The sequence below is a fragment of the Salminus brasiliensis genome, chromosome 2, assembly GCF_030463535.1.
Source record: "Salminus brasiliensis chromosome 2, fSalBra1.hap2, whole genome shotgun sequence".
NCBI lineage: Eukaryota > Metazoa > Chordata > Actinopteri > Characiformes > Bryconidae > Salminus > Salminus brasiliensis.
Window position 1 is genome coordinate 10,618,160 of NC_132879.1, and position 136,180 is coordinate 10,754,339.

Sequence of the window (136,180 nt, forward strand, 5' to 3'; positions counted from 1 at the left end):
GCTCATACTCAAGGAAGAAGGTGGATGACTCAGGTAACAGTTACTTTCTCTCTCTGCTTAAAGTTATTACCCCAGCTGCTGGAAACTCTGACCCATCCTGTATCATGCTCTTCAAATCCTCCAAAGATCAATAAATCTCAGTCTTCATTTTTATCTATGCAGACGTTCCAGCGGTCAGCTTATATACCTACTCATGAAGAAATTCCTTCAGGATGAGGTGAATGTCTTTGAAACTTTATCTTCTGAGAAGGTCGAGCTCAGTATATCAATGAAATGCAGCCTCACATTACATCCCCAGCGTGTGTTGTTCACAAAGATCTGGATGAAGTTTCTGTCTGGAGAACATAGTCTCAGGGCCTAGATATATATGGCTTACAGAGTACAGTGCAAGACAGGAAATAGCCAATCCTGGGCCATCTGACATTCTTTGATGTTGCACTCATTTTACCCTGTTTTGATAAATAAACTATGTGTTAGATAAGTTCCTGACTGATTTTCTCAGATAGTTAATGACTGTTGGAAAGACTGATTGAGACCATTTTGTCAGTCAGAGCTAAAGTCAAGATCTCAGCCCTTGAGGGCAAGACAAGACCAGCCTGAGATCAAAATAGTAAAGCCTAGGTCCTTCTGTTTATTTCTTGTCATTATTGTCCTTGGATACAAACACACAGGTGATGAAGAACAGTGCTTTTTTGCAGTTATTAGCTAGAGTCTCAGACCACTGATTTCAGGAGGACCAGAGATTTGTCCTATTTGGACTGCTCTCAGTCTCGAACCAAGACCTTTGGCACTTGACCAAATGTACTGAACCTCTGGATGGGTCTGGAAAAGCTCCTCCCCCCTAGTTAATGAAATAGAAGTGTGCAAGAGATGCTAGGCTAACATTGATAACAAACACTGAACTTTAGCTGTCAGCAATCTTATACTATAAATAATAATCTTATATTATCTGCTTCGAAAAATTATCAAACTGGCAAGGAGGGACCTTTTTTAAACATTCAATCTTAAATTGGAACAGTTACTCTAAATAAAAGCCCACTTTCTAGCTCAGTGTGCTTATAGCCTAAAGCCAGTAATATTTGTCTGCGCCAATCAAATGAAGATCAATGCATTAGTTTGAGGAGGTTAAATGACAATTTTATGCATATATTTACAAAGATGAGATTGGTGTCCAGTGTTTGTTAGCCAAGTTAGCCTAGCATCAGATACCAAACAGTCCATGGGTCAGTGAATAATCAGGTAATTAGATTGTTTGGTGAACATTTCCTACAAGCTGGTCGACTAACTTGGTCAAGCTGGTCCTGCTGGTAGACCAGTTAAACCATCAAACTCCACTGAAAACCTTCTAGGCTGATCTAGTTTAACCAGCTTGAGCTGCCCAGGCTATTATTTTCCAAAAAGTCCTGGGAATGTCTTTGTAAAATAAGACCAACTCCTGAACCAAATCAAATCATATTAAATCAAAGACTGTCACATACATAGTCATAAACGGCATACTACTACATACAAAGACATACAACTAGCAGTGAAATGCTTTGCCTACTCACATTAATCAGTGATCAATTGATGATACAATTGATCAGGATGCAAATATAATCTTTAACAGTGATTTATGCTCGGTGCAAAGTCTTGTGTGTGTTGAATAAGTTCGAATGTATGTGAGATAGTCCTAGTTGCACTTGGTTGAGAATCCTAATGGCCTGTGGGAAGAAGCTCCTTTTCATCCTCTCGTTGTTAGCCGGTCTTTTGGTAGTGAAAGTGCTTCTCTGGCTGCAACAGAGAGAAGAATCCATTGTTGGGATGGCTAAAAACCCTCACAATCTTCCTGGTCTTGGTCCAGCGCCACTGTAGATGGTCTGAAGACCATGAAGCTCGGTCTGAATAATGCGCTTAGCTGAATGCACCACCCTCTGGAGAGCTCGCCTGTCCTGCTCGTGCCGTTCCCAAACCAGCCTGTGATGTTCTCTGCAAGGATGCTTACAATGGTGCAGGTGTAGAAGTTCTGCAGCACCTTGGAGGGCAGTCTGAAATCTCTTAGGTGTCTGAGGTAGCAGAGATGCTGACGGGCCTTCTTCGCCAAGGAGTTGATGTGGTAAGACCATGACAGATCCTCCAAGGTACTTGAAACTGTCTCTTATTCCACTGCAGCTCCATTGATCTATATATATATAATATATATAATAGCAGCATGCCCCCTCACATTGTGAGACAGCAGCATAAGGCTGACATTGTATCTCCTATAAATTAATTTACACACTGAAAGAAACTGGGTTTGGAATTTACATGATTCCAATGAGTCAAACAGACACATGTGAATGAAATGTTACACTAAATACAATTCCTGCCAGAAGACTGTGACATTTTTCAACGCACAGATGAGAATCACACTGGAACCTCTGGAAGGTCAGGAGGCCCCCTTTCCATCTGTTTTGATCTGTCCTCCCAGGAATGTATCCCAATTCATCCCATTACAAGAGCAGCAGTAAAGCAAGCCAGGCTGCCTCTGCTGACATCCAAACCAAAATGACTTAATCTATGTCACACAGGCTCGATTTTCAATTTCCACCCAAATTTATCCAGTCCTATCCAGCCTAAAGTATCTGCACCCTCCCATCTCCATCTCACATACATGCAGTACTGTCTCTATTACTCCGCTTATATCTAAACCCATCCACCTCTGTCTCTCTCTACTTCTCTGGATGTGTAATGCAGCATTCCTGGAACTCAGCGGTCCCAATGTGATTGTGTAGTTTTGTGGGTTTCATTATGTAGGCCCGTGTGGCTGTAATGAGGATGTACTCTCGTCCCTTTGTGGCCCCTCTCTTCTCTCGCATGGTCAGTGGAGCTGCACAGCAATTAGAGCCCTAGTTTACTAAGTTATCCACTGCCCTACTCCTGACCACAACGACAGCTGCTTTGTTGGGCTTAGGACAGACACACCGTGAAAACCTCAGGACAACCGAAAATGAAAGTTTTGAATGAGCTCAACTTAGTTCAGTCAGAAGTTCATCTAGCTCACATTCTTTACTTCTGCATCCCAGTTTGGTCAACAATACATATTAAGTTAAGCCTCACAAACATTAATAAATGAGCTGCAGCTGAAACTGCTTACATTTTTTGTAAGACTGTTTAGTCTGCGTTCCTCCCCCTCAATTTGTTTACTGTTTATTTCCATCTGTAGGTTAGAACAAGGGGGGGCTTTCTATTCTCAGATTCCTGACCATGGAGGGCTGCAGTGTTGAATTTATGATCTCCTGTCTCTTGACAAGCAGAGCTGTAAAACAATGTACATGTCTGTGTCCAAGAAAGTACGGAATAGTAAATCTACTGCTTTTTATCAAGTTCTATCAGGAGACTTCTTCAGCCAATCACCAGCCTCCACCTGTGTTTAAAAACCTCTAATGACACGCTTTTGTTACCGCTTTCAGAAGTGACTTCACGTCTTTCCCTCCTTCCTCCCCACCGCCACCAGTTTGGTCATGAAGGCTGCCTGGGGGTAGGCTCCGGCCCCTGCCTCTGAGTTTGGCAGGAGTCCCAATGTTGAAAGACCTTTGGCCTACGCCAAAGACAATCAATAGTTTTAACTTGCTAACATTGTTGCTAGAACTGTTTTTCTATGTAGTGTAATTGGACAGCTCAGGAGTGGCACAGTCGTAGGTAGAGGTAACTGCAAGGTAACTGCAAACTATCCAGTAAAACTTGTGTCAGCAGAAATTCATAAAAAAATAGACACAATGTTCTTGTTACGTTGCCAAAAGTAGAGTTATGATATCACTTCATTTTGCAAAATAGTCCACGTCCCGAACTCCTCCCACTTAGCCCTATATAAACTCTCATTCTGACTCCATCATTGTGTCAAACACCTTTGCACCATAAAGAACAGTGTGGATGGGGACTCCTCCCTTCTTCACCTTTTTCACAACTCTCGTAAGGGGGCTTTAACTTCACGTGCCCATACCTAAAAGCAGCTCCAAACTCCAGCCCAAAAAGTATTCTGAGGCCGCTCCCTGTTCCATTCTTTAAGAACATGGAACATACCAGCAAAGCAAAAGTTGTGACTATGCTAATGATGTGGCTAGACATGTAGATTCTGCGTAAGCTGTTATAGTGTTTTGCTGTAAACTAGCCAGAGCGGAGCTCATCAATATATTCAATACATTCATCAATGTAATTCATTCTAGGGCCGAATAACAGGGTTGTAAATGCGTGTGTAAATGCGCATCTAAGCATTTTTTACCTCAACAAAACTCATATACCTTCTACGTAGACATCAGAGGACAATGTAAAATACGGTATAAATTCATTCTATGATACCTTCATCATAACACTCTCTGTCCCAGTTAGGGTTATCTTAATAATAAGATGCTTTTAGGAATTTGGGCCTATGAACATTCCTCAAGCTATAAAGGAACAGATTGGTCCACTTACCCCAAATGTAGTGAGTGTTGGGTGGCTCAAGTTTCTTTAACCTCTTAACACTCCAAGGCATTTTACACACTAAGATGTATTACTTAGTAACAACAGGGACTTCTGTACAAACTGGTGGGGCTATTCTTTGGTGATAGAAGTTTGTTATAACACTATTGGCCATAGCGGGCCATAGGCTTTTTGAGGGGTTAACCCTGCATTGGAGCTGCGAGGCCAATGTAACTTTAGATCTAAGTTATAGAAGCATGCATCCACTAATCAGCATCATGCAATCCACATGGTATCATCATTAACGTTCCTTAAAGCACAATAAGTCGCTAAGTAATCTGCAAGTAATAGACTTGCTGATGTGGTTTCTAACCCAAACCAAAGCACAGCCACTATTCAGGCTTCAAAGCAGCTTCTACTGCAGTTGTTTGGCTATGTGATGTACTTTTGTCAATTTATTATTCCTTCAATGTGAGGCAAACATTGAAGTATTTAGACTGTCCAAATATGGCATTTCAGTCTCCAGTCTAACAGGAAAAGAGCACTGCCCCGTGATTCATGGCCGTGTTTGTACAGCTACCTATTCTCCCTCTCTCCTTCCCTCTTGCTCCACCAGGTCTGGGAGCAATTACGGCCAGTGACTTCTGCCATATGGGCCCTGGTTTCAAATTCTTACTCCCCTGATTTAACAAGCCCTCCTCATATCTTTTCCATTCAACGACTGGAGCTATTTTTGTTCTGTGGACATTGAAAGGTACTTTTGTGTCCCCTTCTCCCAACCTCCTTTTATTCCTACCGCCGGCCTCTCTGTGTTTCAGCAGTCATTTCGTCTGTCAGTCCAGGTTTATTTATGCAATAGCTTTCATGTGTGTGAATTGCGAAGGAAATATATATATGACATTGGCGCGCAGGTTTAATGGCCAGAGTAAATTTGCTCTAAGTATGACTTTTGCTCTGGCTTCTCCTGTGTTTATGTAGTGAGGGCTTTTATGTAGTTTAGAGAGTGGCACTGCTTCAGTACGGCTCCCTGCTGCATGTGGAATCTGAAGTTTCCTTTAATCGGACTGAGACTAAGATTTAGGCAAAGGAAATGAATCAAAATAGAGTATCCAGCTTCCTCATTGCAACCACACTTACAGTGTGCCGGCTGACTGAGACATTAGGCCTTGTGGTAAAAACGTCATGATTTTTCAATCAGAGCAAAAAAAGATATGCTGGCAGAGGGCAATGAACACAATGAAGAGTCTGTCACTAGATCACAGGTTTTTCCCCTTTTGGCTGACCCCATGGCAGTTCTCCAGGGGCCAAGTCAAGAGCACAAGCATTAGCATAAATACAGGCACTGGACCAACCAATGGCATGACAGCAAGAACCAACATGGGTACTGTGAAAAGCAGGGAAATGACCTCGGACATGTACACTAGCATAGCAGTTTCCAAGCCTGGTCCTGGAGGACCCCCTGCCCTGTACATTTCAGTGTCTAGCCTGCTGCCAACACAACTGAACCAGCTAATCATGTAATTAACAAACCCTTCCTTAGTTGAAGGTGGTGTGTTAGAGCAGGAAACCACTAAAGCGTTGAAGGCAGGGGGTCCTCCACACTACACTAGAGCATGGAACTGGAATAAACACAAGCATGAGTGCAAGACCTGTACTAGTGCAACCATGTGCACAAGCACAGTCCATGCCCCACCAGCTTTCAGCTGTAGGACAGATGTTAGAGCCTGATCCCTCTGACAAGAGACTGACAATGACCCACATTGGTGACAGGGTGCCAGATCATCTGCACAAACAAAACCATGCACACCTGTACAACCATGAGCAAGAGCACAAGCACAGGCAGCAGCATGGGCAGGCAAATGAGACCTTACGCAAGGTAAAACATGGGAACTAAATCTTTACTGGGCACTAGCTTTAGCACTTGCACAAGTGCAAGTGTGGGTGCGAGAATAGGCTTTGGAATGAATACTAGCGTGGGGACAAGAATGTCCACTACAAAACCATGAGGACAAGAATGAATACTGGAATCAGCACTTTCACTAGCACCAGAATTATAGGCATTATAATTACCACCTGCATCAGCACAAGCTTGTGTACATTGGGTTATGCCAGTCATTATACCTAATATGCTGATAAACCAGCTCAGTCTAGACTTCTGAAGATGCCCTGTGGTATCTGGCATGGATCTGAAGCAAATCCAGTGTATCCCACAGGACTATGTGATCTTCCATTGCTCCAAAGTCCAGTCCTGACACACATTGTAGGTACGTTTGACAGTGGACAGGGGTTAGCATGGGCACTCTTAACTGGTCTGCAGCTACAACCCACATGCTGCACTGTGTGTTGTGAGGTATTCTTCTTACCATAACTATCATTCAACATTTCTGACACTTATGCCACAGTTGCCTTTCTGATTGCTGATGACCAGTCGTCGATGAGCCTTAAGTGCCCAACACCCTGTCTCTGATTTTTGATTTGTCCCTCCCCAGACCACTGTAGTTAGTTTTCCACCACAGCTGAGCAAAAGCCCCCCACCAGTCTTGCCATTTTGGAGATGCTGTGTCCGTTCATCTGGCAATAACAGTCTAACTCTTGTCAGAGTGGCTCAGGTCTTCCCCTCCACCAACGCATCGACTATGAGAACCAACTGTTCACTTAGCATCTAACATACATCCCAGATCTTTATATGGTACAAGCAACAATATTCACTTCTTCTTTGAGAGGTCTTAATGTTTATGTACATTAGTGCTAGGCAAGGCACAACCCTGAACCCATACATGAGTGAAACCATGTGCAGTAGCAGAAGCACAAACGGCAGCTCAAGTGGCTACACAAGCTGCTGGCAAGAGTCTTCCAGCTGCAGGGCAGATGTTCCGGACCTGATGTCTCCAACCTGGACCTGTCACTGACCCACACTGCCCTAACTTCTCTCCCCTCCTGCCCTGCCTCATCCTGAGCAAGAGGAAACCAGGGGCCTGCTGCCTTAGGTGCACAGTAAGCACAGAGAGATAAAAGCATGATATCCATTCCCTGATGTTCACCCTGGGAGCTGTAGATCAGCACTAGGTATTAATATGCAGGCCTGGCTTTTCCATAATACCCCATGGCACTACAGTACAGGGGTCCCCTGAAGCTTCAAAACCAGATGCAGACAACAGACTACATGTTTGCCTCATCCTTAAACTTGTAGGGGTCCAAATTATGTCAGATAAGTGTGGAATGACCAGTGTGGAGAGGCTATAGTCAACATACAGCTATACATACGTCAGACTGGGTCAGTGAAGTTTGTCAGCCATTACCGTTATCATTAATTACAGTTATCTAAGTCACTATTATAAATAAACACAATGTATCTAAACTAATAACACGCAAACAGTTGCACTGTCCATTTCTTTTTTGAACACATTGAGTAAACATCCACAGTGCAGGCTAGAAAAAGTAAGTGAACCATTGAATTTATAACACATCTAAATATAGGCATCCTATGAAACTGTGGAAACTCTTGGTCTATTAGACTTATACCACAGGTGGGTTTCTGGGTCGCTCCTGCTGTGTCCACAGATGCAGTCCCGGACAGTTATCTCCAAGCTTCTGCTGCTTATAAACACCTGGTCTGGGGGGGGGAGTAATTGCTTTCACCTCTGCACCGACAGTTTCACACCATTAAAAGCAGCACCCACTGCTCGAGCAAGATCTCTACGGCTTTCCAGCTGGAAATCTCACCAACAAGTTCACAGCTTAATAATGGGCCTGCTTTTCTTCTCAGTAAATAGAGGACCCAGCGCAAGCAGAGATAAGTGGAAGCAGACTAAACATTGATTTGGGGGTTTACATTAGCACTTTCTTCCTCACTCTCTCTCCGCCGCAGTATTTTTCCCTCCTTTTTCAAATCCCACTTATGTGGACCGCTTAGTTTTAATGTCTTCACAGAGGCCTCCTCTTGCCTGTGTGGTTTTATAGGTTCATGCAGCCATCCAGAAAGTCGAAGGTCAGCGGTTGGGTTTCACCTCAGCCATCCAGCCCTGGGGTTTTGACATTTTAATGGATCTTTAGTTCAGTTCAAAGATCCTGAGCACATTCTTCAAGGCAGTGGTTTGAGAATACTGCTAATGTTGTTTAGCGTAGGTTAGATAACAATTAGCGCCAAGTCCTGAAGTGTAGTCGTTTTAATGGAGATTTGTAAAACAATTGATTTAAAAAAAGCAGAAGAGCTAATGTAGTGAAGGGCAGCAATGGCAATAATAAAAAGTTTTTATTGAGTGTAAGTTGAGTATAAGCTGTTCTTTGAGGAATAAATACTTTATGACTTTGTTTGGGTGAAAAATGTCCAGTTTTTAACAATTTGGCCCATTTACCACCCTGTTTTTTTTCTCTTCAGAATGAAACTAATTTTCTCACTGATTAAAAGTGATAAGCTCTGCTTTCATTGGCTGGTTTACAGTGCCAGCTTCAGCTCACAAAATGTACATAACATAGTACCAACTGTACCAAAATCACAGTAATAATCTTGAGTCTTATCGTATAGTGTTGCTGTCCTCTCATTGTGTCCTCTCAGTTTGATGTGCTGTTTGCAAGCTGAAGAGATTGTAACCGGTTAGCTTTTAGACTTGTCCCCTATTGCTTCTCCAGATTTGTCCTTCTCAAGTTTTACCAGTTAAACAAATTTGCCTGTACAAACCCTTACAGTGTGTATTTAGCTCCAGTTTGGTTGAGCTGAGGAAGTCCAGTTTGTTTTCGTGGGAGCAGACGATGGAGACGAGAGATAAAAAGCTGGGCGTCTGGCATTAGCTTTTAGGTCTAGCACAGACACTCTTTTGCTTTCACAGCTTTTACTTCATCTTATCCACTTTGCCAAGCTCCCCCTCTGTAGACACTGGCACAGAAAAATCCATGATCACAAGGCCTGGTTCTCTTAGCAACCCCAATTACCATAACTAGCCGAGCCTGAAGGTGATAAGCTTCTTTCCAGTATCAACAACACCTTATTCTTTGCATTGTCACATTCTCGTCGGGTTTTACTGCTTCCCCAGCTTTGACTATGGTTTTCGCTTGTGGGCTGGGTGTGTGGACATTTGGGGGTATAAATGTAAGACTGTTATGTAACTGTTATGTTTTGGGGTTTTGGAATTGACCCGTATTTCTGTATTACCAAATGCAGTTTGACATTCTAGGGCCCCTTTAAATTTATCATCACTTCTGTTGATGTTCCTGCCTGTGGTTTCCTGTACGCACTAAATTCACCATCTAAATTCAGATTTGTTTATGTGGGGGAGCTTATCACTTGCCAAAGCTTGTTGTCTCCTTTTACCACATGAAAAATGAGAAATTCCACTCAATTCCACCAGTGAAAAAAGTTATGGGTTGACTAAAATGTTTATGAGTCTCTTTTGCATAGTGTGTGTTCTAATGAATGTACATTCAAGCTGGCACGAAACTGAGCCACACTGAGAACAACAGAATTGCAGTAATCCTTTGGATAATCAGCCATCTGTCCCAGAACCTTCTCGACCATGCTTAGAATACATCACATAACAACAGCAACCAAAAGATCACCTCAAGCCTCCATTCAGTCATGATAGCTATTAGCAGTTATGGCTGACCTGTGACCTCTGCCTTAACTGCACAGGGTTGGGTCTCCTCAGCTGTGTTAACAGCTTCAGGTGCAGGAATCCAGCCGTTTTAATGGTAGGAAGTGGTGGGTGCCACAGGGTGAGACTCGGTAAAAGTGCTTAGCATTACTCTCTGGTTTTGGAACGCTCGCTGGCCACGGCTGGGGAAAGAATTTCCTTTGTTTCAAAGGGGAAAGGCTTGCGGGCGGGAGCTGGGGTGGTCAGGACAATTTAACATTAACCAAAGTTCGACAGCTTTTTTCCACCAATACTGGCATAATGCAGATGATTAATTGGAGTGCACGGACAGTAAAAGGCAGGATTGTCACAGAGTATCACTGTACCAACACAGTTTTCGTGTCTGTTGTGGGTTTGTAATTGTTTTATAGTCATGACTCTAAAATGCCAAATGATTGATTTCAGAGCCCAAAGATTTTTTATGACGGCGTTCCCATAAACTAGTCGAGAAATCCCCGCCCTATATGACTGAATGAGGTCCTGCTCAATGTGTGCAACATTTTCCAGTGCCAGGAAATGTAAAAAAGGGCTATACTGTGTTATTTTTCAGCATTTATTTAAAAGAAAGTCCAACTGAGAGGCTGAGAACTGTAAAAGAGCAGACCACAGCAGACATGTTGATGTAAATCTGATGCAAAACAGATTGAATTGGACTGGTAATGCAATGCAGTGTAATGAGGCTCCTACCTTCCAGCTCTTTAAACCAACCTACAGTACATAAAGGCCAAGCCTCAGCAAAGCACGACATCGCAAAACTCAGAGGCGAGCGATATAAAGTCAAATACCAGAGACAGAATTCTCCCCAAGGTACAAGACGGACTTCTCAGCCTGTCTCTGGAAAGAACTTTGCAGCCTCCTACGTCTCACTTGACTCCAGCTACACCCTGTGGAAATACCCTGATAAAAATCTAACTATGTGTCAGGCACAGCATGCATACTGTTGGGTATGATTCAGGTGTGTGTGTGAGAGCTCATCTCTTTACTTTGCGGCATCAAGGTGCGACCACAGACGCTTTCTCACCCTGGATGTCTGGATCAGACTTGTCCATGGTGACTTCATTTACATCATCGTTTCCCATTAGGCCGTACTTGCTGATCTTTCCCATCAGGCCCTGCCTCTCAAGTTTCTCACACACCTGACGGCATTCAGGCACCCCACCAAGGCAAAGGAGCAGTCAGTATCACACACTCTACAAAGCAAACACTTGGCAGAATCCATCCCATTTTAAAAGAATAAATATCTTTGCTCTCATTGCTGTCACTGCTCTCAACTTCTTCATTACGGCTGCACATTAACAACTTCTTAAGGCTCATTTATGAGCTACATTAAAGACGGATACGGATATGAACAGAGCCTTCTGCCCGACTCTGCCTTTATTTTGTCCATATTTGTGCACATTTTCTGAAAGCTTACAGATGTGGATGGAATGGAGCAGTACCACCATGGAAACCAATGTTTAATGTGATTGAAGGAACTGTATGACTTTACTGTAAATTATGAACAGTACAGTAATATTTTAAAAAATATTTTTGTAGGTCCAGGTCGTTCTGTCTAGGGTTCCATCTTATGTCTCATCCATTAACATTTCGCTTGTGCAAGCAAAGCCGCACAGTGGAACGGCGCACCACCACTCTTGACTCGGCTAAACCTTCCGGCAGTTTCTTGGTTGTCAAATGCCTTTTGATATGCCTTGGAATTATGCTCAAGCTCTACCTGGCAAGGGGGGGGGGCTTCGAATCCCATCAGCTCCACGCCCACCAGAACTCCAGCCCAATTTTTCTCTCCTGCCCAGAGTTCTCCTTCCTTGTCTCAGCTAGCAAGCATGGTCCGCACTTTCTCTCTTAGTCTTTCAGACCTGATCTTGACCTCCACAGTTCATGTGAACAGACTATTCCTGAAGAACTATATAAACAGCAAGCTGCAAACACTATGTACTCATGAAAACATCAGCTATTCTCTTGTAGTCTTCTTCTGCTACATGGACAGACATTATTTTCTGTTCAGATCTTTAGGCAGTTGCTTAGAAGAGTCAGCACAAGGTTTGATGAGTTGGAGAATTTTTTAAATAAAGAATATAAATTATGATTCAGCTGACAGGTTCTAATTACAACTGGTTACATGCCTCAGGCCTGATGGGTATAACAAAATCTGCAACACTTGGGTTTACCACACTTTTCTATAGGCCATTTTAGAGATTTATAGAACCTGCACATCAGCTGAAGGTTCTCTAAATCTTCAAAGTGGCCTCTAGAAAAGTTTGGAAGATTGTAAGGTTCTTCAAACTTACACACCTTCATGAAACCAAAAGTGTTTTTTCTATGGCATAATTTATTAAGTATACAGTATGTAATGGGACCCCTATAAATAACATAATAGTGGCCCTTATAAAGTGGTCATCAAGTGTAAGTACAAGTAGCAGTTTCTAATAAAGTGGATGGTCAGTATCCTACCTCCACAGCATAGGGCTGATATCTCGGCAATATCCGTATACTCCTCAGGACCCAGTTTAGTATATCCTCCTCCGTGCAACATAAATTCTTATGTCATAGAGGAAAATGTGTATAGTGATACACACTTCAGCTGTGATTCATTGTAATACTGCACAGTTCTTTTTGGGAAGTGGACCCTGTTGCTCATGCTGTTTTAATGAAGACGTGAGCCAGTCATCTAGTGGGAGAGAGATGTAGTGTTCTTATCTGCAGGGATTTGTTTTTTTGGCTGAGACGAAGAGGACAGCTTGATGTTTGAGGGGGCTGTGGAATGCTTCAATCAACAATGACCCTAAAAGGCAAAAGCTATTTTCGTATCAGGGAAATATCAGACCCACAGCATTGGAGACAAAAACCTCATAAACAGGCCTACCGCTTCAGTTAGGATTCCTAAGCCTATCGTCTACAAATGACCTCCAAAAACGCACTCCTCCACCTCCTTAACATTCTTGGTTTATGACATCTTCCAAAACAGATGTTTTCTGATAAAAAAAAAGCCCCACACGACAAATAATGTGTCCTTCACCACAAATGACAGAAATAAAAGTGTCCTTCACCGTTAAAAAGCCCACTCCTATGAGGCCTTAGGCTTAGCCTAACAGTAAATCCCCTTCTTGTGCACCCGTGTCACAGAGGCACACGGCCACTACAGATGATATTCTCTTTTTCTGGTGTCTCTCTGTTTATAAATACTGTACGTCAAACCTAACATACAGTCTTATGCAAAAGTTTGGGTACCCTTGGTCAAATGACATTGAGTTTTGTGATGTTATGTCTTATAAAGTTTCCATGTTATGACTTAGTGGTGGCTCGGTGGTTAGAGTGCCGGGTTATCGATAACAAGGTTGTGGGTTTGATTCCTGGGCTTGGCAAGCTGCCACTGTTAGGCCCTTGAGCAAGGCCCTTTACCCTCTCTGCTCCCCGGGTGCTGGAGTTGGCTGCCCACCACTCTGGGTGTGTGTGTACTCACTGCCCCTAGTTTACTAGTGTGTGTGTGTGTGTGTGTGTTCACTACCACAAATGGGTTAAATGCGGAGGACACATTTTGCTGTACATTGTGCAGTGACAAACACATGCACCATTACCTTATGATTTGAGCAAGCAATGCTGCACAGAAAAACAGAGCCCAACCTCTAAGTCTTGACTCAGCAGTAATATAAAGGGCTTTCTTTGGCTTTCTTACCGGCGTGTGAACGGTTCATTTCCTACAGACATTACCTAACATTCTGCTTATCCCCAAAAGATCATACCCACAGAGTTTGAGACAAAACACTCAACAAACAAGTCTACTGCTTTTTTTTTTTTTTTTTTTGGGGGGGGGGGCATAACGTCTACAAATGACCTCCAAAAAACACTCTCTTTCATCTCCTTAACATTCTTGTTTAAGGACATCTTCCTAAACAGATGTTTTCTATTACAAACACACACACACAACAAATACTGTGTCCTTCACCACTGATGACAGAGGGAAAAGTGTCCTTCACTATTAAAAAGCCCACTATTTCCGCTCCTATGAGGCCTTGCTGGGTCAGCTCGTACAGGCTTAGCTACAGTTGAGGATTCCACCATATTTCTGTACAGTCGTCACCGAGCCACTATTCAGAATCCTTGGCAGCAGAAAAGAGAAGACAGCAAAGTCTCGGAACAAAAGTGATGAGCAAGGCGCGTGGACCCAAGTGCAGCACATGCAGTCCTTTTTTTCCATTTCTCCCTCACTCTCTCTGTCTCTCTGTCTCTTCATGTGGGCTAGGCCTGAATGGTTTGTTGTGGCGGTAGACGTGTTTGGTCTGCCAGCAACGGGATGCACTTGAGGTTTGGGGGAGATAAAAAAGCAGACCATAATACTATTACAGGGAACCTTCTAGCCTGTGAATCAGCCACATTACATCACCCTCCTGTTTCTCTGCTGAGGGCCCTTTAAAGCCTGTTAAAACTCCTTCTGTCAGTAGCTCAGAAGACTCCTAGGATAATGATCCAGTGTTATGCATTATAATGCCTTCTGAACTTAAATACATGGTTTCCTGACATAACATGAGTGTTATCTGTAGAACATGAAAATATGATACTAGGCAAGGAGCCAGAACGCAAGTGCGAGTTGGAGATTTTATTAGTCTGTGTTGACAGATGATGATTCCAGTAATGACACAAACAAAAAGCTGAGAACTAAACTGAGGACAGACTTAACAGCAGTGGACCAGAGTCCAAAGGATTCAGTTCTATTGCCCTAATAAAGCTAATATTTGCTCCATAAAAATGCCTGAATTTACTCTCTAAGTGAAATATTTGGATTAAGATATGCCAACTACACCTGGTACACACATACAGTATATACGCACACTACACAAAGCACCAGTACATAAAGCGAGGGCTTTTTTCCCCCATTAGAGGGTACCACTGTGCAGGCCTGGTGTTCCTCCTCTTTATCGTCCAGCTTGGAGTGCCAGCCAATCCTGGAACACCTGTTAAACAAACAGTGGGATAAACAGTGCAATGCCTATTCTACTACAGTTATAATAAACCTAAGAAATGCAGAAAAATGTCCATTTACTGTGACAAAACTGCAAGCTATGTGTATCACCATGCCATGAGCTAAAGCTTACCAGAGCAGGCTGGCTCCTGAAAGGTCTGGAAGGCCTGAGCAGTGACGTGCAGAGATATTCCAGCCTTTTTGTTCTGCTCTTATTACATTTCCCCACATCTTCCTTTGATTAGAAGCACAGCTGAATTCTATTAAACTCTCCCATATTATCCTCCCCGTCTGACTCATGATCGCATGGAAAACTTTATTTTTCCTGAGGCCAACTTTCACTTTGAATCTCTCTTTTTAAGCCGAGTAGTAGCTGTCTACCCAGCAGAGGTAGAAGGGGAGGAGGTATTATTTTCTCATTAACGCTCGCCATGTCGATGACACTGCTGCCAATGGTGTGTTCTTTGGATGCCGTTTTTCATCATGTTCCTGCTGAAAACAACATCTCTAACACGTGTAGAACACTGTGGTTCAGCCAGCTTTACCGCCAGCGTCGGTTCTCACAAGGAGAAACCTCAGGGCTACAGGTGCACCTCAGCAAAAACTCCCTGCAGTCTTTCTTCAGGCTTTTCAACTCCCCCTTCCTCTATAAATTGTGGCAGCAAATATAGAGCCTGTCACAGATTAGAGACTGCATTCAAGCAAGCCCAGAGACAAACACAAGTGGTTTACAAGCCCAAGCTCCGAGGGCACTCCGCTAATTACAGAGCGACGAGAGGCAGCTCTCACACAGCAACATCTGACAGGGATGATATCATCTTTACTCAAATGTCAAATATGTGCTTTGATATCCGACGACTTGTACCTTAAAATCCCATCCAACTGAGCAGCTTCCTCTCCAGTGAAAATGAATGTGAGGCAGAGATTGACTTGGCATGCTTTCAAACCTACCTTGTTTGGTCCAGACGTTTTGTCTCGGACCACAGTCTGGACCAAAGGACCTTGGATGATTCAGACTTTCGAACCAATTACAGGAAGTTGAGACAGGCTACAATCACCCAAACAGAAGAAGAAAAAAAAGAGACATAAAAGAAGTAAAAATATTACAGTAAAAATGCAGAAGTAAACATGCCATCAGACACATGCACTTCTAAAAGCCAGTCAATGTCAAACTAACTGATGATGGCGGTGGGACATTGGAATTCCATGCAAAGATCTTTAGTGGAGTGAAAGTGCAATGTGAAACCAAAATTAACCAGATCACATGTACACAATGCAACAATAACATGAACCATGGTCTGGACTTTAAGGTGTGAAACGCTTGGTCAAGACTCGGATAGACACCCCAGACCCTTGAGACTCTGACTCGTGCCCAAAGACTCGAGGCTAAACATGGACTAGAAATACTGAAATTGAACTCGCACTCCAGAGACTCAAGACTGACCATTGCTTTCCCCAAAGACCCCATAAACATAAGACTCTGCTCAGAGACTCTCACCCCAGAGACTTGAATCCCAGAAACTTTAGGCTTCACTCTGACTTGCAACCCAGAGACTCGTGGCTCAACTTTGACTTGCACCCCACGTCCTGAACTCAGAAGTCCCAGTTACTCAAGATTCCACTTGGATTTGCATCCCTGGGGCTCTGACTAGCCCCCAAATCCCTAAAGGCTTGACACGGACTGGAATCACAAAAACTTAGCTCAGACTCGCACCCCAGAGAGTCAACCCTTGACTCAGATCGGAATCCCTGAAACTCGACTCCAGCTCGGACCCCAGAGACTCAAAACTTGACTCGGACCGGAATCCCAGTAACTCGACACTGACTCGCACCCAAGAGACCCGAAGCTCAACTCTGTCTTGTTCTCAAGAGACTTGACACATGACTGGAACCCCTCAACCTCAGACCTGCTGACACCCCAAAGACTTGAGAGTTGAATCCCAGAAACTTGAGACTCTACTCGGACTAGCACCCCAGAGACACATCTCAGCCCTTCAAAAGATGGTTTTGCTTTCTAACCATTCTTTATGCCCAGAACAATACTATTTGTATCAAATCAAAAATAATAATTATGACTATTATACAAATATTCCAATTAAACCTACTGTTTGTGCCATACATGCATGTATTTTATGTCTTGTATTGAAGAATACCTCTAATGTTCACTGTGTCATCTCAGTGCTCCAATACATGCTTTGTTATACAATGGCTTGTACCTTAAAATCCCATTCAATTGAGATATTTCCTCTCCAGTAAAAGCTGAGAGGAAGAGGTAGGACACACACACATTCTCCACTGGGTATCATTTACAACACAGCAGAGGACAATAAGCACTAAGGGCTGGGTAGAACAAGGGCCTGCCGGTTGGCAGACCCACAGGAAGTGACACGATTAATTTAGAGCTCAAAAGGAAATGACACAGTGGAAAGCGCCGGAGCAGCAGGGTCCCACAGAAATGGCTCTGGGCCGCGGTCTTTCTCCTCTTTGGCCGCTTGAGAGACCGATGGCCTCTGCCAAGGCTTCCATGCGTAGGATGTGTCCAGGAAAGAGTATGATGATTAACTGCCTTTCACAGGATATGATGAGCTAAGGAGTGCCTAAGCCTGTTTCCTGTAGTACTGAGCTCAATGGCGTGATGAATTGTGACATAACAGGCTGTATGTATACAGTGCACTGCAACGCCAACCCCTCAGCTGACCCCTCAGAAGACCCCGTACGTTACTGCCACTTAGCTCAAATCATCTCAGCTTCAGGATGAAGCCTCTTGGCAATGTCGTCCGGAACAGGCATTTTTGGTCCATCAGAGCTTGATCAAAGCAGCTAGAGCCATATGGCTTGCGTTACCCTGGGACGCCCCGCTTCCACAGGGCTCTATATATCACAGCGCACTCGAGAGCAAAGACACTTCTTCTGTTTCAGGCTCTTCAAGCAGCCCAGAGCAGGCGTGTTTGTGATTGCTGCCAAGCCTTAATTGTCTGGTTAGGCATCAAGCATAAATCTGGACTTCTGTCCTTCAGCGTCTCTGGAGACAGAAATATTTGTGCCGATTGGTGAGAAAATGGCTCATATCCATCCCCTCTTGACTGCTGCATAGTGGCTAGCGCAATGGGCAAGCACTGTTCTGCCTGAAAGTGGCAGGTTCTCAGGCAACACACACCCAGAAAAGGAAAGAGTGACGGGTGATAATTTCTGGTAGACCAAAACGTCCACTTTGATATGTAAGGGAAAATTTACATCTTCAAATCCACAAATAGCAGCTTACAAACCTCAGCTGGTTATGTCCTGTGGTTACGGCAGTATGTGAGATATACTATACATTATTTCTCAGAGACAGTGTTCTTTAAGCCCTGTGTGAGACTTGAAGAAGGTTAGGCCTAATTGTGTGGATATTTACTTAAGGCTCTGGTGCTATTTTAGATATAATAGTTTAAATAAAATGATTTAAATTAGTTGTCATGTCAGTGTCACGGCAGTGCGGAGAAGGTCCATCACCGAATATAATCATCTTTATTCAACAGTCCTGTGGTCTAGAAACTGGAGAGTGAAGAATATGGTTCAGTCTGTAGTTGAACACCCTGTGGACCCATTAGATGAATCAGTGGTTCATCAACCCTGATCCTGGACATTTTACGCCAGGTTTCATGATTTTGGCCCAGATTTTCAGAAGATCGCCGTCACAAGCCTCAGTTCAGAGGTAAATCATTGTTTGCTTGCTTGAACTGCTGAAAGACTTGATTCCAGAGCTCCCAACAAATATCTGCAGGTTTAATACCTGGATCTGTCAGTGACTCTAAATGAAAAATGTTGTGATGAAGTAATTGCAGCGACTTGCCACAGCCAATGATGCGACTCGTTGCAGGTTCCTACAGGTGGAAGATTTTGTAATGCCAGTTTTGTAAGTCTAGATTTTGGAGTCTGCAACCGTATTAGAAAATCTCAGACAACGGCCTAAGGTCGGAAGCAAATCGGTGATATCTTAGTGCTGGCTTGGTTGCTATATTTGAATTGCTGAAACACGTGATCCGAGAACTTGCTGAGTGATTGCTGATGCCTCGCAAGCCCCTGACAAAATATCTAGCAGGTTTAATATCTGGACCTGTTGGCAACTCTGAATTTGTTAGTGTGAAAATTGTTGTGACTGGAAGTTAGAAGTCTGGGCAGCGACTAGCTACCACTAAAAGAGTGCCCATTGCAGGACAACAAATTGTGTAGTGTGAAGAGTACAACAATCGGGCAACTTGTCATGTAGTGCACATGTGTACATGGCATTAGTGGTTTCCTGCTCTAACACACTACCTTCAACTCAGGAAGGGCTTGTTAATCAGCTAATTACCACTGAGGTATATGAACCTCCAGTAGCTACGAGTTTCTGATAAAGTTGATGGTAGAGTGTACTGTGTATAAAACCATGCCTCTTTTAAGAAGCTGGTCTTTAGTGCTGACTGGCAGAGGACAACTGTAATTTCCAGGCATCCCAGATTCATCAGTAATGGTACAATGTGAGGTACAATGTGAGTCTACAATAGGATGCTGTCACTCTCTTGTCTCTCTCTCAAACTCAAAACCGGCATCATCCCATGAGCCTTAGCATGATTGTCAGATGAGACATCAATCCATTATTTTTCAAGGAATTAATGCTAATTACTGTTAGTTGCTTTCCAGGCAGGATGCTTGTTTTTACAAGTGCTCTCTTCCTGCAGGTCCATCTGTGTCCTTGGATTAACTGGGCACGCTCACTGTGTCCAAATCAAACACAGGCGACGTCAGGCACCGCAGCCCTGTCCTGCCAGTGCCGGCGCAATCTAGTGTGCCGATCTCCGCTGAGATCCTGTCCAGACAATGGCCCGCTTCCCTTTACGCCAATCCAAACAGGCCAGCCGCGGAGCGCCCTGCAGTAAAAACAGACTGGCTGCGGGTGGAGGGGCCTACAGTCTGGGATTAGTTAACGGGAGGCCTGACAAGGTCCCTGCAATACGGACATGAACTTCAAAGGGCTGGGCTCTCTCAGCAGTGGCATGCCGGATGGTGCATGCGAAACCTGAGCCTTTTTGTGCTTAGTGTCTGCGGTCATTGTGTCCACCCCACTCCTAATGTTTAGGTCAATGTACAGCCTTTTCACGCCTTTTTAATTGCACATATCCAAACTGCAAAGTAGTTCTTGATAGACAGACGAATTGATGGATAGATAGATGTATAGATAAATAGATATGTATAAATATATAATAAAAGGGTCATGGTTTAAAACTAGCTAGGCCACCTTTATCACACACATTGTTGTCAAGCTACCTGCCCTGCTATGGATGATCCAAGCAACAAGATCTCCTAAAATTCATTGATATACGACTCTAAGTCTATCCCAAGAAATTCATATTATTCGCTCAAAGATATTTTGACTGGTGCCGCTGTTTTGCCAGTGTCATCATAGCTACATTAATGCTGTATTTCTCTGTTATGTAGCTTCTAGAGAAGATATGAATGGGTGGAAACTCCTGCAGAAAGAATTTCACATTGGTCTATGGTTTAGGGTTAGGATTAGGGTAAGGGTTAGGTTAAGTGTAGGTTAGGTTAAGGTTAGAATTAGGTTAAGGTGTAGTACGTTAGGCCAAGAAATGCATCCTACCTCGCCTGCAGCATAGGCTTTGAAAAAGAGCTACATTGTTACCCAAGGTGGACGCAAGCAAGGTGACTTGCTAATAGAGTGCTGGCAAATGTTTTTGTAGCTAGGCCGTTAGCTAACTATTGCTAGCAATTATTGCTAGCTTAGCTGGAAAAACAGTTTTTCTCCCAGTTTAGTTGTGTATAGTTCCCGCCCATTTGTCAGATCTCCCCATCAAACACAGTGTTACCAAGCTGGGGCGATAATAGCTAGCACTTGTTTTCTCAGGCTTGATACCAAAGAAGGGTATCATTAATGCTAAGCGAACCTAAGTAATGTTATGGTTGTCTTTCAATGCTTAACCCACCCACAATTACATCCAGCAGCTGATAACTTAGAAGCCTGATGTGGGGTTTCTAAGTTATCTAGTACCTAGTAGTTATCTAGTCATCTAGTATTGTCTAGTGCTTATTTGCCACAAATTAATATGTAAGCATTCAAATGCTTATATCCTACACTGTTTGTCATTTATCAAAAGAAGGAAAAAAATACACGGGGTGATAAGGTTATGGGTCGCCCCAATATATACATTTAATTTACTTACAAATAATGTTTGCACAAATAACTTGTACTGAGTTTCTTGCTTTGCTTGCTTGCTTTGTGCTGCAGCTTTGGGAAGCTCAGAACAGTGGAGTTTTACAGACCCGATTTCAGACTGGCCACTCAGTAGACTACAGGTATTGAAGGAAGCTGCACAATAATGCTGGACAGCATTTTGGCTGTCCTGATGTGGCCCTTTGGACACTCCTGTTGTCCTCGCTGTTTGACACGCTAATGGCTGCTAATCCTGTTTGAGCCGGTGCTGGCAGGTCCGGCAGAGACTGGACAAAGCCTCTCTGTGTTCTCGCAGCCTCAGCTCGCTGTCCTCGGGAGACTCTGCACAAGTGCCCGGGCGGTTGACATGGGTCCGAAACAGCCCACTTGGTGGACACTGGACACTTTGGTGGACACTGGCCCTTTTAACAGCTTTCTCAATCTTTACACCCCCTGTTAAAGCCCCCTTCCAATTCAGCGTTCAGAGAAGCGCTGAAGTCAAGCTGTTTCAGACGGGCCGTAAAGTTTTGACGAGCAAAACCCGAGGCTCGTTAAGGCCGTCAGCATCGATTAAGGCGTAAAGATGAGGTAGTGATTAGGAACAGACAGCAGCAGGCAAAGCTCTGCCTAACAGCTGCTGGGCTGCAGGAGCGCTACAGGAGATTCACCGGATCATTGCTTGATGCTTGCTTGCTGCTGCCAGAATCTGAGTCAAGACTCTCTGAAACTATGGAAGCATACTACAGGCAAAATTCAAGCATTTATCTCTGAGACCACTGAGAGAAGTAGTGCACTGATCACCTGTGCATTACTTGAAAATGTTAAGTGTCTTGTGGTTAATTACTCAACGATTGAAGCCTAATGTAATATGCAAAGTGCCAATGTGTTCCTATATTTAAACTGAAAGTGATTCATAATTCATACAGTACTGTGTTTTTGCATAAGCCCACTAAGAAAATGCAATGTTAACTTATTAAATGTTAATTTATATAGATATAGATAGTTAATTTAACATTATATTTGATTTGTGTGAATATGTTGAATTAACCACTTCCAAAGCTCTCCTCAAAGGAGTTCCCATCCAACACCTTGTTTATTTAATCAGTCCTTCATCAAAGTAAATCAGGTGAGCTGCAGGTGGAACTGAACAAAGTTTTACAGGTAGACACTCTCACTGACCACTGACTTTATGTTTATTTGGGTTTATTCTAATGTTATATAGAGTTTTACAGGTATACACTCTTACTGACCACTGTCGTTATGTTTATTAGGGTTTATTCTAATATTATATAGAGTTTTACAGGTAGAAACTCTCACTGAATACTGACTTTATGTTTATTTGGGTTTATTCTAATGTTATATAGAGTTTTACAGGTAGACACTCTCACTGATCACAGACTTTATGTTTATTTGGGTTTATTCTAATGTTATATATAATTTTACAGGTAGACACTCTCACTGACCACTGGCTTTATGTTTATTTGGGTTTATTCTAATGTTATATAGAGTTTTACAGGGAGACACTCTCACTGACCACTGACTTTATGTTTATTTGGGTTTATTCTAATGTTATATAGAGTTTTACAGGCAAAAACACCCTGTAAACATCCCTGTCTAGTAAATAACCATTAAGTCACTGAATGTCATGATCTTCAATCAAACCGCAGGCAGATAAACACTAGCAAAAAGAAAACTTATCCTGACAGTTTCTGAGATTTCACAGAAGTGGTGATAAACATTACATGAATGCAAACTACAAGACTTCAGAGAAGACTGATGACTGAAGCAGATGGCTGTGATGCAGCACGCAATTGCAACTTATGTCATGTAGCACAGTCCGCCACAGCAAACTCCATTCACCATGATGAGGAAGCAGATGTCAGACAGATGCGTTGCTATGGGAATCTTGCCATGTTGCTTTTTCCGTCTCCAAACGTGCAATAATCAACATCCTGGTGTCCCAGTCCTTGGGCTGTGGCCACTAAGGCTTGGCTCCAGTTCTTAGGCACTCTTTGATTTTATGCTGCACTGCATTTATTTAAGAGCTTCACTGACCACTGACTTTATGTTTATTTGGGTTTATTCTAGTGTTATCTAGAGTTTTACAGGTAGACACTCTCACTGACCACTGACTATGTTTATTTGGGTTTATTCTAATGTTATATAAAGTTTTACAGGTAGACACTCTCACTGACCACTGACTTTATGTTTATTTGGGTTTATTCTAATGTTATATAGAGTTTTACAGGTAGACACTCTCACTGACAACTGACTTTATGTTTATTTGGGTTTATTCTAATGTTATATAGTGTTTTAAAGGTAGACACTCTCACTGACCACTGACTTTATGTTTATTTGGGTTTGTTCTAATGTTATATAGAGTTTTACAGGTAGACACTCTCACTGACCACTGACTTTATGTTTATTTGGGTTAATTCTAATGTTATATAGAGTTTTACAGGTAGACACTCTCACTGACCACTGACTTTATGTTTATTTGAGTTAATTCTAATGTTATATAGAGTTTTACAGGTAGACACTCTCACTGACCACTGACTTTATGTTTATTTGGGTTTATTCTAGTGTTATATAGAGTTTTACAGGTAGACACTCTCACTGACCACTGACTATGTTTATTTGGGTTTATTCTAATGTTATATAAAGTTTTACAGGTAGACACTCTCACTGACCACTGACTTTATGTTTATTTGGGTTTATTCTAATGTTATATAGAGTTTTACAGGTAGACACTCTCACTGACAACTGACTTTATGTTTATTTGGGTTTATTCTGATGTTATATAGTGTTTTAAAGGTAGACACTCTCACTGACCACTGACTTTATGTTTATTTGGGTTTGTTCTAATGTTATATAGAGTTTTACAGGTAGACACTCTCACTGACCACTGACTTTATGTTTATTTGGGTTAATTCTAATGTTATATAGAGTTTTACAGGTAGACACTCTCACTGACCACTGACTTTATGTTTATTTGAGTTAATTCTAATGTTATATAGAGTTTTACAGGTAGACACTCTCACTGACCACTGACTTTATGTTTATTTGGGTTTATTCTAGTGTTATATAGAGTTTTACAGGTAGACACTTCTAATGTTATATACTGACTTTATGTTTATGTATGTTTTGCTCTCTGCTTTGGAGGAAGGCACAGGTGAGTGAGGTCAGGCTATACATGGCACGCCGCTCTCCTCTTCCTCCACTTGATGCCCACAGACGTGTTGTTTTAGTGGGACTGAAAAGCTCTGTGTGAGAGAGGAAATCCCCTCTCAGTGACTCAGAGCTGCCCGTGTGTCTGTGTGTGTTTGTGTTCAGGCCCCATTTCACCAGAACACTGACTCTCACACCCAAGCTCACTCATTCACACACACACACACACACACACACACACACACACACACACACACACACACACACACACATTTTCACCTGTGAAAGCACTCTTAAATAAATGGCCCAGCCTACTGTCTATGGCTGGATTGACTGTATTTATTTTATAGCAGAGGGGCTGTCAGCCAGGGTGAGCACAGTTATGAGAGAGGGGCCTCACTGGTGCCCCATATCAGTCAGCACTCATCGCTGGCAATGACAAAAGCATGATGTCATTTCATTTAAATAATCTCTCTCTGAAATATACTCTCTCTCTCTCTCTCTCTCTCTCTCTCTCTCTCTCTCTCTCTAATTGTGCTGATTCTAAAAGTTCTGTTCACACCATGTTTGTGTCTGTAAGTATGTTTGTTTTTACGGCATTTGGCCATCTGGACTTATCCAGAATGACTTACATTTGGATCATGTTATTCAGGTAGGTGAACACAGCAATGGGATACCAATACCATGGTTGTTACTAGCAGCTGTTACACTGTAAATCACCTATTTTTAAAGTCAAATCTGATCATCATTCCACACAGAAATCGACTAGACAAAATGATTGGCACCCTCAACCTAATATCTGCTAGATCACCCATTGGAATCAGTAACTGAAATCCTGTAACCTTTATTGCTCTGAGTGGACCATAGCATCCCTTTTCCTTCAGATGGCGAGTTGTGCGATCTTGTATCTGCAGGTTAGTTTGAATTTGTCTGGAAGTTGACTGAGGTACTTCAGCCAACATTCAAACAATTCTTCAAACCATTACAATCTTCAATCAGTGTTTCTCATCCGTCCACGTCCAGGGAGGTAAGCTACAGTGCCATGGGCTACAAACATCTTAATGACACTGATTGTCCAAACTTTTCCACTATTCTGGTTCTCACATCCCTGGACAATGCTTGGCTCTTCTTTCTGTTGTCCATGCTCAGTGTCCATGCTCAACGTTTCTCCATTTAAACTGGCTGACCATGTGATTTCTATATTGCCAGCACCTGTTGCTCAGCACAAATACAAATGAATAACATCACATGATTGAAATCCAATTTCTTACAATTATGGTGCCAAAAATGTTGTCCAGGCCATTTCATTATAGAGAAACTATAAATATATATTCAAATAGTTAGCTTAAGGAAATTGTAAATTGGTAACATATTTAGTCTACTAATTTTATAGAAACAGTTAACAATTGTAGCAATTTGTGTTAAATATTGATAAAAAGCCGGCAACCTACACTTTTCTCACCTTGTGCTGGATCACTTTTCTGAATCTCAATATGCCTGGAAAAACAGCTGAGTAGGCACCTGTCAGAGGCACCATGCATCATTTTGCATTTTTATGATCCTACAGCTCACAGAAAGTATTTTCCAGTAATTTCCACCAAATAAATTCTATTGAATAGTTGAAATAGATATCTAAAAAACATACATCATAAATGCATTCCTGGGAAAATGAAGAAGTCCAAGGCCCCTCTTTGTAGTAGGGTGGTGTGCTTATCCAGCCAGGGAAATCGAAGCTCAGTTTGCCACAGGGAGGGCAAGGCTGTTACCCATCTAGAGCAAACCAACCGATACCCATAGAAGGGGAAATATTTAATGATTTGGATGAATTTGATGAAAATGTATTGTTTATGTTTTTTCTCAGAAGAAAGTCTTGCAGATACAAACCAGTAAATACGGAATGTAAAATGTTATTAATGAATGTAATTAACTGCATAATTGCTTTTGAATAGTTATATAATGTAATCTAATGTACATCAAACTACACATCTGAGGGTTAAATACATGGTAGTATTAGTTGTAGGTAAAATTCTCCCCCGCTTTGATAGGTTGGACCAGGAAAATATGAGTACTACCAAAACAATTGTTTGTCATGAAACATGCAGCTGGTCAGTCTTTTTCTAGTATCTATGATATCCATGATATGCTCAGAAAAGTATGCTGAGATAATAATAAAATAACATTATACAGGCCACTCTTGCCCATCCAAGGCCAGAAGGCCCAAAGAGGATATCTGGCCTCACTTAGCTGATGTGTAACAGAACAGGCAGTCAGTGTTCTCCTCCAAGCGTGCTGAGCTGTCCAGTGATGATGTATTAGCAGCAATTCTAAAAGTTGGCTTGCTTCATATGTCTTGGAGGAAGCCCATGCTGGCCTTCATCATGACAGTATAGCACTGGGAATAAATTGAAGACTAAAATTGAAGAAAAACTGAAAAAAAAATCAATAGAAAAGAAAAGAAAAGAAGAAAAATGGACATTGAGTAGTTACAGTATGAGAAGGACTTACAGAGTACACACAGACACACACACACATAAACATGTCAACTGCACAATACAAATTCATGCAATTCAGCAGACCCTCTGTCCTGCCTGCATTCAGATTTTTTGGTAGTTGCATCAGTCGGCTTCAAACTCTTTGCCAATGACAAGCCAACCGGAAAAGCAAAGACACAGCGGATACCAGACACGCAAACAAGCCCATGCAGGAGACGAAATCCATTCCACGGAACAAAACAAGGTCATTATTGTGTCTAAAATTCAAAGTGCTGGACAGTAGAGTTTTATTCCGGACGCTTGCCAAACCGCCCTTGGCTTCCTAAAGTTACAAGGCTGACCGTAGTGATATGGCTAATTACAAGCTGACAGAGAGGTTGAAGCCCTATGTTGGCCCTCAAAGCTCTACTATAAAACACTAGAAGTGGAATACAGTATTCAGAATACAGTGAGGGGAAAAAACAGCTGAAATTTAGGGGAAAGTGTGTGACTGTTACACAGGCCTGTCTGGAAAGGCTCACAGCAGAATTTAAGAACTTGACGAGCTATGGTTGACAACAAAGAAAAGAAACAAAAAGCATGGAAATGAGCAAAACCAACACAGTGTAGATGGGATTAGGTGAGTCAGGCGGTGCAGAAGTAATGCCACAGCCGCTAAATCACCAAGACAAGCTCTGCGGTCAGTCACAGAAGTCATGGCGTACCTATTGTATAATTTAGCGGTTGCACTGTTACTCGAAAACTGGATTACTGTGCTCAGAACTGGCCAAACAGTTATAACAAGGTCCAAGTGGGCCTTTAAGACATCTACACTTGCCGGCCACTTAAATAGAAACAACTCCCTTGTAGCTCCACCTTGCTGGTGTTCAGTTAGAGACTTAGTAGCACTGCATCTGTTGACGCACGGTTTGTGTTAGCCATCTATAATATCCAGACGAGAGTCTCTCTGTGGTCAGAAGCTGACCACTGATAAAAGTCTAGACCGGTGGTTTCTAACCCTGGTCTCGAGGGACCCCCTGCCCTGCACATTTTGGTGGTTTCCTGCTCACCACCTTCAACTCAGGAAAGGCTTGGTAATTATCTGATTAACTGGATCAGGTGTGTTGGAAGTCTGGTAATCCCTAAAATGTGCAGGATATAGGGGTCTTGAAGGACCAGGTTTAGGAACCACTGTTCTTAACCTCAAAACCGCTCTTATCTGGATGTTCCCGACCTAGAAGTGACACGGATGTGTGTAAACAGCACAGCAACACCTCTATGCAGGGTATACGCATACTAGCACCACACATAACTCACTACCATGAATACCACCATTTCAGTGTCACAACTGTGCCACAAATGGACCACCACTCCAATAATGGTCTGCAGAAACTGACCAACAATAAACAGGGTGGAGAGAAATGACTATAAATCTAAGCTTTGCAACATTTTGTAAATGAATGAGACATGATAATTAATCACAGGGTTCTCTTATTGGTGCCATAGAAGAACCTCCGAAAGTAATTATAATGTTTTCCTCCTTGGGGTCCATTTTGTACCTGTTCAGCTGTAACCTTAAAGCCTGTTGGGGGTTTCCTGTGTCCTGGATTTGTTTAGACCCGGACCATCCTCAGTGCACTTATCATCCACTTTAGAAATACCTACTTTTTATAGACTTTATGTCCAAATGTTTATGGACACCCCTTCCCTACTTTAGGTTGCACCCAAATTCACAAGAAGTATTGCCAATCTGGAGCAGATAAACATGAATGTATTGGTACCATGCCTAAGGCCAGGTGTGGGCTAGAGGGTAATAAAGCCCCTCAGCATTGAGCTGTGGAGCAGTGGAACTGTGTTCTCTGGAATTATTGTTCTCCATCTACTTTTGAGATGAGTTGGGGATGAAGTGGGATGGTGATCACCCATTATCCTGACCTCACTAACACTCTTGTCACTGAATACAATCAAATCCTCACAGCAGTGCTCCACAGTTAGTTCAGGAAAAGCAGGATAAATGTCAGCCCTTCGGTATCGCGCCCTCCCCCAGGGCGATTCCGAGCCGCCGCCCACAGGCCCAAATAAGGACTTCAACCTCGTTTGTGTTCATTTTTGGTTCATTGTTTCGATTCAGGTTGATTGGTTCATAGGTTACACCTGGGAATGGGGGGTATTTAAGAAGTCTCGACAAAATCGGTGCAAAATCAGTGCAGAGAATTGTATTGTTTGGAGGTTCCCCGTACGACTAGGGGTGTGTTAAGGTCAGCTTCAGCTCGGCTTCTGCGTTCAGGAGTAGGTCACCCTGCCAATCAATCGGTTCCAGGTTTGGTCGGCCTCGTCGTTCTTGCTCAGTAGCTGGTCCCCCAGCTCAACCCCCAGCCCCAGGTTTGTTTTTGGTTCGCTCTCTTTTTTGCCATGTTCTGGTTTTTGTTGATCACTGTTGTTCATAGTTTGCTGCTCTTTTGCCTCACTTGCCCCCTTTTGTTTATTCTATTGTGTTAATAAATCTGCTTGCTTTGAAACCATCTCTTTGAGTGTTCGTCCTATCTTGGTCTGGCCTAGAACGCCATGACAATAAACTATTTTTGAATACCCTTGATTTCAGAAGAAACAATAAATGAGCAGGTGTCTCAATACTTTTGTCCATATTATGTATCTACAAAAATAAAGGCGCCACAGACAAACCACATTTAGAAGAGCCATGTTATCGTGTTTGTAATAGAGATCTGTGGACATTACACAGTATTCAAAGGTTTAGGGACCTTTACTTGATGTTAATATTCTTTGTCAATTTGCCAAAGGTTCTTCACACTCACACATTTCTCATAAACAGGGTTCTCTATGCAACCGAAACTGGTTCTTCTATGGTATCACTCAAATATAAAAAAACTAAGTGTTTGTAAAGTGGATGAAGAGAGCACTGAGTATGTTCTGGGCCTAAACAGCTCCATGATACTGTAAACCCCCAACAGGCTTGAAGGTTTCAGCTGATTGGATGCTAAATTGACCCCAAGTAACCGACAAGGAGAGCATCATAATTACCTTCTTCAAGGGAGAACATAACAGCGAGTCTTAGTTTCTGTATTTTCCTTGGAGATCCATCATGTGACCCAAATTAAATTAAGAGTTTCTTCAGTCAAGGTCTCCATTTACACATAGTTTAGCTGCCTTAAAAGATCCCACCAAAATGCTGGAGATATCAATGAGAGATTACAGAGAAATCATATTATCTGCAGCGCTCCTGCAATGCTCCGCTAACAAGTACTTGGACGGTGTTTGTAAACACTGAGGATATTAATGTCACAGCAATGTGAAGCGTCTGGTACGGATGCCTGACAGGGCAGTACAGAAATGGACAGGACGTGTGAGGAGCTGCAGTATGTCTTCTGGACAGACAGCTTTACCAGTGTGGTATCTGGGAACGGAGGGTTTCAGAGTTTTAGTTAGATATGATGTTTCATGTCCAAGGGTTTTTAAATGATGGCATTGAAGAACCATTTGCGGTTTCATAAAGAACTTTTTTTTCTTTGTGAAAGTCATGTATAGGAAGAACATTTTAAAGATTTCAATCAGTGTTCTTTACCAATTTAAAGGTTTTTTCACACTCAATCTGATTGGTTCTGCCTCTGAGTTTTACTGTTTGTTGCCCCACCCCCAGCTAAAGTAGAGATTCTGAGTTTTACTGTCTAAAGGTTTTTTAACACTCACCTCTTTTACATAAATGGTTCTTTATAGAACCTAAAATGGTTCATATGGATTCCTTAAACCTTTAAAAGGTTCTTCAAACATCTCTTTTACATAAATGGTTCTTTATAGCACCTAAAATGCTTCATATGGATTCCTTAAACCTTAAAAAGCTTCTTCAAACATTTCTTTTACATAAATGGTTCTTCATGGAACCAAAAAAGGTTCTTTCATGGTTTCTATAGCACCTTTATTTTTAAGTGTGAAGAACAGTCCACCAGGAATTCTCCCAATAGTAATGACCAGTCCATCTCTACTTGCAATTTGATCAAATCTGGTGCTGACCTTATCACCTAGAACAAAAGTTGGGACTCAATTAAGATGTTTGGGATTGAACCGATGCAGTAGGACACCAGGCACACTGGGCTTCTCACATTGCACTGCTGAGAGAGGACCTGAACAGCTGTCCCATGTGCAGCTTAATGGTCATAATTCAACAGCTAGGTGTGAGCTGCCCCTCTAAAGGTCAGGTGTGATATAATAGATTATATCTCAGTCACAGCAGTTTGCAAACTTTAGTCTGGGGCAGAGTGGGGTGCTAGTTGGGGGGGGTGTAGCACATCTTGTGGACAAAGTATTCTCCCAGTGCAGCTGGTGAGGGCGATTTTGAAGGAGGAGGGGCCGAAGAAATGCCCGAGGTTTCAGTTTTCTGACCTACATAGGAGAGCATGCTGACGAACGTGCTCCATGAGCCTTGGCTGGCAGTTCAGTGAGTTTGGCTTCTGCACGCATAAACTCATGAGCTTAGCAACTCCAAGCTTATTTTTACTGGCCTTTAATTAGTGGCTGGCACGAACCAAGGTAGGGAATGGTAGACCAGGGGAGAAAGGAGGGAGGGAGTGAGGAAGTGGACGAGAGGCTGAATGAACAAATGAGAGACCAAGAGTAACTGAATAAATGTAACTGAATGACTGAGAGTGCAAGGCCTCATATTAATACTTTCTTTAACATGCACTCGCCAACTTCAGCTCCTTACTCATACCAGTGTGACACAAGTGGACACTCAGAGAGTCACAGCGAGCAAAGCACAGCTCCATACAGAATGCTCTGCAGTGAGAAACACCAAGCTCATGTTGATTTTACACTCTACTCATAGATTTCATTTAAAGGTTCAACATAATTAAATAAATTTATTTCATTTATCACAATCTGACTACTCATTTATTCACATACACTGTAAAAGGGTAACTGCATTTTGCTTGGGCTAACAGATGTTACCCTGGTATTGTGCCAACAAGATTCTCTGTGTTACCTGAACAAGCATTTTTGTATTAGACAACATGGCTGGATGATTAAGCTTTTGCACATGGCGCTCAACGGCACAGGGCTTCTTAGTCTTGCACATCAGCTTTCAACAGCACTCCCACATGCAGTTCGTGAAACTTTCCCATTGGCTCCTGGCATCATCTATTTGCCTTTTAGGCATGTCTCTGCACCCCTTCACTCACCGTCAGCATGTAGTCGTTCTCCACAGACTACCTTCTCTTAACGACTTCGCATTAACCAGCACAAAGCATGTCAGGCCAACAGATGTTACCCTGAGCTTAAGCATTTTTGTATTAGACAACATGATTGGTTGATTAAGCATTTGCACATGGCGTACTAAAGTGCATGGACAAACACAGGGCTTCTCAGTCTTGCACATCAATGGCTTTCAACAGTGCTTAAACATGCAGTTCATGAAACTATCCCATTGGCTCCTGGCATCATCTATTTGCCTTTTAGGCATGTCTCTGCACTCCTTCACCATCAGCATGTAGTCGTTTCCCACAGAATACCTTCTCTTAGGTATGCAGTTGTGTTTAATGTAATGTTACCTGCCTGACCTCCATGTTGAAGGCTGTAAGAGTGACCATTCCCTGAATTGCTGAGTGTGACTATGATAGCCGAGCAATACATTGTTCACTTTACATTACCGCTGATCATCAATACTAAAACCACAAATTTAACACTCAACAATCACTTGCTGAACGGGATTGTTTTTGTAGTTATCTTAACATGAAGTTCTTAACAGCCTGAACAAAATAATTAGTGTTGTTCAAACAAGCAAATCTTAAGAATGACTACCAGTGCAGTTGTTAAGATAACTAAAAAAGCTTAGTGCATCCTGTTGCCTTAAAATCTTTTCACAATTTCTTTTTTCTTTTACAGTGTACTAACTGTTTACCAGCTAAAAACTACAAGGTAAAATTATTTATTTGCATAAATATGTATAGGCAACGTCAGCTGAGGTATCATGATCTTTGTCCATCCTAAAGAATTTAGAATAAAGGCGTCAATTCAATAAAGGAGTTCAATTCAAAACAGCATTTTGAGAGAATTGGCATTTCTCAATCCTCGGCTCCCCCTAGAGTGAGGAAGAGTAAATCACGTCAAAGTGCACATTTCTGGACAAGCTTAGATATACAGAACCACCTCTGAATGTAAAAGAAGAATGTGGACTGAGGTTATGTCACCAACATGACTTGGGTTAGGCAGTGTTACACAGGTCTTTCGAGCATTGTCCTGCCTGCTGCACCAAAGTTACATAGTGCAGTTAGCAGCGTGAGAAGCTCGGAGTAGCAGTAGAGACACTGTTTTTCCATTGACAGGTCAGTGAAGCATCACAGTAATTTTGAAGTTGTTACTGTTTGGTATAAAAGCTTCATAGTGTTGCTTTAACACACCAATGGTATCTCTAATGTTAGTGTGCTGCATGCTGCGGTGCTTAGAAAACACTTGGGGGAAAAACAGAGAGAGAACACAGATGGGGAAGTTGTCATGCCTAAGAATTTTTGTACTCAAGCAGATCATGTTTTGGGCCTTTTAACAGTTTTAGTTTGTAGAAATTATAGCACTTCATATACATAGCTGTCCCATTTCAGGGCACCACAGAATCTGCATTTTTGAGGTTTGTGATTACTCAGGTGTGTTTAATTGCTTAATAAGTGCAGGTATTAGAGCTTTCAGCATCTATGGGAAATCAAGAAACCTTGACAAGGCTAAGACATATACCATAAAATACATCTGCCGTTTGTCATGTTGGAATGACAAATCAAATATCTGTCACATTTTTAAGAATAAGGAGAAATCTGGTGAGCTCAGTAACCATAAAAGGACTGGTTTACCTCCACAGCTGATGACAGATGAATTCTCATCATAATAAGGAACAATCTTCACATACCTGTCTGACACATCCGATACATAGGTGTAGATTTATCAGTGATTAAGTTGATCTTAGTCTTATTTGTTCACAAGACCTTTTCCTAGAACTTCAGAGGCTCTTCCAACTGCTTTTGAGCAAACCGTATCCTGGCCAGTCCAACTAATGGTTTGCGGTTGAAGCTGCTGTTTTTCTGGTGATGACGACTTCTGTGGACAGTAGTCACTGACAAATCCTCACCTGCCCCCCAGTGAGTGTAGCTGATCTGTCAGACAGGTATGTGGGAATGGTTTTTCTTCATATGGTAAGAATTTGTCTGTCATCAGCTGTGGAGGCCCACTGGTCTTTTTATGGGTCATCAGTTCTCTCCTTCTTCTTCATATGGTTCCAGACAGCCGATTTAGGTAAAACTAAGGTTTGGCTGATGTTTCTTACTGGTTTATTCTTGTTTCTCTGCCAATGTGTTCTAGCCCATTTAATTGTTACTTTTCACACAATTCAGATTCAAATGTCACACGTCAAGGGTCTTCATTTACAAGCCCTTGGCCTTGTAAACAGTTTTCCCATTCATCACCACCAGAGTACTAAAGCTTTAGCACTAATGCACCTGTGTCCAAGTTAAACCTGTGTACATGAATCTGTCTGTCCCGAGCTCACCTTGCAAAGCACTGCCAACCTCTCTTGTTGAATACTGAGTGGTCTTGTGTCTGCTATCACGTATATGATCTTGGCTTGTTGTTTGGGTTTCTTCTAGTTTCTGTGTCCTTTGTTTTGGTCGCTTGGTTGTTGGTTCACTTTGACTTCTTCTTCATTTATGCCTGTAGTCTTGCCCATGTCTGCCTTTGTTGCCCTCGTATTTGTGCTGTTACTTGCATCGTGCCCTGTTCACACCTATCACAAACTCCTTGTTATTAAGCCTATGCTTACATTTTATAACCTTGAGCGTCTGTATATAATATAGTGATACATAAAATTTGAAAGGCTGGTTTTCCAAAAAAGGATTAAGTCTAGTCCACAGACTAAATTTTACTTTCAATGGAGAATCAATATTTATGCTCTTTAGTCCAAGACTAGGCTTAATTCCTGTCTGGGAAATCGGCTCATAGTGCTTCACAAGTGATTAATAAAACATAACATAAAATAGCTTAAAAAAACTAACTAAAAACAAAAAATAAAATAAATAAATAAATAAAAAGTTGTTCAGCCAATAAAACATCAAAATTAAAATTATGATGGTACAAAACAGTACAACAGTATACATTATACAACAGTATAATGTTAAATGGAGTGAAAAATAAATGGATCAGTAATAAAATGTACAAATATAAACTGAATCAATATAAATAAGTGATATTTTTTAAATAAGTGATAATAATATAAAAATATATTATTAAATTATTATTTATTAAATAATAAAAAAATAATAAACTAAATAAATATGTTTTTTTGTTCATGTTTTTTTTATGTTCATGTTATTTTTAGCTCCTTTCACCTTTACTGGAAGGCTGTTCCAGTGGTTTGGAGTGTTCAGTCTCACCAACAGCAGAATCATTTTTTTGAGAAACAACTAAAAAAGAAGATTCTGAAAAAAAAGAATCTGATGGACCTTCTGCTGGTGCCAAAATGCAGGCCTTAAAGATGACCAAAAGCCTAGAATCAAGGCTAGAAAAGCTCTACAATACCTGCACTAATAAAGCAATTTAACCCACCTGAGTAATTACAAACAAACTGTGAAGCCCTATGTTCAAATTATTATGGTGCCTTAAATGAGGGGAGCTACACTCCTGTAATTTCTACAGGATATAACTATTTCTTTTATTCTGAGACTGTGAAAATTTTCAGCACAAGCTTAAAACTGGTCGGTACTTAATGTGCCTGTGTCCCAAATAAAGGGTAATGTATATCAGCAAAGAAGGGAAGGAGGAAGTGATTAAAAAAGACCAACAGTGAGTGAGTGAATGTGGGATAGAGCGAGTGGAGTAAGTGAGTTCAAATGAGTGAGTGAAAGAACGAGGGTGAAAGTACTAGAAGGATGTACTAAAAGTGAGTGAGTGAGAGAGAGAGAGCCTGGGTGAGAGAGAGTCTCTTATTGTGAATGCCTGAGGAAAAGGAATGCTTTGTTTTGCTCTTTCGTAAGGTCATGTTGTGATAACCCCCAGCATGAAAATATTTGTAAGCTCAGCGGACCACGGAAGAAGAGAACACAGGAGACCTTCGCTGGCAAATGTTCCTCTGTGTTCCTCTTTGTAACATTGTGCAAGCTACGCTGCAAAGCTAAGTCATGCTAATCTCCTAACAGCTCAGTTCGGCACAGCGCTCAAAAACTGGACACACCCCTTCAGAAAACATTCCTGCACTAACACTGGTGTCCAAGGCCTACTCAGTCCACGGCTGAAGCCTGCCACCCATACTCAGGGCACCACAGATTGGCATACACTGCGAAACACATTACTACTAAGATACTTTTTAAAGGGGTGGTCTCATAATTTAGATTTCTATCATCCTTCTTTTAAATAAACTGTGTAAATAGTTCACTTTCTAGTCCATGTGGTTCAAACCTTCCAGCCTGGACTGATCACTGATTAAGGTACAGTAAAGGAGGAGCTGATCAGAAGAAAGGCTATTTAAAGGCACAGTAAGGGATATTTACTTTATGTTCAAACCAAATATATTGTTTAGTGATTCAGAAAGTGTTTAATATCCACTGGAGGAGCTCTGATACATGGACTCAAAGACTAAATACATGAGGTGACATCTGCCTGGAAATTTTATGGGACTAAAATGATCAGACAGCCTGACAATTTAGAAATTTTCTCAAATGTCAATGTAAATTTTAATCCTGTCCAGATGGGGCTTAAGAGAGAGACATGTAGACAAGAAGTCTTGACTAAGCCTAAGACAATGGCTAATTCTGGAGAAGCAACAGCTACAGAAGCAAGTCTAACATAGCTAGAAGCTCTCGCTGGGCTGACTGGAGAAGGGAAACATACTGACCATTGCGGGTATCCACATGAGAAATCCTAAAAAACACTAGGCCAAATGGATGCTAGGTTAAGCAGGTGCTAGGCTAATGGCTAATCCAGTCAATTGGCTACAATCTCTTTAGCTAGCTAACTGGCAAAATAACAGAATGGTAAATAGGCCCTACTGCTACATCCATCCATTGCTCCGTCCATCATTTTATCCACTTTTTCCTGGTCCGGGTCGCAGTAAATCCGGAACCTACTCGGAACCGTCCTAATATAAGAAGATATATTTCAATAAAACACTGACCAGACTATTCAGAGAAGAGGAACTAACAACCCTAACCTCAAACTCTGAGACGGCTGCAGAATTTCAAAACGTCTGAGACCCGACAGACTGCATGAACGATCATGTCACGTTCCACCAGCTGCAGGAAATCAAATCTGTGGATTCTTCAACAGGAAATGAAAGAGAACAATAATATTTTAGACAAAAGCTGCATCAAGCTCAGCCTGATTCCCTAACAGTGCCAGAATCAGCAACAAGCAGCTGCCAAAAGATGGGCCAAGCATTGGACCATGTTCACACACATTCAGTCTTCTTCTCTCTTCACTCCTCAGTGTGGCAGACTGCAAAATACTTCGAGAGACATTTGTGCACGTTGTCCGAATCTATTCAGTCATGCTCCGTAATCAGTCAGTTACACGGGCCTTGACTCTGTTTCTGCAGCTATCTATGTTTACTCCTCTCCAAACACACTTTTTCACCGGCTGCTCCACCGTCCCAGTACAAAGTGGACATACTGAAGCTGTCAGGTCCCAGGAGCAGTACACGGCCTGTGTCAAGTCCAGCTGTCTCATTTCATTAATGAGGTGGGAGCTGAGCTAATCTAATCAAATTCAACCTTAGCACGTGCTTCTCGACTCCAAACCTACCATTTCCAATGAGCTAGCTATTAATACACTAGCGAAGAAGAGCAGCAGCTGGGGGGAGCCAGGGCCCATCCTGGCCACGCATATGGGGTGTGTCCCAGTGCCACTCGTCTAGCCAAAAATACACAGCACTGAACCCAAAAGGATAGCAAGAGGAAATGAAGGCCTCTGTTGTGGTCCTGGGCACATTAATGTCACTTAACAAGGGCATGTGATGCCCTAACCATATGCCTTGATGTAGCCTATCCTGTCCATTTCTCTTGAGAGCGTAATAACCACACTGTGGGTGTTGGGAATAGCTCACTGATGTAAATTCCATTCAGCACATACTGTGCATTTAATGTCAACATGTCTTCACTGTAATTTACTCATGTTGTACTATTAAATTAATCTCTTCACATATCCCAGTTCAGAAAGCTGAGGTAAAGGCACAGGGTCAGCCATGCTACAGCACCCCTGGAGCAAAAAGGGTTAACTCTTTAACAGTGACATAAAGAAATGTATTTACAATACAATAAGTATTGGTAAAATTGTGTTCCTGGATCCTTAGTTAGCAAACACTTTAGCTTTCTATTTCAGAGACCTGATTCAGGAAGAGGATACCCAACTCAACCTGTCGGTTGTCTCGCCCAGTTAAGGTAATTCTGGGCTTGAACTACATATTACAGAACAGTCACTGTCACTAGAGAACTAAGAATATAATCAAATTTATCTATCCCTTCAATTATAGCCTCATATTCATGTTAGGGTAAAGTGTTATGTTCATAGCTATCGCCCTGTAGCTGTTCAATGCACAGTGTTCTTCAATTAGGCTCAGCTATGATGCCTATGGCAGAACTAATGAGCACCGCTAGCTCATATTTTAATACATAAAAAGTATGTGCCTTTAAAGATATGCCAATCTAACGGTAAAACACATGCGGTACAGTCCAGCAAGAAAATTGGCGATGAACTTGTGCAGTGTTGTGCTGAGCTAACGTTAACTTCCAGTTTTGTTTAACCTAACTGGTCAACTCAACTGTGCGGTCACACAGGCTTTTGGGGTAAGAGAGACATTTTATTGTCACATTTCTGCCTCTTAACAAAAATATAATTATTAGTTCATGTCGATCGTGATCTGATCATTTTGTACTTTATTCTATTACTTTATTTTACTTCTTACAATGTCCTGTGTAGCTTAAAGTAAATGTCTGAAGAGCTGCATCACACCAATACACAGCTTTCAGACAATAATGTCCTTCTACAAAATTGCTGCCCAGTGCATATAATCAACATTTCTCACTCCATTCAATGAGGGGAATAAGGTTAAACTGTTTATAGTTTAGAGTTTTGCAGATTTTTTAAATACAGAATTAAAAACTAGATTGTGAAAAAGGTTTTCCGTGTGGTCACAATGTCTGGTAAAGGATTAAGCCCCTAGGTATTAAATCCACAACCCTGTGATCAACAACCCAGTGCTCCAACCACTGAGCCTCCACTGCATCCCTAAATCCACATGTAGAGTGTACAACTGATCCACAGCGACTTACAGAAGTGCTTTGCTGTCCACTTGAAAACACATTCTACAGCCGAAAGTCTACAGAAACCAACATCAACAGTCTATGGTTCTCCATGTTTAATCAGTCCTGATTCAGTTCATCACAGAACTCGTGAGATGAGTCAGGAGTTTTCGAGATGCAGAATAATGGTGCTTCAGAACTGAGAGTGGAGACGACCAGTCTCAGTAAATGAGTGGGACGCTTCTGAAAGAAACAGTTTACCCGAGTAAAGATTCAGAAGAGTGTCTGAATGTGGTGTGATCATATTAGGCTTGTTTGACTGTGTGCAAAATGCTATCGTCCAAATTCAACCACTACTCATTTCCAGTTGATTGTAGCAGTGGCTTTTGATCTTGATCTCAAAGTACCACTGGCCTGCACATTTTAGAGTGTCCTCTGCTTTTAATACACCTGATCCAACTAATGAAGTCGCTTACAGGCCGTTCCTGAGATAGGCGGTTTTAGTATTGTACTATTTTACCAGCGCACACTTAAAAATAAAGGTATTTTAAACCAAAGAACCACTTTTGGTTGCAGAAAGAACCATGTTCATGGAGATTATGTGTGAGTATGAAGAACCTTTTAAATATAAAAGATATTTTACTTGACCTATTGCGGTTCTTCTATGCCACTGCTTAAAGAAAACCATTTGAGGCACCTTTATTTTTAAGAGTGAATAAGTTATTCAAGGTAATACTGGCTGAGAGGCTTCTAATCTAACTTATAGACTGATAATCTAATAAATAAGTAATAAATAAACACGCCGGTCAGAAAGCTTACAAATTAACTTTGTTCTTGGTGTGGTTTGGTAGTTTTGGCTACAATTAAGTAGATCATCCCCTATAGGTTTAATACATTGCATTTACAGCCTACAAGTCACACCAATAAGCTAAAGCATATTACATGAAGTTAGCACACAGGCTAATGTTACTGTTATTATATGCTGCCAGTAACATGTTAGTTACGTGTTAATATGTTATTAATATGTCATTGTGCTATTCTAACATATTAACTTAGTATAACTTAGTATTAATATGTTATTATGCTACTAATTAAATTAAAAACATCTTTTTGCTTTTAGGTAACCACAAGATTATTGAAGTCCTTACCCATGTCTGTGTGTGAGAGGCTGCAGCGCAGTCTTATCACATTCGTGATAAGAAAACACACTCTCTTGCACAGCCAAGGAATGTTTTGGTGCCAAAAAAAAAACATATCAGGGCTAATAAAAGACAGGGACTACACAGAAAACACGCTAACCCAAAACAAACATTACAATACAAATATGAACACTTTTTATCTTAAATATGTGGATGATGCATTCATCCAAAAATGAAATCATATCTATGGAGGCTCCAGCACAGTCCAAGAACCCACGCATTTATTCCCACTCAGGTCTCTATAATACTAAGTGTTTTTTTAAGATGATGCACTCATGCAAAGAGATGAATGGAGAATACTTAGAATGCAGAACTCTACAGTCTGACAGCTGCAGGGACAGTCCTTCCTGCAGCGGGACAGGAGCAATCTGATGCTCAATGTACTCCTCTAGCCTCTGTATGGTTTTAGAGACTGAATGGGAGGGGAAGGGTTCTTCATGATCACTGACTTTTTTCAGCATCCTTTTCTCCACCAGTTTCTCTGCTGTGTACAATTCACCTCCAAAGACTGGGCTGGCCTTTGAAATGATCTTGTTTAGATTCAAAACTTTGAGTTAATTTCATCAGCAGACTCATTTTCCTCATTATTTGTTGACATAGGATAGAGTAATAGGTTATTGAAGAGATGGGGTGAAATAATGAGGCATTGAGATAAGGGTGGAGTTATGGAATATTGAGTAGATGGGGTGGAGTGCTCAGATGTTGAGTGAAGTAATGGGATGTTGAGGAGATTGGGTGAACCAGCACTGCTCCCAGCGGACCACATACACACACACTTAACTACACACACATGTTCATGTTCAGGGAATACTATGTGCAATATCCCCCCCCCCCCCCATGTGCAATTAAGAGTCTTTTGCTGTAAATAATATTGTTATTGCTCTTTTAATTCTTATTTATATTGTATATATAGTGTAAATTATTTATCTAAATTTTTGTAACTGAGTGTCTTGCTATCCCTTTCTGCTGTAACACTGGGAATTTCCCCACTGCGGGACTAATAAAGGACTATCTTATCTTATCTTACCTTATCTTAAGTAATGGGATGTTGAGGAGATGGGGTGGAGTAATGGGTTGTTGAGGAGATTGGGTGGAGTAATGGGATGTTGAGGAGATGAGATGGAGTAATGGGATGTTGAGGAGATTGGGTGAGGTAATGGGATGTTGAGGAGATGGGGTGAAGTAATGGAGTGTTGAGTAGATGAGGTGAAGTAATTTGTTGTTGAGGAGATGCGGTGGAGTACTGAGATGTTGGGTAGAGTAATGGGATGTTGAGGAAATTGGGTGAGGTAATGGGATGTTGAGGAAATGGGGTGAAGTAATGAAGATGGGATGGAGTAATGGGTTGTTGAGGAGATTGGGTGGAGAAATGGGATGTTGAGGAGATGGGGTGAAGTAATGGAATGTTGAATAGATGGGGTGAAGTAATGTGTTGTTGAGGAGATGCGGTGGAGTACTGAGATGTTGGGTGGAGTAATGGGATGTTGAGGAGATTGGGTGAGGTAATGGGATGTTGAGGAGATGGGGTGAAGTAATGGAGTGTTGAGTAGATGAGGTGAAGTAATGTGTTGTTGAGGAGATGCGGTGGAGTACTGAGATGTTGGGTAGAGTAATGGGATGTTGAGGAGATTGGGTGAGGTAATGGGATGTTGAGGAGATGGGGTGAAGTAATGGAGTGTTGAGTAGATGTGATGGAATAATAGAATGTTGTGGAGACTGGGTGGAGTACTAAGATGTTGGGTGGAGTAATGAGATGTTGAGGAGTTGGGATGGAGTAATAGGATGTTGAGGAGATGGGGTGAAGTAATGGAGTGTTAAATAGATGGGCTGAAGTAATGGGATGTTGAGGAGACTGGGTGGAGTACTGAGATGTTGAGGAGATGGGGTGAAGATACTGAGATGAGGTGGAGTAATGGGGTGATATTTTCACAGTGTCTCTGTAATGTGAAAGTCCTGTACTCTGAACCTCATCCACAGACACACCCATGCCCCACAACCCACAAAAAACCACAGACCCTCTCTACAATAATAGACCCTCTCTAGCTGGGTGTAGTGTGTTTTGGCCCTGAGGCCTGCAGAGAGTGAAGAGCTGAGGAAAACGCTCCTGTCTTCAGCATCCCTCCCCACCCTACGATCCCTTTCAGCACTGCACCCAATGAGCCGTGTCTCCAAGAAACCTGAACCTCTGACACGCAGCCAGCAGATGTATCATGGCATCTCAAAAGCTTCCTTGATGTGTAAGGATAAGTGTAGCACACGCACACAGCTCCGAGCCAGCAAATACCATAGCACACCTATGCCTTTCAAAAAACTCACACTGCAGAGTGTGAACCTCATATGAGGTCGAGGGGTAGAGCTCAGACTAAGCATGTGGCTCAGGGTTTCTTTGGGGAATCTACAGAAAGAGCTGTGCCTCCATTTGCTGATTCAGTTGCGGTGGCAGTGTGCTCATGGAGGGGCTGCACAAACAGAAAATAAAAACGAGCGTCTGCTTGAGAGAGTCAGTCAAAGACAGTGCAGCACTGCTTTCTCACAAGGTCCCTTTAAACCCTCTAACTCCAAAACTAACATTCCACCATGCTAAACCACAGAGAGAGAGAGAGAGAGAGAGAGAGAGAGAGACAGAGAGAGAAAGAGAGAGCAATGCTAGAGAGCAAATATCAGCAAAAGAAAATAATTTGAGTGAAATAATGGTTGAATCAAACTATGGGTGTTAAGCTCGAAGGAAGCACTGGTCCCCAGTTCCACCACACAAGCTAACGGACGCCTGTGCTGGCCAACATCGCCATCTGCTCCCCCAGAGAAAGCAGGGCCAATTGTGCTCTCTCTGACACTGGCTGTTGATGGCAAAGCAGCATGGCTCGAGATTCAAACTTGCGACCCCCGGGCCATAGTGGCAGCACAAAGGGAGGAGTTTAAGTATCTCGCTTTCTTGTTTATAAGGGATGGATGAATTGTGAGATAGGTCGCAGGTTAGGCACAGCAGTGGCAGTAATATGGTCACTGTACCGGACTGCAGTAGTGAAGACAGAACTAAGCCATAAAGCAAAGTCAAACTATGGGTTTCTTCAGGTAGTCCTCAAACCTCTTGACCTCCTGATGTTTGAAGTTGAAGAGTTTTCAGACCCAAAAAGAAAAACGATATTCCTAAAAAATAGTTTATAGAATAGTAATAGATGTCATAACTCCACCAGAGGGCAGTGTAGAACCTGCATTTTACTCTTAAACACTAATACGTCATATTTTTGGATACCTTTCAAATCCAGGTAGATGACTTTCTAACACTATCTTATGTACAGCACCTCAAGAAATTCTTTACCAAACTCTACCAAAAACCAATTGAGGAACCTCAATTCTTGAACTTGTAAAATGTACAGCTAAATACAGACAAGGAGCAAGGATATATGTGGAGTTAAAAAAAAAGAAAGATGGCTGATGGAGGGTTCATGCTCAAGCCTAGATTTCACAGGTGTGGTCTGGAGGCTGAAGGACTGTGGCCTTTCATCTGTGGTCTTCAGCTGCTGCAATTAGCATGCTGATGGTCTGGTGAGCAGAGAGATAAAGCAGGGATTAACTGAGTCATCTCTGTTTATCCCTAAACCCTCCAGACCATTACAGAAGAGAAACACAGCACCGCTTCATTGACCTTCTCTTCAGGTCCAAGGGGCCACAGGACCAAAGCATTAACCTTCACAATTACTGCTGTGGAAAACCCTTTAAATTCACTATCAGTCTACAGCACCAATAAAAAAAAGGTTTGAGACCAAGTGCTTGGTACACGAGGGCTCCAGACACTTATTCTAATTAATGGAATAAATTTCTTGAAGGAGCTTTACATTGCTGACTTCTTCTGAAACGTCTCTACTCTTCTGGAAATGTCTTTAGGGTAGATGGTGGTACAGATGCTTCTGTGGTGATCTGCAATACTTTATGAAATATTTTATTATTAGATCATCAGCAAGGTCAGATCATGTTAGATGGTATGTATTGGACTGAGCTCCATCATTCCAGAGAGGGTAGTTACACTGCTCCACAGGCCAACCCTATACCCACTCTACACTGTTAAAAGTATAAGGTCCTTGATGAACGTCTGGAGGTTCTTCAGTTTGAAACTGTGGAAGACCTTAGATATAAGAGATATAAAAAAGATTCTTTGAAGGTTCCTCACAGCACCTTAAGAGGTTCCTTTCCTCACAGTTTCAAACTGAAGAACCTCCAAAAGTTCCTCAAATACCTTATACTTTTAACAGTGTAGCTCATGTTTGGTATTGGGCATGGTGGCTTTAGACACAGGAACAGCAGCAGCTTTCAATGGAGATTAAACAAGCTGTGTTTATTGGATTGGATTGAACTGTGTTTATTTATTGATAGATTTGCATACAGTACATAGATTATGTGATCTTATTTAAATTGCAGAGTAATAATGAGAGTGTTTTTAATGCTGTAGATACTTTATTGCTGTTGTGATTAAAAATTATATGTATATGTATAAAAAATATATATATAATGTAAATCTGACACATTCTTTATATTGTGTCAAAATTTCATAATGGCCAGACAAATAAAAATGCTCAAAAATCCCTGGAATAAAATATTTTTACACTGACTACCATTGGAGGTCCTGTAAAGTTGCCAACATCAGCAGTAATATGGTCACTGTACCGGACTGCAGTAGTTAAGATAGAACTTAAGCCATAAAACAAAGCTCTCCATTTGCCACTTGATCTATGTCCCCACCCTCACCTACGTTCAGGAAGTGTGGGTAATGACCAAAAGAATGACATGGCAGATACAAGCAGCCGAAAATAGCCGAAATTCTTCATTGGGTAGCAGGGCTCAGTATTTCTAACAGAGTGAGGAGCTGTGTTATCTGGGGGAGGCTGAAAGTAACTGCTGCTTCTTCGCATTGAGAGGAGTCAACTGAGGTGGTCCGGGCATCTGATAAGGACCTGCTGGAAGGATTATACAGTATCTCCTGGCTGGCCTGGGAGTGTTTGGAGGTCCCCCAGCAGGAGCTGGTTGAAACCACTGGAGACAGGGGCAACTGGGGTTCTGTGCTCACCCTACATTTACATTTACATTTACGGCATTTAGCAGACGCTCTTATCCAGAGCGACTTACAAAGTGCTTTGCTATTTACCCAAGAAAACCTTCGCTAGTTAGAATAGGCTAATAATTCAAAAGATACCTCTAAGCTTAGACATTACTAAACACAATACAATAAGGCGACCATAGAACTATTCGTCCAAGTACTCTCTGAAGAGGTGGGTCTTCAGTCTGCGTTTGAAGACAGCGAGTGACTCGGCCGTTCGGACACCCAGGGGCAGCTCGTTCCACCACTTTGGTGCCAGGACAGAAAAAAGCCTGGACACTTGTCTTCCGCGGATTTTGAGGGATGGCGGGTCAAGCCGAGCCGTACTTGAAGCTCGAAGGGCTCTTGGTGCGGATCGGCTTTTGACCATTGCCATCAGATACGGAGGGGCTGGTCCGTTCTTGGCTTTGTAGGCCAGCGTCAGTGTTTTAAATCTGATGCGGGCAGCTACTGGAAGCCAGTGGAGAGAACGCAGCAGTGGAGTGACATGGGTAAATTTTGGGACATTGAAGACGACCCGTGCCGCTGCATTCTGGATGAGTTGCAGGGGCCTGATGGTGCGCAGAGGGAGACCAGCCAGAAGAGAGTTGCAGTAGTCAAGTCTGGAAGTGACGAGAGACTGAACAAGCACCTGGGTGGCCTCTCTAGAGAGGAAGGGTCGAATTCTCCGGATGTTGTACAGGAGGAATCTGCAGGACCGAGTTACGTTTGCAACATGACTTGAGAATGATAACTGATCATCCATCACTACACCAAGGCTTCGGGCTTCAGTAGAAGGAGTGACCAGTGAGTTCTCAAAGGTGATGGCAAGATCGTTTCTTGGTCCAGCAGTTCCCGGGATGTACAGCAGCTCCGTCTTGTAGGGGTTGAGTTTGAGATGGTGAGCCGCCATCCAAGACGAGACGTCGGCGAGGCAGGCTGAGATACGGGCAGAAACCTGTGTGTCAGACGGTGGGAAAGAGAGCATGAGTTGAGTGTCATCGGCGTAGCAGTGGTAAGAGAATTTCCACTACGACCCTGAAGTGGATCAAGCAGCACGAAGATGATGGCATAATTAGTGCTAGTAGGATGTACTGCAGCAAATTGTGAATGAATAGAATCATTTTGCAATTTCGCTCAATTCCGCTCCAGACTTCTAAGGCATAATATCTAGTCCAGACGCTTTGGACCCTAATACAAGCCCTGATGAATGCCTCTCTACAGACTTCTGCTCTTTCTCACTCAGCGCGATCAGAGTGATGGTGAAACCAGGCCGGGTTTTACTGAGAGTTTCGGAGATGATGTCATACAGGCAAGGTCCAGACTCCTGTCACCCTGCAATTTAATGACTAATCCCTCGTGTGCTCCAGCTAAAGGTAAAACAATATAAGAACATCACAGGTCTGGAAAAAGAAGAGGAAGGAAAAGAGAAGGCCAGTGGGAAAGGAAGGCCAGTTTTCTTCTTGAAAGCACATTTTTAATAAAGTAAGTCCTGAGTTCAGTGTGGGCTGGCGGGGGCTCTGTTTATAAAGCAATATTATTATCTCACATCACATTAATTAAGGATGTGTGAAAGGTTAAGTATATTTGGTAAAATCTCCATCCTTAGACACACTTCAGAAACTTTCATTACTCAGAAGAGTCTGGGGAATGTCTTCTTTTAACAAGAGGCCTTCAGATGGAGACCATCGAAATACTCCTCGCTTCATTTCACCAGCAAGAAAAATAGGAAAAGAATTCAGTTTTGTCTTAAAGAAATAGTTTGTTTTTTAGAAATGAGCTTTTCAGCCTAGGCACATTTGGTGCTGTATCTTTAGTTTCGCACCTTTAGCAGCATCAGCTATGTATTTTAACCATATTCCAACAGATATTTCTCAAGATTACCCCTGAATTTTTTCTGATTACTATTTAACTAATAAGCAAAGCTGAAATTTCACATTTCTACTTACTGTACCGATGCTAACGCCATGACATCATTAAAAACATTTTGTCGATGCTTGGTAAGGCCACGGTAGCGCTGCTGGGTAAGGCTGGCAGCTGCAATAGCGTTGCTAATGCAGCAATAGCAATGCCACTATAGTGATGCTAACACTGCACTAGTGATGCTAGCGCTGCAATAGCAAGGCTAATGCCATGGTAGCATGGTAATGCCGCGGTAGTGATGCTGGGCAAGGCTTACATCTCCTTTCAGCAGCACAGATACTTGTTAGCTTTGTGACAAAATGTATTCCTCAGACCGTCAGTACCAGAAAAGGTCAGTCAGTCAGTCAGCCAGTCAGTAATTGAGATTGCTGCTTCTAGGCCGGCACACGTCGCATTTATAAAACGCTTCACAAAGACCAAAAGATGCTAAGTTTGTATTTGAATTGATATAGAATAGATATATTAAGACATGAACTGATAAAAGACAAAAGCCTCCTCTGGACTGTTTCCTTGAACAAAAGCAGGATAAACTTTTTTAATACTCTTGATTTAGGAGAAAACAGTTAATGAGTGGGTGTCCCAATACTTTTGTCCATATAAGTATGGTTGAAGAGACATAAGATACGTGAAGAACAAATAAGGAACAAATAAAAGACAGAGCTTCTTATAAACTGGTACTCAATATTTAGAGTACTAACATTAGAGCATAAGGGCATCAGAGCAGAGTGTTGCTTGACTAGGTTGTTTTTAGCTTAGCTTAGTTTAGCGTTTAAGTTTGGTCAGGTTATTCCAGCCTTGTTTAATCTTTATTGCTTTAAAAAGCCATCATGACAGCTTGGAGGTATGTTCTAGACTCAGTGTTTGCAACAGCCCATGCTACCTCTACTGGTGTTGCATGGCAGTATTCCCACCACATACGACTGCTGTTCCAGCCCAGATCCAGGATCTCTGGCCTTGACATGGAGCTAAACCAGAACCCACGAAGACGTATTGCTCCTTACCACGCCAAACTGAACTGAGGACCATTGCCAGTGGTGGTGTGCTTGCTGATAGACGTTCCACCCATCACCCGGGATCACGAAGCTGAGCAAAAACTGAGTGAAATTCACCTTTCATCTTGTCCTCCTTGCTGGAGGAGCTGGATGATGTCTTTCCTTCCTCTCATACTACAAAGTGCTGTCGCTCTCCTCCAACCACCCTTATAGTGAGTCTATCATAAGACACATGAATCATCCCGTAGTTGCCATCCATCACTGGCGCCAAAGTCTTGGACATCACTCAGCAGCTACCCAGCTTCCCGTCTTCATTCCTGGCTTCAAAAAGCCTGCCTCCCCACTAGTTTGACTTTTATTAATCATTTTAATCTCTTCAGGAACCGCCCTGTCTTTTGCAGATATGATGGAATCCATCCCAGCAGGTTTGGTCCACTGGTCTGAGGGCACAAATGTAATGGAGTTTTAAACTTTAAATCAGGGGTTGGGAACGCTGCTCCTGGAGGACCGAATTCCTGCACAGTTTGGTGTTTTTTCCAGGTGTTTCAGGTTTCAGGTCTAAAATACATCTGATTCACCTCAACTTTTAATTGCCAGGTTCTGTTAGACCAGGAAAATCCCTAAATCTGTACACATTGTTGCAAAATGCTTGGGATTGGGTTCATCCGCTTATTGCTTTTCCCTATTTTGATTGCATATAAACACTCAAACAGTGACAAACAACACTTTCTGGATTCATGGCATTTCACCAAAGGAGGCATTCTTCCAGAAAAGGTTTTTAGCCATGCAGGCAATACGTGGAAGCAGTCACATGACAAAACGAACCAATGACGATGGCCGCACCAGATTCTGCTTGAAGTGAACCCCAGAGCGCTGATTTCAGGAGCACCCGAAAAGGCTCGAAAACAGCTTAATTTTGTGGTAGAAAACACATTGGGCTCTCCATATTTTGACATCGCTATCTGGCTATTTGCCATACTATATCACATCAGTGGTCTCTGTAAATAATGATGTTCATTATCAGACTTTCTCCAGTGACTGGATCTCCAGTCAGGTTTCCAGAGGGTTAATGAAATCTGCTTTTAGCTGCACCAGTGATCTGGAATTTACTACAGGAAACTCCAAAGCTCTGCTTACTGGTGTCACTCCACCAATTTAAATGTATAACCACTTCCAGTCAGCCCGGACCTGTTTTATTTCACATCACCATTTTATTTCATCTTTATTTTATTTCCATTTTTTGTTTTACTATTAATTAACTTATTAGTTTACTAAGATGATATATTATACCCCTTTTATATAAGTTAAACATTTTCCCCTGGGATCAGACACCAAATTCACCAAATCAGACACAAAAGACACCAATGACACCAAACATCCTTGTTTAGAATGGTGGGTATTCTTAATAGACTCTGTTTAAACTAGAAGCCAACATTTACTTCACCTTGAGTTCATATCTCTCTCCCTTGTACTCACTCTTTCCCCAAGCCACATACACACATCTATTTATCTCTCTCTCACTCTCTCTTTCTCCAAGCTATAGTGTACCTGGCTTTCTGTCCTTAGTTTTCCAGCTACTCTGCTCCCGCAAAGATAGTGGGTGGAGCTCCTCAGCTAAGAGGGGGTATATTTCTAATGAGATGGCTTGTTACATAGAAGGGGATCTGAATGGTGTGGTGAATGCTGTAACACTAGGCAGTCAATAAAAATGCTTGCGGGTTGATAACCATGCTAGATACCCAAATGCAGGTGCATAAGCATTGACATTGAAGTTTTTCATATGCCCCCTTTAATGACTGCATTTAGTCCTGGGTTTATTTTCTAATTCTGTTTATTTTATTTAATAGGCTTTATTTTCTTTTCTGTATTTTAATTCAACTGAGGCTTTAATGTATGTTTTTTAACAATTGTTTCTCAATTCATGTTTATTATTTTATCCTTGCTATTAAATTTAATTTTTTTATTTGTTCTTGTGTTAAATACTTTTACTTTATTCTATTACAGGCTTTGTTTGTTTTAAAGTGAGATTGATTTGATTTGTACTTTTTCAATCTGTTTCCCAAGGCCCTGTGTTTGTGTACTCTGCTACACTGGAAACGAGGGCCACCCATAATTTGCTTCAGAGTGAAAATAAACAATGGCTGATTAATTGTTTAGCTTTACAGCAAATGGGCATTGTTCTAAAGGGGAGCTTCTTCCTTCATTTTCTCCAACTATCCCTTTCAGTGTGCACTTGAGGTCACCCTGAATGTTTTCACACTTCAGTGGTTAAGGCCTACAGCTGAAGCCTCTGGAGATAGTCCCATAACCACATCACTACAGACACACACACACAAACACATGCATGCCATCTCCATGACACACAGGCTTCTCTGCTCACAGTAACAGAGACAGAAATGAGTGACAGCGAGAAGGTCTGACCTCACAGCGTAATAACAGGAGTGAGCTGTTTGGACAGTAAAACGGAGGAGACGGGGGAAAAAAGGCCCAGGTGGAGGACGCTGCACAGACAGGCCACGTGATGAAGAATCATCTCAGTTATAGCCTCAGTCTCAGACTCACAGCAGACCCTGTGCAATAAAGCAGTCCACTGTACAAACAGGACCGTCTGCAAACCTGTAATAAAGGCACGTGGTGTTTTAGTCTGTGTGCACACACACATGCTGCTCTGGCATGTTATACATCAACACTGTCTGTGAGGTAATGAATGACGGGTATTAGAAAGCAGAGCTTGACCGCTGCAGCTTCAGAGACATAATCAGGTGAATGTTCAAAAGGTCAAAAGGTCAAAAGGTCAAGGCTTTAGTCATATTAGCCTTAAAGGTCATAAATAGACATAAAGCATCACGTGGCATTATTATCTTAAAATAGCAGCTTCAGAATCATGTTGATGGTCCACTGACTGTAATAGGAAGAATAGCCTCTCTGTCATTGCCACTACAAGCTGAAGGACCTCTCACTAGAGCTGCGTAACGCTGCATAACCTGTCCACATTCTTCTTTCACTTCAGAGACAGGTTCTGTAGCTCTTAACTACACTATCTAACTGTAGGGGGAGCCCAGGAGCCCAAAAACTCACATAATGCTCCTTTAATGGCAGCTCTATTGTGAAATGATCTGTGGAAGTGGAAGGGTACTGTTAGTACCATTCATTACAGCAAATAATCATAAGATATTTAATATTATAAGTCCATATTGAACTATTTGATCTGACATTTAAAAAACAAAGTGGTACCAGCAAGGAAATGTCTTTTAGTAGTCTTTTAGTACGTTTAGCTAGGTAACATAAATTTACCAAAATGTTTCATAGCCTTTTTACATTGCACTGGTTCCATAATCCTGTTATTTGGGATCAACAAAGTACTTCTATCTGTCTGGCCGTCTGTCTGTCCGTGCGAACATCTATGCATTAAAGGGGATATGTTGTAAAAAAGCACCGGACCTGTTAGCATTATGCTGATACTAAGCAATTTAAAGCTCCTTTCAGACATGCACGGTAACCCAGAACTATTCCAGCTGTGTGTGTGAACGCAAATGCCTGGATCAGTTGTACCGGATATTACCCAGACTTTATCCTGCCAGCCCCGTATTACAAAGTCCGGCTAATGTCCGAGTGACCCATGTGTGAATAGAGCAGGTCATTTCCGAAGCTTTCACAGTTGATGACATCATTATGGATGAGTCAGTAGCCTCGTTCGCCATCTTTGATGTGCTGTAAATAAAGTACTGCTATTCCCCCAGCATACTTCTTGCGTCCTGCAGTGCCTCCAGCACATGCTACACAGGCACCGCCCTTTTACTAAACCACGCAGAAGATTTCCTGTAGTGAATATCTCCAGCTGTACGTTACGTTTAAGTACAAGGGTAACTCCAGAAAATGTTCAGATTGTCCCTAGACTTTTTTTTAGAGTTCATATGTGAAAAGGGCTAATGTGTATAAGTGACATGTTAGCAAAAGGGTGAAAGAGAGCGAGAGAGAAATGAACTCAAGGTGAAGTAAATAAATGAATGAAAGAAAAAAAACGTAGAAGTAAAATATAAGAATTCATATAAGGAGTAATGCAGTAAGGGGGACAGCAGTGGCTCATTATAACTTACAGGAAAAGGCACTCAAACCAGCCATTCTGGTATTTTAGCCAAAACATGGCATTTGATTAAGACCCCAGGGAAGTGTGTTAAGTGTAAAAGGGGTGAATATGTTACCTTTAAGCTATAAAAGGCACAAAAGTATGAACGGCACGTATCATTTGAAATTTAACAGACATATGGAGTACACAGCTGGCACCTTTGAGGGTATTCTACCTCTTTTGTACCGTCTGGGACCTTTGTGTACCCTCTACAGTACCTTTATTTGTTATATATAATATACCATTATTGTGTTATATATACTGTATGTACAATACTAATGAATGTACTGCTCCAGGTACTGTACTATACTGACATTTCAAAGTAGCGTGGACGCTTTTGGACAGAGCCAGAGAGAGTATTCAGACAGTCATTAAAGGTATCTGAGCTCCCACTGGTGATCAGAAACGCTCCCCAGCTGCGTCACTTCAGAATAAAAAGGCGATAAACAGACGGCTCTGGCTCCGGATCGAAGTGTTCTTATTTCTCCTGCTTAGTCACACATGGAAAAGTAAACAGCTCGCTTTTCACACACATGGACTTGGCACTCAAAGGCCTTGAAAAATCAGGTTTATAGATGTCATCTTATGCCAGGCTTAGCCGAGGGCCCTGTGTTTTTTTGCCAGCGTTTATAAAAGAACCCCAAACAGTGTGGAGAACACACATGCTCTTTTCAGGAGACTTCAAACTGCACAGCTGAAATAGCCATTTAACATAAACGTACAGCTGGAGGTCCAGATCATCGCTCACTTAAGAGTTTAAAGGGGAACTCCAGCCATTTTTCAAAATTCCAGCATGATTCAGTCATGCAGAGGTAAACAGAGTGATTCAGAGAGGGGTTTGGTGTGAAATGGTTCATTGTAGAGAAATGTGGTGGTGGTGAATTGAACCAGGGGTCTTCATGACTATAACAACATACAAATACAAATACAGCCATTTACTATACAAACCCACCAGTGAAGGTACCAACGCCATGTGTCCTCTGAGGGTTATAAGTAATGTAAAATGGTGGGAACTATATAAAATATATACACGTTCATTGGGGCCTACTTACATTACCTTGCATGTACAGTGGTATGCAAACGTCTGTGCACCCCTGGTCAACATGTCTATTACTGTGAAACGTCAAGTGAGTAGTAGATGAACTGATCTCCAAAAGGCATTTAATTAAATATGACATTTTAATATTTGACAATTAGTGTATTACTTTTGTTGTCTAAAATGTTACAGTTAAAAATCGAGAGAAATACCAGCAAAAGTTTGGGCACCCCAAGGGATCTGGATCTGAGCTCCAAGCTAACCTTTTCTTGTTAGGACTAGGTCATGTTCATTATCATCATTAGGAAAAAGCCAGATGATGTAAATTTCAAATATTTATACATACTCTGACTCATCAAACCTTGTCTCATTAATCCATTAATGTCTCCTCTAAGAAGCCGTCTAGCACTCTGAACATTAAAATAACCGATGCCCACAAAGCAGGAGAAGACATAGGTCAGAAGATAGGTCAGCACTTAAGACATAGCAGTTAACAGGAACAGTGGAGGTCAAGCTGCGGTCTGGAAGAGCAAGAAACTTTACAGAGCAAACTGCTCATAGGAATCGCTAGAAAGACTGATCAAGATCTCAGCTTGACTGAGGAAGACTCTGGAGAGGTGGTGCACTATTCTACTGTGCAGCAACACCTGTTCAAATATGACCAGCAGGAAGCTTTAGCAGACTCTGGAGAGGTGGTGCACTGCTGTGCTGCTTTTAGAGGCATTAGACTTTTTAGACAGCTGGTTCTATTCAGCATCACTGTGAACAATTCTGACTTGATAAGTTTCTGTAGAATGAAACTTCTCACATCAACTCATTCTGAATATTCTGAAATCCAAAGAATAACTATAATAAAGTAATGTAATCTTATTACTTCCAGTTACTTTTGGACTACCATCTTTTTAAGGCCAGACGTGCAAATAACAGAAAAAACTTTACGTGTAAAGTCTCATGAAACCATCCCGTGTCTCTACACCACATACCAAACCTTCCCATGACCACATTAAACAATCCTGTGTCCTCATAAAGCAAGTCCACTGTCTACTACAGTATAAATACCATTACTGCTAGAACAGAACCTTATCTCCAAAACGGGAACACCTTAAATTGTCCAAATTAAACTAAAAAGATTTTTTTGAGTTAAAGTTGAATTATTTTGGATGATTTATATTGGTCCACTCATCATTAAATGTTCAGACATCCAACTGAAACAAACACCATAGACCAGCATGAATTCCATCTTCATCTAAAATGATCTAAACTGGTTTATACTGGTCTGGTTTGCTGGTGTATGCTGGTTGGGTAACAGGGCAGTGTAAAGGGCAGCTGCCTTTTTTAGAGGTTTTATTATATTAGTGAGGATGTTGGATTTAGCTTACAGCTTTTCATCATTAATAATGTAGTACAGTAGTAAATTATCACACAGGAACTCACCTGCACTCGTTTAACAACAGAGAGATTATTTAGACGGCACAGCATCCAGCAGTCAGCTAGTCATACAGCAGTGATGGCTCGTCTACATGGATTACGTCTACAATGGAGATTTTCTTACCTTCACAAAGAGTATCTTTAAGTTAAGGGAGTATTTACTGCTGGAGGGCCTAATTCACACTGGAGAGTGATAGCCTTTTCCTTTTCGCTTTGGAAAATAATGTTCTTCTGAAATTTACACTAAAGCACACAGTTTTACAACACGTCAGGCAAAGCAGGCTCAAGATTCTTCATGGGGGGCCCTGTTCTGCTCAAATAGATCTGTGTGTTTCATTAAAAAACCAAAAAGAAGTAGCTAACGAAAATCATCAACAACAGCAGCATCTTATAAAGATTTATATTTACATTTACATTCTTCTCCAGAGCGACTTACTCAAGTGATTCACTGTTTACTCAGAAATATCCTTAGCTAGCTTGTATAGACCAACAGAAATCCAAGGATCCCTCTAAGCTTAGATGCAACTGAATACAGAAGTCAGTATGGAGACCACAATACTCAATACTACACTTTACCCAAGTACTCAGACTCAGTAGGAGGGTCTTCAGTCTGCGTTAGAAGACAGCGAGTGACTCTGCTGTTCGGACACCCATGGGAAGTTCGTTCTACCACTTCGGTGCAGGACAGAAAAAAGCCTGGACGCTTGTCTTCCATGGATCTTGAGGGATGGCGGGTAATCAAGGTAGAAACAAGAACATGAACATCCAGTCCTTCTTATAATATCTCTATTTTTGAATATACCTGTAATCTAATTGCTTACTTCTTCACTCTGGCTTGAGGGGGGATGACAGAGATGCTATTCTCTATAAGGTAAAAGCAAGCAGTTAACAGTAACGGATTACAGATACTGGTTCTGCTATCCTGATCATGTAATATATAACCCTGCTTGAAACTTAATTATGTACAAATGTTACTACTCTAACTAATCCATCCCTAATTATGCAGCTTTAAAGCCTCCAACCAGTGATAATGAATGTACACATTATATAAAGAGAGCGTATTCCATGGCCGCTACTGTTTTCCTTTCTGAAAGCAGGCCTGCTTTAAGATGGTTATCTGCACAGAAGACAAGAGCAGGCTGTGCACCATAAAACAGAGCAGGCCAAGGGACTCACAAAATATGTGGGTGTAAGACGGCCGGCCTGGGGGTTGTTTTTCGTGGCTGAGACCGGTGCAGACATAAGAGAAGATGCTGATCCCAGAGCAGCAGTGCTCCTTTAGTGAGCCTTTTCGAGAACACTGGCCCGTATCTTCACATGCTCCCTGATTTGTTGCATGTACTCCAGTTGTGCCAAAGTCAGCAGAGAGGAAAAACCTTGGGGTTTTGGGATTGGAGCTGAGAGAGAGAGAGAGAAGGAGCGAGAGCGAGACATCGTTCTTAAAGGCAGTGGCCAAAGAAAGGCCCTCAGACTGCAACCCAGGCAGGAGAACAGACTTCCAGTCACGGGAAAAGCAGCGGAAAGCTCTTGGTCCGAAACCCGGTCCAAGAAACATAACTTGGCAGCGATGTGAAACAACCTCCTGTCTCCATTTTGACATTTTATAAGATTACATTTCATTTTTTATGATAATTATTTTTGACTGAACGCTCACAGCAGCCATTAAAGCCCTCTGGCAGTTTTACAGTTCTGGGAGCTGACAAATAACCAAGCTTAAGCAACCTGAAATTTCATGCTAATCAGCCAAAGCCCTATGGAATTACTATTATAAAAAAGGGTAGGATTTTTCTGTAGTGATTATTGATAATAATATAGGCATTATTTCACCTTCTATTCGAGTAGTACTGCAGTGTTATGTACAGTAATGTGTAATAAACTCCAGGGCTAAACAATATATCATTTTGACATCATCTTCACAATGTGAGTGCAGGATGTGCAATGTCATGTACATCAAATTAAGCGTTAAAATTGTTTTGCTGCTTAATACCGCTCTCAGTATCTGTCCAATATCATTTATTTTATTAATAAGATATTAATAAGACTTCTGGTAGAATCTGCTATTAAATATAATATTTAATATATTTAGTATTTTATATATAAAAAAAATGAATATCACAATATGTATTGCAGACAAAAATATCACAATGTAGTTTTTTCCGATATCGGCAGACCTAGTACTTACTTTTTGTGTGACGCAAAAACCTTGTATCTCTATCAATGTAACTTCAAAGCAGAAAGAAACAGCCTTTCTATCATTCAATGAAAGTCAATGTAAAAAGATGTTATGATTTTATTTATTATTAAGTCATTTCACATTACAGCAGTAAGTGGTTAGGTAGTGGGTACCAACTCTATCCGTACTGTGGCAGACTAGGGATCAATTTTCCTTAAGAGACAAGCCCTCCACCCCACACCAATGAGAGTCTTTGGGCAAGACTCCTAACGCTGCATTCTCCTACCTGTGTAACATGATCCAAACATAATTCACTGTGGACAAGAGCGTGAGATACATGGAGATAAACAGGCGTCTGTGAGTGTAGTGTTGATGGAGGTCTAACTGGTGAGGAATGCTGTATAGAAACTGGATCTTTTTACATGTAGTGGGTGTATATATCAGGGCTCTGTGTGTTGCAATGTTGTTCTGGCTCTAACACACCCAGTTCAGTTCAATTCATTGGCTGCAGCAGGTATTTTTGGCAGTAGGGCTGCACAATATTGGAAAAAAAACCCTCACACTGCAGTATATATTTTTTCAGATATATATACAGCTCCGGAAACAATTAAGAGATCACCCTACATGATCAGTTTCTCTGGTTTTACTATTTATAGGTGATGTGTTTAGGGAATTGAACTTTTGCGTTGTATTTCATAATCCATGGACATTTCCCCTGAATTCCAGAGTGTTTATTTGCAGAAATGACAACCGATCAAAAACAACTGCTCAAATAATGCAAAGAAATTATTATAATAATTATAATGCAAAAAAGTTATTAGTGAAATTTAAAAAACACAGTACCACACTTTCTGAACTTCGAGAGCATTTAAAAATCACTATGGTCAAATAACTTTGACTGCCAATCACAGCTCTCATGTTTTGGCACGCTCTCCACTAGTCTTTCACATTGCTGTTGGGTGACTTTATGCCATTAATAGTCTGCAAATTAAAAAAAAAAAAATAATAATAATAATATATACTAAAAATAATATATATATATATATATATATATATATATATATATATATATTATATTTTTTTGTTCCCCCAGAGCTGTATATATGTCAATGATGCAACATGTTGTGATATTAATAATGCACCCTGTGCATCCAAGATTGAATAAAATTAAATAAATGATATTGGGCAGATATAATCTGACTGTGGTAGATATGCCATTGAAAATGAGGGCAGTGTAGATTTTCCTTTAGTATCAAGCAGCGTCCTGCGATGTGACTACTGCACATGCGCACATGCTGATGGCGATGCTGGAACCATATTTTGTGCAGCCCTACATGGAAGCTCTAAAACTTGCAGCACAGTGGTGTTCCAAGACCAGGACTGAGAACTAGGGATCCAACCGAGCGGGTTGAGCACTGGGCTATTGATCACAGGGCTGCGGGTTCGATAACCAGGCTCGGCAAGCTGCCACTGTTGGGCCCTTGAGCAAGGCCCTTCACCCTCCCTGCCCATAACTGTCACTGTGTGTGTGTTTAATCACTAGTGTGTATATGTGTGATCACTGCACGGATAGGTTAAAGACGGAGGCCAATTCCATCTGTCTTGTCTTGTCTAAAAAGATTGGATATCGGTCCTGATGCTAGCCAATACAACACTATGCCAAGGTCCAGCACAGATATTATTCAGGTAAATCTTGATGCCTTAAGTCTCTCCCACATGGTTTTGTTTTTAATTTAATTCAGCAACGGTATCGGCTCAGTATCGGGTATCAGAACAGAAAAAGTTGAATCGGTGCATTCCTACAGAGAACCACAGCTCTAGATGATTTTTCATAAGGGAATTAATATACAGCCTTGTTTGTCTGGCCTGCCTTGTGAATAACTGTGGTTGCTTGCCCTGAAATGCTAAGTAAATCAGGTCAGGAGTGATCTCTGATCACTAGTCTGTGGATTGGGTAAAGACATCCCAAAATACAAACGTCTCAGAGGAAGGAGAATGTTCTCTTTACAAGGCAGAAAGCAGAGCACTCCCATCATTTGGTTGTGGCTTCTGATATCCCAGTGCAGAACTTAAGTCTGTTTCTTCACACCACTATCACATTTCCCCAAGTCTCCCCAAGAAACCACTACAGCACACCCAGTTTCTTCTGCTACGGCCTGTTCTCTGCTGTTGGCTCGGCAGTTTGCATTTCAAGAAGCTGTGTAATGCTTGTAGAGCAACAGCGCCACTCAGTGGCAGTTGTTAGGAGCAAGCCAAACAAGCCAAAGAAAGAAATAAAAATTGGGGAACAGCAAAGGCAATCTACTGCAGCCATAGAAGAACCACTCTCCATGAAGAACCATTTCGTAAAAGAGATGATGTGAAGAACCTGGGTTAAGAACATTTCAATCAAATGAAGGTTCTTCACATCCATTTATTTCCGTTACCAACATGGTTCTTCATGGATCCAAACATGTTTATTTCTACAGCAATACTTGAGTACTCCTGGAGCAGAGAAGGTTAAGTTAGTGGCAGCTCTGGGGACACAATTATCAAACCTATAACTGTGATCAACAACCCTATAACATCTATAACCACTGAGCCACCACTGCCCTACAAAACGTGCTAATGCATGTGATCTGAAGTGTCTACAGTCACATTACAAATTAGGACCCCCAATAAAACCTGGAAGTTTGATCTTCAGCTTAACAATATTTAACACAATGATTGTCCAGACTCTGGGACGGCTGCTGTTTAAATGTACAACAGATCTTTTTAAATCCCTTCCCAGACTTCTCAGCATCTACAGCCTTCTTTCTAAAGGCCTCAGAGAGCTCTTTAGATCTGGCCATGGTGATCTTCACCACTCACTCCAAACCAAACTAAATGTCTGTGGTTTAAATAAGATAGGCTCCTCCAGAATCCTCTCTAACCATGTTCTAATCAGCTGCAGCTGATGTGCTGTACCTCATATTTAACCATATTTTAGGGTTTTTAATAAGTAATAAATGTAATAAGTGTGTGTGGGGGGTCCTAACTTTTACCTCCATATTCCATTTCTGTTAATTACATTTTACAAAAAATGAAGAACAAATATTCATGATTAAAGACAACAATTTTCATGGGGTGTCCTAACTTTTTCACAACTTTGTACGTAGCCATCCAATAAAACAGCTTTTCTAATAAAGCCTATTTGACATTTTTCGTTTGGCTACAGTTTGAGGGAGGCGTGTGATGATTTATGAAGTCAGTTAGCTTAATGATAATTGATGGGGTGCAAGTTTCCATCAGTCAATAGCCACATTAGCCTTCAGACTTTAGATAACTAATGTGTGTTGGCTGATTAACGTCTTTTAGGCTAAAGGGGGAAACTGCGTAAATTAGACTTTTCATCCAAGTCCAGCTTCAACAACAGACTATTAAATGGTTCCCATGCTGACTGAGCCAGTTCAAGACTGCACCAGTATTTTCTGTTCTGTTGGCTGCGTTTGTTTTAAAGCCAGCATTATTCATGGGAATTTATTAAAACATGTTGGGAACATATAAAAAAAGAAGTTATAAAAAACATCACAAACAATAATAATAAAAAACAATATTCACAGTGGCAGATGTTTTAATCTCTTGGTTTTTATTAGTGAACCACTTTTCCAGGCTCTTCTACTACAGATTTGATTCTCACAAAAAGAAAACATCAGAGGCAGAAAGAATTCTAAAGTGTTTCACTCTTCAGATCGTATCAGAGAATTAAGCACTGGTGTTTATACCCTAATTTTAACACACAATGATTAAGTTTGACCATTTACAACCACGGACTTTGTGCGGCACGTTAGTATTCTGCAGAGCGCTCCACGCAAAAGCAACAAAACACCTTACAGTACATCGGAAAGAGCGCCAGTGAAACGACAGAGCAACGCAACAGCAAAGGAGAATCTATAGGTGTTCGTCTGCACTCACTGTAGAGTTATGGTTCTGTACAGAGTGAAGCTGGGGTCAGCCTGGGACATACTTTTGGTTAGTGAGGAAACACTAACGACGGCATGCAGGTAAGTACTTCATCCTTCATCAGCAAAGAAACATCTGTAAGCTTGATGGTGTAGTGTTGGGGCTGGGGGCTGTGCCTGGTCTGGTGCAGAATTTAGACCAGGATTACTGTAGAAGTTCAACACTTTAGAGCGGCTTCTTCATGAGAAGAACGCTGAGACTGAGCGGATTTCCACCCTCCCATCAGGTGGCATGTGAGTGTGTGGAAAGGGGTTCCTGTATATATATGTACATGTATGTGTTCTTATGTTTGGGTTAACAGCTGCCCCAGGCTAAGCACTGTAGATATAAATATGTGTGTGTGTGTGTATGTGTGTGTGTGTGTGTGTCTCCAGGCAGAGTAATGTGTGTGCATCTAGTGCTGTATGGCTTCAGGCTACAGTGGCCCAAGGCTGAGCTCTATATGTGTGTGTGTGTGTGTGTGTGTGTGTGTGTGTGTGTGTGTGTGTGTGTGTGTGTGTGTGTGTGTGAGAGAGACTAAGTGCGTATCAGTTCAGACTACCAGTGGTCTCAGGCTCTGAGCTGTGTGTGTGTGTGTGTTCAGGCCATCAGCGGTCCCAGACTGAGCTCCACGTGGTGTACGAGCCAGATGACCTCGCTGGGTGTCTCCCCGTCCTCACTGGGCCGGATGGGGGCAGCCAGGTTGCGGAAGTCATGGCGCATTTTGAAGGCCACAGTGACGTCCCCCTCCTCCTGCTGTGGAATTACTTTGATGAAGAAGCCAATCTTGTTGGACTTCCTAAAGGCCACCACACTGCAATGGGTGAGGGAGAACACTCATTTTAACTGCTGCACACAAACAAACCACTGACAGTTCTGTCTGTGCAACAAAGTTCATGCAAACGGTTAACTTTTAATGCAATTCCAGGTCATTTTGGAGCCTTTATATTAGTGTATTTATAATGAAATTGTGACACAATGTAAAGAACAACTGCCAGATCTACACTGTCAAAAAGTAAGGTTTGTCATATTAAGGTGCAGCAAAACAATGGAAGCCATATGCTTCATGTAGTGTACTATAATCTGTGAACAAGACCACATGCGCACATCTATATATATATATTATTTATTTATTTTTATTTATTTTAATTATTATTTATTTATTTATTTTTTTAAGTAGACAATTAGGTGAGTGGATGAGTGCTGTGTATGATGTGATGACAGTGCAGCATTTAAATTTGAAGTGAAAACTGCAGGGTCCAGCAGTGTTGCCTCAAGAAAATGTGTTATTTTAGTCAGTTTCATTCCACAGCTAAAATTACAGGGCTAATGACTGGAATTATTTAAGAACAAAAGCTATGCAAACTCAAGGCAGGCCAAAAAACCTCCACATCTATTTTAAACAAGGTCAATCTAAAAACACTAATCATATGCGCTTTGTTGGCTCCAGTAGAGCACAAATGATCAGTGTTTTTACACAAATAATTATAGTGCTTGGTCCCCAATAATTGCCACTTGGAATATGAAGGCAGATACTCAGCTCTCACATCGGTTTCCACAGGCCATAGAAATCAGCATGTTCTACCAAATCAGCATTTCAGACAAAAGCCAAATGCTAGCTGGTCTTGGTTACCATCAGTGATCTTTGATGCAAATTAACTTTTTTCTGACAAACCTATTAAAAAAAATACTAAAGGAAAAATAACATACTTTTTCATATTTTCATAAGGTTTTCTTAGTTCTCGTGAAGGCTCTATTACATCAGCTGGGTAAATACGGATATATGAGCTGCTGTTGTGTTGTGTTTAGAAAAGATAATAATAATAATAATAATAATAATAATAATAAAACATGAACTTATTGGCACTATGCCTAATGCCAGGTGTGGGCACTCTATTTAATAGATTATGGCCTCACTTACACTTGTCGCTAAATACAATAAAATCCTCCAGAATCTAATAGAAAGCATCCCTGGACAGTAGAGGCAGTTATTCCAATAAAAACAGGATAAACTCTTTTTTCATACCTTTGATTTCACAAGAAACTATGAATGAACAGGTGTCCCATAACTGTCCATATACTGTATGTTAAACGGTGCGTCTTAGTCTGGAGGGGTGTATAAATGTTTTATCTTACTCTGGGTCATCCTGGAAGTCTTGTGGTTCAGCCAGCTCGTCATATTCGGCTGCTGCGTCCTTCCCTGCTAGAACCAACTCCTTTGCTGGCACCATTACCTATACACAAACACACACACACACACGTCCAACACACCATGTTTAGTGCCACTACAATCTTTTACTCATACCCAACATCTAAAGCACTGGCAATAGAATGGGATGCTCTGGAGCGGTTGCACATAAGCCTGAGGTCACCCTGCCCAAGGTTATGTGTCTGAGAGTCGTGGAGAATAAAGCCCCCAGCATTGGGCTGTGGAGCAGTGAAGCTGTGTTCATCAGAGTGATGGAGCTCCATCCAATACCTTTGGGATGAGCTGGAGTGGTAGCCTAAATCATCAAACATCACTACCGGAGTTCAGTGATGCTCTCAGGGTTGAATAAAGCAGCTAGCGCAGAGTGGAATGATGTAGGTAAGGTGAGAAAATGTGGGCATTTCAGCCATAACACAAGTGGAACACATTTTTGTAACCAATCAAATAAACAGAAGCATCACTTGTATAAAAACTAGTAAAACAAAGCCACATTTTCCGAGCCTTGCTTACCTTAGCTGTACTGTTGATGTCGTCAGAATCCCCTTCCTCACAGGTGAACAGGCTGACGTGTGTGATACTCTCCACTGGGTTAGTGAGAGTGAGCAACACCTGGGACTCCTAAAGTAGTCAAAAAAAGACATACAATAAATATGTAATTCTAGATTAATAACAAAAAATGCAATAACTAATTTCACAAGTCTTGTTTTCTGAAAAAGAATCCTTCATATTTTTGCCATGTTTATTATTCTTTCATCAAAGAGACTCAAACATGCCAAATCCAAATATTATTCATTAGTAAAATCCTATTACTACGTAACTACATTTGAGATACAATTTATACAGTATGATGGATTTTTATTGGTTAAAGAAAAGAAGGTAGAAGGGACTGACCAATGTTCACCAACAAAGTAAATGTGCTCACAAAGTAAAGCTGCTCTCCAAATTTAAAAAAGAACTTGAACAGAGGGTAGACGCCCAACAGTAAGTATCATTGACACACAGCTGTTTTGCACATTGTACCATTGCTGAAACTCGATCAGCTGTTTCTGAACACGTACAGTCTTGGTACAGTCTTGGTACAGTCTTGTTTTTTTTTTTTTTGTTTTTTTTGCATCCAAATAAACATCACCCAAATATGTTTAACCTGTTTATTAGGAAGCATGGTACAGGTATAGTACAACATATCAAGTTAACCTAGCTTTAAATGACCAAATATAGAAAAAAAAAAAGTAAGGTAATCTACCATACACCCCCACAATAATCACTACTAGATTCAGGTCCAAGTGCACATTCAGTTTTGACATGTTCTAAAAAACGCTTCCAACATTTTCTCCAGTTTGGGACAACATCTATCTAGTAAAGCATAATGAGAATGCACATCTTTAAGAAAAGTGATTTGTGTCTTTAAGCCAATTAGGAGTACAAATATTTGGTTTGATTGATCTCATCTGTTGCATTTATTCGTCACATCCGTCTTAAGCACTTAAACATTATTTTGTACTTCCTTAAGTAAATTGTTTTTATGAGGTGATTGTATAAAATACTTACCTGAGCAGCAAATGCTACTGTTAGAATAAATAAATTATTGTACTATTATTTTTGAATTATTTATTCTAACATCAGTGCTTATTGCTTAGATGAATAGTTTTATGAATGCATTTAGCAATGCATTTACATACATAGAATAACTATTTACTGATATTAACATTATTATTTTTGTATTTATTATAAGATTAATGATTACTGTTGTGACAAATACTTTTTTTATACACATACAGCTTTTCTACTCTGGGTAGAGATACAGATTCTAAAGTGTATGATACTACAAAGATCTATTTATAGCTCACCACAGAACTCATTAAAGCACTAAATGTAGTATAGAACTGATCTTGTATATGGCAGGATGAACACTTGCCTTCATGTGACGCAGGTTTGGAATGGACATGATTCTCACTTCTGGGATGTAGCTCCTAAAACCAAAAAGTCATCACAGTCACCCACCCATCTCACAGGAAGTGTATCTTTGCTTAAACCCAGTAGCACTGTATGAACAAGCTTGTATACTCACACGGCCACCAGTTGGATCTTGAACTTTATGGAGGTTGGGTTGAACTCTGGCTTGCTCAGATTGTGCTCACATTTCTTAAAAAAAAAAAAAAAAAACTCAGAAAAGAAACTCAGAGATGCTGTGTGTGTGTATGCACATTTATTTATAGGCATACATGCAATTGAGTCTGCTTTCAATTATTTATGTGTGTGTGTGTATACCCTGCAGCGCAGTGAGCGTTTCATCAGCAGATGTTTGTGTTTGGGGTGTAGCTGAGAGGCTCCTGCAGGCTGGAAATCTGGCTGTAGCAGCCTCTGGCGAAGAGTTGTCACTGCATGAACACACACGAACACACAGTTCAACAACAATGCATTTTCCTGGCTAACCAGAATACCATTCACAAGATGAGCTTAATTTAAATTCTAATTTCATTTGTCTTAAACTTTATTGGTCCAGTCTAAACAACAGCCTTTTACCACAACTTCAGTCTGTGTTTACAGATGACCATGCTATTCAGTGTCAGACAGCACATAAGCAAGCCTATTAGATATTATTAATCTATGCATGATTTGAGGCAGTGATTCAGGTATGCAGATATGGGCTGATGGACTATTTTGCTAAATTGTTTGAAAGCAGCACTGTTGACATTTCTTGCTCCTGGGCTCCTCCTTTGGTCAGGAAATGTTTGGAAACACCTCTAAAGGTGGTTCCACTCTTTTCTGGACAAGCTGAGAGATACAGAACCATCACTGAAGTAAAATATGCATGTAATATTACTGGATTTTAGTGAATGTTGACCAATGATAGAAATGCTGTTCTCTCTATTACAGATCAGTGGAGCAACATAATGCTTTTGAAGCTGATATTTTAAGGTAAAACGCTACATAATGTTGCTTTAAGGTGCTGTTAACTTAAGCTTTCCTGTTTATTAATACTACTGGGGTGTAACTAGAGCTGGGTAATATGATACAATATGCTTTTATGAGTTTATCGTGGATACCAGCAGTGCTTAGAGAGCACTGATTAACTGCACGTTTTATTCCAAATTGTGGATCAGTCTTATTTGATTCAATGGAGTATACAAGTAAAAATCACGGTACATGATAGTATGGGAGAGTATTTGGACAGACGTTTTTAAATCTTCTACGCTGTTGGTGCATTTTGTCTATATGACAAAATATAAATATTGTAGATTCTAAAAAATGTCTTTAAATATCATGATATCCAATTTTTCCATATTGTCCTGCTCTAGGTGTAACGATACACAGAAGTCACAGTTTGGTTCACACCAGCTTCTGCGTGTCAGTTGCACTCAACATAGTCAGACGCAAGTGAGCTTAAGCTTAGCATGTTGCTAACTTTCTATCTCAGCTTAGAGCTCAAGGTTTCTGGGTGGAACCTACCGCAGATTCTCCGCATGACTGCATGCACCGAAATGTAACGCCCATACCGTGATAGTTCGGGAGATTTGGAATAAACGGGAAAACTATAGCTTTATTTTGAGCACTCACTGGATCAAATTAACATATTAACACCAAGCTTTGGAGCTCATTTAACAGTCTGAAACTAGACGAGACTTACCTTCCGGCAGGTTGATGGGTCGTGTGTAGCAGTCTTCAGGCAGAGGCTCCACCTCGTCCAAAGCCTGAGCAGGTTCAATACTGACTTCCTTCTGTTCTTCACCCTCCTTCAGACTACAATCAAAATCCAAACACAGACAGTGACTAAAAGACTACTTTCTCAGGACAGTCAAATCAAAAATGATAAAAATAGCAATGCATTGTAATATATTTAAAAACATCTAGGCCTAATTTTAAACTGGAACGCTTCTCAGAAAAGATGTAGACTTGAGTCGCCTGCTGACTAACTCATGACTCAACTGGGATGTGTCATTTGACCAGGGGCCAACCCACATTTTTATTTAAGACTGTATGTGGATCAACATGCAGGACTACTAGACTCCTCACTTCATTCGGACTTGCTGAATAGCTTGATGCTTACAAATATCCTTCATACATGTATGCTCTCTGTGTTTTAAGTAGCGGTCACGTGTGCTAATAAAAATGAATATTAAAAGGACTATAAAGGAGCATCCCTTAAATCCCTTGACCAGCAGGAAGTGGGGTATGGGGAGTGAAGAGACAGTGCTTAATGGCATTAATGGCAGAGGTACCAAGAGGTGGCAAGACATCTAACCTCCACCCGCTCCCAGGAGCTGAGATGGTTGCACAACGCTAGTGTGTGTGTGTGTTCACTGCCAGTGTGGCAGTTCAATTCTGTTGTACTGCAGTGTTATATAAAATGTTAATATTAAAATGTTAATATTAATTAAATCTGCAGCGACCAGAAATAAATCTGCATAGCCATGGAAACTACAGTCACTAAGCAACAATTCCTAACATGATGTGACCACCAGTTTGACAGCGTTTGCCTGATGACATATGATTCAGCTTGCTTAACTGTGCTCATTTTACTGTATAAGCTAAAGACAAACCTAAACCCAACACATCTGATACAACATCAGCTAAATAACAAGCCCTTTAGCTAAATAACAAGCCCTTTCTGAGCTTAAGTGGATATGACCAAGCCAGAAAAACAATAAAATGTACAAAACAGGGGGTAGTCTAAGACTAAGTGTAAGAGAATTGAGGAATCTCTCTTAACAGACACCTACATTCAAATGTGAACCTAATATTTAATTCATATTTAAATTCTGTCTTTATTTTGATCATAAACCCACCTACTAAGACTTCCCCCATCACTTGCAATGCTTCTGACACTAGTAGGGTGAGGACAAGCATCCCCTGATACACAAAGTCAGCTACCGCCTCTTTCAAACTGCCTCACCACAAAACATACTATAATAGTCATGGGTAAAACTGAAGATTAAAATGTTAATACAAATATACTTACGAGAGACCATAGAGGGCACTGATAGGAGCTCCAGGCCTCTGCCTCTGCAAACGGGTGCCCAGGCCATACTTCTCCTTTACACAGAGACACAAGCCATGTCAGACTAGACTAATCAATCACAGATTGAGAAATGCTAACATGCCAAACAACAAATGATAGATACGAATTAAGATGAAGTAATTCCAGTAATAACCAGCATTTACTAATATGCACTGGTTAATTTGCCTTAGGCAAATGTGAACTGGTGCGAGTTTGTGTTCAATAATCAAATCAAATCAACTCAACTGGTCTCACAAAGCAGCTTTACAGAATCAGTAATCAGTAAAAACACAAGAAATCGACAACATAAGACATGAAAACCATACTGTCGCTGTTCTGTAGCAGTTCTATTAAAAACACTAGAGGACAGTAAATATGCACGCGATAGCATTATGGGAATGACATGACATGAGCTACATTAGCAAGATTGTACAAGCAATTACTTCAACTAACTATTCTACCAAGAATACAATTACAAATTCTAAAAATTACTACTACAAATACTAGTTACAGGTGCAACTGAAATGATTCAACCACAATTGTTTGAGAAAAATGTGCAAACTTTCAGCTGATTGCAATAAACCGATCAAACAGGAACAACTGAAAAAGCTCAACACAACAAATATAATAAATTCAGCACTACTCAGAATTACTCAACCTTTAGCAGCCTTCTGCTACTATGACAGGCTGCATAGCCAGACACCAGCTTCTGGCAGCGTTTTTGAGGATTCTTAGCCCATTCCTCATGGACAGTGTCCTTCAGTTCACTAATATTATTGGGTTTGCTGCTGCAACTTCCTTCTTCAAATCCTGCTAAAGATTTTCCATGGGGTTCAAATCAGGTGACTGTAATGACCACTCCAGAACCCTCCAGGATTTCTTCTTCTGAAACCAAGCTTTGATGGACTTGCTTGGGATCATAATCCTGTTGCAAGGTCCAATGATGCCTAAGCTTCAGCATCCTTACAGAAGGCATGAGGTTTTCTTCTAGGATTTCCTGACACTTGATTGAATCTATCTTGCCCTGCACATGCTGCAGGCTTCCAGTGCCAGAGGAAGCAAAGCAGGGTGTTATTTTCAGCGTATGATTCATTCTTCCTCCTCAAAACATACCACTAATCTATACACCGGATAAGTTCTGAACATTTCTGTGGCGCGATAAAACAAACTGGTATTTTTCGGGTATGGTCGGATCAACGGTCACAACAGGCCATAACAGCAGCAAGGGCCTCTACTAAGTATTAAAGATGCTCGTTGTGAATGGGGTTGAATAATTCTGAGGCTGCAGAATTCATTAACAGTGGAAATCAGTGTTGAATCCGGAGAAAGCACTGGTTATATTAGTTGTGTTGAGCTTTTGATTGATTTGCTGCAATCAGCTGAATGTCTGTAAATGTTGCTAATAAATCCAATTTGCAATGGAGGTTGATCCAATCGTTTGCAACTGTATATCATCACTGGCCTAACTAAAGCTTATTAAACTGCAGCTCTACTGTCTTGTATCAATAGTTCTTTTCACATCCTCTAAACACCCCTTTAAACACAAAGAACTCAATTATGCAGCCAGTTTCTTTTTAGCAATATGGAGGCTCATGTGATCAGCACATCAGGAATGATGAACTAAAACACAAGGGCAGAAAGACAGGGATAAAAAAAAGACAACAAAAAAAAACAAACAAACAAACACTTTTTCAACTCCTAAAGAGACTCAGTCCACAGCTGCACTGTGAGTTGTGAAAAAGTCCCACTCACCACCACGTGAATAGTGTGTTGCTAGGGAAGGGAGGGGAGGCACAAACCAAAATATCAGCGTGCACAAGCGAAGAAAGTGAGAGAAAGAGAAAGAACCAGGTGAAACTCAAGCATCCAAGCAGACATTTAAGTGGCAATTTTTAAAGAGTACAGTAAACAAGACAAGCGGTGGCTAAAGTGCAGTCAGTAAAACAGAAGCATAGAACATTACAGGGTTAGAAATTAACCTGCAAAGCACTTATGCAAGCCAAATTACAGCTTTAGATGGACAATCTATAAGAACATATTAATATATTTTGTTAATTTCAGACCCTGCTATAAAACTTGTTAAAATGAAGCAATTTAAACAGCAGCATAAATAATAACAAAATGTAATTCAGTGAGTGAATTTTGAGAGACTAATAATTTTTCCATGCATTATAGGGTCTTGTCTCTTCTTGTTAATATTATAATAAAACAATGAACAGCCAGGTTGAGTCTTTTCAGAGGATTAAACCAACTGTGAATGAACTCCCACAGAATTAAAGCTGGACGTTAAATTTTGTTTTAACTACAAACAGAGCCACTGTGTGGAGGATGTTTCTGGACTGTGGCAGTGTGTGCTTGTGTATATCTGTCCATCTGTCTGCGTGTGTGTGCGTCTACCGAAAAAGCCTGAGGCATGAAAGGACGTCTTCGAGCCAGTTTCTTCCGGTCTCTCTCCAGCTTCTCTCTCTGGGCCAGTTGTTGATAATACTCAATCAGCTTATTGATCTGAAGAGCCAATGAACACAGTAAAATTATGAGTAAATAATGATTCACTGCCCACCAAACTCAGATAAACACAGGGCAGTAAAACAGGTAGGTGGCATGACTGTATACAATTTTGTAGCACCATGTGAAAACTGGAGATACAAGGTGTAAAACTGACGATATATTGGAGAAAATAAACATTGGTTTAAGAGCATTCAGGTATAAGCATTAGTCGAACTTCATTCATATTCAGCATAAACGAGGCAACCTGCAGTCTTGTACTCACCCTCTGAGTGTGAGGATTCTCCGGTTCCTGCCATCCTCCACTGGCTGTATTACAAAGCAAACACAATTTTCATTAGTTTGGTACACATACAGAACAGGTCTTAACATCTGAACTGCAAAATCTTCAAAATCACATGCATCATTCACACTAACTACACACTACTAAATTCCATTAAAAGAGTGAGGATGCTTTCACAGCAGAAGTGTCCTAACTTCTCCACCGAAGGCCAGTGCTTCTGCAGGCCCTTGTACCAGCAAAGCTAGAGCACATATGATCAGATGTCTGAAGACTGACAATAGTTGATTCAAGGGTTGAATCAGGTGAGCTTCTTCTTGGCTGGATGAACGGTACAACCTTTGTGGTTATGACTGGGCACCTGTGTTTTTTTTAAAAGGCATCCAACTCTTCATACGCCTGGTCTCATTTACCACCACTGTGAACAATTCTGACTCTGGCTGTTTCTCTAAAATGGAGCATTTCACACCTAACTCACTCTAAACAACTGTGTTTATATCTTAATGACACACCTATCAGTGAAATTCCCTTTTAAAAGAACCAAAGCATTAAAATATCCAATCTCAGAAAGCCTCACCCTGTTCTGGAGAAGAGCACAGACTTACCAACAGACTTGTCAGCCATGCCTACATCCCGCGAAGTCCAGCGGCAGAACCCACAGGCAAGGTAGTAGGCCTTCTTCATGGCTGTCTTGGTCGGGTCATCCGGTAACGGGGCAGGGATGTTGGTGGCACGTGTGGACAGGGTGTGCATGCAGCATGGGCAGTCAAAGCAGTTGGCACACCTGCAAACATGAGAACAGCAGAGAGAGATATGGCAAATCCACAGCTCATGATGATTATTATAAAGATCTGGCCTTCTACTAGATTTTGGAGCGTTGCTATGAGGATTTTTTGCTATGAGGATCTCATCCCAGAGGGGCGTGGGGGGGGGGGGGGGGTGGGGGGGGAGTTATACCCCTCTAGCCTATACCTAGTATTGGGCATGGTCCCATTGGGTTCATGTGTAACTGTTCCAGGGAGTCCTATTCTATTGACAATACTTCTCTCCAGGGACTAGACAAGCTTTTCTAACATTTCTTCTGTAACCTGTATTTGTTTCTGTGAGTTTACTGTAATATCATCACAGCCATATAAACATCTTTATTTGCTTTTTTTTTTTTTTTTTTTTGACTTTTTGACTTTTTGACACAATGTGAATCATAATTTCGCGATGGACCAATTGGAAGGCTCCCAAATTACTTTGAACAGAGAACAGTTCTGATTGGCTGGCCTGCATTATGTTTAATTTAAAAGCACTCATGAACTGCATTATGAGTAGGTGGCGGGATATGTAAATGAGCTAGTATTTGTGACATTTCAAAGAAAGGGATTTTAAAATGGGTTGTTCACATTTTCACGCTTTACCATCTTTATATATAGACTATGTGGACTAGGGAGTGATTGGTACGTTTTCATAACATTAAATCAAACTCCTTTACTTCTCCTTTATTGTACAGGGTCAGGGCCCTTCCTTCCCATATCCACCTCGAGCCATCAGGGCCCAAATTTATCATTTTTGATAGTGCTGATCTAGGGTATCTAGGGTGTCTGTAACAGCATAATCAATAAGAGAAGAATGTAATCCTATATCAGGTGTTTGTCTCAGCCCGTTCGCAAACACCGGGTTTCACAAGCCTTCGCTTCATAACACCTAATAAACGCAAGCAGCATTTCCTGTAACTTTTACAACACTAAACTACTACCACTAAACTAAAATAACCACTCCTACTTATTTTACTCCATTTATAACCCTACAGATGACCCTATAACCCTACATCCTAAATTTCTCTATCCATGCTGTTTAAGTGGCATTTGAAGATATGTACATAAAAATATTGGACATCAATCAATTTCCTATATCAGTGCACACCTAGATCATACTTTTGTATTTATGTATAGAGTAAAGCATTTATAATGGCAAAATGCAACACTGTCACCACAATGTTTTACATTGCTCATACTGTTATAGTCAGACCTGCCACACTCATTAGACCCTCGTTAGCCACACTCTGATACTACCCAACATTCTCTGCGCTCCATGAATCCAATCAGAGCAACTTCTGGCTCTTTACCGTTTCCGAATAAATGGCTGCCCACTAATCCGGGCCGACCTGTTAGAATACTGACTGCTGCGGTTCCCTTTTACATGGGTCAGACCAGCTACCCACCAGACTGACCACCAGGCTCCCCTGCCACACATGTCAGACTAGCTGCCACTGCTACCTGCCTAATGACCATGTTAAAGTTTACATGGACTTTTAACTATCTGCCACTATTATTATTATTATTATTATCATCATTATTACTCTACCATCACTACTACGATTGTATGAATTATTATATTATGATCATTGTGTACACCTGAACAGAAGAGCAGTCTTATGCACTGGTACGGTTCCTTTTATTAATAACTGATAGGTGGTTTTGACCAGATGAGCCAGATGGTTCCTCAAGGTTTCTTCCTCCAGCTCTGAGGGGCTTTTTCCTTGCCACTGTTGACTTTGGCTTACTCACTGGGGGTCTTAGGTTTTTATGTTGTTGATCTCTTGTCCACTTACTGATTCTGTACAGCTGCTTTTTTTTTATAATAAGCGCTATTCAAATACATTTTACTTGATTTTATCTGCACAAACATGGCAAAGGGGTAGCTCAGCGTCTGCTGTTTCCTAATGTCTGTCATTTGTACCATTCAAGAAATAAAAACTTTACTAATGACAAAAATGAGCAGCATTAGTGGCGATGGAGATATGTCTAGTAAAAAGCAATCCACCGCCACCACCACTGAGACATGCAGGGATATGCAGAGAAGAAATGTATCATACTTTATAAGTACAACAACTTTCCTTATACACAGAGGACATAGAGCTGAACTATATATATTACATGGGTTTACATAGTGGTTGGTGTGGCGCAACAGATAACACCACTACTTGCCACTGAGCTACCACACCATGTGGGAGACTGGGGTTCGATTCCCGGTCTGGGTGACTATGCTGCGCTACACCAATAAGAGTCCTTGGGCAAGACTCCTAACACTACATTGGCCCTCCTCTGTAATACGAGTCACCATGTGAGTCGCTCTGGATAAGAGAGTCAGCTAAATGCCATAAATGTAAATGTAAATGTACTTTTGAAGGAGAAACTGAAGGAGGTCTTTGTACTGACCTCTCGTTATTTAACTATGCCCTAGGGCCAGTGGTGGCTCAGTGGTTAGAGCTCCAGGCTATTGATTACAGGGTTGTGGGTTCGATTCCCGGGCTTGGCAAGCTGCCACTGTTGGGCCCATGAGCAAGGCCCTTTACCCTCTCTGCTCCCCGGGCGCTGGAGTTGGCTGGGTGTGTGTGTGTGTGCTCACTGCCCCTAGTTCACTAGTGTGTGTGTGTGTTCACCTTTACATTTACCCTGATAAATGCAGTTTCACCCAAAGAGGCAGTTTTACCTGTTCTTTTTGAGCTTTGCCTCAGCTGAAGGCATGTTCTCCAGACAGCTGGGGCAGTAATGGGAATCAACCTGAACAACAACAAAACAACAACCTTCAGACTCAGACAGTTATCAGGGGGGTACAGTTATCAGGGGGGGTACAGTTAACAGGGGGGGTACAGTTAACAGGGGGGGTACAGTTAACAGGGGGGGTACAGTTAACAGGGGGGTACAGCTATCAGGGGGGTACAGCTATCAGGGGGGTACAGTTATCAGGGGGGTACAGTTATCAGGGGGTAACGAAATCAACCAAAATACACATTTAACACAAAACTAGAGCACATTAAGGACTAATCTAATGATATTTCCAGATGTTAGTGATGCTCAATGGTGTGAGAGAGCTCAGACTGAGACAGATGTGGGACAAACTGGGCGCGGTGATGTCTGTCCACATCACTAGCTAGCCTGCTCCGCTAGGTTGCTAGCTAGCATAATATAAAATTCACGTTTGTTTCACACAACAATCCGAATCATTTGGCTATATCTATATTAAAAACGGATTAAAATCATGCGTCTAAACCCACGAACTCACGAAAGCAAAGAAATTTGCTAAGAGGCTCAATTGTTAGCTATACACCAGAAATGACAAGACAGCCGAACAGCCAATCAAAACGCGACATTTCCATGATCGACATGTGGAGCAGCCAATCGAATGAGAGGATAGTCCTAAATAGGCGGGTCCACAGGCGATCTTCAGCTACCGGCCCAGCTTAGGAAAATCAGCAGAACCGCGTCTGAAAAACGGCTTCAACCGTCGCCTAAATAAACAAGTTATGACCTTGAGACACTTACTTCATGTGAAACACACTCCAAAGAGCGCAGCTCGCTGCAATAGCGGCAAAAATAGAGTTGGGAAAGCGGAGCGCGGATCTTTTTCTCTCCGCGGACGAGATACAGCACCCTGTCGGGCTGCAGGAGGGACGCCATTTCTGAAGCCACGCCCTCTCTCCACGCCGGAGATTACTGTGTGTGGGCCGTGTTCCAAACCGCGCTCGTTCCCTTCGTAGGGAACACTCTCTAGGGCACAAAGTGGACTAAGGGTGTTAGTTACAGCTCTGATTTTGTAAGTTATGTGTTACAAAGGGTGACTTTTACAGCACACTCTTGAACACTGGAGGTTCTCCAAGGGTTCCTTAGTAAATGCACCAGTTTTATAAATGCAGAACACACACACAAGGAATTTGTTTCCGGCTGTTAGTGTCTCTCTAGTATTAAGGTAAAAGGTAAAGCATGTATTTGTCACTGTACAGCAAAATGTGTGTAGTAAACACACACTCACACACACTAGTGAGCTAGGGCCAGTGAGTACACACACACCCAGAGCAGTGGGCAGCCAACTCCAGTGTCCGGGGAGCAGAGAGGGTAAAGGGCCTTGCTCAAGGGCCCAACACAGCTATTCAACATATAATTTACAGACAATACACATAATATACAGAGAACAATAGTATACACAGTATATATACACTATACGCGGACAGTGTGCTTTACAGTGTTATTCACAGAACAGCAGTAAGCAACACTATACAGATTAAATATTGAGTAACCACAGCAACAGAGTAATGGTGCAGTAATGCAGTGACTGTAGGATAAGAGTGATAAGAGTGTATCAGTAGTATCTATGGCCTGTAGCTGACGATGGTGATCAGCTGTTGAGGACGGTGATGGCCTGAGGGTAAAAGCTGTTCTAGTGTCTGACAGTCTTAGTGGACATAGTTCTGTAGCATCTGCCAGACAGGAGCAGCTGGAAGAGGTTGTGATCAGGGTGCGAGGAGTCTGTAATGATTTCCTCTTGATTCTTGAGCAGTACAGGTGCTGAATGGAGGGCAGAGAAGCACCGATGACACTCTCAGCTGTCCTCACTCAGAATCATTTGACTGTTATATGGATCTCTAAGCTGAAGGGGTGAAGCTCCATAGCACCGGACAGCACATGGTTCTTTGACTATCCTGTGTACTGTACATTAATGCTGGAAACACCCAGAGCCAAGGGTGGTTATTCCCACTATTAGGTAGGTGGTCATAATATTGTGATATGACTGTGATATGACCATATATATATATATATATATATATATATATATATATATACATCATTTCTAGTGGACAGCAGAACTCACTGTAAGAGCTCAATGCAGACCACAATGCTCTGCCTGTCTGTTTGTTACTAAGAGGCCAACAGACAGTGGAATGTGATGGACGACGTTGTGATAATTATGAGCCACTGAGTGACGTGAGTTTCAGATCGTTTCCCATGTAGTTTGTAGTTAACAGTAGGAATAGGTTGCTCAGCAAAGTTAATTCCAAGAACAGCACAAAGCTTTTACTGACCTTAGCTCAGAATTTTATTATGTGTGTGTGTGTGTGTGTGTGTGTGTGTGTGTGTGTGTGTGTGTGTGTGTGTGTGTGTGCAGTTATGCCTCAGGCAGTTATGTGTGTGTTATGTGACCAGCGCTGACGCATGATTATGATGATGATGATGATGATGAGGAAGCGACCAAATTTATTTGTGTTTCTAATACATAGTAAACTAAGTAGGTGGGATCCATTTCAGTCACAGCTTTTTTGACATATTGTGAATCTGGCAGCTGTTCTGCATGGACCAATAGAAATGCTCCAGAATGTCCTGGAATAAAATCTTGTCACATTGAATTCCATTGAAAATAGATACCGATATTTCTATACCTATTTGCATGGAGTTATATGGACAAAAGTATTGGGACATCTGTTCATCTGCTAATCGTTTCTTTTGAAATCAAGGGTAATAAAAAAAGAGTTGATCCTGCTTTTGTTGGAGTATCTATCTCTACTGTCCAGGGAAGAAGGCTTTCTACTAGATTTTGGAGCTTCGGTGTGAGGATTTGATTGCATTCAGCAACAGGATCATTAGTGAGGTCAGGATGATCACCTTATCCCACACCATCCATCTTTCCAGTGAACACAGTTCCACTGCTCCATGGCTCAATGCTTGGCGAGCTTCATACACCTCTAGCCCACGCCTGGCATTAGTGGTGCCAGTGGGTTCGTGTTTATCTGCCCCAGAGAGTCCTATCCTATTGGCAATACTTCTCTACTGAAGTTGGACGAGCTGTAAGTATGCATTTGCACACCTGTGTCAGCAATGGGTACAACTTAAGACAGCAGAATGCATTCATTAGAAGGGGTGTCCACAAACATTTGGACATATTGTGAACATATACGTATATATTTGGCTACTGTTTGCTGTGTAAAGTGAGTGACATCTAGTGGCGAAATGCTGATACTGCATCATGTGCTGTGGCAGTGATTTCAGTAAGGCTGAGGGCTCTGTGGTGTTTTTGTGGGGTTCTCATCGACTCTGCAGACTAAATGGAGTGCTATAATGGACTATATATAGTATACTTGTCAGAAATTTGATGTGGAGGGGTACATTAGGGGTTCATTAGGGGTAGTGGTCAGTTTCCTCTGGTTGTTAGTTATGTAGGAGCAGTTTCCTGCTGTTCTCGGTGAAATTACTAGCTGAACACCTTCTATACCTAATATGAGAATTATACTCAGGTCAGGCTACTTTGAGTGTAACTGCATCTGTGTGTATATAGTGAGTGTGTGTGCTTGAGGAACAGAAAGTATGTGTGTGTGTGTGTGTGTGTGTGTGTGTGTGTTCCAGCAAATTCACACACAATCTACTTTTAGACAACCTGCTTAATAAGTGGTGTTATTACAAAGGTTTCTTTACAGTACACCCATAAAAGGGGGTTCTTCAAGGGTTCTTTAGTCTATATAGAACCATGACAACTCTGACTGATGTAAGGATCTGTAAGTAGAAAAGGATCTATCTAGTACTGAAAAAAGTATTTGGTGCTACTATCTAGAACCATTTTAAAGGTTCTTTATTGAAAGGCTGTAGAAACCCTTTAAGCAAACTATGCATCCACATGGTTCCTTAAGTTATCCTGGTTCTATACTGACGAACCCTTGAAGATCCCTTTTTTAAGAGTGTGGATAAAAACTTTTTTCAAGTACAATACACCCATAAAAAGGGATGTTCTTTAAGGGTTCTTTAGTCTATGTAGAACCAAGAGAGCTCGGACTAAGATAAGGATCTGTAAGTAGAAAAGGATCTGTCTAGTACTGAAAAAGAACTCTTTCACTACTTGGTGCTACTACACAGAACCATTTTTAAAGGTTCTATATAGAAAAGGTGTTGGGACCCTTTAAGGAGGCAAAGAGCAAACAATGCACCCACCCTGAAGTTATCATGGTTCTACACTAAAGAACCTTTGAGGAACCCTTTTCAGGAGTGTGGATAAATGTTTTTTTTTTCCCAAGTACAAATGCACCCTTTACAGTACACCCACTAAAATGGGGTTCTTTAAGAGTTCCTTAGTCTATATAGAACCTTGACAACTCTGACTGATATAAGGATCTATCTAGTACTCAAAAAGAACTCTTTCACTACTTGGTGCTGCTACATAGAACCATTTTAAAGGTTCTACCTTAAAAAGTTGTAAAAACCAAGCATCCAAATGGTTACTTAAGCTGCCAAGAACCCTAAAGAACCCTTGAGGAACAAGTACATGTAAAACCGTAGAACCACAATAACTCAAAAAAACATCTGGATTCTTATATGGCTCTTTGTCAGGTGAAAGCTGGTTTTTTTTTTTGGATTGTAGAAACAATTCTGTAGACAGCTCTACATAGAAGCTTGAAGAAAAGGGTTCTGCTGCTGTTACCGTTGCTGAACCTGCTTCTCTGGGTGTCGTGTATGATTCTGGATGTTTTGGCTCTGAATGTTCAGCAGATAAGACGCTGGGCTGGGCAGGGCTGGACTGGGCTGTGTTGACTGAAGGCTCATTAGTGGACAGATTTGTTCCATAAACAGAGCTGATGTCAGGAGAACCGACACATCCTGCTGTCGATGGACAGGAGAACAATGAGCGTCACTCTGATAAACGCTTCAGTGGCTTTTACTGCAGCAGCACAAACCTTTTAAGCAAGTGCTGTTTGTATAGTGGGATTTAATAACTGCTCTCTCTCTCTCTCTCTCTCTCTCTCTCTCTCTCTCTCTCTCTCTCCCTTACTCTCCGTCTCTCTCTCTCTCTCTCTCTCTCCCTTACTCTCCGTCTCTCTCTCTCTCTCTCTCTCTCTCTCTCTCTCTCTCTCTCTCTCTCTCTCTCTCTCTCTCTCTCTCTCTCCCTTACTCTCCGTCTCTCTCTCTCTCTCTCTCTCTCTCTCCTTTACTCTCTGTCTCTCTCTCTCTCTCTCTCTCTCTCTCTCTCTCTCTCTCTCTCTCTCTCCCACAGAAGAGGATTCACATCTGCTTTTTTTAGGATACAGACTAAACCCAGACCTCAGATCCTTACCAGTAAATATATTATTAAATAGAAAGAGAGAGAGAGAGAGGGAGAGAGAGAGAGAGAGAGAGAGAGAGACAAAAACCCCATTTCCATGTTTAATGTTTTTCACTTTTTGACATAATACATGGTGTCAACATTTCATCATTTTCATCATGAACAGACCAATAGAAATGCATCAAAAGGACTTATTATATATATATATATATATATATACCCTTCTCCTGTAAAGTTGCCTTTTTGGAGATACAAGGTTTTTGAATGACAGCAGTGATAAGAACTAATGTTGGATATCTAACAGTAACAGTGGGGCAATTTGAAGGGTTGGGATGTATGTTAGAGGGTCACTGAACAGCTGTTTCATGAAGATCTCAGCCACATTATCAGGTCCAGAGGACTGGGTCAGAGCCGACCTTTGGGGTGGTCCCTGTCAGCAGTGCTGATTGTATGAGTATGTGTGGACAGTGTTTCAAGAAGGGACAAACCACAAACCAGTGGGGGCAGTGAAGGCTGTCCCCTCTGGTGTGAAGTAACAGAAGAGCTACTGTGGAATGTAGGATGTATGTAGGGGTTTTGGGAGGAATATTCCACAACACAGTGCAGCGCCCCCTGCTGCCTATGGGGTTGTGCACCTGCAGACCTGTCTGAGCGCCATGGACTATAGACATTCCAGCGTCAGAACTGGACCATGAAACAATGATAGAAGGTTGCCTGGTCCAATGAGTCCTGCATTTCTTTCATAGGACATCAGGTTGACAGCTAATCTACCTAAACACCACTGCAGACCAGGTGCACCACCTTCTGGTAATGGTATTTCCTGAGGCCTAGGCTTCTTTCAGGCACTTGCTGTTCAGGAATGGTTTGATGAGCATGTTAATAAGTTCAGGGTGTTGCTCTGGAGGTGCTGGAACAGCAAGGCAGCACCATCTGCTGCAGCCCCATCTTGCATCTTCCAGGACTTTTTTTCAGATTTGCTGTAACAGGCTATAGTAATTATGGGTAATCATCATCATCAGATTTTTCAGAAACACTGTCATGCTGCGAACCTCTTGTTCAACCACATCCAGTTGGTTCAGATCGGGTGACCGAGGAGGCCAGTGAAGAAGACTGAGCTCATTGTGATGTTCATGAAACCAGCTTGAGACAACTTGTGACATGGTCCTTCTCCACCCTGGAAGTAGAAACCATTACAACTGTGCTCATGAAGAGATGCACATTAGTCAAATAGGCTGTGGCATTTAAGTGAAAATGGATAATTGATTGAGACAAGCCCAAAGTGTGCTCAGAGAACACTCCCCACACCGTTACACCACCTAGACCAGCCTGGACTGTTGACACATGACAGGTTAGGTCCATGGATTCATGCCATTAAGCCAAACTCTGACCCTACACTCTGTGATCTTCAGCAGAAATCCAGATTCATCAGACCAGGCCAATGTTTCTCTAGTCTTCAACTGTCCAGTCTTGATGAGCCTGTGTCCACTGCAGCCTCAGCTTTCTGTTCTTGGCTGACAGAAGTGGAACCGGATGTGGTTTCTCAGATTGTGCTTTCTCAGATGCTTTTCTGCTCACCACAGTGGTGGTTCAGCTGTTGGAGCTCCAGGCAATTGGTGACAGGGTTGTGGGTTTAATACCTGGGCTTGGCAAGCTGCCACTGTTGGACCCTTGAGCAAGGCCCTTCACCCTCTCTGCTCCCCGGGTGCTGGAGTTGGCTGCCCACCGCTATGGTGTGTGTGTGTGCTCACTGCCCCTAGTATTATGGTGTGTGTGTTTGTGTGTTCATTACCACAGATACCACAAATACGTGCACCTTTACAGTTGTAGAGCGTTATGGTGGCCTTTCTGTCAGCTCCAACCAGTCTGGCCATTCTCCACAATCCTCCGTCTGCAGACCTGCCTCTCACTGGATGTGTTTTCATTATTCCACCATTCTCAGTAACTCTGGAGACTGTTGTGCTGCCAATCCCAGCAGATCTGCAGTTCTCAAAATCACTGAGATCACATTTTCCTCTTTATTATGGTTTATTTGAACATTACCAAAGCTACTGGCATGCCATATCTACATGGGACACACACACACACACACACTGGTTATAAACATCCACCTGGATCTCTCTCTTCCACACACACACACACACACACACACACATACACACAGGCAGATCTGATTGGCTGCAGGAAAACGTGCGTCACGCTGTTTTACTTAGAGTGAGGCAGAGAGGAAGCAGAGAGAGGAGAAGAGAAAGAGAAGAGAAGATATAGCACTAGCTAGGAGAGAGGAGCTCCTCCTGATGGAGTCCTGCAGAAAGCCCTGGCTCTCTCTGTTGCTCCTGCTGCTGCCCTCACTGCAGACATGCTCAACGACGTCCAACACGCAGGTAACTCACACGCATTCCTCACTAAGCGGAGCTTAACGCCTCTGCTCGGGTGTCTGGCCACTGGAGACCAGGCTGACCATGCTGGCTTACAGACATCCACACTTAATCTACCAGAGCTAACTAACTGAGGGTGATCATCAGTTAAGACATGTATTAAAGCATTTAGTTAACGGCAAATTAAAAACCTGTATCTCAGGGTTTTTTTCAAACAATATATGAGGGGGGTATTAAAAAAAACTTTTTTTTTTCATTTTTAATCTGATATATACTCATTTTTGTGGCCATATACTTTTATATAGTTATTATTATTATTATTATTATTATTATTATTATTATTATTAGTTTATTTATTTATTTATTTTCTGTGTTTATTTGTTTATATTAAAATACTCCGTTTCTATGAGAACAGGCAGCCTGGGCCCGTTGCCATGGCAACCGTGTAAAAGGAAAGGAAGAAGCGGCGTCACTTCAGCTCTCATACAAACGCACGGAGGCAGGGGCTTCAACACAGGGCTGTGAGCTGCGTCTCCTCAGAGAAAGGGCCATAATAACCACTTATCTTATTGATATTTGACTTAGGATGTCAACCTATATATATATATATATATATATATATATATATATATATATATATATATATATAATTAAATTATATATAGATTATTAAATAATATATATATATATATATATATATATATATATTATTTAATAATCTTCTGAAATAGTTTACTCTCAGAATAATTAGCTAGCACCTAGCTACATAGTGCTACATACTTTCTCAAAATAATACTTGCCAAAATAATAATCCGTTGCCTTGACATAGTAAGGCATTATTTCGAGACATTAAGTCGATATCTCATAAATCATTATTGTGAGACACTGAGTCATAATGCCGATGTATTAAAGGTATAGCAAGTCATTATGTTGAGATACTGCCTTGACGTTGAGGTGAGAAGTTACTTCAGTATTTCTCATTTCTCATTACCATCTCAAAATAATTAGCTAGCACCTAACTACTTTCTCAAACGTTTGACTTGTGTTGACAAATGAATGACTGCATTATTTTAAGATATTAAGTCATTATCTCGAGGTAACAATGGTGTCAATGATAACAATAGTCACTACTTTGACATCATTAATCATTATTGTGAGACACTGAGGCATAATGCTGACGTATTAAGGCACTATTTTGAGGCACTAAATGATGATTTTGAGGTAATAAGCCACTATTTTGACAGTAAACAATTAGATTGAGACATTGAGTCGTATTGTTGAGGCAATAAGGTAATATTTTGACATGTAAGTCACTGTTTGAGATACTAAGTCATAATGCGAAGGCAATAAGTTATAATTTTAACATAGAAAGTCATAATTGTGAGGTAATAAAGTGCTGTTTTGCCATGGTGAGTTATTATATTGAGACAATAAGTCATAATGTTATACAAGAGGCCTGGGGGGGGGGGGGGGATTATAAGCACAAATAAGGGACTATCTGAGATACTTCATCTAAAACGACTTCAGTTCAACAATCAGTTCAATTTCGTTATTCAACTAAAGTATTTCAGTGTTTAAAGTAATTATTCTAATGGACTAAATTCACATTTATAGACATGAAGTCATTATTTTAGGATAGTATCTCAAAACCCCATACCATGTAGCATCTAAAAGTTTTATTTCTTATTCCTGGGAAATGAAATTACTACCAAAACCTTGTGATAAAATCCTCACAGTGATGACACTACATTTAGAGTAAAGCCTTCCTAAAAGAGTTGAGCCTGTTCCTGCAGTACAAACAGACAGACTTCTTATTAACCTCTTATACTCCTCTGAACCACCTGTGGGTCCTGGCTTTTCCCTTCACTGTTATAACTTAGGAACAACTCAGCATGCGTGTTGCATGTAGTTACAAATTAGTATTAAAAGTCACAGAGCATAAGGGGTTAATACCCTTGTTTTAGACAAAGCATTCATTATGAAGCTCTGACACATTGTAAAGAACAAGATTTCTATGTTGACAAAAAGTGGAAATCTGCAAAAATGCTTTGGACTGTTCATGAGTGTGTCTCTTTACAGAATATGAACTTATTTACACTAAGAGAATTAAAAACACATGGGCATAAGGGGTTAATACCCTTGATTTAGAAAAAAACCCTGTGGAGCAGGTGTTTATAGACCTATAGACACAAAGTGTATTGTATTCGCTGTAAAAGAAACCCAAATAGCTCTCTCTGATGATACCATGGTTGAGAGCTCTCCAGCATGGAGACCCCATTTTAGACAGAACAAAAATCTGAACCTGAGCTGAGTTTTTTTTTTTTAATTAGTGGGAGTAGAAACCCTATATCTCCTGTGGGTTCATGGGAGGCTACATCTCCTAAACTTCAGCATTTACCTGAACTTTTTTGGGGGGATAGAAGATTTCTACTGCCCCCACATCCTACGTGTATTTCTGGATTGATTTATTTGTTCTACCTCTTAGATTAGATTTTATGGTAATGTGGCAGAACAAGGTGGACCACACATTGCTCAACTCAGACTGTAAGAAAATATTGACCAAAGGTTAGTCAGATGCAATGTTTAAATACACTGTATTTATTTTGGATCTGGGTTTTGCTCTTGCTTAACCGGCTGAAAACTGCTTTTTAAGAGATGTAAGATAATACAGTACTCAGCATAAAAGTTAAAGGTTGCATCAACGTCATGCGATTTGTACAGTTTAGTGCTGGACAATTAAATGATCTTGATATTTATTATAGTGAAGTTTTCCCCAATAATGATGATAAACAGTCAAGGTGGACGCTGCTGAATTGCACACCCACTTGAAGAAGCAGCACATGGCTGAGTTTCCCAAAAAACATGTTAATATTAAGACCATGCTGACTGATGAGAGACTGTATGGTGTGATGCTTTCTGGATACCCAGATAGCGAGATAAAGGCAAACCTGAGCAACAAAATGTAGAGGAAAATGACTTCATATAGAGCAGTAGCAATAACATTAAAAAGAAATGAACAAATTAGCAATGAAAATGTGAATTTCTGCATATTTCAGTGGTTTAGATATAAACAAGAGTCATTGGTCAGACTTACTGACTTCAAACTTCTTCAAAATGACGGTGAATGGATCCAGGGGTGACCATGCCTGCAACACAAATATAGCCATTTTATTTACTATCCAAAACCAACACTGATCCGACACGTGTCTTCTGAGCTTGATACGTAATGTTAAATATGATATAATAATGATAAATCTAAAAAGCAGCTTATTATTTGGGGACTATTTGCCTGCATGTACCTCCTTCCCTTCAACTGATAGAAAAATATGTTTTGGGCCAAAGCCAGTTGCTTAAGACCCTGGTAAAACTAGAGTCCCAGAAATCTGGCACTGTATTCCCAACAATTTTACTGCAATAACGTTCTGTGATGTAGTTTCTAAAGAGGCATTAAACTCTGATGGCCACAGATGCCCACTCTGAATTACTTTGTTAATTATGCTCATATTTGGTAAAGTTGTCAATATTTCCCATGATCCCTTAAAAGACCTATGCGTTATTACAAATTTCTATTACAAGAGAAAATCCCCACCAGTTAGTACAGACGTCCCTGTAGTTACTGAGCAATACACCTTAGTGTGTGATAAGCCTCGGAGTGTTAAATGGATAAGTTAACAATGATATGGGAAAATCTGGTGTATTTGTGGAACCAATGGCAACAGTGTAGCTCCAGTGTTGCCCTTATATCCTACAATGTACCTTTGGCAGAGTCAGTAACTTAGTACTAATGTTTTCCGCAGGTATGTAGTCGAGACGTGAAGGGCTCCATATTTGATTATGGAGCGAACACTATAAACGGAAGTTTGCACATTCCTCTGCGCCAGTATGCTGGGAAGTACGTCCTCATCGTGAACGTGGCCACCTTCTGAGGACTCACCTACCAGTATGTGGGTAAGCGGCAGAAAAATACTTTCAAAACACACACAGACACAGACAAGGACATTGACATTTACTTGCATGTCAATATTTGAGTTGGTATAAACATTGCTAGAAGTATTGGGAGAGGAGTTTAACCCTTGCTGCCTTTCGGTTGTTTTTGTGCATGTCATTTCTATATGAATTAAATACAGTCTTTTGCAAACGATAGGGCACCCCTGGACAAATGAAATTCAGCATTTCAAAAAGTGGGAAATAAGTAAACAGATCCTTTACAGGAAACAAAGTAAAGTAATAACAGTATGATCTCTGGCACAGTTCACACATATTCTATTTTAAATTGACATTAAAAAAAGACTAATTTAATATGCTGTTACTTTTTCACGTCATTTAACCTCTTTAGATCCTACGTCCTCATATGGGAACATTACAGTTCTGCTTCTTTGCACCACAATACTTCATTTTTTAACACTTTGGCACTTTGACCTCATATGAGGACATTGTTTATTGCAAAAATGATGTCTTGTACAAAGACTGAGTTTATTTTTTATACTTGTTAGGTCCTACTAATTCCAAATAGAAGACATTAAAAATGCACACCAAGCAAAAGTCATTTAAAAAATAATTTATTTAAAATGTTACTCAATTTCCCTCCCTCTATCCATCCATCCATCCATCCATCCATCTATTCACCCCCTTTTCCTCTATCTATCCCTCCCTCCCTCTCCTTTATCCATCCATCCATACCTCCCTCCTTTCCTCTATCCATCCATCCATCCATCTATCCAGCCCCTTTACCTCTATCCATGTATCCATACATCCTACCCTCCCATCTGTCTATCCAATTTGGAAGGCCAATTACCTAATCCCTGTTCATGTAAGCTCCCCCTATCATTAGCAATGCCCCCAACACTAGAAGGGTGAAGACCAGCACATGTTTCCTCCGACACACGTGAAGCCAGCCGCCGCCCCTTTTCGAGTTGCCGCTGATGCAGCATCGCTTGGTAGCCAGCAAGCTCCCCAGCTCCGATATAACAGCTAGCAGACGCTTGTGCTGACCAACATCACACTAGGAGTGATGAGGAAGTGGGGAGGAAGTGTCATCAACACACCCCTGGGAGAGCAAAGCCAATCATGCTCTCTCAGACACTGGCTGCTGATGGCAAGCAGCACGACCAGAGATCCCCAGATCATGCTTTAGCTTACCGGACCACTCAGAGTCCTGGAATTTACCTCCAAATTGGCAGTTTTTACAGTAGAAAGAAAAAAAACGTATGAACTTTTAGTGGACTGTTCATGAGTGTGTCTCTTTAGAGAATATGAACTTATTTACACTAAGAGAATTAAAAACACATGTAATTTGACGAGGGGTGCCCAACATTCTGTATAAGACACAGAAACAACGTTTTATTGATGTAATGCATTTCATTAATGTGAAAATATATCATCCACACTAAAATCGAGCAAATGTAGCCCATTGCCTTCTTCAATGTACTGACAAATGCCCACTGGTCACATGGTCCTCTCTTTTCATCCCAACCAGAACTGAATGCACTACATGACGAGCTGAAGGATATTGGGCTCACCGTTCTCGGGTTCCCTTGCAACCAATTTGGAAAACAAGAGCCTGGGGAAAATCATGAAATCCTACCAACCTTAAAGTAAGTAGCTCTAAAAGTATAGCCCTTAGCATAAGGAGATCTTTTATGTTTGGGTTTTAGGTTTTAAGAAGCCAGTGTCTTAGGTCACCACAGCAACGACGGCCAGTGGTTCATCAGTCAGCGATTTTTAATCAGCAGAAGGCAGCTCACTGGCAGGAGGATCAGTTTCCCAGAAGCTGCGTGACCCTGTTCACCTGACATAGCCTATTGTTTCTAAGACCAGTCACCCTGCAGCAGACACTCATCACTTTGTGATCACAGCTCACGTATTATATGGCTTGCACTGGGGTTAGTTTTAATCAATAGCCTGGCAGTATTATCCCTTTAGTAAGGACAGTATTCTCCCTTTACTTTAAAATGTAGTGGTTGGTGTGGCGCAGCAGCTAACACCACTACTTGCCATTGAGCTTCCACACCATGTGGGGTTCGATTCCCGGTCTGGGTGACTATGCTGCGCTACACCAATAAGAGTCCTTGAGCAAGATTCCTAACGTTACACTGACCCAAGGCTGTAATACGAGTAACCTTACAAGTTGCTCTGGATAAGATGCTGTAAAAATGCTAAATGCTGTAAATGTAAATGTAGCTGATCAGCTAAGACATGTTTGCTGTCTGAAGTTAATGTGACTAACAAGTGATAGAAGCTCTTGCATCACAAATTAGCAAAAAACTCACACACTGGTTTCAAACCATCTGAAGTTGTCCAGTAATCTCCAGCAGACCCAATTGTGTGGTTTCTGACACTTTAGGACATTTACATTTAAGGCATTTAGCAGAAGCTCTTATCCAGAGCAACTTACAAAAGTGCTTCACTATTTACCCAAGATAAACCTCAGCTAGTTTGAATAGACTAATAATTCAAAGATACCTACTAGACGCTACTAAACAGAAGTCAGTAAGGAGACCACACTGCAATTCGTCCAAGTACTTGGAAGAGGAGGGTCTTCAGTCTGCGTTTGAAGACAGCGAGTGACTCTGCTGTTCGGACACCCAGGGGAAGCTCGTTCCACCACTTTGGTGCCAGGACTCAGTGTGTCTATAAACATACACTCAATACAGATTAATTCCCTGCATGCATGATGGTAATGGGGTATCAGTTATTAGGCACTTGTTAGCTACATTAGCCTCATATCTGCATTGTGACGCTAAAGATCCAAACTTCAGACATGTCTTGACTAATAGATTACATGTGTGCCAATGTGAGCACTGTGCAAATTCCATTTTTCTCCATCTACTGCTGCTCTAAGCTGTTATTCAGGACCTGTTCCGTAATATGTTGACCAATTTTGGCACCCAGAATGATGAAGGCCTTTTGTTTGGTTGTTTGTTTTATGACACACCCGTGGCATGTTATCAGGGTGCTTTCTGCTTGTATTCACAGGTATGTCCGCCCAGGCAATGGGTTTGCTCCAAATTTCCAGCTGTTCGAAAGCGGTGATGTGAACGGAGAACATGAGCAAAGCCTTTTCACCTTCCTGAAGGTAAAGACCTGTCTCCTAAAACACCTCAAATTTAAGTCTGACATTTAATAGAGTGTTTTAAAATGTGAAACTGCATTGCCAACATGCCCATCAATGTCTCCCATCTGTCATCTTTCATGGAAATCACTGCCAGTGACCTAAATGGGGCATCTGGGTGCAGCCTATCAGAGTAAACTGTGGTTCATAAATCGTAGAGGTCGTTATTTTAGAGGTTTGTTTGTTAGGGTGGTGAGGCAGACAATGTAAAGGTATCTTTGGAGAGATTTGCTTTATCTGAGCCAAACTAAATCTGTGTAATGTATAATTTCAGTTTACTACAATCAATTTTGTGTATTCTTACATCCCTGAACCTCAGACACTCACCCCATTACAGCAGATGTAGTCAATTAGCTAAGACGTGCTGGTTGCACCAAATTTGATTCTGTAGTTTTAAACTAGAGCTACAAGGCTATTGTAGCCAACAAGCCAACCCCAGATCAGCAAACAGGGCATTCAGGAGGGCATTTAGATTTAGCTCCACTTTGTACGTCAAACACATTAGGCACATTAAAACTATAGTACCCCCATCTGAGCAGCTCCACCCACTGCCTTTATGAAGGCAGGGTTTGAAAAGACAGCTGCAGGTCAAAATTGTCGGGTCCAGAGGTACATTTTTTGGGGGCTATTCCGAAAATATACCAGTGCCGCCAAATAATAAGACTTCAGACAACAGAAAATGAAAATACACTCAAGGTGAAGTAAACGTTAACTAGCTAGTGCAAACAATGTTGAAAGTCATTATCCAGACCTGCCTGGGACAGGAGGTTGTAGTATAGGAAGGTTGTGCATATTTCTGTACAATATAACATGGAGCTACGCCATTTGTTCATAGCTGTAGTAATTATCTGCAAAATAATGCAAAGTACACCTGGCTACGGGAGCTGTTTAGCTCAAACCTGCAGAGTACACCTGATAGTTGGGTCGGATCAAGGTCAGATCATATTCTCACCACAAACAAACTGCTTTAGAGTTTGTTTGGAACAGGACAAAGACCACCTCCTCTCAAGGGTCTTGTGTGGTTCTTTTGGTCCACATGTGATTACTCTAGTCAGACCTGCCCAAACTAATTGCACCAAGAGGAAAAACGAACTAGAGTCTGATTAAACCGGATTAAAAGGTTCAGTTGTAAAAATTCCCAAAGAGTTCTTGTAGCTGAGAGGAGTAATGATAAGTGTGGGAGGTGGGGCAAGCAACCGTTCTGAACAGGGCTCTTTAGACAGGGTGAAATGGGTGTTGTGGTGGGTGTTTGTGGTATTTTGACCAAAGCATGTCACAGACATTTCATTAAGACCCCAGAGAGCTGTGTTAACTTGTGGATAAGAGGTATAATATGTCACCTTTAAACATTAAAGCTAGAGCTATTTACTCTAAATGTGTGTCCCGCCATTCAAGTGTGTTATTGTGTATATAGCCTAAAGTAAGTCATACCCTGTTCTAAGCCACATTGATTTGTCTGTGCAAAGCAAATGTGTTTTGAGTGGGTTGAGAGACCTTGTAGGTGGTGTATTTACTGAGATTGGTGACAGTCTAAGTCCAGTGTTTGTTTACATTCGTCGCAAAGCCACAGGAAACCCTATTCAGTGCAGCTATGGACATTTACTCACGCTTTCATCAGCACTGTTTTGAAATGTAGCCTGCTTAGGACCACGGCTTTACTGCATGTGAAACCCATGATGGCAGAGTGGAAGTGGGATTTAAATTCAGGTGGGATTAACGTAATCCCCCTTCTATCTGTCTCTCTCCTTAAGAATGCCTGCCCACCTGTGGGCGACAGCTTCGGAAACCCCACCGGCAGACTGTTCTGGGATCCACTGAAGGTCAATGACATTAAGTGGAACTTTGAGAAGTTTCTGGTCGGACCAGACGGGAAGCCTTTGAGGAGGTGGTTTCCAAGGGTGAACATCTCAGAAGTGCGATCCGACATCATTCACCTCATGCGTCAGCAGTATGCTCAGCATTATTCCCAGCACTAATCAACTCCAGAATCTACAATTATAGAGACGGGTCCTGCTCTGTCTGTTGAATTGCTTAGAGAATGTTTCACTGTGCCACAATTGGGGTAGAACAACTGTAAACTACAGAATATCGGGGGGGGGGGGGGGGTACTATACTTACCATACTTACAGTGTGCTTCACTTCCTGTCCTGGAAGGACCACAGAACTGAACAGTTGTGGGTTTATTCCAAAGCTGAGCTGACCTGATTGGGCTTGATCTTGAACTGGTGAAGTTATTCAGGTCTGTCTAGGTATGGAAGTTCTCTCAACTGTCCAAAGCTGTCACCCTTCAGGACTGACCGTGAAGAGTAAGGTCACCCCGGCAAGGTTGTGCGTTGGATCTGGAGGTGGGACGTGTTGATGAAGGTCAGGTTTGAAAGCAGACCCTCTGCAAAGCCTGACCAGAAGCTTGGGGCCAGAGTAGCTCTTCAGTGCATTCAGGCTGCTCTGCTGCTTCCATTAAGCCACGTCCATTTTCCTGACCATCCCACCCAGCCTTGCTCCAGCCTGTGTAGACATTCTGTCATTAAAGCTTTCAGTGCAAGACGTTGCATTCTGTTGTGTTTTTTCCCCCCCTGGCATTAGCCACTGGGTATAACAGACAGACACCTCACAATCTGAATGTGTGGATATCCGGTACTTATTATAAGTCGGTCTTTGCAACCTATAGAAAAAAATCTGAGCAAATTGAATGTTAAAGAACTTAATTTTTAAGGGATTACGTTTAGGACTTTTAGGGAACATTTAAGGATTTATGACGATACCCTTTAAGAAAAAGGCATTTTTCTGGGGATGTTTGCAGTCAATCCTAAAGGATATTTTCACATAAGGTGCAACCAGGCAAAGTTCCCTTAAACACTACACCAATAGGGATTCTTGGACAAGACTCCCAACTCTACATTCTCCTACCTGATATATATTTGGCCATATTGTCCATGCTTGCTACAGTTTAATTCTGATCTAGAATCTAGACCAGTCTGCAGTAATATTAAGAGACATCCTAGAGATGTTGATTTGCCAAAGCTGGGCCTAAGCGCTAGGGTTTTAAACCAAGTGGCAGACCATGAGCATTAAAGGAGCACCAAAAACTCCCCTAATGATGCAGATAATAATACAATAATAATAACCATTCCAGGACACAAATAAACATTCTAAATGGTCCCCTCTGGTTTTTATTTATTAGACACATTGAAGTTGTTGTGTGAAGCATTCTCTCAGGGCCTTGTTAGGCGTTACAGATCAAGCCCACATCACTTTACATGTTTTAAAGACATTGAGGCATTGCAGATCCACCCTTACCACCTTGGCTGGAGAATCGTAGCGCTTATGAACACATTCTGGGACATTTAGAATATATTGATATGCTAATCAAATATAAAAAGATTCACATGAGATGTGCTTTCGCCTAATCGGGAGGGAGGGAAAGAAAGTTCACTTCAAAAAGCACAAAAAACTACCATCCAGTAAATTACAGTGACTGATAAATATTAGCAAAAACATCCCAAAGTGCCATTCAGCTCACAGCACGTTTCAGCTCCTACGCACGGACATCAGCACTCCGCTCAACTGTTTCTACTCAAGCACATGTTCAACAGACGGGCCCGTCCAATGTCACTCGTATTTACACATGATAAATGTTGCATCACGTTTTTCAGCAAACAGCTCAGGAAATTCTCAGCAGTCCACAACTTCAAAGCGGCCGCATAAACCGACGTCCCCGTTGTGGCGCAATCTGAACATTACAGCCTGCAGATTACATACAGCACGATGGGGTCAGAAAGAATAACAACAGAACCCACGCACTCAGAAGTCAACGGGCACTTGCTTCAGCGCCTGCCCACTGCCTTCTGTTACGAGTTCTGTTCTGAGTCACTAGGATGAAATTTGAAGTACATGGTAATACCGATACACTCAGTGAAGGTGCTCCATACAGTTCTTTAAGCAATGTGATAGAAGAACCATGTTTGCTTCCATAAAGAACCTCTAAATTGGTAACCTGTACAACAATTGAAGGCCCCATTAGACCTTTCAAAGGTTTTATTCACACGGAGATCTCATTATTATTAACACATGGTTCTTTACGGAACCAAAAGTGATTCTTCTAAAGCAAAGTGATAAGAAACTACATTAGGTTCTATATGAACTATGTTTGTAGCAGAGATGTGTGAAGAGTGTGAGGACCCTTTAAACTGGAAAACTTTACATCAAATGAAGGTTCTTTAGACCTTTCAAAGGTTTTATTCACACTGAGATCTTATGTCTATTAATACATGGTTCTTTGCAGAACCAAAAGTGGTTCTACTACAGAAAAGCGATGTCTAAGAAGAACTTCATCAGGTTCTATCTGAACCATGTTTGTAGCAGAGATACAGACCTTTAGACCTTTAGTCCTTTTAAAGGTTTTATTCACACTTAGATCTCAACATTATTAATACATGGTTCTTTACGGAACCAAAAGCGGTTCTTCTATAGCAAAGCTATGTCTAGAGGAACTACATCAGGTTCTATATGAACCATGTTTGCAGCAGAGATGTGTGAAGAGTGTGAGGACCCTTTAAACTGGTAACTTGTACATTACGTGAAGGTTCTTCAGACTAACATATCTCTATTACAAACATGGTTCTTAATGGAACCAAAAGCGGTTCTTCTATAGCAAAGCTATGTCTAGAAGAACTACATCAGGTTCTATATGAACCATGTTGGCAGCAGAGGTGTGTGAAGAGTGTGAGGACCCTTTAAACTGGTAACTTGTAAATTACGTGAAGGTTCTTCAGATTAACATATCTCTATTACAAACATGGTTCTTCATGGAAAAAGTGGTTCTTTTATAGCAAGGGAATGAATTTGTAATAGAAACTGGTAACCTTTCCATTCACACTCAGACATCTCAGTTACTAACATGGTTCCTGCAACAAACAAACAAAAAACCCCCCACACTTTTGGCTCCATAAAGAACTATGTTTGTAACAGAGATATGGGAGTGTGAAGAACCTTTAAACTTCATGTTTAGGTTCTTGAGACCTTCAAAGCGTTCTTCACACTTGTGCATCTCTATTAAAAAATACAATAAATAAAGCATGGTTCCTAATGGAACCATAAGTGGTTCTTCAGGCACCATCTGAAGCATCTTTACTTTTAAGAGTGATAGGCTGAACACGCTGAAGCGCTCCTTTCATCTGTAAGCTGATCTTTAAGCTCTTATTATCCAGCTCATATTCTGAACTACATCTTTGGACCCATTCTTCCTTTAAATGAATTACTGTGGGGTCACATCTCCCCTGGTGTGCCCTCAATGAAGGGATACAGGTGCACGGACAAACGGATGAATGGATGAGCTGCTTTCACATGGAAAATTAATTATTTTTGGCCCACTTTAGATCATCGTGTCAGCACAACAGCCGACACGGTCACACCACCGATCTTCACACCGCTATAGCATATAAGTGAGACAAACAGTACACAACAAAAAAAAACATCATTACTAAGACAATGAACCACACGCCATCATCACCACCACCACTGCAAATGTCAGAGACTATAGATTACAAAGGAATCTGAGGTGCATCACACTCATTTCATGACAGTTTTTGTCAGATTTCTTCAGAATTCAGTGGTTGAGATGTAAACAGGATTAAACAAGAGTCCTTCACGGTGGGTCTGGTGTGAAACGCTCCGTTCTGGAGAAAATGACCTAGTCACAACTGTTTACAGCAAGTGCTGGTGAATGGAACCAGAGGTACTGATGTGTACTGAACCCAAATGTTCCCAACTGTATTTACTATCCCTAACCAGCAGTGAACCTCAGAACCTAGTCTTCTGAGCTTTATGTGTAATGATAATGAAGGCTGGGTTGTATTTTTCCTTACCAGTTACAAACCAAAAAATACATTTTAGGCCCCAAATCCTCGCAAAATGAGGCCATGTAATATATTCATAATCATTTCACACAACAAAACTCCCTGTGATGTAGATTTTAGAGGCTCTAGACTTATACAGGCTTTGTATCTTGTTCAATTCACCACCACTGTGACCAATTCTGACCCTCTAGTTCCTCTAGAATGGAGCGTTCACACCAAACCCAATCTGAATGACTCTGCTTACATTTAACTTTTTAATTATGCAGAAAAGTTACACATTTGGTGGGGTTCCCCTTTAACCGAATCAACAGATTAAAATAGTATCACTGCTAGTACTTATCATTAAACTATGGTTCTTCACAGTCCCCCTTCAAATAATCAGCAGTTTTCGTTGAACCAGGCTCTCAACTGGCTTCTTCGTTGAGTGATCGCCAACGTATTGAATGACATGAACTTGTCACAGTGATACTTTCGTTTCAGTGACATGGAAAAGGTTGAGAAGTGCTGTATATGGCTTTTGGAAATACAGGTACAGGGGTACAGGATGGGTGTTGGGTCGCTGGTTGGTGACCGGCGTGTGGATACGCAAAACAAAATAAAGAGTGGCCGCCACAACTCTGGCCGCTGAATAAATAGAGATACATTCTACTGTGGAACATTTCAGAGACAATTTACCTACAGAGTTACGGGACGGCGGGAATTACACCACTGCCGGTTCTCATTTCACGAACTGATCAGCTCAAAGCAGGTTAATATTTTCCAAATAAAGGAAAACATCCCAATTGCAGAAAGCAGCTCTTTCCAATAACCATGCCATTTATTTCTCAATACAAAGAAGTCGTACTCCTGCTTTCAGTGTGTTAGTAAACAATGATCTCAGAGGCAAGTGATTTCACCACAATAAAATAGGTCCTTATTCAACTCTGCAGGTATATTGTCTTAATTATTTTCATCCTTTCGTCCATTAAATATCTGACTTCAGTTCCTGCATAGAATTGCTGTATATAAAGCAGAGTTCAACCCTTAATATTAAAAAGGTAACATAATAAATGTGTATATATATATATATATATATATATATATATATATATATATATATATATATACACACAGAATTTGCCAGAACAGTGTTTCACAAATAGGTTTATAAAACTTAAGTATATAAACAACATTTCGTCAGAAGGAGATAGATATTTATATATATGTACACACACACACACACACACACACTCACACACTCACATACACGCACGCACATTAAGGGGTGGGGAACAAACAAAAAAATAGTTCACACCATGCCAACTGAAAGATAAACGGCATCATGCTATGTGGGTGCCAGTTGAGCGGGGTTGAAGCGGTTAGTGCTTTCCAGGGTCCGCATTCTGACGTTCGCGCTTCCCAAAGCCTGCTGCTCCTGCTTCTGCCAACAACAAGAAAACGGGATTAACCAAGAAATCAGAGAAAACCTGGTGTAGTTAAGCAGAGTTAACTAAATGTATAAATCTACTGCATGTAAAAAGCTGGTTGAAGGGTTGGTTCATTTGGCAGGCTGGGGCTTGATTCCCCAGCCACGCAAGCGCACTACGCTATGCCGTTAACGTTTACATGCACACAATAGCCTGACTAAGCTATTAGCCTGCCTAAGTACATGGAAACGGATTCACAAAAGCTTCCCTGAGAACAAATCCTACAAAGAATCTTCAGATGAACAGTAAGAAGTTCATAAGAATTTCCTTAAATGCAATTCTCCAACATAACGGAATATGTTCTTCTTCTACTAGCCTAATAATTTGACTTATTTAAAATTATTTTAATCAGATTTTCTTACACTCGTCATTGTTGTTTTCTTATGTAGCTGTCTGGAACATACATTTTGTTCTGCATTTTAAAACTTGTCAGAGACACTTTTTTAATTCAGATTAACTTATTCTGTTAATCAGTTAAATCTGTGCAAAATGTAGGTAAAACAGAGTCAAATTTAAAAATCAAATCAAAGCACTACAAAAATTCAGAAATTCTGTTGGGAGTTTACATTTATTTTCCTTGTAGTTTTAGTAAAAGAACACACCAAACTCTCAGACATACACTGGAGTGAGAATCAAACCCACAACTCTGTTGCGCCACTGCACTGCAACTCGAACAGGACAAGCTTAACTAAAATCTTCGTCTTAGACAGTGACAGTCGAACTGTGCTGAATATATATGATCATAAATTAGTTCCACTAGCAGTCTTAGTCAGGCTAACATCAAACCACTGGTGTGCATGTAAATGTAGTTAAGGAGTCTACTACTACTACTACTACTACTACGTTCTCCCAGAGCTAACAAGTATTTCTGCTAACAAGAATAAACTGTTAGCTGCTCTGGATAACAGCTTCTGATAAAAGCCATAAATGTAAATGAAGTAAGGAAAGTGCTGCTGAACACTGAGGTGAAGCCACATACACAACTACAGGCAACTGGTCCATTATTCTTACTTTTAAGCTTGATTGTTCTACTGTGAGTGTTTGTGTTTGTGTGTGTACGCTTGTGTGTGTGTGTGTGCGCACGTGTACCTGCATTTTCTGGAGGAGCCCTTGCTGGGTCTGCCTGTCCTCTGGAACCACGCGGCTGAGGGAATGATGACTGCCAAGGAAAACCCTACAAACATGCACACGCACACAAACACATTAAGATTCTCAAATGGTGTGTTTATTAAGTACTAATGTTATGGCTAATCTGTGTATATATTTATAAAGTACACAGAGAAGGTGTTTAAATATTATTTAATTGCTACAACCATGCAAAACCTCTTAAACTTTTAATAGAAGTCTGTGTCATTTTGGAGCATTTCTATTGGTCTATTCATTATGAAATATTGACACAATAGAAAGAACAACCGCCAGATTTACATTATGTAAAAAGTAAGGCAGGTGTTAGCTCCTACCGGGACAGGTTGGAAATCTCTGCCTGGTGCCGTGCTTAGCGTGGGCATCCTGGGTGGGAAGTGAATGGGCCAACCCTCAAGACCTTGGTGACCCACCTGCACAAATGGGCCACAATAAGGTGGACTAAGTGGGCCGTTGGGAGCGCCTGAAGTGGGGTCTGAGGTCCTTCTCTCTGGTTGCCCCTCCAAAACACACACAGGCATAAAATAAAATAAATACACAAAATCCATCAACCCTGCGATTCAGAGTACTCTGCAATAACAACCTTAAGCACCAGAGGGCGCTAGTGTCAATGCTTTGGCTTACCTGCTTATTGTGCTGCATCTGCAGCCTCTCCAGTTTACACCGCTCAGCCCTCTCTCTCTGACACTCATTCTGTGCCTGATGGAGCTGCGTAACACACATACACACACACACACACAGAGACACAGTGCAGCGTCAACAGCAAGTGTGTGTAGGGTCCCATGTTGGCTGCTGTTTTCCCCCTTAATTTACAGTTGGATCTCTCTGAAAGCTGTGTTTTCTGCTATTTGAGCAGTCTGTTGTTTTTAGTTAGTTCACAACTTGACCCTGAACAAAGAACAGCTAATTATCAGCTCATTATTATCATTATCAGCTCATACTGACTGAATGAACTGAAAGTATAACTTGCTTATCAATCCTACAATTAGTTACAGATACAAAACACAGCAACAGCAACAACACAAGTGACACACAGAGCAGTCACTGCCGGCGCTGTCTGCAGGTGGTCCACAGACCAGCTCCTTTATTTAACTACATAACTTCAACACTGGTTTCATAGTAGCTGCTGAACTCTTAAGAGGAGTAACTAAACTCCCATTACCATTTTAAAGCTGCATGAAAAATGAAGTGCACCTTCTGGAATGATCTGGATTTCAGCAATGATTACAAATACAATTTTTGCCTCAAGTCAAAATTATAGACAAAACCAATTGAACTAAACTAATGACTTGCTTATTAATTACCTAATAACTGTGGCCTAATCATCATACCTGTTCAAGCCTTTTATTAAACACATTTACCAAACATCCACAGTGCAGGCTAGAAAAAGTAAGTACATTTAATAACCTGCAGAACTCCTCATGTAGATCCCCCAGCAATTACCTGTGTGTTATTCTTAGCTTCTAGTTCAGCTAGACTATGCTCCACAAAAGGAATCCCAGTGATAGTGATGAACTGCTACATATTCGCAGGGAGGAAAGGTCCTACAATCTCCCACAAATTTATTTGCAGCTACAGGAAATGTTGGGTGTATGTGATTTCTGCTAAAGGTGGGTGGGTATTAACTTTGAAGGTTGACTTACTTTTTTTAGCCTGCACTGTGGATGTGTATGCTGTGCTCAATAAAAGACACAGACAGGACAACTTAGTTTAGTTAGATTTTATAGTTTATAGTTTGTCTATAATTGTGATTTAAATAATAATGTGGACTTTTTAGTAGTCATCAAAGAAATCCAGGCCATTGTAAGGTTTTACTTACTTTTTCTTGCAACTGTATGTGTGTAAAACATAAAGGACAGTGGGGAATATTGAATGGTTAAAAAGACTCACCTAATTATTATTATTATTATTATTATTATTATCTTGACTAGCTGCTAACCTGATTGGTCAGATTGGTCATCTGACCCTGTAACCGTTCCACTTGCCGCCTCAGGTCTTCTTTCTCTTCATTCATTCTCTCCCGGTCACTGCGCTCCTTCCGGAAATCCTCCTCGAAAATTTTCACCTGAGACACACACAGATCAAACAAGTGAAAGTCAAAAAAATAAAAATAAATAAACATAAGTGGGCTACGTTTACATGCAGTCAAAACAATCCTTACAAATTTGTACACAAACCAGGACACACAAGTGTTTTTTTTTTTTTTTATCGTAACTGTATTCAGACCTACTAGCAAAGAGTAACAATCCAAGTGTGAACCAAACAGTACCGCTATGCACTTGGTCAATCTAGCTACTCTGCCCTGTCAAAACCACAAAAGTACACTGTTCCCAAAGCATGTTTACCACAGGCTCCCAATACACTCCTCGAGAAGTCTATGTTTATGTCTGATTACAGCTGTAAACACACCTGTTCTATTGTGCTGCACCTGGTGCAGGTAGGTTGCTTTGTTGTTAAGGTGTGGCAGGAGAGAATAATAATAATAATAATAATAATGAAAACATGGACGGGTTAATGACCTCTTAAATGTTTAGGACTATCAGTTTCATACTTTCACATTCATTCTGATCATGCATTATGTGTCCAGGTATGTTTATACAGTAACAACAACAACAAAACATCACAATTACAGTAATGAGAACACCCTTAATACGTAATATCTCCTTGCTTATGGTTTTGACTGGGTTAATTACACACCACTTTAAATTGAACCAGTGGGGTCTCATCTCCCACATGTGTTCCCTGGTCCAAGTGATAAAACTAAATGCTTCTCTATATAAATTATTTGCAGTAACATCTGTATCTGAGCTTAACAGATAAACTGTGCGAATGTACTGTCACTCACTTTGAGCACAAACACACACACACGCGCACACACACACACACTCACCTGCTCTTTGAGCACAGCAATCTGGGTGTGTAGCTCTTGCTGCCGCAGGTTTAGAACCCCTTCTCCCAGATTCATCCCAGCTTGGGACGAGGGAGAGTGCAGATTCAACGCTTCCTCCAAAGCCTGGAACACACACACACACACACATACACACACATACACACACATACACACACATACACACACATACACACACATACACACACACACACACACACACACACATACACACACATACACACACATACACACACACATACACACACACATACACACACACATACACACACACACACACACACACATACACACACACGTTAAATAGAGTGAGAGCAGAAGAGAGTGAAGATACAAGAGGTCTTCATTTGTGTGTGTGTGTGTGTGTGTGTGTGTGTGTGTGTGTGTGTGTGTGTGTGTGTGTGTCTGAGACTGACCCGGTTTAGGCGTTGAATCTCCTTCTCCTGGTACTCCCGCTGTTTAGTCAGAGGAACCAGCTGATCTTGCAGGTACCGAACCTTCTGCTTCAGTTCACACGTCTCTGAGGTCAAACACTCCTTTTCACTCTGATGAATAAACACAGCACACACCCTTCTTAAGTACTAATGTACAGTGACTGTGAAAATTTTGAGCCATTTTCCATTTTGAGCATCTTAGTGTAAATGAAGTCCATCGTGTAACAGATGAGGGAAGCAGAACTTACACTGAAGGCTTTTACACACAGAAAGTCAACGAAAAGTCTACGATTTACACACACACACACACACACACACACACACACACACACACACACACACACACACACACACACACACACACACACACAATGTCCAGAGGGCCGCTAGTTCAAAGCTCGGTCAGCCGTTGGCAGCCGGGGCCCTAAGACAGCACAATTGGCCTTGCTCTCTCCAGGGTGGGTAGCTGGCACATGCTCCCTACATCCCTACATACATGGCCGGCATTGGTGTCTGCTGGTCGACGTACAGAGTTTTCCTTCGAGCACGTTGGTTGCCTGGTTGCCAGTTATGAAAAAGAGGCAGGTGTCGGAGGAGGCGTGTCGCTCCTTACTCTCCCAGTTTTGGGAGCATTGCATGTGATGGGGGGAGAATATGTATGGGTTGGGTAATTGGCGATCCAAACAGGCGAGTAAATGGGGTTAAAAAATAAATAAATAAATAAAACCCTTTATATTGGCAAAGTGTAATTTCTGAGATATATATATATATATATATATATATATATATATATATATATATATATATATATATATATAGAGAGAGAGAGAGAGAGAGAGAGATAGATAGATAGATAGATAGATAGATAGATAGATAGATAGATAGATAGATAGATAGATCCTGACCCTGTGTGTGTTCACTGTTTTACTGTGCAGAGTAACAGGCTACTCATCTGACTCCACCTTTACATCATCCACTTCAACTCCGTGTTCATTAGCCCCACTGACTCAGCACAGATCTTATCACAGACCACAGCGTACCTCCTCTGAATACGCGTGGCCATCGACACGGAGGTGTGAGAACGAACAGAATCATCTACACAAGCATTTCCAGATATGAAAGGGTAAGCACGTATCACTATAGCATGGAAAGGCGGGGATATCAGCTTTTCCTCCAGGTGTCAATGTTTACATGACATGACTCGGAAAGGAGGGGAAGATTTTAATCAGAGCTAGTTGCGAGACGTACGATCAGTAAACATCTGATGGAGGTGTGAAAACAACATGTTTTTTCCATCACAGTTTAATATTAACCTGGGAACTTTCAGGGAGTCTCGAACACTAAAAGAAATGCAGGAGCAAACAAAGCGATGGCATGCACCACTCTGAAATGACCGGATCCAGCAAACCCTCTTGATCAATCATAGATGCGGCTTGTCCGAGGTTCCCCAGCCTCTACTACTTTAACTTTTAGTCAGTTGGGCTATTTGGTGCCATGTAACTAGCCTTGCTATGTGTGGTCCAACTGTGGTCCTACTACATCATATCCAAATGTTAAGTAGCACCCATTGCTGACACAGATGTGCAAATGCGCACATAAGGCTTGTCTAGTCTTCGTAGAGAAGTGCTGCCAATAGAATAGGGCTTTCTGGAGGAGATAAACATGAACCTATTGGCACCATGCCCAATGCCAGACATGAGCTAGAGTGGTATGAAGCCTCGGAGCATTGGGCTGTGAAACAGGAGATGGTGCTTTATCCAATACTTTGGAGATGTGTTGAAAAGTTGGGAATGAAGGGGGGCTGTGACCACCATGCAAGTATCAAATCTGTGGCAAATATGAGGGAGCAGCTCATATTTGGGGCACTTTCACCTGCAGCACAAGCTTAGCCTAAAGTAATGATATTAGAAAATGCCTTAATCCGAAGGAGATGGGGAAATTGTCTGAGGCTCGTTGGCTTGATGTCCAATTATAAGATGGCTGAGATGTGATAGTTGTTTTTCCCCCAAAAGCCAATTGGTCTGATATCCAAAACCTGACACTGTGGCCTGATGATGTCCTATACATACACTGTAACACAGGCTGCCTTTTACACAGGCATGATATCTGCCTGCTGCAATGACAAACAGAGCCCCCTCCCTCTGTGTGTTCTCAAGCTCAAGAATGTTCTAAGATCTAATCTAGGCTAGACATATTACACATATCGGGACAGTACTGAACATGTTTAAAACATGCTTCCAATTCCAGTTATGCTGTCCACACTTGGGAAAACTAGAGAACGCAGTGAAGGTGTTTGACACGAAGGTGTTTGAAATAAGATAATATCCAAAATGTTATACAAGAATAGAGAGGCTGTAATAGAGAAGTGTTTATCTGTGGAGCAGTGGAACCATGCTCTCTGGAATGATGGAGCTCCATCCAACACAATTTGGTTGAGTCAGGGAGTTAGGGATAACATGGGGTGGTAATCACCAAACATCCTGACCTCACCTGTCGCTGAATTAAAAATAAATCCCCACAGTAATGCTCCAGAATCTAGTAAAAAGCCTTCTTCCCTGGACTGTAGAGACAGTTACACCAACAAAACAGGAAAAGCTTTTTAATACCCTTGATTCCTGAGGTACAGTGAATGAGTATGTGTCTCAATACTTTTGTCCATACGGTGTACCTCTAAGCTCTAAGATACTGCTGAATACAAAAATCAGTACTAATGCAATCACAAGCCTTTTGCAACTGCAGTATTAGTGTTGAGTTAAGTGTTAGTCTTCAGTCAAGAGTTTAAAGACAGCAAGCGACCGCCAGGGCAAGCCCGTTCCATCTCTTTGGTGCCAGGACAGAGAAAAGCCTAGATGCTTGCTGTCCAGAATATGCTTGTGAATTTAGCCCATCTGTGTTTTTCACAAAATAACTCTACAATAAACACTTTCTAAAACCACATGTAAGTGGCAGTGGTGGCTCAGCGGTTAGAGCGCCGGGTTATCGATTCCCGGGCTTGGCAAGCTGCCACTGTTGGGCCCTTGAGAAAGGCCCTTTACCCTCTCTGCTTCCCGGGCGCTGGAGTTGGCTGCCCACCGCTCTGGGTGTGTGTACTCACTGCCCCTAGTGCACTAACAGATGGGTTAAATGAGGAGGACACAAATACGTGCACCTGCACCTTAAATTAGTTTGTAGCATCACTGGAAGCTGTCAACACAGCGAGTAGGTCAACCGTCAACCATCACTAGGCACAAGCCATTTCTCCTTGACGTTCTCACCACAGTTTTAAAAAAGGACCCAAACCGCCATTACCAGTACACCAGTGTGTCAGCTGGCAGATGTTTTCAAGTGCTAGACTAACTGACTTGTGGGGTCACATGAGCGCATGCACATCCTCCATTGTGTGAAAGGCCTCACGTGCAGGGGTGGTCAGTACATTCGGACTTTTAGGCTTTAAATTCTCCTTTGTTTCTGTTGACATGACTACGACGGGTTCCCTTTTTGAGTTCTGGTTCCTCTCAAGGTTTCAGGTTTCTTCCTGACTGTATCTCGGGGAGTTTTCCATCACACCTTCAGCTTTCTCATTAGACTCTGAGCTCAGATCCACATAGAAGATGCTTTGTGGTAATGACTACTGGCATAAAAGTGAATGAAACGGGATATAACTGAACTCTATTAAAAGGGCAGAAGTCAAAAGTTTCCAGTCAAGGGAAAATAGGCTCAGTTTCTTAAAGGAAGTGTCAATGCAGCAAACAGACCAAAAGACAGAACTTGGGGAAACCATTGCATAATCCAATTCTAGGGAGACAGACAAATTTAGTGGTGTTCTAGAGAACAACTGCAGCTCTGGTTGAAGATCCCCTTTAATGCGCTAGCCAGAGCGTAGATGAGAACAGCGCTAAGCTGCTATTCTGGTGTTATGAGTCATAATGAAGCTAGTGGGTGAGGCCCACCGACAGCAAAGCTTGACATCACTTCTAGGCCTGAGCAAGCAAAGTGTTAACCAGTTAGTAGTGACATGTGCCTTACTGAGCATTTTCTTAAATACGTTTTAAGGTGCCCCCTGACACAACATGCTGACACTAGGTTTAAGGTGCATGCCCAGCTTGTATAATTGTAGTAAAGCACTGATCAACAGAACAGGACACACTGTCCCCATAGCCAAGGCCATGCGTGGGCTAGAGGGATATAAAGCCTTGGGCTATAGCACAGAGAAACTGATGAAGCTCCAGCAAACACTTTTGGGATGAGTTAAAAGTGGAATTTGCAATCCAGAATTGAACATCCAACATCAGTACTTGGACTCACCGATGCTCTCGTTGCTAAATTATCATGGCAATGCTCCAACATCTAGTGTAAAAACTTCCAAGAAGAGTAGATTGATTTTAACGTCAATGGGGGGACGGCACTGTCAAACATGTGTCCAGAGACATTTGGCCATTTAATGTATAAAATGAGCCGGTTTAGTTTCCAAGTGGTGTAGCTGTCTAAGCGCTGGCCCAATCATTGGGTTTTGGATCCACAAGCCACCATCTGTGGCTTGCCCAACTGGCCTAGGATAGGAGAGGATTGCAACACGTTTCCAGGATATTTCGAGCAATTTCTTCATTTTCCGGGGGTATCCATGACTGGAAAATTAGTCTCTAAAAACCCAGGCTTTCCTGATTTACCAGGCAGTGTAAATCCTTGTTTAAGCACCATTTCAAGAAGTCACTTTCACTTTTATTTAGGCAAAAAATCTGAGAAGACTTTCAAGTTTGTCCTACCAGAGAAGACGAAATGAAAAGGAACATTACATGACTGAGACTCTTTAGACGCTTTAGTCTAATTAACACCAGGATTGTGAGCTATGCTGAACCCTACTGGCACTGGCAGATAACACTCAGACTGCAACTGCGTCACACTGGGCGCTTCCTTACAGAAAAAACGAAAGCGTGTTATGACAAGGACAAAGTCTGACAGACTCACTGCGCCGATGCAGAGAGCAAATAAAACCACTGGGTTCCTGTTAGCTTGAGGGCAGGTAATTCTGCTGCGGGAATACCACAAGACTTTTACGTCCGCCCTATATACACACACACACATACCTGCCTCAGCGCATTCAAATATTAAAGAGAAACAACATTTTGACACACCTCTCCTTTTCACTTCAGGGTTCTGAGTGAACAGCTGTAGTGGTGTTTGTTATATAATCATGAGCAGGTCAGTTATAGGCATAAGCTAATTGACAGTGGTATTGTGTGTTTTGGAATCTGTGTTTTGCTTTACTTTATATTATAATGTTATATACACCAATAAGCCACAACAAGAGGATCACTGAAGCTAAAAACAGTAATTATCTTTGTCTATAGTGGTATCTGTCAAGGAGTGGAAATATTAGGCCGCAAGTGAACAGTCAGGTATTGAAGGTGATGAAAAGGGACAAGCATAAGAACCTGAGACACTCTGACAAGGCCAAACTATGATAAGTCAGAGCATCTCCAAAACATCAGGCAGGTCTTGTGGGTTTTTGTCCTTGGGCAGTACCTACCAAAAGTGATCCAAGAAAGGACTTAAGACTCATTGAGGCGATCCATGGAAGGCCCACCTCACAACTTAAAGGATCTGCTGGTAATGTCCTGTTGTGGTGGGGGATGTACTCAATATTAGGCATGGGGAACATTCTTGTGTTCATGAGAACTGACCGGCAGGGCTGGGTCTGGTTATGCTGTGAGCCTGTAAGCCACACTGGAGTCAAACCATCTTTAGAGGAGGGGTTACCTGCACATTGTCAATTTTGGATTTGGCCAGCAGGAGCTTCTTGTCGTAGTCTCTCTGTTTCTGCTCCCTCTCAGCCTCAAGCTCAAACACAGCCTTCTGGGAGTCTGCCAGCCGCTGCCGCAGATCTGTGATCTACATACACAGAAAAACACACAAATAGAGTTACAGATACGGGCTATGGGGATCAGAAGCATCCATCCAAATATACTACACTGACAGCAAAGTGAGAAGATGCCAGCTTGTATAACATACCATCTCCAAACAACAAAAACAAAAACAAAGAAAAGCCTTACAGGCTATTAAACCTGACTGGTCGGTTTCTTTTTCTGTCATTTGAAAGGGATGTCTGCAGCAGGACACTGGCCTGAGGCTATCGTCTCCCATTTCAATCGTAAGAAGTCAGGAATGTGGGGATAGTTAACAGGAGTTGGATGTAGATGTTGACTTTAAGCTGGGTTTGTTGGAAAACATGGAGCAACTTCATGATATCTTTCAGTGCAGCCAACAGCTTCGTTACTAAAGGATTTTTACATAAGATATAACTGGAAGGCACACACAAACATGATCGCTCAGAAGAAATTATCACTTCTAAGTTCAGATCATATGTAAATTTTTTTTTGCATTCAAACACACATTTGTAAACTGATGTTAAGTCTCGTCAGCATATTGTACTCATGTTTACAGTTCCTCGGAACATGAAGGGGTTTTTTTTTTTGTTGTTTTTTTACAGCTCTTGTTTCTGCTTTGAATCTGCAACTCTGTTCAAGATCAATACACCAGCAGTCCTCCAAAATACACTTTAAGACAGTACAATTATTATTATTTCACATGCTGCACTGAATCCAGCTAAACAGGACCAAGTAAAAACTTTTAGTAACCTTGGCAAAAAGACTGCAGTTGAACCAGCCGTCAGAACACTGTGAAACTACAGACCAGAGAACTGCATGACCCTCCCTGATCATTTCTATGCTCATAGACTCAACACATTTTTCTTTGCAGCGGGTAAATGTTCTTGTTATTCAGTCTCAAAATCAAACTATATAAATATCAGTAACAAAACTGTGGTAAAATCCCTATAATACACTCTAGGTCAGACAACACAGTAAGATATTAGCACTGTGTGCTGATCTACAACCTCAATACACCAGTGCTGATGTTTACATCATGAGCTCATGTATTATCGCATAAGTAGATATAGCATAACTCCTATAAATGACTAATAATTTAGAGCAGTTGATGAATAATCCACAACAGATAGTAAACAATTCATAATGCTTACTGAATAATTATACCAGAACAGTTAATAGAGGATACCGATTAGCTCTTAATGGCTACTGCATAGTTCATAGTAGATTTCTTACGTTTATAGAAACATTCTGAGAATCATTTATAGTACTGAATAAGCCATCGTAGATACTAAATAATTCACATTAGTTACTTAAAAAGATAAGTAGGTACAAAAGAAATGATGATTGCAGAATAATGTACAGTAGTTAATAAGGAAAGCATATTCATCTACCCATAGTACATTCTAGGGGTAGGGGAAAAAGTGATTCTTAGACGTAGTGAATCATTTCTATTAGATATTACAAATGATATTCAGCACGTCACAATTCTAGAGAATTAAGGGCAAAATAAATGATGAATTGCTGCAGGCACTTGTAAGTCTTACAACATCTGACTTTTCACAGTTCTTATTTCTTCTGTGACTTTGCAACTTTTTTGGCTGTCTGGATGGCAAGCTGAGCTATGAAACATCAAGTCATGACGGAACTGAAATATTCAGTTGAATGTTTTGCAGTATTGAAACATCTTATTTACAGAAGACTGTCAATAAACAACACAATGACGCAGACAGTCAAGATGGCAATAATAGGTCATATGTTTTTGTTCCATCGCTGTATATAAAGCTTAGTGACGACAGAGGATGTGTGGAGAGAGAGAAAGAGAGAGAGAGAGAGAGAGAGAGAAAGAGAGAGAAAGAGAGAGAGATAGATAGAGAGAGACAGTGTCGGGGCTGCAGCAGCAGCAGGAAGCCTCTGTGAGGGGAATTCTGCGGTGTGTGTGACGGAGGGGCGCTGTGGTCTGTGAACGCCGCTGCGAAACGCCGCAATCTGCTTTTCCATTTGCCTGCGTTTCCACTGCTATACAAGCGCAGACACGCAGCCCCAGAGCCTTCACCTAGACTATGCGCGAATCTTGCACTACCGCTTCACTTAGCCATTCCCACGTCACCCTGCCCAGCCTCTGCTGGCTTATTGAGCAACGTTTTGTTTCGCAGTAAAAATGAATCACCAGACAAATGTCACAGTAAGAAACGAGCAGGGTTGGGCCTGACCCACAAAAAAAAAAAAAGGTTAAGAGATTAAATGGAACTTTATCAGTTGTTTATGGGTCGTTGTGCAGTCCTGCAGTCATACCTTCTGCTCAAACTGCGCCTTCATGGAGTTCCACTGAATGTCCCACTGTTTGTTCACCTCCAGCACCTGGAAACATATATATCAGAGAGTGGAGACAAGCCATCACGGAGTGTCACTAGAGACAACTTCAGAACGCCTCCTTACGTCTCTCCTCTGCTTCTCCAGCAGCCTGATCTTCTTCTCATATACCTCTGGGTCCAGGGTCTTGGATGGAGTTTTCTCCACAGTTTTGCCAGACTAGGGACACAAGCATGAAAAAGGTTTATTTAAGGGACATATACCCTAAATATACTGATACTGTTGAGACCAGAAACGACCCTGTACTTATTCACTTATCTAAATGGTTTAAACTGGTCAGTTCTGTTGGTCCAAATATTCCTGATTAATGGACCACCAGAAAAGATGCAGGACGTGCCTACCTTTCCAATACTATCCATAATCTATAGAACCAATTTACATCGTTTCATTTAGCTGACGGTCTTCCCCTGAACATGTGAGTCATGCTGGATAAGACTGCTCAATGCTGTAAATCATGTTACACAGGTAGGAGAACGTAAAGTTAGGGTCTTGCCCATGAACGATTAGTGTAGTGTGGTGTGGTGTATGCTTGCTTAGATGGGGAACTGACCCCAATTCTGCCTCAGAGAAGTAACACCAACTACTTGAACACGTCAGTTAGACAAATGTATCCACATTTCTCTACAATACAGGTTCCTAAACTGCTCTTGGTACGACATGAGGTTCTAGGAAAATCAAGTTACAGTAAATCTGAAAGAGGCATAGTATTACACCTACTGTGTTATATAGAACAAACCCTCTCCGCTCTTTGCTGATCACAGATCTTTTTTGTTTTATTATTTACTATATATTATTTATTATTTAATCTATTATTTTACTGTTTGCTTATAAAATATGTAACGGAAAGTACAAAAGTTTTAACATTAGATATAAAATACTGCTACAGACATTTAGTCAACCCCTTTCATTCTATGCTAAATGTATCAATGTCCATCTATCTATTGGAAAAACAATTATAGAAAGAATAGAAACAGAAATATATTTTAATGAATAGAAAATAAACATCTACTCTACCAATTTCATCAAGTACTACAGGACAGATCTTCAGTTCTTCGCTTGTTTTCCAGCATAATGGCACCATTTCAGATGCAGTTTTTTCTACATTATTCTTAATTGAATGAGTTTTTCTAGAACGTTAGCAAGAAACATGGACTTGGCTCAAAGCAAAAATAACAAAAGCAAATAATAAAAAAGGCCATCAAACATGGACTATTTACTGCTGTTCTGTGTAATCCAATGATTAAATGGCTGTGTGTAAAGAAACACTGTGTGTGTGTGTTAATTTAATCATGGTTCAAAGACGTGGGTGTCACAGCAAAAGTGAACAGACTACAAAAGTGCTGTGAAAGAAGAGGGACTACAACAACCAAAACATAAGGCTAAACAGTAAGGCTGACTCATCATGATCCGCAATTTGCCTTTATGGGTTATTTTCTCAAAAAACACCTAAAACCTTTTCCCTGAGTGGACGGGAATAAACGATAACACAAGTTAAAAATTTCCTAAAGCCTAGTGGGAGATCTGTTGAGGTGGAGTGACCTGACTGAAGTGGTATGGTGAGGATCAGAGTGTGTGTGTGTGTGTGTGTGTGTGTGTGTGTGTGTGTGTGTGTGTGTGTGTATATACCTGCTGAGTCACAGCCACCTCCAGCTTGGCTTTGGCAGGTTCCTCTTTGGGCTCATCTTTGGGCTCAGGTGACTCAGTCTGGACTCCCTCTGTTCTTCCATTCACCTGCTCCTTCAGTTTCAGATTCTCCTGCCTGCACGCACACGCACACACACACACACACACACACACACACACACACACACACACACACACACACACACACACACACACACACACACACACACTTAGTGCTGCCCAAACAGTTAGAATTGGACAATATCTCCAAAACTGATACTGAAACCCTGAGTGTTTGTGAGGTCAGGATGTGGGATGATCACCATATCATCTTCTTCGTAACCTAAAAGCACTGGATGGAGCACCATCATTCCAGATACCACTCATCCACAGCTCAATGCTGGAGACTTTAAACCCTTCTAGCCTCTTACTTTCTTTTCCCTTTTTAATGCTCTGCAAGCAATTCTGTAATATTTCCCACTAAATCAGATCCCTTCTTTCTGTTTCTGACTTACATGTGAATCATGTCACACAGATGGGAGAATGTAGAGCTGTGAGATTTGCTCAGGGACACAGGGTGGGTGCTGGAGTTACCCACTACACTACACTAAATCACTTGAATACGTAGGTTAGCCCTTCACTTGTTTAATAGAAGCAGGTTTTCTCTTTTCTCTACAATAAAGGTTCCTAACTCATTGTTGCCATTACATAAGATCCAAAAGTCTTTCATTGGTAGAGAACATTTGCATTATGTGGAGGTTCTTGAAACCTTACAAGGTTTGGTCTCAAGGTGTCATATCTCGAGAAGTATTTGTTGAAAGGTTCTTTACAGAACCCAAAGTTGTTCTACTAGAGCACATCTCCAAAGAATTGCTCCACAGAACTCTTTCTGACATCTTTCATTACAAATGAGGTCTGTGGGAAGCCAAACAAATACTTTCATCTGAGAAGTATATACTGCTGCACAGTCAGGAGTTGGGAGGGCCTCCGTCCAGACCAGTTTGGTGATTTCTCTGGTAATTTCTCTGGTAATTAACAGACAAGCTGAATTAAGTTTTGCTTGGGCAGGGAAATCACCAAATGTTTGCCGTCCAGGACCGGAACTGAATACCCCCATGGCTAGACCACTGACACACATACACACAGTGAAACTGAGAGTCAGCTTCTAAGACCGAAGAGGACTTCCAGGATTGATACACTCATTCAGTGCAGAATGCAACAGGAACAGGGCACTAGCTGGAAAGACCCTACACTTCCACTGCTGAGGGAAATGTGGTCAGCACCTTCCCAAAGGAGAGAATTACTACATGGCACATGTGTGCAACTTCACGTGCAGGAGAAAACAAAAAAAAAAACCCTCACGTTTATTCTGATCACACTGTACTGACATCATATTTGACTTCTCCCGTAATTCATACTGTAATATCAACCCCCAGCTACCTTATACTGGAACAAATAAAAGGTGCCTCAAATGGAACCACTTGGTTTCATAACGAACCATGTTTGTACAGATGTGCAAGTGTAAAGAACCTAAATTGGTAATAACTTTTTACATCAGGAGAAGGTTCTTTAGACTCATCTCACACATCTCATGTAATATTACAAACATTAGGAACCATTATGGATCCAAAAGTAGCTCTGGTTTTGCTCCTCTCAACGCACCTTTATTTATAAGAGGGTACATTAAATATGACTCATAGCTCATTAGAAATAGCAGAGAACTCCTGTGGAAGTGGAGATTCTATACCACACTTGAGAACACATTTTTAATTTGGCCTGAAACAGGTAAGAAGCTACTTAAACTATGCTGTACATTCACAAAGCAAGCATAAGGCATAGTAAAGAACCTTTCAGATTTCGTACCTCTACACGTCTAAATAAGGGCTCTCTTACCTCAGCTGTTCCAAATCACGATTTCGATACTGAAGGTCCTCCTCCATTTTTTTCCGAAGCTCGTTGTTTTCCTGCCTTAGCTGCTCGCAAAGTGTCTAAACGGGAAGCAAAGCAAACCTGTGACCCACTGCACATATGAGCCAAATTCAGTCTACATTGCCAACCCAACCACTAAACCAACTCTGATCACACTACAGTCCACTACAGCACCACATAAACCTTCTCCAAAATGTTTGACCAAATGAGGCTGGGCAATGTCATATGCAAGTGATTTGACTGATTCATATGAGGATAAATACCTGTGTAGTTTCCCCAAACTGTAACAGACAGCCTGTATTAAAAGGTCATTGTCCAGATATGAGCATAGGACACAATAACAATAATACCATGGGCTGTGCTCATTAGCGGGGGTTTTGTTATACCTTAGGTGGACTGGAACTATCCACTGAACTACTGTGTTACTGAGGGGGCTCCACAAACAGAAGGCCAGTCAGGCAGTAAAACCTTCACATACTGCAGATTCATCCTGGATTCAAATCACTTCACATTTTTACTGTCAGGATATTACTGTCAGAATATCCCCCTCCTCCCCAACACACACTATGCAGATTCATACTGGACTAAAATCACGCCATACTTACTGCCATTACACTGCAGACTCATACTGGATAAATATTACTACACAGTTATCAGTGTCTGATTATAAGCACCCCCCCTCACACACACTATGCAGATTCATACTGGACTAAAATCACGCCATATTTACTGCCATTACACTACAGACTCATACTGGATTAAGATCAAACCACAGTCATTTGTGTTTGACTATAAGCACCTCCCCACACACAATGCATATTCATACTGGACTAAAATCACTCCACAATTTATACTGTAACTCTGTAAAAACTACACATACACACTGCAGATTCATACTGGATTAAAACACTCCACACTTATTACAGTCAGAACAAAAACTACAGTACTGACCTAAAAAAGAAATGAGACTGTATGAAAAATATCTATTACAATACATAACAGAGACTAAACTTCTATACATCACAAAACTACAATGAAAAAATTTTAAACTATATGACTATCATTGGATGTTATACAGCAGTACATCATTAAACTGGTAACCGTCCCATCTCTTAATTGAGTAGGTGCTGTGGTAGAACCAGTACCTGTAGCAGTGATGTTCTCTGCTCATTCTTCTGAACTTTGGAGGACAGGTGGTGGAACTCCACAGCCATGCGGCCCAGGTGTGCCAGGAGCTGATTGGGGTTGGACTCCTCCGCAAACACGCTGAATGAACTCTCCAACCGCTGCAACTGACTGGCCAGCTCTGTATTCTCCTGTGGTAAGGGCAGGACACCAGCCTGTGTAACAAAACACACAAACACAGATCAGGATCTCATGATGCTCCGTCATCCTTCTTTAGAAATCTTGTTTCTCCACATGCTTCATCTTGACATTCCATTTTACGTACCTCACATATAATAACACCTTAAAAATAGCCTTCACAAACAGTCAGATGCCATTTAAAGGTCAAAGAAACTCCAATATAATATGCAGTTCCCACAACACGAGTCAATACTTTGGAGGTAATCTGGCTGACAGACATGAGATGGTATTCAGTGTTTATTTTAATGAAACCATTGACTCAATTTTGTTCAACTAAGAGCAGATTTTAACCGATTTAAACCCCTATTACAGTCATTTAGCTATGCTATTCAAATGTAATTATGTAATTACATGACTCGTGAGCTAGTTTGTTACGTAATTTCATACATTCCAAAATATCACCTCTACTTTCGACTTTAAGTTAAAATTCAGATTCAACACCTAAATTTCTTTCTCTTTTTTTTTTTAAACAATTTATATATAACTGAAACACGACTGTTAACGTCTGTTCTGATCATTTTTTGTATGTCTGCCAATCTGATTTATGACCAGATCCTTAAAATAGGTAGAGCATCAATATTCAATTCTCTGTAACCTGGCTTTAAAACAATCTCACATTTTTTTGATTAAATCAGACCTTCTCGAGAGCCTCTAAAAGCTATTTATTTAATAGTAATTAACAGTGAAAAGAAACATTTTTCCTCCTAAATGTGTCCAAAAAAAGAAATTCCTGCAATTGCGAGTGTCTTCCTGCCTCAAGTAAATCCTGGAGTTTCCCCCCTGAGTCACATCTAACTCTGCCCCCATACAAACCCACTGAGTCACTGCAGCTGAGAAGTAGAGCACAGGAAAGCTCCAGAAAAGCTCCAGGACAGCCACAGCGCAACAGCGCCGGGAAGCTACATGCTCTTTTCCCACGTGCTCAGTGGGACATTACAGGACACAGAGCATCCCTTCCCGAACGTTCAACCATCGAGACTTTCCACACATCCCCAAATCTCACCGTTTGAGTTTCTGTGATGGTCTTGTCCTCCATGTTCACCAGTTCAAACTGCGAGGAGGGCTCCTTCAACACACAAGAATGCACAGGATTACAACACCGCTCCTGCGGGGTCACACATATCTTTCTCGAAAAGGATGTTGTGCTGTCCTGATATAGCAACACTGCCATGCAGCTCACATGTGAGATCCCGCACTTACATAATAAAACGCGGCAGCACTGCAGGACCTGATACCGAATGAATACTTACGGTTGCTTCAGGCTGAACGGATTTTCCAGTCAAACACTCACGAGGGTCAGTTCTGACGGATGTGGGGTGACTGAGAAGCTTCCCATGACCTGCGAGACCAGAAGAAACCTCTTAAATTCAGTTCATAGCCATCATACGACTAGCCATCACTCTGGTACAGAGTTTGCAGGATTCATAAATGAACATCAAAAACTATCCAGACAGACAGATAGAAAGAGAGTAGTGGTGTAAGAATACATATGATGTAATATAGCAAATATAATCTATAGATCGGTCATGCAAAAAACCTTGTACCTCAAAATGTCAACTTCACAGAAGAAGAAAAAAAACTCAATGTAATCAATTTCCAAATTAAATTTGGAGCATTTCTATTGGTCTACTCATCATGAAATGTGGATACAATGAGAACAACTGCTGCATTCACATTATGGCAAAAAGTGAAAAACAGCTAAATTGGATATAAATTGGATATAAAAATTGGATATGACAGGGACGAGGCCACATATGTTGTGCTGTAAAGCATTGTATGGTATTCCATTAGATTGTACTATTGTACTATGGTTAGCGCATTAGTTCTGGGCTACATAGCAGTACATTAGCATGTTAGCTTGTTGCCAGCACATTAGATCTGCTCACTATGAAGTAAAGTTTTTACAAATAAACCTAAATTGATCAAGTAAACCGCTACTGTGTCCAGACTTGTTATAATAATAGAAAAACAATGTATAAAATGATAAATTAACATAAGCTCTCAATGTTGTTGTATCAAAACTGATATCCAGTCAAATTCATTACTGAATCATATTAAAAAGAATAAAGAACTACCTAAACCTAAATACACAGATAGAGGAAAACATTTGGATGTGCCTCTTTCTAATAATGTACAAGAACAATCAGCATTGATTATTACTAGCCAATACTTCATTTCACATGAACATTTCACATCCCTTGCATTCGCAGGCAATTCAGCTATTACAAAACTGCTCACACAGAACCGGTCTTAAAGCTTTTCAAGGACACCTTACTTATAAGACCTACCTTGTGTGTCCGTCTGAACAGGTGCTCCCATACACACGTTTGAGGCAAAGCTGGGGGTGGAGGACTTTAGAGCTTCATTATCCCGGACCAGCTCCTCCACCCGTTTCCGAAGCTTAGACGCCTCTGACTGAGACTCCTCCAGCAGGTCTCCTGTTGACCCAAAACACACAGATTCACGGTTTGCTGGACGACATGGACCCAAGCAAGTATCTCACAAGCAATCTTAGGTCAAACTCCAGCAGTATCACAACACCAAATTGGGAGAGATTCCCATCAGTGAGTCAGGGCGATTTGCCAAAAAAAAGCATTCTGACCTGACACAACAACCTGCCGCCCAATCACGTTTCTGCTGCACATGCTCAGCCTGATGTGAGGTTTTTTTTTTTTTTTTTTAAAGATATAAACACACAACCAGCTGAGATCACTCCAAACAGCCAAGTGAAAGCTTGGTACTCCAAAGGTTTCCGGTACGACTGGTTTGTTATGAATTTTCTCAGAAGGAACCAGATACTTTGGCGTCCAGCTCAGCGTCCACAAGGTATCACGCCCAAGTCAGCTTATTAAGGGTATACTCCAGCGTTCTTCAAACACACAACATTTCAACACTCAAAACAGACAATTACTACCCTGCCCAGAAGAACAGCACCTGCCCATTGACTTTAATCATAAGGGTGTTTTGAGTAAACAGCTTTGCTGTTCCTTTCCAAGCGTTGCGTTGAAAGTTGGAAAATGCTGGGGAATTCCATCAATTTTCCACAATTTCTCCATCATTAAACAGTTAAGATGTAAACAAACGTGTTCAGAGTGGTTTGATGTGGAAGGCTCCATTCTAGATAAAATACTGAGTCAGAATTGCTCACAGTGGTGATGAATGGAAGCAGACATCTGATTTGCTCAATGCCTCAACAGGTTCCCGCACAAATCGGAACAAATACACTCTTCAATGCCTAAAACAGTCTTTTACAGTAGTTCACAGACCAGGTTTTGGCCTAAATGATATTTTCGAGTCAGAATTCATGGTGGAGAGGTATGCCAGTGGTGCGAGGCAATAGTCAGTCCTAAAAAAAAAAAACTTATTCTTATCTGGATTGCCACTATTTTATCATGATAAGCATTCAATATAAGCATTATATACAAATCAGAAGACACATGGAGGTGGTAGTCACCATCACCATCACTGTAAATAAACCAGATTTGATAGGTGGCCGGTAGGAATGACCATCTTTAGACCTAAGCGAATAAACTGTGTTGATTTTAAAAACAAATGCAGGAATTTCCCTTTACGTGCCTGGAAATGGGATAAATGGCTGAATCAGGTCTGATAAATCAGGAAAAACCCTAAACCCGACAGTACTGGGGCCCTCCAGGGCTGGCATCCCGTCTCAACTGAAACAAAACAGGACCGCGGAAATGATGGACTCACCCAGGCTCTTCAGGCCTTTCATACGCTCTCTCAGGACAGTGTTCTCCTCCAGGAGCTGCCGATAGCTGCTGGCTTCCTCTTTGGCCTGACTCTCGCTCCCACCTGGGTCATAGATCCGATATGGGCCCTTTCCGTCCATATCCGCCTACTCACTTAACATGCTTCCCTGCACTGGGACACAAGACACAGCCTGAATCACATCAGCTGATCTCCAGCAGGATGGACAGGATTCAAAAAAATCCACTGACAACCAAACAAGACCAGCCTCAGCTGCAGTGACTTAGTGAAACTAAAGCTAACCTACAGGTTTTGACGCACAATGGTCCATTTACAATTCAAAAAAGAAAGCATTTGAATAATCCTGTGCTGGGGATTTCTGTCTAGTTATTTCAGTCCATGGTCATTTGAATGCTCGCCTATGATACTCCAATAAAAACATTTAACTAATAGGGTTAGGAAACTGACATTTCCAAACCTTATCATTCGTCTCTCAGATACGAAATCACACCACAATATATAACTAGGATAACACAGAGCTCCTAAAGTATCATGGTAGAGAGACTTAAAACGTTCCCTCAAATAAATATGCCCTCCCTCAATTTAGCAAATTGCGCCGTCAAAATATCAATCCGTTTCTTCACTTTAACAAATTGTTCCCTCTAATTAAGCAAACCTTTCCCTCAATTAAGCAATTAATAATATAACAAATTATTCATGTACCCTTAATTTAATACACTGTTTAGTGCATTAAAGTGCATTTAATACACAGTTTAATTCGATCCTCAACTTAACAATCTGTTCTCAAATTAATAAATTGTTCCTTTAATAAAAAAATTGTTCCTTCAATGAATAAATTGTTCCTTCAGTTTAACAAACCGATCCCTCCATTTAACAAATCGTTCCTTCAATAAATACATAATTCCTTCAGTGAACAAATCGTTCCTTCAGTGAATAAATCGTTCCTACAGTTTAACAATCCGAACCCTAAGTTTAACAATCCGACCCCTTAGTTTAACAAATCTATCCTTCAATGAATAAATCGATCCCTCAGTTTAACAATCCGATCCCTCAGTTTAACAATCCGATCCCTCAGTTTAACAAATCATTCCTTCAATGAATAAATCGATCCCTCAGTTTAACAATCCGATCCCTCAGTTTAACAATCCGATCCCTCAGTTTAACAAATCATTCCTTCAATGAATAAATCGATCCCTCAGTTTAACAATCCGATCCCTCAGTTTAACAATCCGATCCCTCAGTTTAACAAATCATTCCTTCAATGAATAAATCGATCCCTCAGTTTAACAATCCGATCCCTCAGTTTAACAAATCATTCCTTCAATGAATAAATCGATCCCTCAGTTTAACAAACCGATCCCAATCCGATCCCTCAGTTTAACAATCCGATTCCTCAGTTTAACAAATCGATCCCTCAGTTTAACAATCCGATCCCTCAGTTTAACAATCCGATCCCTCAGTTTAACAAATCGATCCCTCAGTTTAACAATCTGATCCCTCAGTTTAACAAATCATTCCTTCAATGAATAAATCGATCCCTCAGTTTAACAATCCGATCCCTCAGTTTAACAATCCGATCCCTATGTTTAACAAATCGATCCCTATGTTTAACAAATCGATCCCTATGTTTAACAATCCGATCCCTATGTTTAAAAATCCGATCCCTCAGTTTAACAAATCATTCCTTCAATGAATAAATCGATCCCTCAGTTTAACAATCCGATCCCAATCCGATCCCTCAGTTTAACAATCCGATCCCTATGTTTAACAATCCGATCCCTATGTTTAACAATCCGATCCCAATCCGATCCCTATGTTTAACAATCCGATCCCTCAGTTTAACAATCCGATCCCAATCCGATCCCTCGGTTTAACAATCCGATCCCAATCCGATCCCTCAGTTTAATAAATTGTTCCTTTAATGAATAAATCGTTCACTTTCAACTTTAAGTTAACAATTAATTCTACGAATTTATCAGTTTAGAGAGGACGCTTTAAGTCTCTAAAGTATATATACTATATATATATATATAGAGAGAGAGAGAGAGAGAATTTAGGCCTAAACATGTTACTATACATAATTACCAATATATCATCATTTAAAGCTCGAAAACTACACAGTATAACCTCTTTACGAAGACTACCCACAATGTCTCCCCTATTTTAGCTCCCACTCCCACTAATAACTGAGAGGCTAAAGCCAGGTTTTAGCTGCACTTGCTGCCTTTAAAGCCTCTCCTCATGCACACTGGGGTCGAAACCGACTGAACCCGTTTCACTTTCCTTTCCATGATGATGGAGGGTAAAGCAGTGATCGGGTAAGGAGACAAAGAGGCAGACAGACAGAGAGTGAACAACTGCAGCGGACTGGTTACACACTGTAGACACAGACAGTCCAGTTAGCCTATTATTAGACAGTAATCCACAGTCCAGCGAATCCAGGTCCGGAATCCACCCCAGGATTTCGCTCCAACTGCCTGGCCGGCTCTACTGCAGCCCAGCTATGGCCGAGCCGCGCAGGCAGTCGGAGCAAAATCCTGGGGTGGATTCTTGGTTTCTGGACCTGAATTCGCCATCTTTGCCAGAAACGACACATTTATACAGCGATTAAAGGCTCACTGAGTCGATTTGAGCCCGACGGCCTTTCCGGATCTCCTATATAACCTCTATATAACACCCGGGCGGGGTAAACGAGCGTTATCTGACGTTAGGTCTCCCAGCGTTAGTGGCATTCACCATTAGCAGCCAGCTAACGGCAGGTGCTCTGTTTATGCGAACGAGGCTAGGCTAGCTCAGTTAATAAAGCGTTTTTAATCGCCGTTCAGACACAGAAAAGCCAAAAAGGAGCCGTTTTGCTGACCTGTCGTCGCTGTGCGTCGGAGCGAGTCGCGATGAGGCTCCGATCCTATCGGTAGAAACGCGGCGTAACCGGGGAAATTCCACCTAACAACGCTGATGTAAACAGCTGTGATTGACGTGCCGGCGGGCCAATGGGGATCAGCGGTGGGCGGGCCAACAAGCCAATAGTGAACTGCGGCGGGGCGGGTCAGTTCTGATTGACAGGTCAGTGGAGCAATGGTGAGACGAGACTGGCAGGATCAGCGGACCAATCATGAGCGTCTGTTTTAGGAACGCTATCATGGTTTAAAGAGACAAGATCTCCAAAGGTATGAAGTCGTCCAGCGTTTCTTCAGAAATTCAGGGTTTAATATGAGGGTCGTCTCCTTTTTACAGCAGCCACATCCTCTACTCTTCTCTATTGAGAAGCCTTCACACCAGATGTTCAGGATTTGATTGCATTCAGCTTCACAGAAGCGTCAGTGGGGTTGGGTTACTGATAGGTATTGGATGGAGCCACATCACTCCTTATAATAGTAACAGCCTCTGCATCCATGGGAGGTCTTTGTTATTAGACGTTGGGACATTGCTGTGAGGATTTGGTTGCATTCAGCCTCACGAGAGCATCAGTTAGGTCAGGTTCTGATGCTGGATGAGTAGTTCTGCTACTCCAGCTCATCTTGAAGGTACTGGATGGAGATCCATCACTCCAGAAAACCCAGTTCCTCTACTCCACTGCCAGTGCGGAGGGGTTTTATACCTCTTTGGCCCACATTTGACCCTGACTTTGACCTTAGCCTCATGACAGTGTCAATGAGGTCAAGCAAATCTAGGTCCAGAAAGCATAAACCCAAACCAGGCTCGGCTGCATCCAACATTAGTATGTTGGATGCATCCTGAAGGTACTGGATGGAGGTCCATCATTAGAGAGGACACAGTTCCACTGCTCCACAGCCCAACGCTCTAACCAACGTGCCAACGTGTCTACCCTTTGCACTGACCTTGACCTTGGCCTTGAGAGGGTGTCAGTGAGGTCAGGTACTGATGATGGATTCATTTGAAATATGATCATTTTCTTCAAATAAATAGTGTCAACATTTTTTTTTTTCTTATGTATTATGCATAACAGGGACGTTGGGTTTAGCTTGATTGACAAACCAACAAACAAATAAACATCTTTGTGGCTGTTTCAAAGGCTCTCCGATGGTACTTCCGCTTTGTGATATTATTTAAAGCAACAGTACATTTTTTGTAGGCCAAACAAGTTGGGGTGGTAGGTCAGATACAATTTTATATATATATATATATATATATATATATATATATATATATATATATATATATATCTTGTGTAAGCAGGGACACACATGCAATCCTAATAATATTAAATATTTAATAAAAAATAACATTTATTTGGTGTACAGATGTGACAATGGCCATGTACAAAGAAAAATGAATCAAAATAGTATGTTACACTTTGAGAAATAGTATTTTTCTCATATGTCACAGTGTTGTGAAATATTCCTGAAGCCCCTCCTCCAGTCTAACGCCCTGTAAATACCACATCATGTCTTCGCAACCCTCCACCACCCTTTCGCCCCCTTTTAGCTCTATCAGCTCTCATTTCTGCATCCACTTATCAGAGAGGTGGAACTGGCTTCCCACCACTAGCAGAAACCGCCTTCCCAACTCATCACACGCTGATGGCATGTTCGTAAAAAAGAAGCTTCTCTTGATCAAGGACACAAAGCAGAAGAGTACCGTACACTTCACAGCAATGTTAGCTGTCTGGCGGACGCAGAAGGAAGCCAGACAGCTAACATTGCTGTGAAGTGTACGGTACTCTTCTGCTTTGTGTCCTTGATTTATAACAGCCCAACCTTGAAAAATCCTTCAAGCAGTTGTAGTTTTTCAAAAGTTCTGCCCACCTTCAAGATACATCATCAGAAAGGTGTTTTCCGAGGCTTCAAATGAGAAAATCTCACTCTGGAGACTGTTGTAGGATGTGAGTAGGCATGTTTACAACAGATGTAGCAATGGTTACATGTTTCAGTTTAGCTGGAGTGTCCCCCCAAAGTACTTGAATTATGTAATCCGGTGGAGTGTCTGGAAATGTTTGGACATATTAGTCCATTCATTCTGAGAGCTGTGTATCAGTTGTATTAGAAGTTTTGTAAAGAATATAATATATAGATGTACACACATGGACAAAATTGTTGGTACCCCTCGGTTAATGAAAGAAAAATAATGGTCACAGAAATAACTTGAATCTGACAAAAGTAATAATAAATAAAAATTCCATGAAAATGAACAAATGAAAATCTCACATTGATTTTGAACCACGCTTCAACAGAATTATTTAAAACAGTAAACTCATCAAACAGGCCTGGACAGAAATGATGGTACCCCTGAAAATAATGTGACCAAAAGGACATGTTAAATCAAGGTGTGTCCACTAATTATCATCACAGGTATCTACAATCTTGTAAGTCTAAATCAGTCAGTGGGCCTATACATAGGGCTACAGGTAGTCAATGTGCTGTTTGGTGACATGGTGTGTGCCACACTCAACATGGACCAGAGAAAGCGAAGGAAAGAGTTGTCTCAGGAGATTAGAAAGAAAATTATAGAAAAGCATGGTAAAGGTAAAGGTTATGAGACCATCTCCATGCAGCTTGATGTTCCTGTGACTATAGTTGCACATATTATTCAGAAATTAAAGATCCATGGGACTGGAGCCAACCTCCCTGGACCTGGCCGCAGGAGGAAAATTGATGGCAAATCGGATAATACGAATGGTAACAAAAGAGCCCAGAAAAAACTTCTAAAGAGATTAAAGGTGAACTTCAAGCTCAAGGAACATCAGTGTCAGATCGCATCATCCGTCGTTGTTTGAGCCAAAGTGGACTTCATGGGAGATGACCAAGGAGTATACCACTGTTGAAAACAAATATAAAAAAGCCAGACTGGAATTTGCCAAACTACACGTTGACAAGCCCCAAAGCTTCTGGGAGAATGTTCTATGGACACATGAAACAAAACAAAATTTCCAAGGCACATCAGCTCTATGTTCACAAACAGAAAAATGAAGCATATCAAGAAAAGAACACTGTCCTTACTGTGAAACGTGGAGGAGGCTCTGTTATGTTCTGGGGCTGCTTTGCTGTATCTGGCACAGGGTGTCTTGAATCTGTGCAGGGTACAATGAAATCTCAAGACTATCAAGGGATTCTGGAGAGAAATGTGCTGCCCAGTGTCAGAAAGCTTGGTCTCAGTCGCAGGTCATGGGTCTTGCAACAGGATAATGACCCAAAACACAGTTAAAAACACACAAAAATGGCTAAGAGGAAAACATTGGACTTCTATGAGCCCTGATCTAAATCCTATTGAACATCTTTGAAAGAAGCTGAAACATGCTGTCTGGAAAATGCACCCTTCAAACCTGAGACAACTGGAGCAGTTTGCTCATGAGGAGTGGGCCAAAATACCTGCTGAGAGGTGCAGAAGTCTCATTGACAGTTACAGGAATCGTTTGATTGCAGTGATTGCCCCAAAATGTTAAGCAACAAAATATTAAGTTAAGGGTACCATCATTTCTGTCCAGGCCTGTTTAATGAGTTTATTTTTTAAAATAATTCTGTTGAAGCATGGTTGAGAAGCAATGTCTGACTTCCATTGGTTCATTTTCATAGCATTTTTATTTATTATTACTTTTGTCAGATTCAAGTTATTTCTGTGACCATTGTGGGTTTTTCTTTCATTAACCGAGGGGTACCAACAATTTTGTCCACCTGTGTAAACGGTCTTATTCCCCCTGTTTCTAATGAACTCTGTTGGAACAGTAAACACACTTAGGCCTGTTTGGAACCACTGTGAGATGAAGCAATATCTTAGTAATGTCTATCAGGCTGTCAGTATTGGCCAACATCAGAAGCTTTGCTGCCAATAAATTTCAGAAGTGATGTAAATGCGTATATGCCGAGTCTATTATTAGTCCACAATAAACTGCCTGAGAATTTGAAACAGCCATATCAGATGTAGATTAAAGTCACACTTTTTAAAGTAAAGCTGCTGTTGAAATAAACCTGTAGTCAACATCAAGGGAAATTTGGGTTTTTCCATTCAAATATGAATTAATAATTAAATAATAACATCATATTAAACATAAATACACATTACAAGACAGCAGGAACAACTTACAGGCTGTAAGAACAGAGCAGAATCACAAATCACTGAAGACAGTGACCTTTCCAGCTTGTTTTGAAGATTTTGAAGATTTTTCCCCAGCCAGCAACGAAATATAACATTAGAGTACCAAAAAAACAAGAGAATACATAGACCAACCAGCCATAGCATTAAAACCACCTCTCTGCTCCTGCATAAGCAACTCCACAAGACCTCTAAAATGTCCTGATGTTTTGGAGATGCTCTGATCCGGTCGTCTTATCATCAAAACTTCACTCTTGCCAATGTGTCTCAGATTCTTACGCTTGCCTATTTTTCTTGTTTCCAACACATCAACTTCAAGACTTGACTGCTTACTTGCTGCATAATTCAGAGATCCCACCCTTTGATAGGCACCACTGGAACCAGATAATCAATGTTATTCACTTCAACTGTCCATGAACTGTCCAAAAACCATGGTTTTAATGTCATGGCTGATCAGTATATTTACAAGCATTATATTACATTTATTTACAAAAATAGTGCGTTCAGAACGGGCTGTCTTTTGCAGCTAGAGTCTGTATGATCTAGGGAGTAAGCGTTTTAGTGTAATCGTACACTAAAAACATGAACGTAATCAACTCAAATGAATCAAATGATTTATAGTGATTGTGTGATAAAGGAACTGTCTGAAGAAATCTGGATTGGAAGTTAATGTCGCCCTGATGTATCAGTAATAGGAGTAACCACAACCTGTAACCTGTAATGGGGTATAATCTGTATCTGGGGTGTAATCTGGGCATGTAATAATGTCATAATACACCGTTACCAGTAACTAAAGGGGGCTCCTCGATGTTTAATCCTTGGACCAGTACTATTCAATATCTATACCAGTGATATCACCAGATCTTGTGCTGACTGCAGAGTAAACGTATATGCTGATGACATCATTCTGTACTGAAAATTGTTCTTTTACTGTTTTACAGTTTGCCTTTTACAACCATAGACTGGTTTTAACTTAAAGAAAAATAAGTTTGTGTTGTTTTTCTAGAGCTTCTAATATTAACTTTTACACTGAATATGACCACCCTGCAGGGATCCATCAATGAAAGAATGGTCTATGGTTAGATGACAAATGTATTTAATGTATTTTACTGTATTTATTATATATTTTTTATATTTAAGGAAAACGAAGCAACACTACTGTCTATGGTGGCATTATGTAACATCTTTAAATCTTTAGGCTCTGTATATCATTACATTTACAGCACCCATCACTGTTTATTCACTGTTTATTCAGTGAAAAGACTGGCTGGTCTTCTCTAGCTGTGGGTCGAATGAGCACTTTATAAGCACTCACTGGTCGTGCACTCACATACATTACAACTATGTAAACAATGCAATTTCTCACCAGACTCCTCCCAGTAATTGGATCACGCTTTAGGTTCTGAGAGGTTTTTTACGGAACTTGGAAAATCTTTATAGTGCACCGGTGAGCTGGAATTCCCTACAGGAAACTCTACAGCTCAGCTCGCTGGTGTCACTCCACCATTTTATTAATCTCTAGCTGCCTCCAGTCAGCCTGCAACTGTTTTCAGTGATCCTAGTTAAAGTTATCTCTTACTGTTTCCACACTATTCTTTCTATTCTGTCCTATATGTCCAAATGTTTGTGGACAGTTGGGCAGTTGGGGATGAGTTGGGGTGGTGATCATCCCACATCCTGACCTCATTAACGCTCTTGTTGCTGAACGCAAACATATCAAATATCAAATCCTTACAGCAGTGCTTCAAAATCGAGTTTCCTTTCCCAGGAAGGTAGAGACAGTCACTCCAACAAAAGCATGATAAATGTTTTAATACCCTTGATTTCAGACAAAACAATAAATGAGCAGGTGTCCCAATATTTTTGTCCATATAGCATATTTTCTATTTGTATAGGTTTTTATTATTCACTTTATTTTACTTTATTATTGATTTTAATTTTCATGTTGTGATCCATGGATCATCCACCTTTAGCTTGCAGGATGTGAGGGATCTGCTGCTAATGTACAACTATTATTTTCCTTATAAAAACATAATTTGTGGGTATTTTTGTAAAAACTAAAAATACAGTGTGTTATAAATGTTATATGAGAGAATGTTATACATTTCACAATCTCAGTTTGAAACCTACCTAAGTCTCTTACCTCTGTTAGGATATTGTTTTAGCACCGCAAACACTGTACTTCGGCCTTTTAAAAAGTTTTGGAACCGCTGGTTTATGTGGTTCCTGTCACTGTATGACACACAGACATCTACAAAAACAAACAAAAATCTGGACCATATTTAGACTTCATGATGACACCCACACCCACCGTTTTAAGCTGTGTGACATCATTTTCCATGTTTATAGATCATGTTCACTGATCTGCCATAACAATAAAACCATGTGAAATAAATAACATGTATTATCTGGTTGCAATTTCACCTGTTTAGAGGTGAAAGAGCAAGTGAACAGTCAGCTCATAAAGCTGGAGTTTTTAAAAAAATGGACAAGCATAAGAATCTGAGCCTTTTCGATAAGAAGGGTCAGAACATCTTTAAAACATCAGTGGGGTGTACTCAGTATTCAGTGGTCAGCACCCACCAAATGTGCTTCAAGGAAGGACAACCGATGAACCGGAACAGGGTCATGGGCGCCCAAGGCTTATTGATGCAATCCATCAACACTTACAGAACTTAAAGGATCTGCTTTTAGCGCCTTGGTACCAGATACCACCTTCAGAGGTCTTGTGGAGTTCAACTACACAACATTCAGCAGGTGGTTTTAATGTTATGGCTGATTTGTGTATATTCCTCAACTCTGCTGGACTGCTTTCTGACTGAAGCACAACACAGGGCAGCCAGCCAGAACAGAGCTCAGAACAGATCAGTCTAAAAGGCACAGTAACAGTAACTGCCTGTCTAATGGTAAGGGATAGGGTGTACACTGGTCATGTAAAATGAATTATGGCTATTTTTAGTACATGCATTTACAAAAACATCAGGGAAACGTGTAAAATATAAGGAAATACAGATTATGAGTCCTTGCTGTTATGTTTTGCACTGCTTTGACCCCCATGTACCTCCATTAAAAACACAATAGCCTTCCTTTAGCACAACGTCACAAACCCTATTTAAATACAGTGTGAAATTAAATACAGTTCAGTAATGTAATAAAATAATTACAGTGCAAGTGGGCCTACGCAGGGATGTCTGAAGTTGCAGAAATCATCTGACTGGTATACCCACAACAGAGATAAATGGCCTAAATTTGCTTCATATGGTCTTCATATTGGCCCATACAGAAATCTCTGATATATGTATGGATTTATACTCACATATATCATAAATGTACTGTAATTATGTACTGTGGTACATATTGTCACTGTCACATAAAGCCTTTTTTCACTTTTTGACATAATTTTGTTCTTTACTTTACTTTTTTTAGATATATATACATTTATATATATGTCTGAAATATATGTCTCTCATCTTTTTCAAATGTCAATTAAGTAAAAATACACATATTTCAGTATGTTGTATATAAAGGAATTCAATATATTCTAATATGTGTCATATACACTGTATTTGAAATCTCTATATTGGCATATATCAGTTTTCCGCATGAGTGTCTACAGTACATTAGAGTGGCAGTGCGGCAGAACGCTGAGTATGCTCGACTTGAAAAGAAAACAGCTCTGAGTACTGGGAAAATAAATACTGACATCTTGTGGAAATAAGAAAAGGGTGGTGGTTTCGGAGGTAAACTACAGAACATGGGTGTATGTTGAAATGTGCTCGTGTGAATTTCACTCAAAGAAACGAACCAGGGTAACTGTTTCACTCACAAACCGAAGTTACATTCACATTTTATGGTAAGCCTGTACAAGCTGACTTAATGGAGCGGAAATGAGTGGCATAATTACATTAAGTTCATCCGGTTATACATTTTTTTGAGTGTATTTAAGCTTATAAAGAGGCAAATGTTACTTTTACATAGCTTCATTTCACTTAGTTATACAGTACACTGAGTATTAATACGAACAGCAAAGTAAAACAACTATGTTGATGTGAAAACACTCCCTCTCTATACAGAACCTAAGCATGGCTGCAAAGGTTAGAGAACGGTTTGAGAGACGAGGGAAATAATCCCCAGTAAATAAAGCCTTAATAAACAGTAGACTTGCAGTAATCTGACAGCCAGTGTGCTCAATGCATATTAAAAGCTCTTATTAAACTGAAACAATCTGCCCTGCAATGCTGAATGCAGGGAAACTGTCACACTAAAGGATTCACATGCAGTTCAATACTACATTCAACTCCTCCATGAAACTCTGTACAATGTTTTACACCAGCAGTTTACACCACAGGATATTATATACTGCTTTAGAGGCAAGCAAAAGTCTTTTTTACTGCAGTAAATAAGCACAAAGACAACAAGGGGTAAAAACAAGCCAGATCAAAGTGTGTGAAAGTCTGTGAAAACTCATCTTGTAGTTAATAATTTAACATATAGACACATAAAGACGTTTGCACACTCACCTACACATGACGCTTGTGTCCGTGAGGCGTTTTTTAAGGAAACTGGTGGCACTGGGGGAAGCGTTAGCTGTTTTTTAACACAAGTGGGGAATTCCCACATAGTGAAAGGCCCTGATATTTTCAGCTCTAAAGGGGGGACCTGGTATGGGTCCAAGAGTCGGCCTACTTAAGTGTTACCACACAACATACAGCTTTAATAAGAGCTTGGTCTGCTGTGCATGTGCAATGTTGTCCAGTCTGGCTTCAGAGAGAGGGCCTGAACTGCTACAAATGCAATTTTTACAGGGTCAAATGCACAGGCGCCCACTCATTTCAATGCATTAAATGCATAAGCAAGGCTAAAAAGCCTAATGAGTTTCAATGTTCTACAACAGCCATAAAGTTTACAACTATTTTCTAAAGCCTTGAAACATAATAAATAAAAAAAAAATAAGCAAACAAATAAAGCCACTGAACCTCAAGCTTCTTTGTTTTGCTTTTACTGTTATTCTGTTACTTTTATGTTATTATTTGATATCTATTATTTTTAATATCTACTATGAATTAATCACAATTCAGTGTCTATAAGTGTCTACAATAATATTGTGGATTCAGTATCCACAATAAATGATTCATTAGCCACAACAAATGATTCAGTATTTCCTCTTAACAATTCAGTGTCTACACTAAATTATTCAGTATCTGCAATAATAGAGTCAGTGTATACTATTAACAATTCAGAATCTACTATAAATGATTCATTATCTGCAATAAATGATTCTGTATTTTCTATTAATGAATTAGTCTGTACTAGAAATGATTCATCATCTATTCAAGTGATTCAGTATCTACAATAAACAATTCAGTATCTGCAATAATAGATTCAGTGTTTGCTATTAACAATTCAGAATCTACTGTAAATGATTCATTAGCTGCAGTAAATGATTCTGTATTTTCTATTAATGAATTAGTCTCTACTAGAAATGATTCATTATCTATTCAAATGATTCAGTATCTACAATAAATGATTCAGTATCACCATCCAAGAGACATTTTGCAGATACAAGGTTTTGCATGACAGTAACGATATATTGTGTTATATATTACCGCACTGCGCTTGTGCATTAGAGAACGCGACCTTCCCTTGCACTGTGTGTTTGCACGCTCTTATTTTTCTTTCTTTGTGCATGTTTGTGCTTGCAGACGTTGAGGTCAAGCTGCAAAGCTCAAATCCTGATCATTTGTTTGGATATTTTTTTCTCTCTGGGCTCAGCGCTGTTGTTGCTGCCTCTGCATAATCAATGTAGTCTGGGATGTTGGCCTACTGCAGGGGATTTCCTACCCTCACAAGCTTTTTTTCTCTCCTTTCCTCTTTTAACTCAAAGATGGCCTGACAACAGCTGCACACAAACACACACACACACACTTACACACATGCATGCATGCACGCACACAAGATGTGAGCATAAGCACACACACACACACACACACAAACAAGGACATACACAAACCTTTCAGACGTGAAGTGATGGTTGAAGGGCCTCTTTCATAAGCAGCTGGCTGACAGGCAGTAAGGTCACTAGCGGTCCCACCAGACAAAGCCTAAAATGTGCACACTCTAAGATACTGTTCCTGTCTGTCAGCATGGCAAACAAGAGTAGCTTTAAATGCCAGCAGCCATTTCCTCTCAAACACTCTGAAATGGTGCACTTTAAGGTCTTAACTTTGTTTCTTTAGCTTTGTACTGGAGCTATGAGGCTAATAACCAAGAGTAGTGGCAAAAGGAAATGGAGAAAAGTAGAGACTAAAGCTGCGAGGCTTATGTTTATAGATAACGGCGTGTCAGAAACAACATCAACAAGCCTATTTAACATTACTCAACAGCTTGGGCTAAAAAGACATGCAGTTTGCATGTTTATTGGTGTGCATTAGCTTCCATTACTCGTTCCATTACAAGATTAGTCTCAGAGCTCCAGTGTCACAGTAAACAAGCACATTTCTGACACCTAACATGTCATAACAAGAATAGCAGACAATTGTATAAACCAAATTTTTGCCCAAACTACTAAACTCTGTTTGACTCAGGTTTTTAGCATATTAGCAACAACAGTTTAGCACAGTTTGGATGATTTATGCGAGCAGTTTGCCCAATGTTAATATGTGTATATTAGCTTATAATACTTGTTAAGCTACATAATATCAGCAAATTAAATAATATATAATAAAAGTGCATAATAAAAGCACATTTCTGACACCTAACATGTCTTTAGGATAAAGAGACAATTGTGTAAACTTGATTTTCGGCCCAACTACTAAATTCTGTTTTTAATATTATTAACAACAATTTAACACAGTTTGAATGATTTTTGCATGCAGTTAGCCTGATGTTAATTTGTGCACATTACATTGTATTACTTGTTAGCCTGCCTTAAATTGCATTAAGCTACATTAAGCTAATACTGAATAGATTTGCTAGCATGGTTTCTGACACTGGGTGATTGACTCACTGTTAGCTAAAAAAAAATAGTATGTATGATATAATGTAAAAATAGAATGTATATATATATATATATAGTAACATCTTGGTAGCATCTTGAAGCTAGTCTGTTTTTTGTTGTTGTTGTTGTTGTTGTTGTTTGTTTTTGTTGTTTGTTTTTGTGTTGTTGTTGCTAGCAGTCATCCATTACTTTTTAGCTAAATTAGTTTCAGAGCTCCAGTGAAAAAGTAAATAACTACATTTCTGACACCTAACATGTCTGTAGGATAAGTAGACAATTGTATAAACTTGATTTTTTGCCCAAACTACTAAACTCTGTTTAGCATATTAGCAACAACAGTTTAGCACAGTTTGGATGATTTAAGCGAGCAGTTTGCCCAGTGTTAATATGTGTATATTAGCTTATAATACTTGTTAAGCTACATAATATCAGCTAATTAAATCATATATAATAAAAGTACATAATAAAAGCACATTTCTGACATCTAACATGTCTTTAGGATAAAGAGACAATTGTGTTAAATCTCTTTAAAATATTATTAACAACAATTTAGCACAGTTTGGATGATTTTGCATGCAGTTAGCCTAATGTTAACATGTGCACATTAGCTTCTGTTACTTGTTAGCCTGCCTTAAACCACGTTAAGCTACATAATATTAGCAAACGGAATAATACATCATAAAAGTACATCATAAAAGCACATTTCTGACGCCTAACATGTCTTTAGGATATGAAGACAATTGTGTAAACTAGATTTTTTAGCAAGAAAATACAATTATGATTAACAAATTCACTGATAGCAAGAGGATAGCGGACCACTGTTGGCCCACTAACAGCAAAGCTGGAGGTCCACTGGCCTTTTGCTCAGCATTTTCTGGGTGGCCCCAGAATAAGTTGAGTATTGAATAAAATGTCACCTTTCATTACTTATTTAGTTTTCCCTTCATTTCTTAGTTTTGTTATCTGTTATTAATTAGTTTAATAAAATATTTTCATTTTCAACATTTTAACCACATAACATCAGACCTAGTCATTAATATTTCTCTCTCAGTACTTTCTAATATTTGTCTTTATATTATAGTTTATATTACTGTTATATTTATATTATATTATATATTATAGTTTATATTATTGTCTTTATAATATAGTTTATATTATAAAATAAAAGTCTCGGTGCATCTAAAATCAGTTTAAGAAGATAGTTCTAGAAGTTAGTTCTAGTTAGATAACTAGTTAGCTCATGAGCGCATTACAGTTAGCTATCTAGGTGGTTTGAGGGTGGACCAGCAAACAGTCAGTGGGATGCTGACCTTATTAAGGTGGCAGGCCCATATATCCTCGCTATCTGGGTCAACACAGTTCTGACAATTTCGGCATGCAGTTAGCACAATGCTAACATGTGGAATAACTATAAGCTACTTGCAGGGGGTGGAAAATGGCAGAGAAACTGTAGCACTACTTACGAAATGGCACAAGCGGTCTTGCTGGACAAAGGCTGGGTCCAAAACTGTGCCCTATTTACTACCTGCCACCTGCAAAAATACAGCTCTGTGTCCGAAACAGCGGCCTATATACTGGAAAATGTCCAAAAAATATAGTGCTGATTTTCAGTGCTATGTAACAATCCCAAAAAAATAATATAATACATATAGCTGGTCTAATATATAGCTGGTGTACAAACGATGTACACTACTGACCAGGGAATACCCATAATCCATTGCGCTTAAAGGTTTGAAGATGCATAAATCTGAAGATTGGGTGGTGATGCATAAATCACCACCCAATGCCATCTGCATGCGAGCTCTCCTCCCGCAAACCAGCTGCATGATGGGTAACTGAGTCTCCAGTTATTTGTGGTCCATTAACTCTCTACTTGTTGTGGCATGTTGTCATAGTAACTGTCTGTGTCTGTATATTAACCCAATCTTCAAGATGCATGTTCCCCGAGAACAATCGACGTCCATACTGTTTATGCAACACACTCTGCTATCTATAGGTTATAGGTTACACATATTACAGATAGAAAGGGGGGGTTCTCAATACAAAGTACGCTAAGTTCGGACTGGTGTACTGGTGGTGGTACTGACTTGGCAACTTTGACTCGCGAGTACAAACTCATTGTGCAATTGGAACAGCATTGTGGTGTGCAATGCATTCTGGGGTTCACACAAGTCACGCCCTGATGCATCCTCGATAACACAGGCTAAACAAAAACAAGTCATCCGGGCACTCGAACCATACTGGGCTAGATGTGAACTTTTGAATGGAACAGTACTTGGGCTGCAGCTGATGTCCTTTTTACGGGTCCACAGGAACACAAGTACAGACCAGAGCGCAATCTGAGAATCAGCCAACGACCCAAGACCATTTTCTCACCTTCAAATGTTTCTTTAACTTCAAGTCTTTTTTAGCTGGGAGAGTATTTACTGCTGGAAGGCTGAATTTACTGTGGAGAATAATATTCTTTTCCTTTTTTGAAATTTTTATTAGTGAATGTGATTTTACAGAATGCCAGGGAGGTCAAAATCTGGATTCTCCACCGGGGGCGCTGTTAAGTAAAAGTTAACAAGCTTTTATTTATTTTGCAGATTTTACGTACAATGAATTTGTTTTATTTCACATATATTATAATAATTATATTTAATTGACGTTTGTAGTGTTAATACAGAAACATGCATTTAAGCATGGTGGTATATTTAAGCATTTTGAAGGTTTGATGTTATGGTAGTTAAGTGGTTGTTTATGTAAAAGTCCCTGTTTTCCAAAAAATCTTAGCATATTTTGTGGACCCAAATAGCAAATGAAAAGGTTTCTGTGTTAAACACTGCTGTGTAATGGCACTCATGGCTACCAACAAAGAAATAACTGGACTCGGATCACATACCAGTGAGCAGATATGAGTCCATACACTATTTTGTTTTTTGCTGATATGATTTTGAAATGATTTTGCAGGTCTTTTTCAAAGCTCTTTTGTTTTTTGGACAGGTAAGGGGCACCTTTCTCTAAAGAATACCATACTGAAGTACAGTTAACTCGTTATTATAATTATTTTCTACCCTTTTAGGTTACCTGTTAGCTATGTAAGCCTTACATCTCCAGTTCTATTTTACAATGCAAATGAAAATATCTGAGGTTCAGAACATGAAGACTTGCATGTTCAAGGACTGACACAGTGATGGTGGCAGAAGCAAAGCAATTAAAAGACAACCTGCAACTACAACTGCTGTTGATTTTTGCACATTACCTTCATTGTTAGCAGCTCCAGCAGGCCGACTCCGTAGGCCCGTTGCAGGTAACTGGCACAACAACATCCAACAGTGGAGGAAACCAAGGAAACGTTTTCACTGCTTAAATCTCTAGATCACTCTGAATGTGATCTATAACCTGAGGACTTTGTTTTACAAAAAAAAAAAAGATGAATTACAGCAGGGAATTTCCTCAGGCCAAAGCGGCTGCTTCTGCTTCCTCTTTGTCAGGTGCTAATGTAAATGATGGTAAATAGAAGTAGTGATTGAACAGTATATTGTTCTGCTTCTGTTGCAGATGAGCTTAAGAGAAGTAGACAGTAAGAAGTGCTCCCTGATGAGTGGGGTGTGCTTTAAATGTTAATGCAGGTTCGCATTAGTACTAATTTGGTTTGTGATTTTACAGATAATAATTACACCATATATTATATCATTTAACTAAAAAGTGAGTCATTTCTCAATGTATGTGGCGTTGAAGAAGTTAAAATAAAATAAAAAAATATATAATTAAAATATTAAAATACACTCCTGTTCAGTTGTTCAGAATCATCTGCCATATAAATTTTGCTGGTGTCCAATGAAAAACATCCCCAAAATAGTGACTTTACAGGAGAAGGCAAAACGGTTCTTCACTCTAAAGTTAAGAAATACAAGAAATTTGAGTTTATACCAGGTAATTAGGAGTATTTCTATTAGTCTATTCATCCAGAATTACTGACACAGTGTACAGAGCAGCTACAGGGTTCAAACCATGGACATTTGGAGGTTACCTATACGCCAGGATGCCGTAGCACAGGAAGAAGCACTGAAAAGCATATTTAAAAAGCATTCCTCCAGAATGTATGAACAGCTTTTCTCAGATGT

General features: G+C 40.9%; 3 protein-coding genes across 7 annotated transcripts; 1 reads left to right on the top strand and 2 right to left on the bottom strand.

Moving 5' to 3' along the window:
• Positions 1-60,641: 60,641 nt before the first annotated feature.
• dctn4 (dynactin 4) lies at positions 60,642-75,466 on the bottom strand. 2 transcript variants are annotated; one of them, XM_072674306.1, is made up of 14 exons: positions 75,322-75,466; positions 74,489-74,559; positions 71,614-71,792; positions 70,994-71,037; positions 70,621-70,728; positions 69,976-69,996; positions 68,185-68,258; positions 66,853-66,965; positions 65,493-65,602; positions 65,293-65,366; positions 65,140-65,194; positions 63,735-63,842; positions 63,152-63,249; positions 60,642-61,829 (listed from the first exon to the last, which is right to left on the bottom strand). In XM_072674306.1, exons 1-14 carry the CDS (start codon positions 75,454-75,456, stop codon positions 61,616-61,618), a joined length of 1,404 nt encoding a protein of 467 aa, XP_072530407.1. In that variant the 5' UTR covers positions 75,457-75,466; the 3' UTR covers positions 60,642-61,615. The 2 variants fall into 2 exon arrangements, with proteins under 2 accessions (XP_072530407.1, XP_072530408.1); XM_072674307.1 differs by lacking the exon at positions 69,976-69,996.
• A 6,585-nt stretch (positions 75,467-82,051) lies between these two features.
• gpx3 (glutathione peroxidase 3) lies at positions 82,052-91,883 on the top strand. The gene is made up of 5 exons (XM_072674308.1): positions 82,052-82,236; positions 86,028-86,178; positions 87,707-87,824; positions 89,206-89,305; positions 91,093-91,883. Exons 1-5 carry the CDS (start codon positions 82,150-82,152, stop codon positions 91,315-91,317), a joined length of 681 nt encoding a protein of 226 aa, XP_072530409.1. The 5' UTR covers positions 82,052-82,149; the 3' UTR covers positions 91,318-91,883.
• Positions 91,884-92,484: 601 nt separating this feature from the next.
• tnip1 (TNFAIP3 interacting protein 1) lies at positions 92,485-120,996 on the bottom strand. Of its 4 annotated transcripts, none has more exons than XM_072674311.1 (18): positions 120,888-120,996; positions 118,010-118,180; positions 116,587-116,736; positions 115,549-115,637; positions 115,302-115,364; positions 114,079-114,273; positions 112,898-112,992; positions 111,008-111,140; positions 109,448-109,540; positions 109,304-109,369; positions 106,884-107,015; positions 101,130-101,258; positions 100,696-100,818; positions 99,745-99,870; positions 98,430-98,513; positions 98,123-98,305; positions 97,752-97,836; positions 92,485-96,616 (listed from the first exon to the last, which is right to left on the bottom strand). In XM_072674311.1, exons 2-18 carry the CDS (start codon positions 118,146-118,148, stop codon positions 96,555-96,557), a joined length of 1,947 nt encoding a protein of 648 aa, XP_072530412.1. In that variant the 5' UTR covers positions 118,149-118,180; positions 120,888-120,996; the 3' UTR covers positions 92,485-96,554. The 4 variants fall into 4 exon arrangements, with proteins under 4 accessions (XP_072530412.1, XP_072530413.1, XP_072530411.1 ...); XM_072674312.1 differs by having other exon boundaries at positions 92,485-96,610; positions 98,123-98,307; positions 98,429-98,513; XM_072674310.1 differs by having other exon boundaries at positions 92,485-96,613; positions 98,123-98,307; positions 98,429-98,513.
• Positions 120,997-136,180: the final 15,184 nt, after the last annotated feature.

Bases quoted from the DNA above. Each gene is read 5' to 3' on its own strand.
- dctn4 (XM_072674306.1), bottom strand. From the start codon at position 75,456: ATGGCGTCCCTCCTGCAGCCCGACAGGGTGCTGTATCTCGTCCGCGGA. The intron at 71,038-71,613 runs GTAAGTCTGTGC...TTTGTAATACAG, and splicing joins CATGGCTGACAAGTCTGTTG to CCAGTGGAGGATGGCAGGAA. The intron at 68,259-69,975 runs GTGAGTGGGACT...CTCTGTGTAAAG, and splicing joins AACACACTATTCACGTGGTG to GAGAAGTATGGCCTGGGCAC.
- tnip1 (XM_072674309.1), bottom strand. From the start codon at position 118,148: ATGGACGGAAAGGGCCCATATCGGATCTATGACCCAGGTGGGAGCGAG. The intron at 114,274-115,301 runs GTGAGATTTGGG...TTTGTTACACAG, and splicing joins CCATCACAGAAACTCAAACG to GCTGGTGTCCTGCCCTTACC. The intron at 98,514-99,744 runs GTTAGCAGCTAG...TGTGTTACGCAG, and splicing joins TGACCAATCTGACCAATCAG to CTCCATCAGGCACAGAATGA.